The sequence below is a fragment of the Populus alba genome, chromosome 14 (genome assembly GCF_005239225.2).
Source record: "Populus alba chromosome 14, ASM523922v2, whole genome shotgun sequence".
NCBI classification, from domain to species: domain Eukaryota; kingdom Viridiplantae; phylum Streptophyta; class Magnoliopsida; order Malpighiales; family Salicaceae; genus Populus; species Populus alba.
In genome coordinates, this window is record NC_133297.1 from 9771244 (window position 1) to 9911382 (window position 140139).

The 140139-nt window shown below is 34.2% G+C and overlaps 18 protein-coding genes across 29 annotated transcripts in view; 11 read left to right on the forward strand and 7 right to left on the reverse strand.

Annotated features, from left to right (window-relative positions):
* The first annotated feature begins 7542 nt into the window (after positions 1-7542).
* Positions 7543-13471, forward strand: LOC118041471 (uncharacterized protein C57A7.06). The gene is made up of 11 exons (XM_035048827.2): positions 7543-7982; positions 8247-8436; positions 8993-9468; positions 10162-10380; positions 10626-10949; positions 11060-11407; positions 11502-11579; positions 11669-11764; positions 11846-12217; positions 12633-12764; positions 12986-13471. The coding sequence occupies exons 1-11, from the start codon at positions 7653-7655 to the stop codon at positions 13145-13147; spliced, it is 2727 nt and encodes a 908-aa protein (XP_034904718.1). The 5' UTR covers positions 7543-7652; the 3' UTR covers positions 13148-13471.
* Positions 13472-16317: 2846 nt separating this feature from the next.
* Positions 16318-22912, forward strand: LOC118041470 (gamma-tubulin complex component 4 homolog). Its single transcript, XM_035048826.2, has 16 exons — positions 16318-16662; positions 16742-17021; positions 17122-17258; positions 17419-17517; positions 17700-17820; positions 18363-18635; positions 18872-18952; positions 19037-19120; positions 19690-19776; positions 19928-19983; positions 20082-20264; positions 20475-20700; positions 21268-21356; positions 21512-21665; positions 22162-22284; positions 22364-22912. Exons 1-16 carry the CDS (start codon positions 16508-16510, stop codon positions 22430-22432), a joined length of 2217 nt encoding a protein of 738 aa, XP_034904717.1. The 5' UTR covers positions 16318-16507; the 3' UTR covers positions 22433-22912.
* A 4193-nt stretch (positions 22913-27105) lies between these two features.
* LOC118041469 (blue-light photoreceptor PHR2) lies at positions 27106-29611 on the forward strand. Its single transcript, XM_035048824.2, has 4 exons — positions 27106-28183; positions 28726-28952; positions 29049-29150; positions 29355-29611. Exons 1-4 carry the CDS (start codon positions 27227-27229, stop codon positions 29437-29439), a joined length of 1371 nt encoding a protein of 456 aa, XP_034904715.1. The 5' UTR covers positions 27106-27226; the 3' UTR covers positions 29440-29611.
* On the reverse strand, positions 29352-36106 carry LOC118041468 (magnesium/proton exchanger). Of its 3 annotated transcripts, none has more exons than XM_035048822.2 (9): positions 35950-36106; positions 35157-35619; positions 34176-34351; positions 33533-33651; positions 33270-33427; positions 32438-32562; positions 31793-32009; positions 31554-31683; positions 29352-30933 (listed from the first exon to the last, which is right to left on the reverse strand). In XM_035048822.2, exons 2-9 carry the CDS (start codon positions 35548-35550, stop codon positions 30636-30638), a joined length of 1617 nt encoding a protein of 538 aa, XP_034904713.1. In that variant the 5' UTR covers positions 35551-35619; positions 35950-36106; the 3' UTR covers positions 29352-30635. The 3 variants fall into 3 exon arrangements, with proteins under 3 accessions (XP_034904713.1, XP_034904714.1, XP_034904712.1); XM_035048823.2 differs by having other exon boundaries at positions 29352-30787; positions 33264-33427; XM_035048821.2 differs by having other exon boundaries at positions 33264-33427.
* A 4938-nt stretch (positions 36107-41044) lies between these two features.
* LOC118041466 (large ribosomal subunit protein eL22z) lies at positions 41045-42348 on the reverse strand. Its single transcript, XM_035048820.2, has 2 exons — positions 42014-42348; positions 41045-41371 (listed from the first exon to the last, which is right to left on the reverse strand). The coding sequence occupies exons 1-2, from the start codon at positions 42241-42243 to the stop codon at positions 41227-41229; spliced, it is 375 nt and encodes a 124-aa protein (XP_034904711.1). The 5' UTR covers positions 42244-42348; the 3' UTR covers positions 41045-41226.
* Positions 42349-42499: 151 nt separating this feature from the next.
* LOC118041465 (outer envelope pore protein 16-4, chloroplastic) lies at positions 42500-44751 on the forward strand. 2 transcript variants are annotated; one of them, XM_035048819.2, is made up of 6 exons: positions 42500-42663; positions 42767-42818; positions 42920-42951; positions 43043-43076; positions 43571-43638; positions 44323-44751. In XM_035048819.2, the coding sequence occupies exons 1-6, from the start codon at positions 42592-42594 to the stop codon at positions 44443-44445; spliced, it is 381 nt and encodes a 126-aa protein (XP_034904710.1). In that variant the 5' UTR covers positions 42500-42591; the 3' UTR covers positions 44446-44751. The 2 variants fall into 2 exon arrangements, with proteins under 2 accessions (XP_034904710.1, XP_034904709.1); XM_035048818.2 differs by having other exon boundaries at positions 42503-42663; positions 44292-44751.
* A 4365-nt stretch (positions 44752-49116) lies between these two features.
* On the forward strand, positions 49117-52713 carry LOC118041464 (caffeoylshikimate esterase). Its single transcript, XM_035048817.2, has 8 exons — positions 49117-49333; positions 49429-49525; positions 49651-49683; positions 51331-51477; positions 51571-51701; positions 51812-51949; positions 52062-52160; positions 52244-52713. The coding sequence occupies exons 1-8, from the start codon at positions 49307-49309 to the stop codon at positions 52604-52606; spliced, it is 1035 nt and encodes a 344-aa protein (XP_034904708.1). The 5' UTR covers positions 49117-49306; the 3' UTR covers positions 52607-52713.
* Positions 52714-53971: 1258 nt separating this feature from the next.
* On the forward strand, positions 53972-56492 carry LOC118041463 (uncharacterized). The gene is made up of 6 exons (XM_035048814.2): positions 53972-54120; positions 54227-54274; positions 55007-55031; positions 55495-55569; positions 55993-56097; positions 56199-56492. The coding sequence occupies exons 2-6, from the start codon at positions 54270-54272 to the stop codon at positions 56313-56315; spliced, it is 327 nt and encodes a 108-aa protein (XP_034904705.1). The 5' UTR covers positions 53972-54120; positions 54227-54269; the 3' UTR covers positions 56316-56492.
* A 4241-nt stretch (positions 56493-60733) lies between these two features.
* Positions 60734-64062, reverse strand: LOC118041462 (UDP-glucuronic acid decarboxylase 2). The gene is made up of 6 exons (XM_035048811.2): positions 63129-64062; positions 62621-62700; positions 62434-62517; positions 62223-62297; positions 61643-61735; positions 60734-61228 (listed from the first exon to the last, which is right to left on the reverse strand). Exons 1-6 carry the CDS (start codon positions 63895-63897, stop codon positions 61001-61003), a joined length of 1329 nt encoding a protein of 442 aa, XP_034904702.1. The 5' UTR covers positions 63898-64062; the 3' UTR covers positions 60734-61000.
* A 14658-nt stretch (positions 64063-78720) lies between these two features.
* LOC118041461 (pectinesterase inhibitor 6) lies at positions 78721-80933 on the reverse strand. The gene has a single exon (XM_035048810.2). It carries the CDS (start codon positions 79601-79603, stop codon positions 79016-79018), a length of 588 nt encoding a protein of 195 aa, XP_034904701.1. The 5' UTR covers positions 79604-80933; the 3' UTR covers positions 78721-79015.
* A 148-nt stretch (positions 80934-81081) lies between these two features.
* LOC118041460 (uncharacterized) lies at positions 81082-82474 on the reverse strand. Its single transcript, XM_035048809.2, has 2 exons — positions 81612-82474; positions 81082-81527 (listed from the first exon to the last, which is right to left on the reverse strand). The coding sequence occupies exons 1-2, from the start codon at positions 82300-82302 to the stop codon at positions 81424-81426; spliced, it is 795 nt and encodes a 264-aa protein (XP_034904700.1). The 5' UTR covers positions 82303-82474; the 3' UTR covers positions 81082-81423.
* Positions 82475-87030: 4556 nt separating this feature from the next.
* On the forward strand, positions 87031-90286 carry LOC118041458 (NADH dehydrogenase [ubiquinone] iron-sulfur protein 5-B). The gene is made up of 2 exons (XM_035048808.2): positions 87031-87282; positions 89963-90286. Exons 1-2 carry the CDS (start codon positions 87133-87135, stop codon positions 90059-90061), a joined length of 249 nt encoding a protein of 82 aa, XP_034904699.1. The 5' UTR covers positions 87031-87132; the 3' UTR covers positions 90062-90286.
* Positions 90287-92116: 1830 nt separating this feature from the next.
* Positions 92117-95886, forward strand: LOC118041454 (peter Pan-like protein). Of its 2 annotated transcripts, none has more exons than XM_035048797.2 (8): positions 92117-92272; positions 92612-92701; positions 92819-93001; positions 93215-93445; positions 93966-94058; positions 94144-94331; positions 94934-95127; positions 95594-95886. In XM_035048797.2, the coding sequence occupies exons 2-8, from the start codon at positions 92684-92686 to the stop codon at positions 95683-95685; spliced, it is 999 nt and encodes a 332-aa protein (XP_034904688.1). In that variant the 5' UTR covers positions 92117-92272; positions 92612-92683; the 3' UTR covers positions 95686-95886. The 2 variants fall into 2 exon arrangements, with proteins under 2 accessions (XP_034904688.1, XP_034904689.1); XM_035048798.2 differs by having other exon boundaries at positions 92129-92272; positions 92621-92701.
* Positions 95887-97335: 1449 nt separating this feature from the next.
* On the reverse strand, positions 97336-98159 carry LOC118041457 (mitochondrial zinc maintenance protein 1, mitochondrial). The gene is made up of 2 exons (XM_035048807.2): positions 97804-98159; positions 97336-97669 (listed from the first exon to the last, which is right to left on the reverse strand). Exons 1-2 carry the CDS (start codon positions 98045-98047, stop codon positions 97593-97595), a joined length of 321 nt encoding a protein of 106 aa, XP_034904698.1. The 5' UTR covers positions 98048-98159; the 3' UTR covers positions 97336-97592.
* Positions 98160-102226: 4067 nt separating this feature from the next.
* Positions 102227-107005, forward strand: LOC118041455 (serine/arginine-rich splicing factor SR34B). 7 transcript variants are annotated; one of them, XM_035048802.2, is made up of 15 exons: positions 102227-102345; positions 102480-102574; positions 102823-102888; positions 102969-103043; positions 103145-103250; positions 103359-103405; positions 103581-103638; positions 104384-104433; positions 104543-104599; positions 104681-104796; positions 104869-104964; positions 105578-105608; positions 106172-106205; positions 106538-106620; positions 106748-107005. In XM_035048802.2, coding segments are annotated over exons 2-14 (825 nt in total). In that variant the 5' UTR covers positions 102227-102345; positions 102480-102487; the 3' UTR covers positions 106540-106620; positions 106748-107005. The 7 variants fall into 7 exon arrangements, with proteins under 7 accessions (XP_034904693.1, XP_073260562.1, XP_034904690.1 ...); XM_073404461.1 differs by lacking the exon at positions 106748-107005 and having other exon boundaries at positions 105556-105608; positions 106538-106599; XM_035048799.2 differs by lacking the exon at positions 105578-105608 and having other exon boundaries at positions 104681-104964.
* Positions 107006-108096: 1091 nt separating this feature from the next.
* LOC118041453 (phytochrome A-associated F-box protein) lies at positions 108097-109757 on the forward strand. Its single transcript, XM_035048796.2, has one exon. It carries the CDS (start codon positions 108430-108432, stop codon positions 109432-109434), a length of 1005 nt encoding a protein of 334 aa, XP_034904687.1. The 5' UTR covers positions 108097-108429; the 3' UTR covers positions 109435-109757.
* Positions 109758-128185: 18428 nt separating this feature from the next.
* On the reverse strand, positions 128186-129752 carry LOC118041452 (universal stress protein PHOS34). The gene is made up of 4 exons (XM_035048794.2): positions 129529-129752; positions 129320-129414; positions 128881-129002; positions 128186-128478 (listed from the first exon to the last, which is right to left on the reverse strand). Exons 1-4 carry the CDS (start codon positions 129710-129712, stop codon positions 128391-128393), a joined length of 489 nt encoding a protein of 162 aa, XP_034904685.1. The 5' UTR covers positions 129713-129752; the 3' UTR covers positions 128186-128390.
* A 10201-nt stretch (positions 129753-139953) lies between these two features.
* The window catches only part of LOC118041450 (probable E3 ubiquitin-protein ligase BAH1-like 1), a 3327-nt gene continuing 3141 nt past the window's right edge, over positions 139954-140139 (forward strand). The window contains exon 1 of one of the 2 annotated variants that reach the window (XM_035048792.2): positions 139954-140139. This exon is cut by the window's right edge and continues 189 nt beyond it. The gene's annotated coding sequence lies outside the window, so the exon portion shown is untranslated. The other variant, XM_035048791.2, reaches the window with a different exon arrangement.

Sequence of the window (140139 nt, forward strand, 5' to 3'; positions counted from 1 at the left end):
CAGGGCTATAAGCGTAGCTTGCATTATCATATTTTAGGGTAGAAGTGTGTTCCATCACTTGCTTTCAAACGCAGCTATGTGTTTGCGCGGTGCAGGAAAAAAAAATACAGGTCAATGAAAGAGAAGCTGTATGGAGGCTGCTTTTGACACCTAGTCCTGATTTCAGTCAAGTAGCCATGTCTGCTGCCCTGCCAATTATTTATATAAAAGTCTCAGCGAATCACCATGGCGTGTGGGGAGATACGTTGTTCATTAAATGGCGGGTTTCTTTTTCTTAGTCACTAGGACTTTTTATGTTTTGTTCCCATGATATCCTCTTTTATTTCGTCTTTGATGTTGTTTTGATTTGCAATTGTTCTTCGTGATTTGTTTTTTTCCACACAAGCATTCGGGGATCTTGAAGTTTGGAGAAAATGTTTCGTTATTCAGTTTGTTCTTGTTTTTGCAAAACAAAATTTAATTTAATTAATTTAAAATAATTAGAGTTTAAGGATTGAATTTGAAGCTTAAATAAATATTCAGTTCTTTTTTTAACCAAAATCAAGGACTGATTTGCAAAGTCTGGGGAGAAGTTCAAATCCCTTTTATTATAGTCCCTCAACTCTCATTTTGTTTCAATTCGATCCCTTTACATTTGCTTTATTTGAGCTTTGACTTGTTATTTTGTTTTGGTTTTCGTGATTCAAAGATCTTACAATATCAAGGAAATTTCTTAGTCCTCGATTGATGGAAAATAAAACATTAATTTAAATAATTAAGTGATGAGGGATCAAAACTAAAATTAAAATAAGTATGGGGACTAGGGTAAAAGGACGTGGAAAAAAGGCTAGTGTGTGCAATTTATATTGCCTACAAGTGAGAGGCTTTCATGGTCTTTAGATGGCACATGGGTCGTCTTATAATGGCTTCTACAACGGTGTTGGAAGCATCACACCACACTTTTCTTAATGGTGCAACACGTGTCCGTGGTGGCACAATGGTTGGGCTCCAACAAGCTTTTTTTTTCTCTTTTATATTTTCTCTCTCATCTCACCGGAATCATGTTAGCCTTTAAATTTTAAAAGAAGTCTTGTTATTTGTTCATTGTGTTAAATCTGGTTCTCGTTATATTGACTATATTTTATTTTGTTTTGAATTTGATTTTTTTTTTAATTTTGTTCCTTGGCATATGGTTTCATTTGATTTTTATATCAAATTTGATCCTCATTCTTTTAATTTTTTTTTTTTGTTATCCTTTTTCTCAATTGAATTTGTTTCTCGGTTTCATTCATCTGCATTTTGATTCATTTCATTCTTATGTTGAATCTAGTCTTCATTCTTTTAATTGTTGTTTTTTTTTTCATTAGATTCTTTTTATTTTTTTTTTAATTTCATACTTCAATATTGGGTTGATTAAGAATTTAAATTTGTAATTTTTTTTAGTGTGGTGATCCCGATCTCATGATTTAAACCACAGTACAAAATGTTAACCATGATTAAATTTGTTTTTCTTACACGATTTTTTTTTAGGATTTCATTATTTGATATTGAATTTGTTAAAGATCGAGCTTCATGATTTTTTTTTCCATTTCATTTATATGCTATCATTGTTTTATAAACTAAGTCATGTCTAGTAAATCTGCTCACGTTGGTTTGAATCTCTTTTTCAGATTATTTTTTAAAATTTATTATTTTTTCAGCTATTGCATGTCATCGTTGTCTTTTAAAAAAAAATAAAAATCAGTCCATATATTATTGTTTTTTATCATATAATTAAATGAAATTATCTTATTAGAATCAATAAAATCCATAATTTATTCATGAATTTTTTTTGTTAAAACACGCTAGCAACGTTAAACATTGTTTTTTTTTACATTACAAAAAATTCCAACCTGGCTTGTGATGAATTGCGAGCCTCCTATCTAATTAGAAAGCTATTTTGGTGTTATGGTATAGAATATTTTTCAATTGAAAATATTTTAAAATTATATTTTTTTATAAATAATTTTTTATTTTCTACTTTAGTACATTAAAACCATTAAAAAAACATAAAAAAGTAATTTAATAAAATTTTAAAATTAAAAATAATTTAAAAAATAAACTGGAAAACATCACAACGCCGAAGACTTAACGCCTCGATGATCCGAAGAGAAGCCTTTTCTTATTGCCTATTAGTTGGGTCGTCGTCACCAGCTTCGGCAGTGTTCCTTTTTCCCGAGGCAGAGTCAGAGCGATGCATCGAGTGCAGTGGAATTTAGCTTGTAGGGAGTATGATGAAGCTTCAAGAGCATCTGGAGATGTATGAGTGTATGACCAAATAAAGCATTCACTACAACACAGCACAGCAGTCTGCAAGAGCAGGGCGCCACACGCTAGCATTTATGTCTGTAGATTTGATGATGACCTCATGCCAGAATCTATGTTCTTCCTCCACAAGACAGGAATGGTGATTTCAGAGTGACACCGAATCCTCCCATCTTAAAAAGGACCTTCTCAGATCGCTCACTGTATATATGCACCTTACATAGCTAGCTAGCTAGCTGGTGTTCAATGTGACGGACGGCAACTTTACTTGAACATCACTGCTTCTCTGCCATTAGATATTTTTTGGGTTTTAATAACCTCTTTGAGATGTTTTGGTTTTTAAAATATTTTCTATTTAAAAATATATTAAATTAAAGTAATTATTTTAATTATTTTAATTTATTTTTATATTAATGTATCAAAATAATCTAAATATACTAAAAAATATATATTAATTTAAGGTAAAATAAAGAATTTTGGATTTCAATTTGAAATCATTTGCTTGCAGCTGGACATTTTTAGGTGCCCAGCTTCAGGCTAATATTTAGTTAGTGTTTAGGCGGAGAAGATAAAGAATTATTTTTTAAAAAAGTATTTGGTTGAGAAGATGGGAAAAAAATGAGTTTTGTCTCCGATTCATAGATAATTTTTAGCCATTTCCCTGTCCCTCTATACCGGAGGGAAACATGGGACAGGGATGGAGACAATACTAAGTTTTTTTTTTTGTTCACAGATGTCCCCTTAAACGTTTCATGATTTTAAATTTTTTACCTTATTTAATTTTGAAATATGTTTTATCACACATATATTAATTTTAAAAAATATAACTCTATTAAAAGTTTGATTTTTTGATTTTATGGAGTTAATATTGAAAAATAAATTGCTCAAAATAAAAATAAATTATTTTATGTAATTTAATAATCTATGAAAATTAAAAATGGATGAATTGGAGTATAAGAAGATAGTTTTTTTAATCAAAATGAGTGAGTTTTTTAAGATTACTAAAAAAATATATCATTATTGAAAAACTAATATAATAATTAAAAACACATAGACATTTTATATTGTTTATCTTGTTTCATCTCCCATGAACTAATAAGAACACATAGTTATTTATTATATATCATTATTAAACACAATTTTATCTTTATTTATTTTTTATTTTTTAACTATCTCTATTTTTTTTATTCCAATACAGGAACCAAACACCACCTAAATTATATATTCAACCCATTATATATATTCAACCCCACAATCATTTTTTAATGGTCAATACTAGGACATTAGTTTTGTTTTGCCAAAAAAAATAAAATCGGAGGTCACGTAAAAGTCTTGAAAAATTCAAATGCTATGTTGATCTCCCTTTGCACAAAAACTAACACTGCCAACGCAGCATTATAATTTCAGCATGATGTAAATTCAAAGCTGGAGAATGGGCAGTACAGATTCATTTCTCATTTCAACTCAACATCATCAAGAACACACGCATGCTCCTCTACTATTAGCTAGGTTCCTACAAAGGAAGGGCATGGCCCTGTAACCATACCCTGCACTGGCTGGCTGGCTGGCTGCCTTTCTCAGCTCAGTTAACACCGAGCTCGGCGTCAGAGGCTTAAGAATATTGGAAACCGGCTTCACGGCTGAATCAGTAAAATTAAGCCCACCATAAATTCCTGGGGGGAAAAGCTGGTGCCTACTTGTAGGGAATCATATCTACCTAGGGAGCCTCGCAGCTCGGTCTCAAAAACTCGTGTACTCAAAGACGTTTATACCAACACGCAAACCCTACGTGCACTCTTACATTATTCTTCTGATACTGCTCGCATTTCACCAACAAGGTTCTTCCCCTCCCAAAAGAAATAAATTAAAACTTTGACCCCACCAAAAACACCGTGCTTCCCCAATCATGGCACGGGATTCTTGATCCAAAAAGGCTTCTAATATTGCTTGCTGGGCAAAAAATTCGCTATGTTTTTTTGTTTTTTTAAATATTTGAGTTAGTTTATGTGTATTTTAATTAATTTTTTAAAATTTTAAAATTAACGACCAGTTAACTTTCTAGTGATTTTAAGTTTGTGACATTTGAATTGGTAATATCTAAAAAACAAATTTAAAACATAATCAGATGAGCTATATTTTTAAAAATTAGTCTCTGTTTGGACTTATAATCATCACTATTTATTTTTAATATTATATTAAAGGTTATTTTTTAAAATAATTTTTTATTTAAAAATATATTAAATTTTTATCTAAAAAATAAACTTAAAATATGATCAATTCAGCTTCACCACTAAATATTAGTTTGCTCTGTTTCTTGTTTTTGTTTGTAATCATAAGCAGCACTGTTTATTTTTAATAATGTATCCATGGTTATTTTTTAAAATAATTTTTAATATATATAAACACACAGCCAACACAGTTTCAAATAAAGTTACGGCTCTAGTCAGATAAATCACTAGTGCGTTGGATCGTGCAAAGAACAAAGTGTTGGTGGCTTTTGTGAAATTAAGGCATGGTATGACTCTTCTTTGTCTTTGCTTTGACATCTCCTCATCCAGCACTCTACTTTGAATTTCTTCTCGACCCACCATGATTGCATGGCATGCTCTCAATGCTTGCAAAAGATTTTCTCCTTCTTTTTCTCTTACACCATCAGCAACACCTTGAAATTTACCCAGTACGTAGCACTGCTCCTCTTCTATGCATTAATTGAAGCAATGTGCAGCCTCTTTCTGTACTTATCTCTCCCTCCTCTTCCCGACATTAGCACCTATAAATACATGAGCTTCTTACAGCCATTTCAAAACATCGAACTACCTTAACATTCTATAACATTCATCGATCGAGCTGGCTAGCCAACCAGGGGAATGCAATTCTGTTCTGATGGGTGGGTGGCTCACGGTGGAGAAGCAGGGCACGTGCAATATCCTTCTCGGCTTCCAGATGCCGACGAAGAACTCTTTGCACGTGCTCCCCTCCTCCAACATGAGTTCCTCACCCCTGTCTCTCTTCAATCTCCATTGCTGAAAGCATTTTTTCTTGCAGGTAAAAATCACCTCTCTATAGTTTTTGTGTAGACTGTTCTGGCTAATTTGGTCTCTGGGCAATCACTGTTAACTAAAGCTTGCCTGGCTAATTAAAGATATTGTAATCGAAACATTGCATATACACAACGAATTATGAGCCTTAATTAACGGGCATGCATTTATTTAATGTTTGTTGAGATATATAAATACAGGCTCCTTCATTGCGAAGGTAAAAAGGGAGTGCAGCGCCGCAGTCCTTGACTCCTTGGACGTCTTTCACAGCTAGCTAGAGCAACAGTTTCATCATCCATCAAGCCCTCGTCGTAGCTGGCTAGCTAGGTTCCCAGTTTTATAGTACAGTCATGTTAGCACTACGTATAGTATGTATCAACGCAAATTGATAAAATTTTTGGTTAAAAGGCAGAAACGAAGGGAAGTTTTTTCTACAATTATTTAAAGCTAATTAATGTTTATAGCATGCATTGATCTCTTTCACCGGTATAATTATGCTTAAACTATATATACAACTAACAATGATTCAAATTAATAATAGCAACATCAACTAATTAAATTAAATATTACAATTCTTAACATAAAAGCACTGAATTTTCAACAGAAATTCCTTTATTTTTTATAATACTAGGTTATTGATTCAGTATTTCTTAACCAATAAAAAATTAATTAAAATTCTCGTCTCATTATTTATCTATGATATCAATTTCTCATTTCCAACAATTATTTAAAGCTAATTAATTTTTATAGCATGCATCGATCTCTTACACCAGTATAATTATGCTTAAACTATGTATACAACTAATAATAATTCAAATTAACAATAGCAACATCAAGTAATTAAATTAAATATTATAATTCTTAACATAAAAGTCCCCAAGGGATGTAATGTGATGACAAAAAGCTTGAAATCTACACAGTAGGTCTCGCGTTCGAGTCAGGACGTGTACCTTTTGTAAGAGCCTGAGACAGCCGGTGCTTTACTCGCTCACCTAGGCCCACAAAGTGCATTTTTTGAAGAATAAGGTTTCCTCAAATTAAAAATAAAAAATTCTTAACATAAAAGCATATCACAACAAGATATTAGTTCTTTCAATTATATCAATTACTTAATAAAATTATATATTCATGCATTTACTTTCCAATTCAAGGATGCGATCACACTATGCATAAATTGCACATTTTGATAAATAAATGATCAAGGATTAACTATTCATGTACATTAATATAATTCCTACATCATTAAATAAAATATCATATCATTAAACCTGAAACACCTTTGCCTAGTAGCCTAAGTATTTTATTATTATTATTATTATTTTAGGGGCAAATAATTATTTTTATTATTATGAAGATTGTGAAAAGCTAAAAAAAACCTTGCCCAAAAATTCTAAAATTTATTGACTCTAAAGGTAAAAAAATATTTTTATTGTGTTAAATGTTTTGAAAAGACGCTCATAGCCTTAAACAATCTTTTAATGACTACCAAATCAAAGAAAAAGACCAAACCCTTCTAGAGGCTTAAATTTAAGTCACTAAATGGTAAAAAAATAATTTTATTGTGATAATTTAGTGAAATCTCCACACAGTTTAAGTTTTGTTAATATTTAAAATTATTTTTTAAAATAATTAGATGATGTTTCACAGCTAAAAAATAGTTTATTGAAGGTTTTATAATATTTTTAAGATATTTTTAGATATAAATAGTTTATAGATAAAAAAACTCAAATATGAGGAGAAAATGAAGCAATAAATGTTTCCAAATTGTTTGACATCACATAATTTTATTTTTTTATTTTAAAATACCCTTCATACATGAAAGAATATAATTTAGTTTTTTTATAATATCAAAATCTTTTTTAAACAAATTTTAGTGTTCGTGAAATAAAAAACTTTTATCTTTTAAAATACTTGGAATAATTTTTTTTTTTTTATTATATCCTTATATATCTCACTGCCAATTTTAAAACGATTTTTTTTTTCTATTAGGATGGAAAAATATAATGATATAATATAACAGATACAATGAAAAGATAATACATTTTGAAAACTTTGATAATTATATAAAGACAGAATAATTTACTTGAGAGAGTGCTATTAGAAATTGATGGAGTGGCATCATCAATGCCTTTTCTTATGAAGCCCAGAAGCGAAACGACGTAGTTTGCATAGACCCAAAAGGCCATGATCCTCGGGCCCTAACCTTCTTTCTTCACAAAACGGCGCCAGTAGCCAGAAGCCTGGCAGGCGTTTAAATTTTTTTTATGAGTGTGGATTTTTCAAGCACCGCCGCTGTTTCCCAAACTATCTAGCATTTGGAAATTCATAGCCATGAAGATGGTTGAGAAGAAGAGAAAATCGAGAGACGGTAAGAAACATGATAGACCGCCAAAATTTAACAAAACGTCCAAATTCAATAAAAAATCTGGTAAGAGAACGGACGAGAAGAGGCGGACCGGTCCTCGCTTGCCTCAATCTCTACGGAAAGAGCTCGACGGAGTTAACCCTAATGATCAGTACAGCAGTGAAGAAGATGACGATGAAGGTGTTAGCAACGACGTTTATGAATACGAAGAAGGAGTTCCTGAAGAGGAATCCAAGAAGAACCGCCGGTTTGATTCCATTGAGAATTACGAGTATCAATTACCTGAGGATTTTGAGGTTTCTAGCTCTGCATCTCTATTTATAGCATAGCTTGTTTATAAATTAATTTTATTTTAATTAATCGGAGTGAATTATAGTTTGACTGCTGAATTTTAAAATTTAGAAGAGTGATTTTTTTTTTCTGGAGTGTCTTCGGATGGTGCTCTAGTTCTTGACGTTATCAGAATTTGCTATACTGATTGTTGTTTTTTTATATGATATTTTGTTTACCAACATTGTGGTCTTTTGAGTTCGTGTCTCTAATTTTTTCAGTTAATGTAGGATGAGAATGTTGTTTCGGATGACGACGACAATGGTTTCTATGGTGTTGAAAATAAGATAGCTGGCCGGGATAGTAAAAGGGGAGATCTTGATAAACTTGGCGATGATGTTGAAGATGAAGATGAAGATGACGAAAGACATTTGAGGATGCTGCAAGGAATCACTGGAATGCCAAGCCAGGCCTTTGAGGGTATCACTTCTACTTCTCGAGACTAGTTGGATGCATGACATGCTTTTCATTTACAATGCATGCTTACTTATCTACCAATGAAGTTAGTGTACTTGAACCTGAAGTATGTTTACATATCTCTAACATCTTATGGGTATATTCAGAGATGGAAACATGAATTATGTTTAGGGGATGATATTTGAGAGCCGAACATTCTTCTTCTTCATGCTGCTAAAGTTATTTTTCGTGGTTCTAGTTGTGTATGAGTAGATGTCCTTGTTTTTGCATTCATTTATGGGTTAAATTGTTTCGTATATTGGGCAACGGATAGAAACTTAATCAAGGTAAGAGCATGACTTATTTTCACCTCATATGCTTGCCTTCTTAACATATTGATGTAAAATTGGGAGTCTTGCTATGCGCTAGCACCATGTTTAGAAATTGCAGAGATGAAATCATGAACATTTTCTGAGGTGCTATAAATATATTTGCTAACATGTCCAGAAGTTGCATGTCTGCTGCATTGTTGTTTAGTAATTAGGGGTTTGAATGGCGCCTAATCCATTGTTGTTCCCAGGCCGCAAGAAGAACAAAGTTGTTGTATCCGAGGGATATCCAGAATCTGAATATAATCCTACCCGTGACATTCTAGATGGTGATGGCTGCATTTCTATTGAAGACCTTATGGAAAGCATTCAAGGAAAACCTGGATATAGAGAACTTCTAAATATAACTCGTCAAGTGGAGAAAAAGGGAAAGCTGCTTCAAGCTCCACTTCCCAAGGAAGATCGAGACAGGTTGGAAAGGAAAACTGCTTATGAGCTATCGAAGAAAGATATTACAAAATGGGAGCCCTTGGTCAAGAGGAATAGGGAGACCCCTACCATTATTTTTGACAAAGATACAGATTTGGGGTTTTCAACTGTAGGGGCAATAGCTTCTGAATTTGAGCCTAGAACTGAGTTTGAGAAGAAAATGTCTTCATTAGTTCATGATGACAAGGTTACGACAGCTCATAAAGAAGATGGCTCAAAGCTTCTCGAATTAAATAAGGTATTGAGGCCATAAATATTCTTTAGTTGATTCAATTTAGCATCTTAATATTTTCCGTATGCGGTTCACCTATGCCTTTTGTGTTCTTTCTGGTTACCTGTGGTTTTGCAGTTTTCTTGCCATACTGCAGTCTCCTTTTACTTGATTAAGAAAAATCTTTCCTCTAAGCTACTTCATCTTCTGGACGTGATTGAGTTTTTTTCTTGACTATTTTTGTTCAATGTTTTGAACTTTAAACAAGATTTTATACTTTCAAGTGCAAGGAAAATGATGAAAAAGAAGAAGCAAGGTAACTGATTTTTGATTCAAATGTTTCTGAATTAGGTTGATCTTCTGTCTTTAAAAGCAAAGATTCGTTACTTTGAATATGTTATTCATTTGTTTGAATATTCTTCTTTTTCTCAGTCAGCAAAGAGATTCTAAAGCTAACCATTGTTTATGAGAACAGTAGGGGGGGGGGGGGAGGGATGCTGGGAGAAGGGGTTGAGTATCTTCACAATTTTTATTTTATTTTTAGCTTTGAGAAACGAGTTGTCATAGTTTTGGTGCTTGTGTCTGCAAATTGTTTTTCTCACCAGGCTTACTTCATACATATTGATTCCTGGATTGCAGTTTTCTTTATTTCGTTGCAAAACTGAATTTTTCTTCTTCTTCTTCTTCTTCTTGTGTTTTTTTTCCTATGATGCCTGGAAGATATCCCTTGAAGATTATGTAAACAACCGAAATCACATTGCGAAAATGCGCAGCCTTCTTTTCCGCCATGAAGTGAAGATGAAACGTGTCAAGAAGATAAAATCAAAAACATACCATCGGTTGTTGAAGAAAGACAGATTGAAAGGATCTGTAGGGATGCCAATGGATGCAGAAGAAGCCAAAGAACTGGCAATGAAGCAAGAGTTCAAACGTGCAGAGGTGATTGATCATTTTCTACATATTTAACAGTACCTTCTGAAAATCAATCTGTTTATGACCCTAAAATTCTTAGCATAATTAAAGAAACTTCCAAATTCTTTATAGTTATCTTTGATATAATTAATAAACTATCAAATTTTGATAGTCTTTTAAAAAAAGTTCTGAAAATCAATCCCTCATGCCCCCAAAATATTCAATGAAACCCCAAATTTTACTCTTATCTCTACCCTACACATGTGATGTAGGAACGCATGACCTTAAGGCACAAAAACCAATCAAAGTGGGCACAACGCATTGTTAAGCGTGGTTTGGATGCCCAAGATGAAGGCACTCGGGTGGCTATGGCTGAACAACTCCATCAGCATGCTCTTTTGACTAGGAAAATGAAAACTATGAAGGACAGTAGCAGCAGCGATGACAGCAGCGATGAGGAAGATAGCGAAAATGAAGGTGGTTCAGACCAGGATGAGGCATCTAAGTTACTAGCAAAAGCGAGAGATAAGACAATGCAAGTATTAGAAGGAGATGATGAAGTGCCTGATTCAGGAGTTCTTTCTTTACCTTTCATGGTAATGTCTGCTTTTTATCTGCTTCGCTTCTTTAAACTGATGTCCTTCTTACTTTCCCCTCCCCCCTTGCTCCTCATCTTCTTTTTTTTTTTAAATTTGCTTTGGTATAGAAACGGGCATTGAAGAAAAAGAAGGAAGCAGCTGATGCAGAAGCTAGGCTTGCTATTCAAGATTTTGAATCGTCAATGAAGCAGATGGAGGACACAGATGAGGCAGAAAATTCAAAAACAGGCACTGTGAGTGGTAGAAGGGTGTTTGGTGCGTCTAAGATGCAGGTTATAGAACGAAAAAATAAAATAAAATCAAGCAGTATTTCTAGTGGTAGTGAAGCTGAGCTGGAAGCTGAAGAAGACATTGATGTTGGTTTAGGCAGAACAGATGGTATGCAAAAGAATATTAATGTCAACTCTGTTTTGCTTGATGTAGATGCCAGCATTCCTCAAGATTCTGTTTTGAAGGTAATGGGATTTTGGTTTCTCTCCTGCTTATATTGAAATCAATATCTTTTTGCTTAGGTTGCCAAATTGAAATAAAATGTTTAAACTTTCTCAGGTTTCTGAAATTGTTAGAGATCCAGGTCACAAGAAGACATATGAAGTTTCTATACTACAATCAGATGCATGGAAAAAGGTAATGATGCCTACTTTTTGTAAAACTGTCTCTGTTCTTCCACATGGATGGATAAGGTAACCTGAGAATAGACTGCATATAACTAGCAGATGAGTAGCAGTTGTCCAAATGAAGTGGACACCAATGGCAAAAGGTCTCGGAAAGTTGTTGAACCTGCTATACATAATCAAGATGAAGAATTAGAGGTATGACTGCATCCTTTGTACTCTGCTTTCTTCTTATGATTGGCCATTTCTTACTTTTCCCTCCTCTCTTGAACTGTGAAGGAAGAAGGGGAGGATAGTGATGCGGATAGTGAAGGACAGATGGTTGATGGGATTTTATCTCCAGGGGACATATCATCTTACAAGCTTCCTTCCCAAGCAGAGCTTATACGTGAAGCTTTTGCCGGAGATGATGTGCAAGAAGAATTTAGCAAGGATAAAGAGGAAATTATAAATGAGGAAAATCCTGAACCTGAAAAACCCGTTCAACTTCCTGGCTGGGGCCAATGGACTCGTACACAAAAAAAGAAAGGTTTGCCTTCATGGGTTTTGGAAGAGCACAAAAATGCAAAGAGAAAAAGGGAAGAGGCTGTTGGGAAAAGGAAGGATGCGCATCTTAAAAATGTTATTGTCTCTGAGAAGTTAGATAAAAAGGTTAGTGATGTCTGTTTATGATTCACTAGGCATCTTTTTCCATGGTCCATTGTTTAATCTTGCATTGTGATGATGGATATGAAAATCATTATCTTAAATTTCTTTAAATTCTGACTAAGAAGCTTTTAGTTGAAGAGGAGGATTATTTTTTATATTGTAATGTTGACGAAGTTGAAATGCTAGTTTTTTTTTTTAAATATTGTTTGTGAAAAGCTGTTGTAGATCAAAGATTGTTTTCTTGTTCTTGTATCGAAGTAATTGTTTGCTAGCTTGGGTTTGGGTTGCTGTTTTGTGAAACATCAACCACTGAAGACTTGAAATAGCAATTTCAAAGTGTTGTTTATCTTGCAGGTCCAAATATTTTGGTAGTTGTCGTGGTGGTTAATAAATCTGTATCTCTATTTGGATTTTGCAGGCAGAAAAATTGTTTTCAGGAACATTGCCTTACCCGTTCACATCTAAGGAAGTTTTTGAACAAAGTATTCGCATGCCTATTGGACCTGAATTCAATCCTGCAACAGCTGTCAGAGCTCTTAATCGACCTGAAGTGAGTTATTTTCTCACAAATTCACGTTCCTTTATATGATCAAATTTGATTTTCCATTTTTGGATGTGGAAGGTTCTTGTTTTATAAAAAATTTGGCTAGCTTGCTAAAATGCATTATAATTTTTGGATGTCTCGTACAGTGTTGTGCTTTCCCAATTTCTCCGGGATGCTTTATTATTTTGCACACACTTATTCTCTTACCTGGAATTTATCCTATGCAGGTGGTGAAAAAACAAGGGCTGATTATTCAACCAATCAACTATGAAGATGTGGATCCACATGAAAGAGGGGAGGAGCATAGAGGAAGTGGACAGAAACAAAGACAGAATCAAAGGATAATTCGGAGCCAAGGCAGAATAAAGGCAGTAGTGGCAAAGTCATGACGAGGAAAGGAAAACTGAGGGTGTTTCAACTCACGCTGCTTTCTGTAGGCTGAAACTTTTGCGGTCCCTGTCCTGGATTTTGGGTAGAGCCCCAATATTTGCCAATTTTTAGGAGGCATGGAGTTTTGTTTTCGTTAAATTTAAGGCAGTTCGAGGAGAGCTCTTTAGCGGGCGTTAAATTAAGAGATCTGGCAAGTCAAGTTAGACGTGGGGAAATTTCTTTGTAATAATATTTATTGTATTATTTCATTAATGGGTAGGATTTTTAGATTTTGAGATATTTAAAAAGATTTTAAGATATAATTTGGTAAATCAAACAATTTTTAATCAGATTATTAAATTGAATTAAAATTTTGATAGAATATTATGAAGGTTTTATTTTCTATTGAGTTAAATTTTTATGATAATTTAAGACAGGAATACGTTGAAATAAGATTCAGAAGTTATTGTTTGAGATTGTTTTTATTTATCTTGTTTTATTTATATTTTTTTTTCTATTTAGATTATAACATTTAGTTTAATTAGTATTCTACCTTTTAGAAATCTTAATATTAGATAGATTTTATTAATTAAGAATTCTTTGGGACTAATATAAATACGAGTGTCTAGTTTATTTTAAGAAAAAAAAAAGACCATTATTTAGATTTTTATTAAAAAACTAAAGGCTTTTTTTTTTTAATTTTTTTTTATAGCTTAGGTATGTAACCTTACAATTTGAGAACTAAAGCTTTTATCTACTTTATATGCTATGTTAATGGTATCAGTGCATGTTGGTTTTTTTTTTTTTTTTTTTTTTTTTTTTTTTTTTTTATGGATAAAGATGGTTGCAACCTACTTCATGATACTAAAGTGAAGGCATTCCGTGATACAGAAGTAAAGGCTCTTCAAGGTGCTGTGCGGGCTCTAGAGAAGAAACTAAATTGTTTAGAATAGAGATTTGATAGTTTGGAGCACATCATAACAGATCTTGTTCAACTAATGGGTAACACAAACATGGATAGGGAAGAGGAGAAGAACTTGTTTGGAGACTTAAACTGAAGGTAGGCCAAACCTTAGTTCTATTTTCAGACTTGATGAGATTTCATTTTATGATGAGAGGTTATCGAAGAAAAAATTTATTAATAGGTTTGTAGAGTTGGGAACTAACTTTTAATTCAACAAGGTTCTTGTTATAAAAATAATCTACTTTCTTGTGATGCTAGAGAATGATGATTTAAATTTCTAGACTTTAAAACTTGTATTAAGATGCCTTTAATTTCATCATGACAATATTTGAGACAATCACGAAGAGATTTTATATTGGGTATATAATCAAGTAAATTATTATTATTATTATTATTTGTAATGTGGAGGAGTTTGGTGAAATCAAAACTTAAAAGTTATATAATTTATGTTAAAGATAAAATGATCAAAGAGGACGCTGACAAACGGTTTTAGTTTTTTAATCTTAAGTTGGAGAAGTCAATGGCAAATGATGATTTTTCATTCATAGATGAAGATTTTGCAAATAAAACATGATAATTTTTGACAATTTTTCTAAAGATATTATGAAAGATTATCTTGATATTCCTTTATGCACAATGGTTAAAATATTGAATGTTATAGACATTATGAAATCAAGTTTGAAGTAAAAGAACATGGAAAGAAACTACAAGTGGATTTTATAGGAACATAAAATATACATTCAAGTATGAATTTTTCTTTCACATGTACACATGATAAATTAAAATTTGAAGTTCATAGGTGAAAGACATGCAACTTTGTGAATAGACTAATTACAATGTTATATTTAAAGTCTTTTTTTTTTTGGGAGTGACCATGTTTAATTTTTGATAGATAAATCAAAGATGAGTTTTTTAAAAGTACAGAGAATTGATGTGGAGGAATTTCTTCCATATTCTTACTATAATAATGTTTATTATACTATTTCATTAATGGTTAAGATTTTTAGATTTTAAAAAATTTAAAAAGAATACAAGATGTAACTTGGTAAATCAAAAATGAATTTTAACCTAACTGATAGATTAAGTTGAAATTTTGACTAAAAATTTTGGCTATATAATTAGAATTTGAAAAGATGTTCGAATAAGGTTTGGAGATTATATTTATTTATTTTTATTGTATTTGGATTTTTTTCTATTTAGATTAAAATTTTTAATTTTGTTAGTATTTTGTTATTTAAAAATCTTGATGTAAAATAAACTCTATTAATGAAGTAAGATTGTATTAGGAATCATTTTTATAAAAGGATTAAGAATTAATATAAATAGAAATATAATTTATTTTTTAAAAAATTATTATTAAGAATTTTAATAAAACGCAGAATTTTCTTTGAGTATGTAATCTCAAGGCTTGAAAACCCCATTTTTTATCCGCACGATACCTGGCATCAAAGTTTGAACTGGTTATGTTGGTGACCTGAGCTATGTAGTTCAGCAGTGCGTCAATCAACCTTGACGCTTGGTGTTTTAGCCGTTATTTGAAGATGTGTTGTCTGCTTTTTTTGGTTCGAGAGTAGCAGTAATTGCTTTTTAAATAGTTTTTTATATTAAAAAGCATGTTAATAATATTTTTTTATTTTTTAAAAATTATTTTTGATATTAGCACATTAAAACGATCCAAAAAATACAAACCCCACTCAATTTTAACAAAAAAAAAAATAAAATTTTCTTAAAAACAAGTTTAACTGCAGTGCGAAACAGGAAGAAAACACCAAATCTTGTATTTCTCTCTCTGCTCTTCGAGAAAATAGGTATTCATTTCAAGATGGAAGTCTTATTTCAGATTATAGAACTTCAGTTTTTTTCCTCCGAAATGGCAACATACAACTTTTTTTTCTAATTTTATTTATTTTTGTAGTTGGAAAGTGTTTTTTTTTTAAATATATATATATATTTAATTATTTTGATGAATTAATATTACAAAAAATAATTTAAAAAAATATAAAAATATTATTTCAGTAAGTTTCTAAAAAAAAAATTTCATATCGAACGGTTAAAAACAAATTTACATCGCCGTCCCGTTCCATCGATATTTGCCTTTTTAGTCAGCTTGGCTTCGTTTGATTGGTTGTGATACAGTTAAAAAAAGAATGATATGAAATGTGGTGAAAAATATTAAAAAATTATGTATCGTCGTCCACACATATATCCACGCTCCCAAACAGTCTGTAATCTGTACACCCACATCCGGCCCTTCCGAGGCAAATTTCAAATCCACCTTTTACACATATATTATTATTATTAGAATCCATGAAAACGGAAAGGGAAACTACGAACACTACCACTGCACTAAATTATCAAATGAGAACAAGTATCTACTAGCCAATTTGGTGATCAAAAACAGAAAAAGAAAAGGAAGATGTTACACGAGCTGTTACTCTCACTCTTAGGCTACACTGGAGATCTCATTATCGATGAGAGAGAACACCAGAACTCTCTCGGCATTCCCATCTCCGACGAACACCGCTCTTTCAAGCTCGCTCCTGATATCTCCTTCATCCAACCCAGCGACAGGTACCCAGCTCCGACACTCTTCGTTTTGTACTCCTATTTTACTAATTCTGATTTTTTTTTAAATAAAATAAAATTGTAGGGACCTTATTGAGAGGATAATCAGTCTAGGGTTTTATTATAGAGAGCTTGATCGATTTGCGACAAAGTCTCGGAATCTGAGTTGGATTAGGTCTGCAAATCCTAATAATGAATTGTCGAACAAGAATGTACAGGAGAAACAGAGTGTTTATCGCAGAGCTATTGCTAATGGCATTGTTGAGATTCTTTCAGTTTACAGATCTGCTGTTCTCCACATTGAACAGAAGTTACTGTCAGAGAGCATTCCTATTTTGGCTACTATTACACAAGGTCTTAACAAGGTTGGGTTCGGAACTTAAAAATGGTTTGATTTTCTTTTTATTGTTGGGGAATTTGCTGGTTTTTTTTTTTTTTTTAAAATTTCCGAATTATTTTTTGCAGTTTTTTGTTCTCTTGCCGCCACTTTATGAGCTTGTTCTTGAGATTGAGCGCGATGATATTCGCGGAGGACAACTTCTAAACCTTTTGCACAAAAGATGTCACTGTGGGGTTCCTGAATTGCAATCATGCATTCAAAGGTTTATTTTAGTGCTGTTTATTATTTTGGTAATCGCGAATTTAGCGTTGATTGTAATTTTATAGCATAAGAAATGAAACATGGTTGTTTATTTATCTACAAATGTGGAATTCCAAGGTAATGACCTTCTTTACTGTTTATTCCTGTGTCTAAAAGTATAGGCTTCTTTGGCATGGGCATCAGGTCATGTATAATCAACTTGCTTCCTGGGTGGTTTATGGGATTCTTCAAGATCAGCATGGTGAATTTTTCATCAGAAGGTAATGTGCAAGGTCGTTCTTCTGACAATGATATGCTATAACATAATTCTGCTCTAATGACCAAAATTGGATGGGTTAAGATTAATTTACGCGGTGAAAGTTAAATAAACTTTGTTCTTTTTAGTTTACAACCTTCTTACAAAAACCACCAAAATTGGTTAAATAATTACATCAATTTTCAGGCAGGAAGATAGGGATGTGGAGCATGGCTCATCTAATCCAGACATGTCAGAAAAATTGGCTCGCTTGTCAACCGATGATGCATCTTTAACAGATTGGCACTTGGGATTTCATATTTTTTTGGTATCTCTAAACTCTCTCCTCCTATGTTTATGTTCATCTCTCGCTTAACAATCAACACTAAAATCATGCTTTTGTTTTACATATTAATGAAAGTGGTTGGGTAAGAGTTGGATGATGATAGGAATACTGACAATGATCAGCTAATGGCTTATCTTTGACTTTCTCTTTCTTGTCTTTTGTTCTTCTTTTATTTTTATCCCCCCCTGCCCTCCTTTTGAGTTTTATTCACTATGTAATTGCTTGAATGATAATCATTTTAATCCAAGTTAAAGCTTTTTTGTGGAAACAGTGTTTTCTTCTTATTCCTGCACATGAAACTTTGATGGATTGATTTTCTTTCTTTGATGCCTAAAGAACTTTTGCTTTTCCTGTTCATACATCTGCTTTATATTTAACGTAGCATCATTGCTCATTGCTTAAAAAATGCTTTGATAAGAAGGATATTGGGCTTTCTTCAAGCCACAACGAACAGATTTGTTCTAATATACCTCTTTGGGATTCATTTTTTCTGATATATTTACTCTTTCAATGAATTTCTGCAGGATATGCTGCCCGAGTATGTCCATATGCGTGTTGCTGAATCAATTCTTTTTGCTGGAAAAGCCATCAGGGTTCTCCGGAATCCAAGCCCAGCATTTCAGTTTAAGGATCCTGTATATAATCAGCAGATACCAAAAGGTGCTCAAAAAAATCAAGTATCAACAGGACGCTTCCCCTTTCAGAAAGAGTCTTTTGAAGATACAAACTTGATTGGAGAAGAATTACTTCCACAGTCCGAGGCTGACAAGATTGAAAATATGCTTCGAGACCTAAAGGTTCACTTCCTCAATTTGGATCATCATAGATAACATCTTGTGCTGCCCTTTTCTTGATAGATAGCTACACTGGGAGACATTAATAGCTCCATATTGTATTTAATCCATTTCACAATAAATGCACCTATATTTAGCTGTAATTCTTTTATATATTTGGATAGAATGGACCTTTCCCTTTTCATTGAACTATAATCCACTGCAGAGTGTATACTGAATTTTGGTTCCATTATATGTAGGAATCATCTGAATTTCACAAAAGATCATTTGAATGTGCTGTTGACTCTATTCGTGCTATCGCAGCTAGTCATCTTTGGCAGGTGCTGTATGCAACCCTCTTGTATTTATTTATTTTTATTTATCATAGCAACCCTGATTCACCTGTGTTTTCTTTACTTTTGAAGCTTGTGGTTGTGCGTGCTGACTTGAATGGCCACCTGAAGGCACTTAAAGACTATTTTCTTTTGGCGAAAGGAGATTTTTTCCAGGTGAAGGATGGATAATATTTTATCTCTTCAAAATTGACATTTATCATGCCTCAAGTTTCTTTCCGGGGCCTTGCCCTTGTAAGATTCCTAGAGTCACTGATATATTTAGCCTGCATCACTTTGTGAATCTACACAAACTTTGGAATGGATTCCAGTGCAATTTGGAGGAATGTGTAGCCTATTTAGGAAGGATGCTCTTATTGAAATTATGTAGCTCTGTTTTGAGATAACTCATATTCCTATGCAATCTTTGGTTTGTAGTTTATACTTTGTAGGAACTTCTAAAATTCTATAACAAGATTGGTTCAGCATTGTTGCCTAATCACAAATAAACTACAACCGATCAAAATCATTCTTGCAGAAATTTCCTGAACTTTGGTCTAGGGTTTCACTGAACATATTTTTATTCAAAATCTTGATTTTCTATTGGTTGTTGGAAAGGTTTTTTTCACAAGTTAACTTTGCTTTAAAGTCCAGGAGTTTGAGATTGCGCTGACATTGGTGCGTATTTTGCAATTATAAAGTGAACAGAAATTTCAATTCTAACAAAGCAGGATTAATTATGCCAGTGTTTTCTTGAGGAAAGTCGGCAAATGATGCGTTTGCCTCCTCGACAATCAACTGCTGAAGCTGATCTCATGGTCCCATTCCAGCTGGTAAGCTTGGCACAACATATTTCCCTAGCAAACATAATTATACTCCTTGTTTTAACTTAAATGTTGATAATATCTGAATGCTCAACGTCAAATTCACTAATTGTCTACTATAAAAAAATAAAAAAAATCATTGGCACTATTTGCTTTGTAGGCTGCTATAAAGACGATTGGTGAGGAGGAGAAGTACTTTTCCAGAGTATCCTTGCGGTTAGAACCTATATTTTTAATGAAAAATTTTATCTGACAATATTTCTATCAATCATCATTTGATTTTAAATTATATTAATTTTGGTTTTCCATACAAGGATGCCTTCATTTGGATCTGCGGTTAAATCCTCCCAAGTAGATTTACCCAAGACTGGGAGTACAAGCGCTTCATTATCAAATGCTTCTTCAGAGATTTCTCTGGATGGATGGGATGGTATTGCTCTGGAATACTCTGTTGATTGGCCCCTACAGTTGTTCTTTACTCAGGAAGTGTTGTCTCAGTAAGATGCTCCTGATACTTATGGATGCCACTCTGTCGTTCTCCTTCTCTTCTTCTTAATATGCATTCTTTTGCTATCTGATAAAGCTGAAAGATAGTTCCTTAATTGCTCATAAATAATATTTAAAAAATACTACCACAAAATGTAGTTCATAGTTGCTGAATAATTCCTCTCTATCTCATGCACATGTTAACCTCAAGAATGTTCCAGGTACCTAAGGGTCTTTCAGTATTTGCTACGGCTGAAACGTACGCAAATGGAATTGGAGAAATCATGGGCTTCTGTGATGCATCAAGATCACACAGATTTTGCCAAGCGTCGCAATGACCGCTTGAACTGCTCAGTATCTCAGCAACGACGCCAACGTTTTAGGCCAATGTGGCGTGTTAGAGAGCATATGGCATTCTTGATCAGAAATCTTCAGTTCTATATACAGGTATTGATGCCATCTGTAGGTCAACTTTTTTTGGAGATAGTCTCTAAAAGACTATGCAACATAGGAATTGCCAAATTTTTTAATTGTAAAGCAGTACGGGACTGGTGACTGATATGCATATCAGATCTTATCCAAGAACCTTGTTTTGGATAAGATGTTGACAGTGTTGGACAAAATAAAGTCTTTACATTGGACAAGTCATATGCTGGTTACACATAACTTGATAAATTAAATAATATTTTGTGATATCTTGAGAAAAGTTTAACCATCATCATGAAGGATGGTGGGAATAATACTAGGACAATGTAGGGAAATTGATTGTGACATCTTTTTTGAAATTGTGCCCCAATGATTGACTAGATAAAATTTTTATTGTTATGCTATATTTCTTTTTCTAATAACAGTCAGAAATGTTAGGAGATAAAACTTTATATTCTTTATTTTTCAAGTCTGTTCACTTTTATTTACCCATTTCTTTTCCCCCTTCCATGAGTTTATTCTATATTTTCCCTTTACTGGTTGATTTCAAGATCATTTTCTTTTTAATTTTTTGCATTTGTATTTTAGGTGGATGTAATAGAATCCCAATGGAATGTTTTGCAAGCTCATATTCGAGATTCTCATGACTTTACTGAACTTGTGGGCTTCCATCAAGAGTAAGTGAAGTGAATGGTTTCAGTAACCTCCTGCCTGTTTAATTCATTGAATTGCACACCTTTGTTCTACATAATTGCTGTTTTCTGAGTTTATACTCTGCTCATACATTGATAGTTGCAACATGATGCTTACACAACATGACATTAACTTGCAGGTATTTATCAGCTTTAATTTCACAATCGTTTTTGGACATTGGTTCCGTGTCAAGGATATTGGACAGCATAATGAAACTTTGCCTGCAATTCTGCTGGAGCATTGAAAACCAGGAAAACAATCCAAATACATCTGAACTGGAGCATTTAACGGAGGTATTTCTGCTAATGTTTTGTTATTTTGAGTTGGCAGTTCATGCTTTGCTGAAACATTAAGCTCTGAAAGTATCAAACCTCAATTTTTTGTGCCTTGTCTTATGCAAAAATTGCAAATTCACATTGTTGTTTGGTGCTTTTGCACTTCAATGATGGCTATTTTGCGTTGTTTTCCATTGACATGCTTATCTCTTAAGCACTTGACCAAACACCATCTACTCTGGATTTCATTGGAAAGAGGAATGTCTGTTATATAGATATGCCATACGCCTATAACAAACATTTGATTTTGCCTTTGTGTTCCATTGGAGATTTGGAGTTGTGGGAAGTTGTCATGTTGGTGATTCATTCCTGAAAGTCAGCAGTATATGTGTCAAATCTAGTTATGCTCTTCTAATAGACTGTGTTTTTTTTAATAATAACCCTTGATTATTTTAGCAATTTTGTTGCCACCAAATCTAAATGATTCCTCGACTTTTAATGTTCTTTTCCCCAGGAATTTAACAAGAAATCAAATTCGTTATACACTATATTGCGCAGTAGTAGGCTAGCAGGGAGCCAGCGAGCTCCATTTCTCAGGCGTTTTCTTTTGCGTCTAAACTTTAATCTGTTCTTTGAGGTAATTCTTCCCTAAACACATCATCTTATTTTAGTCCTTCAGTTTTATGACCTGTTTGATCACTTTTATTTTCTGACAGACAACTGCACAAGGTGTACTGAACATTGTTAGACCATCTCCAACACTCCCTGTTTTTAATCAACAATAGCAAAAGTTATTTACGAAGTCGAATCAGCTCCAGGCAAGTACTGTTGTCATTTGTGTTGAGAAAGTATAATCTCACCCGAGGTTGGCAATAGACTGTGAAGCATGCTTCCATGTGATCAGGCGGTCCTTTCGTTGGCTGTGATGAGGGTGCCTGTCTCCATAGCTTGAAAATTTTTCTATTAACCAACCCTATTAGGTGGTTCTTTGCAAACTGGCTTGTTCAGGTTGGGGGTTGATTTTTTGCTTACTCCATGTTAACTAAAAAGTAACCATCCCCTGAAAGGGAGACAAATTCCAGTAGCCAGCATTGTCCGTTTCACACAGCTTGTTGACCCTGGCGTAGCATTCCTTGTCATTTGGTGCTTGTGGTAGGCAGCTCCATTTAGTTCTTATACCAACTCATCAATTGGTATTTAAGCTTGTACTTTATAGAGATGTGTATCCATAAGCTCCATTGCCAAAGTGAAGTTTTGTTTGTAAATGTGTGGTTTGCATCTGTGAAGTGAATTGTGGGGTTCGTAAGGCACTGACATGAAAAATTCTTTCAAACATAAGGTTTTAATGGCTGTGCGAGCGACCAGAAAACAGGATAGGGCCTTGTTCATTGAGATAAAATGTAAAGAAAAGGAAAGGCAGTTTTGAAGTCAGAATCTGACCTCGATCCCAATTTCAGTTTCTGCCAACCAAGCAGGTAGTCTGCCCAGGAACGAACATAACAGGCAGTCCCTGTAAAACCCTGTGATAACAGTGATTCTCTCATTAATTTAACGAAGTTACATGTTAGAACAACTTCCTCACAAAGTAAAAGTGAAATATTATCAATGCAACATTAGAAGCCTCGACCCTTTAAAAAAAATAAATGAGGCCTCTATCACCTGGATAGCACAAATACTAAGGGACTGGTCATCCAAGATCGTTCGATGTGTAAAGTACTCCTTGCAACCTTTAAAAGGTTTGTAAGTGCATGATATAACAACGCAGAACCAAATTCTATTAAAGGGTTTAGTGATCTTTATGTCAAGCTAGTAACACAATTTAACACTAGAATACCTGTAAAAAAAAAACTCCACAAAATTCTTTAGTGTTACTCTATAAAAAAGCGAGTCTACATAGATATATTTAAGGAGATTTAATGAGGAGATGTTCAAGATAGAAGAATTGTTTGAGCCAGTAGCCTTAAAAGTCTTAATAAGAGGAGTAAAAGAACATGTCATCTATAGAAAATTTTATCTCTTATGAGATAGAAAATTGTTTAAAGTGAAATAATTCATGAAAAATCACATTCGAGTTGAAGATGTCAATTTGCTACAACATGGACCTCTTTATTTTCATAAGGAGAATGACCTTTCAAGTTAAGTGATCAATATACTAAAAGCAAACATCTTAGTGTTACCTCCAAGACATGTTTCTTCTAAAAACCTGCATCATACCTATCACTCAGATAATCTCAGGATGTATAATTCTTAATAAGAATACAAGTTTTTTTTTTAAAAAAATATAAATGACTTATTCAAAATAACTTTTTATTTTTTCTAAGTAATGGTTGAAGACTTCTCAACATTAATACTAGGAATGCGTTTTCTCCTAGGAAAAGGATGGGCGTGGTCTTTCTAATGATATATGTACTATTATCTAAGAGATGGGCGTGGTCTTTCTAATGCTATATGCATCATTCTTCATGGGATGAACTTATCTCATTAGTGCCATTTACATAACTCTAACTCCCAGGGCAATATCCTCACTCTTTAAATGATGGACTTGGTCTTCCTAGTACAATAACAATATCATTCAATCACTACTCTTCAGTGGAGGGCTCTCATGCCCCATAAAAATAATAATCATAATGACTACTTTTTAGTGGAAGGCTCTTAAGCCTCTTGATAATATTGGAAAAACCACATACTCCCACACTTTACTCCTAAAACTTATAAGGTAAAGGCTCAACCTCATTGGGTTACACATAATCATTTGAGAATTTTTATAAATGATGGGCATTGTACTCTCAATCTCTTAGAATTTTTCTAAATACAGGTTTTTAGTACTTTATGTTTGAAAGAATTTCTTTCACTCCAGATGCATATTATTTATGGCTTACACCTCTTTTTATACAAGAAAAACTCATTAATTTACCTGAATTGAAAAATTAATTAAAGTATTTGTATATTAATATATCACAAAGATTAGGAATTTATTGATGAACCAAGATTTTATCAATATATCTTTACCAAAAAAATACCTGATCAAGAAAAATTTATGGATATATTTTTCTTGAATTCTTAAGTGCATTGAGTTGACATATGTCAGCACAAACACATCTTAGTGGAGGAGCGCTAGGTCTGGCTAGCGCCAAAACCAGCCACGGTTATTGCCAAGCCCCAAGCATGTTAGGTCTAGCCAACACTAGACCCAATTATCGATGGGTCTGGCACCAACTAAACCCAAAAGACAATTGGGTCTAGTGTTGCTAGACCCATGTTGGGGACAAGCAGCATTTGCTAAAGCCAGCTCTTGGGTCTAGTAGATTTTGCCAAGCCTAGTAGCTTGGCCTTTTGCGATGTCAAGCCGATGAGGTGGACCTAACACATGTTTCCTGAAAATGTCGAGCCCAATGATTTTTGACATCATAGCTTGAGCATGACCAAATTCGCTACACCCACGAATTTAAACATAATACTTGAATTTAACGCCATTAATTTCTATAGAGTTTTATATAAATCTTAGAGAATTTGTTTCTCAACAAATAAATTTAATTAAATAAGTCTATACCTTGCCAATATTATTAGGCGCATGAAAGTCTTTCATGGCCCATCATATCTCCATCATTTAGTTGGATAAAATGAGTAAAATATAATTTAAAATATCATAAAAATAAAATTACAATTTAGTCTCTCATCTCTACAAAATGACAACTCTCTTTAGAATATATATTTTTTAAAAGATACATATTTAAATATCAAAGAATCTTCATCTCTACAAAAAAAAAAGAAAAAAAAGAGAGAGATATTATGAAGATATTAATTACAAACTATTTTGACCTATTAAGCACTAATTATAAATTATTAATTACCTTAGTTGTGAGGAATAAATAAGATTCTTAAAATCAATTAATTAATTAACCTCACAATTTTATTTCTATACTATAATAGACACTACTAATTAAAATAAATTATTTATCCTCTCTTCCATGGATGGCTATAAATGACAAATGACAATAGCATAAAACAGTAAATATTATCATACAATACCATGGATAAGTGTAGCTCAACTAGTTAGGTTTTAGATTTGATTTCTAGAGATCACTAATATAAGTCTTTCAAATCTCAATGTCACTAGTGACTTATATGATCGTTAACTTCAAGGCCCGTGAAATTAGTTAAGATACTCGCAAACTAGTCCGAACACTCATATTAATAATAATAATAAATTATAAATTGGACAACCATATGATTTAGGGGTCCACCATATCAACCTATATATTTGTGTGTGGTTTCAGTTCAAAACACAACTGACAAGGCTTGCTTTTTTTGTTATTGATAATCAACCACCTTTAAATTATAAAACGAGCTACTTGTTTATAAATAAATAAGAAAAAAAATAGCAATATACTCCAAGATATGAAGGTCCATAGTTGGATACGTTAAAGGAGGTTTAGGTGGGGATTAAAATTATAATGTATCTATATTTTAAAATATTTTTAATGTTGTCGGGTCATTGAGTCAAGGATGTAATTGCAATGATTATAGAGCTCAATAATGGTTCTGAAATTTTGATCCTAAATAAGGGATTTATTTGCAAGAATCCTTTTCTTCGTTTTAATTTGCAAATCTGTTATTAGTGTAGGAAATTAAAATAGGAAGAATTAATTTTGATTGGCCACTATTACCAATAAAAAAAAATGATGTTTGGCCATGATTGCTACAATGACTTCAAGTGATCGATTACTTTTTCTTCTTCTTGCAAAAAAGTAAGTAAAATGTTTATATTTACCTAATTTAAGTACATAAAATAAATTAAATTAACCTAAGCAATAATTATTTGAAGCCATTGAAGCAAAGATCCTAATTAGCCTCTCTTGTAGGGCTACAAACTACAATACTATGGCAAGCTATATCAACAAGTTCACATTGGAAGCCATGTTAAATATGAGTTTGGAATTTATTTGTATAGTGGTTAGCATGTCAAAATGTCAATTAATATGCTGGAAAACATAGTTATTAGTAAAAATCAATGCATTAATGTATGAAGTGTCATATTAATAGAACAGTTAGCACATTAAGATATTTTTGATAACGTGAAAAATATTTTTATTAATGTGAAAAATTTTTGTTTTTCAAAGTACTTGAAATATATCAAAATAATATTTTTATTATTTTTTAAATTTTATTTTTAATATTAATACATCAAAACTATTTAAAATTATATATAAAAAAAATTAGTTTTCAAAAACTTTTTTAAATGCGAAAACAAAGACGCTCTACCTATCATAGTCATGGGCCTCATGGCAATAGAAAAATATAGAACCTTTTAATGACCAACCAAATATTGGCAGCCTTCCACGTTCTACCAACCCCGGTGCGTAAATCCCAAAACAGCCCTCCAAGTCCGAAGTCCAAGTTGGTGAGGTGAGGGCAGTCAGACACGAGGTTGGTACAAATAATAATAAAGTTTAAAACCCCCCCGTCTTCCTTGTTATTTTCGGCGAGGAGAAAAACAAGAAGGAGCGAACCAAACACTCAACGAATTTTTCTCTCCCGCACTAACAACTCTTTCTTCCCCAAACCAAATCAAAACCAAAATGGATGCCAAACTTCGAAACCCAGAAACCCCAGAATCCATTTCAGAAGAAGAAAAACAGCAACTTGCCATTGTCTCTTCATCCCCTTTTGCCACTGCTTCTCTTTCTCTTTCTCTCTCCACCATTCTACCTACCCATTTTTTAACTCGACCTCAAATCTCAGCTCTTTTTTCCTATCCACCAACCAAGGCGAAAATACCTACTCAAGCCACCTCTCTAACTCACCTCTCTCTCTTTTCCTCCACTTCTTCTCCTAAACTCTCCTTTAAGTCTACCATCTCTGCCAACCCTCTTCAAACCCCCCTCACTCTTGGCCCCCGCCGCCCCTCTGACCCCTCCAATGCTGCCGGAACTCGCCGAGCTTGCATCGTTTGGTTTCGCAATGACTTGCGTGTCCATGACAATGAGTGCCTCAACTCTGCCAACAACGACTCTATGTCTGTTTTGCCTGTTTATTGTTTCGACCCGAGAGATTACGGCAAATCCTCTTCTGGGTTTGATAAAACTGGACGTTATCGTGCCAATTTCTTGATTGAATCCGTATCTGACCTGCGCAAGAACTTGCAGGCTAGAGGATCTGATCTTGTGGTGAGAGTGGGGAGACCGGAGACCGTGTTGGTTGAATTGGCAAAGGCTATTGGAGCTGATGCTGTGTATGCGCATAAAGAGGTGTCTCATGATGAGGTTAAGGCAGAGGACAAGATTGAGGAGGTTATGAAAGATGAGGGAGTTGAGGTTAAGTACTTTTGGGGAAGTACTTTGTATCATTTGGATGATTTGCCTTTCAAGTTGGAAGATATGCCATCGAATTATGGTGGGTTTAAGGAGAAAGTGCAGGGTTTGGAGATTAGGAAGACCGTTGAGACCTTGGATGAATTAAAGGTTTTGCCTTCAAGAGGAGATGTGGAGCCTGGGGATATCCCTAATCTATTGGATTTGGGTCTCAACCCAGCTCAGGTTCGGCCTCTTTATAACTGTTTTGCTTTTTTTGCTATGCTTGTGTGCTTATATTATCATGTTAGAGATGTTGGCATGGTTATGAAAACTGTGTTTATGATGACTGTGTTTTACTAGGAAGAATGTGAATAGAAATTAGGCTTTGATTAGAAGGCTAAGATATAACTTGAAATGAAAAGGTTTTATAAGTGAACAATATGATGTTCAAATATGAAGGATGGATACTGGATGAAAACAGTGTTTATATAGTAGATCAATCTTACCTCGTAATGCTATAATCTTGTAATCTGAATTGCCAACATTCTGCATCGTTAGCCTGAATCCTTTCTGATCCCAGGTTCTCATTTTTCAATATGGATACACTGTTGAAAATTGGTTTTCTGTTTGCTACCTTTTTGGATTTCCATTCCTCTTGAAACTGCAACTTCTAATCCTGTTTGTCTTGCATATTCAGAAACCATTGATCCAAACAGAATGCTTTGCAACCTTCTTATTGGCACCTTTGATTGCACTGATGATACTGTCCTTCAATGAAAATGCAGGATGGGAAGGCAACTGCAAATGCTTCTATGGTGGGAGGCGAGGCTGAAGCACTACAGAGGCTCCAGAAATTTGCAGCTGAGTGCCAAGCACAACCTCCCAAGGGAACCAATGGCAGCCATGACAGCATATATGGCGCAAACTTTTCCTGCAAAATCTCTCCATGGCTCACAGCGGGATGCATTTCTCCCCGTTCCATGTTTGATGAGCTTAAGAAGACTGCTACAAGGTGTGCCCTTGATTTTTTTTTCTCTTTTCTTTCCCTTTTAATGCTGTTGCAATATTTAGAAAGCAGGCACTCATTAATGATAGATTTGATTGATAGAACAATTTCTGGTGCCTCAAATCGTGGTGGTGGTGGTGGCTGTTCACCTGATACTGGAATGAACTGGTTGATGTTTGAGTTGCTGTGGAGGGATTTCTTCAGGTAACTGGAAAATTCATATAACTTGCATGCCTACATTTAGTATTCCATATTTCCTTGATTTCAATACCTTTGTTGGCATTTTATGGTGTGAGCATTGCACAAAGCAGGTTATCCTTCAATTTCTGCTAGGTTGTCTTATTCTGCCGTTTTAATCTCTTAAAAAAAATGTTTTTGCCAGCTTCTTACATCATTGTTCTCTTGCAGATTCATTACCAAGAAATACAGTGCTCCAAGGAAACAGCTGGAAGCAATTCCAGCCACAGCTTGCACCACGGGTGCATTTGCTTAGGCAAGACATTGTTTTGTTGGCGAAAAGGAAATTTGCCCTGAATTGGGGGATCGTTTCCTGCCCACTGATGAATGGAGCCGCTAGACGTTGTAGTAGGATTGTTAACGGGAGTTGCTGCAATAAATTGGTTGAATTGGGACGCCTGCCTCATTTAGAGAATTTTATATTTACGTGCCCTCTTGTGAATATGCATTTAAGTATTTTTCCCCCCTGCTTTTCGCTGAGGATCAAATTCACCTTGCAAAACTGGAATTATATTTTCACAAATTGGGTAGTTGATCCCCTAGCCAAGTCAGACAATGAGACAAATGCTTTTAAGTATGTGTCGCGTGTAATCCGAATCAATGAATGGTTTTTATCCATGAGAAGCCATAAAACTTAGAAACCTAAAAAAGAAGAAAGTAGCTGTTTATACATGCTGTTACATCTCATTTTCCATCATCAGCTGCAGTGTAATGTCCTAGCGTTTATCGGATCTCAACCCCAGAAGCTCGTCAAGATTATTGAGACCCAGGTTTGCTAGCATCTTGAATGAGGTGATTCAAATTGTTAGATGTCATCTGATGTTGGTACGTGATAGTACAGTCCTTGACAGTTCTGCTGCTTCCAAAGCTTGCAGATGAACTGAGAAATCCCCACTTCACGTATACAATATTAGTACTTAGTTTTTACAGCCATGCCGCGGGGCTGTAGGGATGAAAGATGGATGCATTGATTTTATGTTCTTGACATCTTACTTATTCTCTGCTTGTGCTGTCCTCCAACGCTGTTGTCAAGTGATCCTTTTTTGCTTTGGAGCAAGATTCTTGTGTAGACAATGCACCTTGGGGCCCCACGTCTGCTTTCAAGGCTTTCCAGAAAAAGTCATACTTGGCCATTGTGAAAACAAACATGAATGGCGAAATCGAGCAGCCTGTTAAAGTCTTGCCCACACGTAGGAAATTACAATACATGCGCACTGGATCTTTCCCGGGGTTAGTTCAAGCTCATGGGATCCTGGGTTGTGAGCAAAATAAGCATAGCAGATCAGACCAATGCTGTTGATTCGAATCTGTAGTGCTGTATTACAACAGAATGATATAAAGCGAATCCTAAAAGACCTTAATTGGAGAGAATTCAATGGATACAAGAGACCTTTCAAATATTGGGAAGCAACCCAAAAGGAACGGAAATAAATTTTATTTAAAAGCTTTCTATCAAATAATGCCAGAGACTCTGAGGGAGGAGAGCACAACAAAAATAATCCAAAGCAACATGAAATACACAAATGTTACCCATGCCCAGATCCTTGGCCCTCCAAGTTCTGCTTTCAGTGTCAAACGCCTGAGCACGAGAACAGCAATACAGCCTATAGAAGTACAGAAGAAAACAAGCAATGAAAAGCTGAGTCCAGCAGCATTTTGAATGCGCAACGGTTCGTTGTACATGAAAAAATTGTAGGCAGTGTCAATAAGCCATGGAATGCCGATTCCTACATATATGTTCACCGAATTGCTGGAAAGAAAAGAAAAGGACAGATCAGTTCATGTTTGTTCTGCATGATAATAGAATTTTATATCTCTCAGCAGGTGGTAAGACAAAGTTTCACAAAGAGAGAATTTGAAGGCTAGAAAGATGAAGAGAATAAACAAAACTCCAGTCCTTGTACATTGAATTCTCTACCTCTCAAATTTACCACTTGTAATTCCTAAGAGTATTATCATTTCGGAGAACATCTCTCCACTGTTAATTTGCTTGAACAACTTCAAAGAGATTGAAGATTTGGCACGTGTCCTCCTTTACCATTTCAGTTTTACATATCATAATAGTATTACATAAAGGTCAGCATTAGACTTGCATGAATTTATTCTGTCTTTGGGTTTGGATTTTAACAGCACACTACAATAAGATAAAAAAAAAAAAAAAATAGCTGTCTTTCCTTAATCTGATACCAACATCCAGTATTCAGAACCACAAGCATAACAAAAACCCATTACCAGCTATAATACTCAAACCAATGAGGTTCCCCTGAATCTCTTTTGGAAAAAGAAACATTGTGATGGAAACATTTAGGTATTTGAAAACGACCAAATATTATGTAAGAAAGTCCCAAATTAAGTACAGCAATGAAAAACCTGCAAGTGATGTTTGCAATGGCAGAGTCTGCTGTTGTCTGGCGTTCAGCAGCAATCTTACTCGCCACTAAATCCGGCCATGAAGTTCCACTAGCTAATGCTGTGAATGCAATGACATAAGCATTTATTCCTGCAATGATATAAACCATTTGTGAAAACAAAGGTGAGTAGATATAGGATGATAATCAACAACTCCAGGAAAGGAAACTGGGATAATAATTTGTAGAGAGTTTGGAAACCTGTGACACAGCTTATGATATCAGTGAGCTTTGTTACAATGTAAGCTATTCCACTGATGAATAGTAGAGAGAAAATAAAGGCAATCCAGCCATGAGCAAAATGATATGGAGGCACAAAAGCGAACAAAAGTCTCCAAGGTGCAAGGATTAGTTGCCAGGAAATTCTTGCTACCCGTAGATGAATACTGTTTAGTTTTCTTGATTCTAGACTTTCCAACTGTTTATAAAAAAACTTGAAATTATTCCCCCAAAATATAGCAGGAAAAGAAACGGAAAATAAGAAAATTTTGCAGACAACCATGAGCAAAAAGAAGGTTAAACATAGACTTCCATGCACAAAGCTGTTTGATAAAATCACAAAATGAACTCCATGAAAGGCAATGGGTGCCAGATAATATTACAATGGCATGAGATGTGTGAAAATTTATTTAACACAGCGAGAAATGATCCTGGGCATTATTATTTTTTACCAGTAAGGAAAACATATTGATTAAAGCAAAAGGTGCCAAAAAAGGGCACCACCACCTGGATACAGAAAGTATCCAAAGGACTCCTGGAATAATTCTTGGCCAGAAAGAATTAGCCATCAATTTCTTACAGCAGTCACTAAAAATACACGCATATATATAGCATGGGTTGCAATACCGTCAGTGCATCCACAAATTGCTCTTTCCAAAGAGAAAGCACATGTAAATCTTTCTCCTGGTGAAAATGTTTGTTGGAGGATTCAGCTGCGTCATCTGTTACAGGCAATTTTTGATAGACTGGACCTGAACAGAAAAAATTCTAGGTTGAAAAGGATACAGTTACAAAAATTCATGGTTGGGTTCTAATCTGTCATCGTCTCACATATGCAAAACCTAATTGATACAGCAACTTGATTGTTTGACTATAATGATTTCATTTAAACACTATACAGGGTGTCTTAGCTTTCTAGCATTGAGTATGTATGTGCTTATTTGAGAGAAAAGGAGAGAAGCAAAGCATGCTCGATAGGCTAAAGGACAAAGATTTACAGAAAAGATCCTAGCTAGAAAAGAATCCTTAAGCCTTGCTTAGGGAATAAGATATAATTATAATGCTCCTTCACATAAAGAAAACCTCACAGTTCAGTTTAATTTCTCATTTTTTTGGTAAACATGGAAAGCATTAATACATATGTTCTTAATTAACATGTCTTAAGTTGCATTACCATTCCACCACCAATTGTGTTAGTTGTAAGTTTAATATTCTATTATCATCTTATATCATTGTAATCTCACAGTGACTTTAAGGCCTGATACTTCTATAAGATGAATTAGGTGGAAACATATTTGCAGTGTTAACCATGCCAGTCACACCCACAATTCATGACCACATATGAAAATTTACAATAAATGGTATGTGGCCCACTTTTCATGAACTGTTTAAGAGTCGAGTGCTAAGGTATGAAAGTTGTTCAAGTACCATAAGAATTAGTGCAGAAATGCACCTGTACCATTATTTGAATGGATAGAGAATATGTCAACAACATTCCTATTTTCTTCACCAACTTGAATTATCTCAGAGTCAGAGTACTCCCCATACACATTGTTCTCGTGCGTAGGAGAAGGGACCTCTCCCGGCACCCACTCCTCTGGCCTTTCCGTTCTTGGACTTCAGATTACAAGAAGCATCAGAAGCAGGATGATTGAACACAGAACCAGATAAGTGATTGCTTTTATTCAACAAGAAGATAAAAAGGGAGAAAGAAAGACATACATAGGAAGAGATAAGTAAGGCCAGCGCTTGTCTTGAGCATAAGCATGCATTAGAAGTAAACCATATTGCAATACCGTCAATAAGGCTTCCCAAAGTGTAATGACATTCGGGGTCCATACCTGCAACACAAAGCAAGAGTCAAGACCTTTTTATTGCCAAGAAAGTGCTGATATATGTAAGCTTCAATCACAAATACATCTTTTCAAATGCAGTTAAGTTTTCTGCTTCTATTAAAAAAAATAGGAAAGAAAAGAACAAAACATGAGATAATCACATCATGAACCCCACCTGCAGTGACATTTATTTTATCCATTTGATGCAATCCAGATATAATTTCAAGAACCGCTAGTAGGAAACAGGGAGGTTTAGTCAATGACAACTATCCAGCTATAACATACCATAGCATAACCAGTCTATATTAAAATAAACTAATGCATATGTACATATGTAGTGTAGTTCAGAACATTGACAATGGAACACAAGAGCAACAATATGAACATGTCCAGGAAAGTTAAAAGATCCAGTGGCTAAAAGCAAAAATGAAGATCTTAATCAATGAATCAAAACATATATAGCAAATCCATAATATACTCCAAAATTGTTCACTGTTGCAGTTCACATGAGAGGGGAATGGGGAAATTACCTCTAAAATTATATAAAGCCAAATGTATGCCCAGAAAGACCAAAACAGCTCCACCAGCCAAACTCCTATATCAGCTATCTTTTTCAATTCTCCGGCTTTCGGAACCACAACACAAACAGCATGGATTGGAAAAAGGTCAAATGCAGCAGAGCCAACAAGTGTTCCAGGACCCATCCCTATACATTTAGTAATTTTGCAAACTGTCAAAAATGTCAACTTGAGACACCACTCACTTTTCACACAAATTTTGCAAACTGTCAATAATAGGAAGCCAAATGATTCAAAATGTAAGACAAACATCACCAATCTGATTGTTATCGACCACTACTAACATGTCAACAGGGAATCATACAAACATTAAAAAAAGTTTATACAAGGATGAGAGAGGCGGTGAAAAAGATTGTTAACTTCATCAAATCAAACTTGATAGAATTTTATTTGCATCATCACAAATTAACAACATAATAAATACAGGACCATTTAAAAAAAACCGCATATTCAATCTGTAAATTTCAAAACCTTACAACTTTTTTCTCTCACAATAACATTTTCACTGATTATAGATATGCAAGAACTTTCATTAACCATAGAAAATCGATCAGGTAACTCCAAGCTGAGCTCACTGATGGCCAACCCCGCCCAGTATATGAAAGATAGAAGGAAACAATGATGTCATTTTCCTAATATTATTTGGCTTGGCAAGATGAGAGTAGGGCATAAATTGCCAACGCCTGGAAAAAACAAAGAGGCAAACAGCCTATAAATAAATAAATAAAATTGACTCCACTTGGTTCAACAGCTAGCGAGTGAGGAAATCATGGATGGCCGAAATAGTAAAGACAACAGCTTAGGATTAAACAACAAGCGCACAGGTTCAATATATATGATATCACAAACCTCATACTTATGCATCCAAATTCAATTGAAATGTCTGTATAGAAAGAAATTTGAAATGATTTACAAAAGTTACAATTTACAAACCTCCAGCATATAGGTTGCCAATATTTTGTATGGCATCAATAGTAGCTAGTGAAATCTGAGGAAAGCTGGTCCCGAAGGCAAGCAAAGAAATGTCTGCAATTGCATAATTCCACACCTTCTCATATCTGATAACTTCAGCATTCGTGTTTGGGTCAATCTCCACCACTTTCCTCGACTGCTTAACAACATTCTCCATAGACCGGAAAAAACGAGCAGTTATAGCTGATAATCCAATGAAACAATAAGCAAGACCAAGAAAATATAAGAAGGTCCGAAAACCCTCTCCAAGGGTAGTTTCGCCTCGGAAAAGAAAGTAGCTTTCACATTTTTCATGCCCAACAATATTGGTATCTCCAAATCTGCCGCCATCACTTTGGTTATACGCGGAGGCCATCGTAGTAGCCTCAAGCTGCAGCTTAAATGAGCTGCAGCATCAGCAATTATTGCAGAACACTAACAAAACCTGAAGAATTAACAACTAATAAGTGAGTCTAAGCCGCAGAGAAATCCAATAATTCAAGACCAAAATTGAATTTGTTTTTGCTCTCATTAAATGCCACTGTTAGATTGAACAAAGATGCTCTTGCTTGTTAATTTCGAAAATTAAATAATAATAATAATAATAATAATAAGAAGAAGAAGAAGAAGAAGAAGAAAAACGATCATGTATCGAAAAATTAAATATAACAGACTAAAACCAAATCAGATTAAGTAAATGCAATCTCGAGATGGAAAACTAGAGACGCGCATTTTGATATGGTACGTAGGAACTGGATTGATAGAGAAAACTAACCAAGAACAAGTTCACCGGATAATCGCCGACGACCGAACGGCAACAGATGAGTAGGGTGCGGGTTCTATTTGTTAATAATGTTCTTAGAGAAAAATATAGCGACAGGTGCTGCTTTGATTTGTCTCAATCCGAACTTTATTTACTATATTTGGCTTCTTCATGTATAATAAAGACGTGGAGCCATCATTTACCAATCCCTTCTAGAACTAAGATTCAAATCAAGTGATTAAATTACAAACTAGGTGACTTGAAATTAGATATTGTTTTTTTTTAATTCTCGAATTAATTTATACATTATTTGAAATTAAATTGTTTTTTTAATTATATAGCATGATGTATTTAGAGAAAAAAAATCAAATAATAGACTTCTTTTAGTCATAAAATCAACTCTTTAGAGTTATAAATATTTACTTTTAACAGCTCCTTGTACGCGGAACCTATAATTGAAACTGTACAAAATATGGATTGATTATTTATTATTGTGTTGGTGCATGTTGTTTTTTAAATATAATTTCTATTTAAAAATATATTAAAATATTTTTTAATTTTTATTACATAAAAATTATTAATAAATATTAATTTCATAATTTTTTAAGACAAATATACTTTTAAAAAATATCTAAAAATAAAAACTATTGCACTTTTAAATAATATAAAATATTTTTGAAAAGTATCTTAAAAATGAAGTGTTTGTTTAGTATTGTAATACTTTTCAAAAATATTTTTATTTGAAAATATGTTAAAATAATTTCTTAACACTTTAAAATCATAAAAAAATATATAAAAAAATATTAATTTAATGATTTTTTAAGATAAATATTATCTTAAAAAATATATAAAAACAAAAGTAGGTAGAAATAGGCAATGAACAAGGCATGAAAACGCGATTCAAAGGAAAAAGGAAAAAAAAAATGTGCCTGGTTGAGTTTTTATTTGGAAGGCATGTTTATTGCTCAAGAAGATTGGCGGTGGCGTAAAAGGCCGGTACGTGCGTGTATCCGATATGCTTGATGTTGCTCCCATCTAATAATCACATTTGAGAACTTGCTTGTTAAAGATTTTCCCATGGCCCCACCATGTCCTCATTTCCCCTCTGCAGATATCCCCTGTTCACATAAATTGGAATTTTTTTTCTATTTTTTAAAATTAAATTTAAAAAATAATTAATATGATGCTATCAATCATTTTTTATTAACATAAAATTTCTCTATTTCTACTATTTGTTTAAGAGTCAACGTTTTATGAAGTGCATAACGCATCATTCCATGGAAATCACGAATATAGACAGTTGGGAGTGTCTTCTTCTTTCTCTACAGTATTGTTATTTTATTGTCCATTGCTTTTAAGGAAGATATTAAATGCCAAGTGAATACTCATAACCTATTTAACTACGTCATAAATCTCGTGTTTTAAATTATGGTTCAAGATTAAAAATATTATTTTGATTTTTTTTAATTAAACCACAGTCTAAAACTCTAAACAAATAATACCATATTTTAGCAGATGACGAATTAAATAATGTGGTATCAGTTTTGACAAAGTAGCCATCATTTGCTACCTCTTTTCTCTAGAAACGGACGTTGGCAAATCTTTCTTGTCGAGGAAAGCATTTAATTAATGCCAGATATTTTGTAGATGTGAGTATTTTAATCTGAGTCATATGGTGCGTTAGAGTGTGTTTGTTTTTAAGATTGTTTTTGTAGTTATGATTTAAAAAATAAAAAATAAAAATATATATATTTAGGTGTGGTTAATTGGATTTACATTTTTTTTTATATTTTTTTAAAAAATTAATATTAGTGTATAATAATGATTTAAAAACACAAAAAAATATTAATTTGAAGTAAAGAAAAAAATATAAAAAATTTTATTTTTTTCAAAAATATTTTTGAAACGCAAAAAACAAACATGGTTTTATAAAACTCAATTGAAAAAAAAAAACATGTAAAGAATTCTTCATAAAACTTGCATTTCAAACTCAATTTTTTAGTGGATCCTATAGTACAAAACGCAGTTTAGTTTGTTACCAAACACCTTACTGCGTTTCGTTTGTTGCATCGCAAATACAAGAGCAATTGTAAAACAAGCGCAGCCGAAAAAAATCATTGTTACCTCCCTGTAAAATATTGTTCATTTAAATATATTTTTTTATTTTAAATTTAGTGTTTTTTATGCTCTAATATTAATATTAGATTTATTAAATATTGAGTTTTATAATTTATTTTGACTTATTTTTATGGAGTTATTTTAATTTTATAACTCTGATCGTGGGTTTTATGTATTAGCCAAATTGACTCGGGTTTTTTTGTTGTTTATGTTATTGAGTTTTTTTTCTCTCTCAATATCATCCTTCAATATTTAGGCTCATTGGTAATAAAGTTTTGTAATTTATTTTGATTTGCTTTTTACAAAATTATCCTAGCCTCACAACCCCAGCCAATGGTTTGGCGTGTTGACTCAAGTTTTTTTTTGTTTCTTTTTAATTGATTTATTTTTTAATCTTATCATTCAACATGAAATTGATTGGTAATTGAGTTTCATAATTTATTTTGATTTGGTTTCTATTAGGGTTATACGAGTCATGATCCAAGTTTGACAAATTAACTTGAGTTGACACTATTAATTTTTTTTGTCATTTTTTTAATTATTTTTTTCAATTTTATTCTTTAACTTTGGATTGATTGAGAATTTGGTTTCAACATGTTGAGGTTATCATGGTTTTATAACCTAAGTCGTAAATTTTATGTGTTAACCTAGATTGATCTAGATCGATTTAATATGTTATTTTTTTCAATATTTCAAAATTTGGATTGAATTTGACAATATTCATACCTTATCCATTATCAATAAGATAAGTTAACTATATATAAAAAAAACTCATTCATTTAGGTTAGGTCAATATCTATTGGGTATTTTTTTTGTATTTGTTTTTGTTGATTGATTTTTTTTTTCATCATTCTACATTTAAATTGTGAAAAATTAATTGAAATTGACCTAGCATGCAACTTGGGCTGCAAATTTTTCATGCTAGCTCGGGATGCTTTATTTTGTTATTTTTAATATTTATTATTTAACATTGTGTTATATTGGAATCTACCTTTATAGTTTTTCTTCCTTTGACGAACATTCCTTTTCCTATGATCATTGTTATAATTTATTTTTAAAAAATTTCACTATATTTATTGTTGCTATTTTTTCTATCATATAGAAACCATCTAATTAGTAGTGGAGTCTGTAGATTAAGTCGTGAATTTTTTTTCCTTCTTTAAAGCATGCTAGCAACGTGCGGACATCAATTTTAACGTTATAAAAAAATCAACCCGGCTTCAATGAAACACGGGCCACCCATATAGTGATATCCAAAATCTAGAGGTGCATATATTTATTTTATATCAAATAATACATAACTTGAAGGGTATAGTTTTTTTAAAAAATAAGATTCAAGGACTAAAATGTACACAGATCTCAAATGTTCCCCGCCCCACTCCGAGTATCCCCTGGTTTCTTGTTGGGTGAACTCAATCTTAACTTGCAACCAAGTTCTATAAAAAAATTGAAGAGTTTGTGAAAAATCACATTTTTTATGTCATAGTAGCTTGATGTATAGTTTTTAGACCGGCTCGAGTTTCAAGTTTTGACTGGATCATCAGATTATTTTTTTTAAAAAAATCAAAACGATGTTATTTTAATATAAAAAACAAAAATCAACAAGTTGCAACTGAGTTTTTAACTGGGTCTTGCTAGGTCAATCAGGTCACTGGGTCAACTCGCTGGTCACACTTAGTTTTTTTTTTTCTATTTTTTCTTCAACCCAATCCGATTTCAGTCCTGGGCTAGCAAGATCCCAAATTGATTGGCCCGAGTTTCAAAACTATGACTCATGAGTGTATATACTAGAATTTAGGCAAGAGCTATAACCCACCCCACTGTGTTAATGTTGTCGAATTCCACCCTTATGTTAAGGATTTATTCAACCAGCTCCTGCATCATCTTATTTTGTTTAGTTTCATTAAAGCTACTAACGCTACCTTAATCCATATCAGCATTTTAAATTGGATGAAATTTGACAAAATTAAATCACATTACAAATTAACCAGATTTACAACAGATAATTAATCAATCATCCAAACATTAAAAAAAATCGACACGAATATAAATATAAAATAAAAGACGATACATCATTCCATGATTGATTTGTTCATAATCATGATAAATTAATGACGCAGATTCGCCTAATAATTTCTTTTAAAGAGGCACTTGCTATTTAAGTTTGGCCAATAGAAGAATATCGTGGGCTGCTTTATACTTCAGGTTTTGGGGTATCAAAGATCATCTCAGAAGGACACGTGCATCCAAGAATAAAACATTTACCATCTTTGCAAATGGATAAGATAACTCAAAGATCATATATATATATAGATTATTCTATCTTGTCCACGTCAACTAACAAGGACACAAAAACAGTGCTGTATCAAAGGAAAGATAAAAAGACTCCTCGCTAATCACCCACGATTAAAATCCCAATCCACAGCTAATCAATGAAAACCACATAAATCAATGAAAACCACATAACAGCAATGGTGCTATCAATGAATTCTAGTTGTGATTTTTTTTTTTTTTAAATTATTATATTAAAATAATTTTTTTTTACTTTTTAATATTAACACATCAAAATAATTTAAAAACACTAAAAATATATTAATTTAAAATAAATAAAAAAATTAAATTTTTTTAAAAACACTTTTGAAATCCAAAAACAAACAGACAAGCAACAACAAACCATCTAGGTGGTCCAGTAGTAAAAACTCAGGATCAATGATAAAAGCATGAGACCAAAAGATTTGCTCCTCTTAGTCTAAAATTTAAGTCCTGTGGTTGCTAATATAATAATCATTAGAGACTTATATGATCGTTAATTTCAGGGTCCGTGAAATTAGTTGAGAAATTAGATGAGTGTATCCAAACTAACCCAGACATCCATTAATTAAAAAAAATAAAAAAATAAAGTAAGCATCAGCAACCATGAGGATGCATTGATGATTCAAGACGAGGCAGAAACAAGAGCCCTGCCGCGACAATCTCTATAGCCAAACCCTAGAAAGAAATTCGGATTGTATTAATAGCATCTAATACATGAAAATTGAAAATAGAAATCCACTTATCAGTAGCCAAAATTTCAAAGAACAAGTGAGGAAAACCCAACCGCTGATATCGATAACGGAGGACCTAAAATGAGTAAACAGAACAGATAATCAGAAGAAATACTGAACCGAGTCTTCAGTCTTCCTCCTCTCCCTCATTCTCGGCAATGTTAAAGTAGCGCAATTCGTAAACATTCCTGTCTTTGTTGGAAGAAATAACTCGAAGCCAGTCCCTCACATTGTGTTTCTTCAAGTACTTTTTGGTCAAGTACTTTAAATACCTGGAAAAAAAGAAGCACAAATAACATGAAATAATATTTAGGTCAGACAACCAGTGGAAGTTGGATGCGAAATAGAAAATAATAACATCAGGGATCTTAAAATTCCATGCAAGAACAACAATCAATATATTCCATCAATCCAAAGATACAAAGCCTGCTTCAGTCTAGCCGCTTGTTAGTCAATTTCATAACAAATAACATCGCAAAACAAAACTATAAATAATAAAGCCTTATCCCCCATTTTCACCTAAGTACCTTAGGAAAATTATCAACCAGTCCAGCAGTCACATGATGTCATGATAAAGTGAGAAGGAGACGCTTGATTTTCATCATCTGCAACTACATTCAAGACTACGAGCAGATTTTGTTCGTTTTTTTTTTTTTTAAATATATATTTATAATCAAGGATTGCTGAGACAATGATTTATTGTTCTTCCAGACAAAGCTAAACGTATAGTTCTCATGAACATGAATCAAACTCCAAATTCTTAAGAAGCTAGGTCATTTGCATCACCAACATAGAGGATTCCGTAAGAAGAATTTCAAGGATTGATTTTTATAGAAAAAAAATCTAAGCACAGAAGAAACTGAATGAGGATGGATTCAAGCAACGAATAAAAATAAAGATTGATGAGCAAGTACCGCTTAGAGAAGTTGCTGTCGGAGGTAACGGTGATCTTGTTCTTCTCACGAGTAACGGTAACAGAGTCACCAAGAGCACCGGCCTTTCCACCAACCTTGATCCTCTCCTGGAGGAACTTCTCGAGAGAGGCGATATCCATGATCTTATCCTCCACCGGCTTAGCGCAGTCAATGACGAAGGACGCTCCCTTCTTCTTTCCCTTCGCTCCTGCTGCTGCTGCCCGACTCATTTTTGCTCTCTAATACACAGATACAAACTGAGCCCTCTCCCCCTCCGTCAGCTGATAAAAGAGCGCCGTGTAGGTGATACAGAGACTAGATATATTGGGACGAGATGGAAAAGGGATCTAGGGTTTTTCTTTTCTTTTGGAGGGCCTCCTTTCCACGACGTCGTTCAAGGCCTTTTAGTAATTTACACATACGGGTTTAGCTGAAATAATGACGTCATCTTCGTAGATAAAAAGTAACATTTGCATACTACGTCGTTTTATCCCTTTTCAGCTACGGCTTTGTCTTGGTAACCGGAAGGTGAAAAGGGGGAGAGAAATGGGAATTCAGAAGTGGGAAAAGAGAGGGAAATGGAAGAAGAACTCATCGGCGCGGTGCCGTGCTCTTCCCTCGCCGTTGATTCCGTACTCCGTGTTGGAACGGTAATCATAACTGTCCAATGAAACTCCATTGACAGACAGAGAGAAACCTTGACTGATTGTTTGATTACTGAAAACTGAATGAACCTTTGTGATTTCTGTTCAGGCAGGTGCAATTTGGGGGTCATGCATAGGTCCTTATGATGCTCGTAAAAGAGGTGATTTCCTTCTCAACCTGTTAGTAGCTACCATCTATTCAAAATTGACACTTATTGAATTTGTTTCTTATTGAATTTGTTTTCTTTTTGTATACGTACAGGCCTGACTGGCGTAGCTCAGGCTTCCTTTGTGGTAAGATAGTTTCTATTACTATTTCATTTCTTGAATCTTCATTTCTTTTTTCATTTTGGCGTCGCTTTTTTTATTTTATTTTCATGTGCAGGCAAAGACAATAGGGAAATTCGGTTTCCAATGTGGTAATTCGCTGAATATCTCTTATTTAGTTGCCTTTTTGAAGCTATAGCTTGCACTTTAATTTATATTTCAGACGATGCTATTAGAGGGAGATGATTTAGGTGGTTTTCGACAAGCTTGTAACCAGTAGAAAAGCATAATGTATCTGGGGATCGGTTAGGTGCAAATGCAAATTGGCTTGGATGGGTGTGTAAGCACTTATCCATCCAATTACAGCAGCATATGAAATAAAAGACATATCATGAGGTCGATAAAGAGTAAACCAATGAATTAATCAATTAGGACTAGACATCTACGTTTTAGGAAATAGAATCATAGAGATGTAAGTTCTATGGTATGTGTAGCACTTTGATATTTAGCTATAATACAGCATCAGTGTATGATTGTTACATATGGCTGTTCCTTTCAAGACACATTTGCCGCTTCTTTCGGAACATTTATCAGCTGTTTCCCAAGCTCACTTGTTTTGATCTTGCATTACTGTCTTATTGCTCAGGGCTTGTTGCTGGAGTTTTTACTGCTACTTGTTGTGGAATTCAAAGATATAGGAGGCAGAATGACTGGGTTAGTTATATATCAACCTTGTTGCCATTGCTACTCATAGATCAACACAACTTGAATCATTATCAGTTTGATAATTGTAAGATCTAAGTTATTGAAATATTTATTTTTTTCTCCTGCGTGCATCAAATAGTTAGTGAGATCCCCATTTTTAGGAGGGAGCTGCACATGAGAAAAGCAAGGATAAAGATCATGATAATATGAACTTCATTTTATTATGAATATTATCAAGGGCAGTTTTAGACCGTATATTTTAGTCTCTGTTGATTTCTTTCAAGGAAATATAATGTTTTAAGGCAATGATTTTATATAGTTTGCTCTTTACTGGATCTTTCGACAAAGGCTCTACCCTTAGGTTGCCGTCATTCCTATTTTCACCAATTGTTGTTTCCACTCCACTATTATTTTCTGTGACTGATATGATCTTATTCAATATTTGAATTATAATTTAAATTACAAATATCAAATAGATGCCTTTTGCATCTTTACATGGTTCTGTATTTAGGATGATTATTTGCAAGTTGTTGACTTGCACAAAAAAAAAGTTCATTTATCAAACACGGGGCTCTTGGAAACACTTGATGATTTATCAAACACAGTGCTCTTGGAAACACTTGATGATTAAGTGAACATATCAAAGTTTTTTCTTCATACAGGTGAATCCTCTAATTGCGGGTGCTGTGGCAGGGGCAGCTGTTGCTGCTGGGACAAGAAGTTGGACACAGGTTGTTGGGATGGCTGGTCTGGTTTCTGCCTTTAGTGTTGCCGCTGACTATTCCAAAACCTTTTGAGTTATCTGCTAAAAAATAACAGAGTTGGTCATGCTAGGTGATCTTTCCTCTTTGGCCTCTACCATATACACCTGGTTACCATCTACATCCCACCTGTTTGATTTTTTTTAGGTAATTATCTGTTACTGGAACATTATTACCTGATTCATCTGAAATTGAACTTAGGGGAGTGTTGCTTGCTTCCATTTGATAAAAGACTCACCTAGCTAAATTTTCCAACATGGATTAGCTTTTCTTTCCTTATTTATTTGGATTTGGGTTGACCCCTACAATTAGCTATACCTTGAAGTGCCATCTTTCTTTCAAGTATATTTACTTCTTCCTTTATCCTCTCTTAGGATTTCACCCTCAGATCTTTCTATTTCAAGTTTCACGGCAATGTCACCTATTCTTTTTATGAACTGACTTTTTTTAGTTTCCACTGGATTATCTTCTATAGTATCATACATACTTTTCAGAACCGTTTTTTAACGGGCCCCTTTGATGAACAACTGATTCTTTCTCTAACGATGGCGTGCATTACCAAGTCATGCAGTTTTAAGGAAATGTTCACCTTCATTCCAAGATCATTATCATTCACCGAATCACCCTTTGGTAATGCATGGGAACAATTTTGGAATCAAAATATTTTCATATAAGAGGCAAAATATAAATTTTTGTTTCTGGCTTCCATGCTTCCATTAAATAGCTCACGTTAATTATCTTTACCCGCTATCATAATGATTGCATTGCTCAATAACTCTACGAACTACAGCTTGCTCTCACCAATTTTGCACGAATTGGGAATGCCAACTGGAGCCTAAAAGTAAGGACTGTGAAATGATCCGTATTAGATGTGGCAAGGACCAAGTTAATTAGGATTAGTTGTGGAATATGTAGTTAATCTTTAGATTACTGGGATGTTATATGGAAAGGTCATCTTGATTAAACTTGGAGAAAGTCCATACTCCATAGGGATGACCCAACTATTTACCCAACAAGCGTATTAGAGCTTAGGTATGGTACAGCGATTAGTAGTGGAGCATTAGGTTAGTTTTGTGTCTGTTTTGTTGTTTGTAGAATTCTAAATTTAAAATTCTCTTAAGATGAGCGAATTTTGTTTGTGGTAGTATTAGAGAGCACACTGCTGACGGGGAGGTTTAACCACTTGGTGTTCTACTGTTGTTGCAATGGAACACTTCGAGATAGTTTGTAAAAAGCATTTAAGACTGAACTATTTTGTTTCAACTGGGTACACTTTAAGCTACTGTAGTAATGTGAAAGGTTGCTGGGTTTTTAAGTTTGTATCGAAGTGATACGTGATGTTTTAACTGATCATGTGCTTGAAGATAGCATATAGACCTCAATGCGTGGAAAAATATCGTATAAAATATTTGATAGAATATACAAGTGTGAGTCAGCTTTTTTAAAGGCTTAATCAGGTTTTGTGCTAGTAGCCAATCTAGCCCAAACAATTTATCAATGTGGATATAAAGGAAAAACCCTTCTTTTGAGACCTTGTGTTTTTATTTTCTTGTACTTAAAGAGGCGTGTAGGATTGTAGTTTTACTGTGTTTCTTGAAATGTTTTTAGTTTTATTGGTTTTTGTGTTTTTGGATCATCAAAGTTTAGTTTTGATAAAATGAATTTTAAAAATAATAATAAAATATTATTTTAATTCATTTTCAATCTAAAAATATCTTGAAAAGCAAATTTGATAAAAATATTAATTACATGACACCCTATTTTACTAAAGTGCCCTGTTCTATTTTTTTCATAACAATAGTTTTAATGTGTTTTTTTTTAAAGTTAAATGGATAGACCTGTATAAAAAATATTAATGGAGATGTTTCGCGGGTAGCGGCACTTAGGTGTTTATATATATATATATATATACACACACACGTATTACTATTTTTTTATTTTTATTTCGGTAGAGAATCAAGACTAACTGATTTGTCCTTTAGCCAAAACAAAGAGCGTCTAAACCAGCAGCCATCTTGATTGGAACATGTGTCACCTGATTGGTGCAACAGGGAGAAAATTGAAAGGAAAGGTGCTCAAAAGACTGACCTATGGACAGAATATCCTCTGCAATCTGGCCGGACTCGTTGTAGATGGAAGAAGGATTTCTTAGAGCATGCACCACCTGGAGACAGCCCGTTTCCAGTAGCACCATCCTGTAACCCATGTCTAAAGCAATTTGCTAATCAAAGCAAGCAGTCTGCTGGCAAAATTTTGGAAAAATTAACTCTATTTAACTTAAAATAACATTGTGTAAATTTTCCAGATTTTTTTAAAAAATTTATATCAAGTCTAGGTTTGACCTATTAAGGCACATTATGTCAACTTCCATCTTCCATCCGATATAAATAATTAAAACTCGATCTAAGTTATCTATTAAATAGGTTGAGTTTAGCCATTTATACCTCACCAAACACAACTATATAAGAGTCTACATTTAATGCCCTATTGAGTTTTATAGTTTTGATTTTTATATTATTTTTTTTTGGTTAATGTACAGGGTCAAATTTTAACCTATTAGCATACTGGGATGCTATTTGTTAAAAGCTTTTCAAAACATAATCTGCCTGGTTTTTAAAGTATAAGAAAGGCTCTTTGAACTGGGATCCTGGACACTCATGAGCTAAATCCCGTTACTAATTTTTATCATGAACGTATGGCATCAACTATTTAATAAAATTAATGTTGTTGTGATGTGGCATGAATTGGTTTGGCCCGGCAATGAAAACCTAACAGTCCTGGGATTGTGACTAATCACTTACTTGACTAATAAATGTTCTTAATAAATATTTATTTAAACCTTTTTTTTTTGTTTGTGTGTGTGCACTTGAGAGTTGTTATGTACTGTGAAGATAGCGTATTTGAGATTCAAATCTAAGAGTTCTCTAAAATTATATATATTGATTCTAATAATTGTAGAATTTCTCCCCTTTGATTATAGATATATAGACATAGTTTAGCCACATAAAATCGTTGTTGTGTTATGTGATTATTTCTTTTCTGTTTATTGTGATGTTTTTATATCTTAATGTGTGATTTTTTAAAAAACACAATAATATAAAAACACAAGAAAGTCTTAGGGATGATAAATTTTATAGTGACATCTTAACATAATTTTAAGAATCTATCTTAAAAGAAAAAACAGCACAAAAAAAAAGGATAAAACTTATGACACATCAAAAGTGATAAGAATATTTTTATCTATTACTTCTCTTTTATAGTTGTGTATTTTTATATATAAAAAAATAAACTATAGAATAATCAATAAAATATCACTAGTTATTCACTTAGAACTATAAAATTTCTCATAAAATCTATTTTTATTGTAGTAGTTTATATATTTGGACCTGAGAGACCATCTCTAATAAAACCTTTTATTATATTTTTGCATATAATTAAAATGATTTTGTATATTTATGAACAGCATTCTATTTTTATATATGATAAAGTTAAAGCACAATGAAAATTGTTTTTGTTTTATGCGTGCTACTTCGTATATTTTTATAGCTCCTATTTAATTTAATTTCTCAGGCGTCAACGTAACTTTTTCTCTCTCTTTCATTTCAAAAACACGTCAGAGGCCACATCTTTATTTGTTTTTACTTTATTTTCCTTTATCTTTCTTGACTGGGATAACGTGAGAGAATTTAGTAGACCGAGTTGATGAGAATGATATGCGTGGATACCTTGAAAACCTCAAACAAGTCCCGAAACTATGGACTTTGTCACAATTGAGGGCTCCGTGTATTTTGTCTCAATCGAATCCCCAAGGTATTAAAAAAAAACCCTAATCAAGCCTAAACTCAAATGAAATGGGTCAAGTTTTTCACAAAAAAACATTGTTTCTTGAAATATAATTTGGAAAATAGAAAGACTATACTAAGAATAGAAACTTCAGGTGACAAATTAAGCTTAAAAAAATGAAGATCAAGACTATCTATACTACCTATATATATTCAAGAATTAAGGGTATTTTAAATATATAAAATCTGAATTGATCATATACAAATCATAAAATATGTTAATTTTAGTTTTGATGATAAAAATACAACGAAATGAAAGATTAGAGACACAACAATATTTTAAAAATAAATTATATATTATCAAACATACAAGAATAAATTAGACTTGAGCTGAAGAAAATAGAGGAAATTTAATTAACAATTTATACTTGAGCTGAGCCGGACCCACCAACTCCCGTTAAAAGAAAAGAAAAATAAGAACTCTGAAGAACTGTGAATCACATTAAATAATCTAGTCAAAATTAGTATTCTGGGAATATAAGTGATAAGGATGAGAATGGAGTTGAAAGGAATTTGCGAGGTGCATTCTTGCAATCTTTGCTCTATTTTATTAATCTCCGTGCCAAGGCGGTGGCAGGATGGTGTGCACACGTGCCACCTCATAACTTTTGGAACTGCTCAACTCCTATAAATATTAACATAAGATCTTAACTGTTCAAGGATTTAGGGAGTGTTTGGCATTGCATTTGTAACTGCGTTTCGTCAAATTTTGAATTTTTTTTTTTTTTTTTTTTTGCTAAAATTGAGTTCGGTTTGTACTTTTTGGATCGTTTTGATGTGCTGATATCAAAAATGATTTTTAAAAAATAAAAAAACATCATTGGCATGCTTTTCAACACGAAAAGCTATTTGAAAAGCAACCGCTACCACACTACCAAACACGCTATTAGGATAAGTAAACAAATCTCACCGGATCCCTCTCCCCCAATATTTTCATTTTTTTCGTGTTAATATATATTTCTCTTTCACCTTTTGACCTTAAGCCACTCATCATCTCTCCCTCCGATCTTTTCAAACTTTGATCATCAGTTTATGCTGCTTTCTTGACGTTGCGTTCTTTCTCCTTGGTTCTGCATGACGATGGAGTTTGAATATCGGGAGGTAACAATCCAAGGTTTTGAATCCATCTGTTTCTCTTTTCTGGGCTGTTAATGGAGATATGTGAGATGATGATATTTATGATCGTGTTTCGACAGGAGTATATAAAAAGTTCGAGAGGAGTGCAGCTCTTTACATGTAGATGGTTGCCTGCGAATTCATGTTCTCCAAAAGCACTTGTTTTCCTCTGCCATGGTATTTTTCTTTCATGAACTCTATCTCTCTCTCTGTCTTGGATCTCTCAGTCTCATCAGTGGCACTGGTCTGTGTTGTTGGACGTTTGGTGTGTGAATTATTGAGCTCATTAATGGAGTTTGCAGGGTATGGCATGGAGTGCAGTGGTTTCATGAGAGGTAATGAATTCCCTTTAGTGACGTCTTTTGTTTTTCTCTATGTTCTTTATTTTAGTTGCAACGTCCTACTGTTCATGATAGCTAATTTGAATGCTTGCCCTGTTTTCTTCTTCTGATCACTTGAAACCTAAAATCAAAGCTAAAAAAAGCAAAAAACAATTGATTTTGTGTTTCCTGTGAGCATGTTTGTCTTTCTGCACACGGTGTGCTTTTTATTTAAATTTTGTTTTTTGACATCCATATATTAAAATAATATATATAAAATAATTTTAAATAAAAAAATAAATTCTTTCAAACAGAGCGCAGTCCCAAAAATTAATTATACAACACCCACTACTCCATGAGCTGCACCTTTCTGACCATATCCTACTGCCCGTTGGATTTAATGGTGACCTTGAATGCAGAACGACCACTTTAATTTTTATGGGTATTCCATCTATAGGCACTACAATTTAGCAGCGACAGTATTTACTTATGAAACATGACCAATTTAACTTTAAGGTGTGTGTGTGTGTGTGTGTGTGTGTGTATATATTTATTAGTATAATATAACATGTATAACACATCTGTCGTCTTGCATGCATATAGTCAAAAAATAGGGATAGTGCCAGACGGAATGGGCACTTATTGCTAATAATCAGACAAGAGGTTGAAGCTGGCCATCGATGTCCAGTCGACTCATGTCCCACACCTGTCATTTTTATGTTACATCACGATAAACTCAGGCCACTAAAAGGGAGGATCACGACGATATTGTTTATCTTATCCCCGTCACATCTCCACGCTCCTCCGTGAAGCCTTTCTTTTTGGCAACTTGAGCCCCATAACTTGGCGTCCACACGTGTCTACGCATGCTGAAGTTACTGTAAAATGGAGAGCTTCTAATCGGATTTCCGTTGATCTAACTCATAATTTCTAATGCTACTTTAACAACTTGGTTTGAATATGATTGTTAGTATTTTTTTTTTAGAGTAAAGTAAGTTTACTAATTATTCACACCACATTCGAGTATGAATTAGTGCACCTGAGTGGGTCAGCTAAATGCCTGACCAGAAATGGAAACGTGGGTCAGCTAAAAAGTTTGGTTAGTAGGTTTGGCGACCGGTCTCTTGTTGGGCTGTAAGGCCCACCAGCATATTTTATCTTGCACTTGCGTAACAATTGTCCATGAAATAGAAATCGTAGGATTATTAATCTTTTTAAACATGAGTAACAATTTTTTGTTCAATGACATGCATGTAACGATATTGATTTGTTTGGTAAACAACTTGAAATTCAATAGAAGTTTCTTGGTGCTAAAGACACAAAAAGAAGAACAGATGGGAACAAAGAGAAACATCAAACAAGAAGGAGAGAGATACACGAAAGAAATTGTTTTTCTCCTCGTGTCTATCTCTCTTAATGCTGTAAATATTATTAATATGTTTAAGATTATAATAATAGTTATTTTTTTAAGTATTTTTTATTTAAAAATACATCAAAATAATACTTTTTAAAATTTATTTTTATCAATATATCAAAATGATGTAAATTTCTCCTGTCTAAATTTGGAACTGCTATGCGCCTATGCTTTATTGCAATACCTGACACTGTCTGTGATATAAATGTTGGATCGTAATTTAATGAAGCAAAGTTTGATTTGAATAGAATGTGGAGTCAGGCTAGCAAGTGCTAGATATGCTGTGTTTGGAATTGACTACGAGGGGCATGGACGGTCCACTGGCTCTCGTTGTTACATCAAGAAGTTTGAAAATATAGTGAACGACTGCGATGAATTTTTCAAGTCAGTTTGTGGTGAGCTAGCCACCAGTTTTCCCAAATTTTACGGTGAGTTTATGACGGTGAACTGCAGACAGCTTAAATTAATTTGTTCGCATTGCTTTTCAGCCGAGAAAGAGTACAGGTACAAGGGCAGGTTCCTGTATGGAGAGTCCATGGGAGGAGCAGTTGCCCTGTTACTCCACAAGAAGGAACCTTCTTTTTATAATGGCGCTGTTCTAGCCGCCCCTATGTGTAAGGTAAATAGTGTGGCGGGCCTGGTCCGGTGGCTGATCGCATGTTTTATTTTCGATAGATATTTAACCATTGCTGGGCATGCTTATTTACTGGGGTGAATTGTTTTTGATAGATATCGGAGAAGATGAAGCCACACCAGGTGGTTATTAATATCTTGACTGGTTTTGAAGATCTTATACCAAAGTGGAAGATTGTCCCGTCAAAAGATGTCATTGACTCTGCCTTTAAAGACCCTGTTAAGAGAGAAGAGGTAAGCTTTTTTTCCTTTTGTTTAAAAATGATATGTTCTGATAAGGAAATTGCCGGAAATTTATAAAAGTAGAAGTTTTCCGGTGACAACTCCTGACCTGGTGATGGTTCAGATAAGGAATAACAAGCTGATATACCAAGACAAGCCTAGGCTGAAAACAGCGCTGGAAATGCTCAGAACTAGCATGAGGGTGGAGGAAAGTTTAAATAAGGCGAGTCACTAGCCCTGCTTTTAGCTCCCTTTGTTGACGGTGCATCTGCAATGTTTGGTTAATTTGGGTTGTTGAATTGACAGGTGACACTGCCATTCTTAGTGTTGCACGGTGACTCAGATACGGTGACGGACCCTGAAATAAGCAAGGCCTTGTATGAGCGAGCGAGCAGCACAGACAAGACCATGAAATTGTACCCCGGAATGTGGCATGGTTTGACGGCCGGAGAAACTGATGAAAACGTTGGAATCGTTTTTACCGATGTTGTCGCCTGGCTTGAAAAGTACACCGCCGAGGGAAGTAATCTTGTTGTTGAACCGTTGCATGAACCTTTCAACATTGGCATAGAGAAACTTCCATCTCCGCCGCCTACGACTTACAAGCCATCACTTGGTTGCTATCTTTGTGGATTTAACGAAACCCGCACGCTTCATTCCGCCATGTAGCTCTTCTTCCATGGCTGTTATCCAAGAGCTTGGTTTCTTTCTTTTTACTGAAAATGTGAAAATCATGTTCACAGGGAAAAAGAAATAAAGTGATTGTCTTTGTCCAAGTTACCTCCCCCTCTTTTCCTGCTGTTGTTTCATGGATGAGCTTACGTCTCCAAGCTTATTCGGAAACTAGCACATTAATCCATGGGAGGAGTGCTGTTGAGTGAAAACTGATGGGGAGATGTGGGAGGAGTAAAATATCATCATACTATATATAAATAAAACTTCCCATAAAAATATAAGTAGCTTACAAAATGAACGATCCAAAAGTTTATCTGGTTAATTGAGATGTACAAAGGTCGGAAACTATGCAGCTAGCAAAATAGATTGGAAAAAAGCTCTCAAGCTTCGTTAAAGTGGAAAATGCATCCCAAGTAAGGCACCGTGCAAAAATATTTTTATTTTAAATTAATTTTTTTGTGTTTTTAAATTTTTTATTGTGTTGATATTAAAAATAAATTTAAAAAATAAAAATAAAATATTTTATTATATTTTCAAACAAAAAATACTTTAAATAACAATAATTACCATGAATTATAAGGAAAAACTATATTACTCTTTCTCGAATCCAAAATACTTGTTTTAAACAGGATTGAAGAAGTATGATTAATTTTAATTTGTATAAACTCGCATGAGATTATCAACTAATTGTAACCAAGAGAAGAGGAAGGTAAAGAGGAATTCCTGCATGCAATAACCTCACCATATTTATCAAACAGCTAATTTGAGCAATTTTTTGGATTGTTTTCCAGATTATAATGTGGACAATGCATAATTAGAGTCATATACAATTCACATGCATAATTCATGCTATTAATTTATACAGAATGACATTATTGTAAGAGATTCATTGGAGATTTGACTACAAAACAAGTAGAAAGGTTGCAATCGAACATGCTGGGTGTCAAGAAAATATATATAAACAACTTAAAAAAATAAATTGCCCTCCCTTTTATTAATTCTACGATCTAACACTAGGATAAACATTAAGGTAAAATTTATTTATATGGCTATTTTTTTGTGTTTTTTAATTTTGTTTTATGTGCAAATATTAAAAATATTATTTTAATATTTTTTAAATAAAAAATACTTTAAAAAATAAATACTCCCTAACTAAATCCAAAACTTGCTGGAAAAAAAGGCAATGTAAAATCCTAGGCATTATCCTGGTGGGCGGAGTGGATTTATTTTAATGACAGATGCAGGAAAGCTGACCGAAAACAATTGACAGCTTACAGAGAAAAAAAGAAAGACTAGCATGAAGATAATTGGGCCATGAATCTCAAAATTCTTATAGGATAAAAAAGCCCATTGGACCTACTACTACATGGTAAAGTGCCAACTGTCTTATAGTACTAATCTGCACCGTCTCGGACCCCTTGTTATTTTGTTCCCCAATCGTCCAGATCTGAGAGGCGAAAGAAAGAAATCCCTAAACCCACACTCTAAACCCTAGCTAGCTCTTTCTTGTAAGTTCACAAAAGTCCTCCTTTTTTCTCCTGCTTCGTCTCTTGATTACTACTTGCAGTTTCTCCTGGAGAAAAAAATACTAATTCTTTCTTTATTTATCTGCAGATTTTGATAGCTTGCTTCTAGAGTTTCAAGCTCAAAAGTCAAAATGAGGTAACTTCCTCTAACCCTAATCTTCTTGCTTTTAGCTATGGATCGATTTATTTGATTCCTCTATCTACGTAGTAGCAACCTAGAGCTCGATTTTAGTGCCAGGGTTGGTAAAATTTGTGCGTCGTTTTGAAACTCGAAGATCTTTATTATCGTTTGCTCATTAAAATTAAAATAGTAACTGATTATCATTATTATTTTTTATTTCTGGAATTGCTTGCTGGATATTAGAGAATGTTGTCATTTGAAAAGAAAAAAAAAACAATTTTTTTTGTCTTTGCTGTATTTCTTTATATGGTTTCACGAAGCTTAAAATGTGTTGATGCGTCTTCAATTTCTCAACAGTGAACACTGTTTTTATAAACTATTATGTTACCTCTGGACTACTGGGGAATTTGTAATTTCTCAATCACTTTCTCTCTTTTATTTTTGGTGGTGAAGAAAATACAATTTTCATGGAACTCAAAAGCATGCTTTGTAAATTCATCTCATTTCGTTGATGTCTTTCTTTACTTGCACAGTCAAGATATTGCAACTATAGTAATCAACCACGCTATGCTAGTATATTTTTGTATGACAATTTCCAAGGGAAACAGGTGCTGTGATTTGTCTGTTATTTGTTAGAAGTCGTGCTCCTGATACTTATCTGAATGGGTACTGTTTATTTTTTCAATATTATATTGAACTTGACCATAAAATATACTAACAGTTAGTTTTTTCCTCTATATTTTGCAGTAGGCCGATGGAAGAGGATGCCCCGGTATGTTACTTTTAGGAAATATAAGTGCTCTGTTTTATTTTTCCAAATGTTGAAACTTTTTGCTAGAGAGAAAATTAGATTGAATTAGATACAACCTTTTATTCTACCCAGCTTTATTGTAACATGTGGGGGCTTTATTCTCTTTCATGTTATGTCAAGTTTTTGCATCTCTTTGTCTTCCTGAACCCGAAGAAAAATCAGTACCTTTATTTTTTCTAGGCGTATTTGAGCAGTGCGCTTTTCTGAGGGCAAACATGGTTAAAGTTCTTACTTAGAGAGAATTGAATTCAAGTGAAATGTGATGTTCATTTTGCAATTCAACTTAGAATGAGCTATTACTATCCGTTGATATACCAATTTACATCTGCTAGGAAAATGTTTGCAATTAGTAAGATGCCTAGTCACTACTTTTGTCTTATAACTTCTTTGGTTGCTTGTAACACTCCTTCAAAGTGTTTTACAGAGCAAGAATGAGGAGGAGGAATTCAGCACCGGGCCGCTCTCTGTTCTGATGATGAGTGTCAAAAATAATACCCAGGTAATGTTTTCAGACCTAGTATATCATTAAGGGATAAAGAATAGAACCACTAGATTACTAGTTTTGAAGTTAAAGTTGAGTTATTCATAAACATTCTGATTTGTGGCATTTTTGCTAATGGTGCTGTTTGGAGAAAACGTTGTTATGGTGAGTTTTGCAGTAATGTAGACTTGTTTGCTAGGAATAAAGAGACTTTAAAATCATTGTTTTGTTGACTTCTTTCCCCAGAACTAGTTTGTACCTTGCATGTTGGGCTCCAATCAAAGTTCCCTAATTAACAGATGCCATTTATTGGAATTGGAGTTATCATATTTGATATTGGCTGATGAAATAACTTAACTGTATATTGAATGGGTATGATTTTGCTTATATGCTGTTAGAATCTTGGTCAGTTTTACATTCTGATGGTTGTTGGTCATTCAGGTACTAATTAACTGCCGCAACAACAAGAAGCTTCTTGGACGTGTGAGGGCATTTGATCGACATTGCAACATGGTTCTTGAAAATGTTAGGGAGATGTGGACTGAGGTTGGTTACTGACAGAGACTCTACAACTTCTAAGTCCTAAGCTGAATTTTCCATCCAAGTAACTACTATATCAATTAAATGTTCGTGGCTTTCTGTTTCAGGTGCCAAAAACTGGGAAAGGCAAGAAGAAAGCTCAGCCAGTCAACAAAGATAGATTCATCAGCAAAATGTTCCTCCGTGGTGATTCTGTTATTATTGTCCTTAGGAATCCGAAGTGAAATGTGATAATCCTGTGATCTTTATGTCGAACAAACTAATATGCCTTCATGTTTGATAGAATCTCTATTGAGAAATGGATGAGAACCATCTATCCTGTGTGGAACTAACATTGCCATGCATAAATTTTCGTTGTAGTAATTACTCGAAAGTTTGTTTGCTTAAAAGCTATTTTGTTATGATGGGGCTGTTCCCTCTCCTTTCCAGCAAGCTAGTTAAGCTGCCCGAGGTTTTATGCTGTATTGATCATGACTTTTTCGAGTTTTTGATATGCTAGTCTAGTCAAGGAAAACCAATGCATTTGCGCAGCTCAAATTGGTTTGTTTTGGTTGCTGCCATGCCGGACGCTCCATGGTCTCTGTATATTGCCATGTTTTACAGTCAGACTGCTGACGGTTTGCCTGAAAAGCGTGTATGATCTTGATTGCTAAATTAAGGGAGAGGTCTGGTCTTTAATGATCAACATAGGGATGCGATGAGATCGTTTTAAGAGATGTCTGAGAAAAGGATAGTGCCAGGGATGTTTAAACTTTTGTTTATTACATGATTTGGCAGTATATGATTCATGATTAATCAGTTGATGCATTATATAATTATTATCGCACCATCACATATGATAAGGTTATATGTTATATAATTTAAATTTGTTTTCCTATAATAAGTATCAAATCACTTTCTAAGACACACTCCTAGCCAGGTCTTAGTAGGCACACGGAAGTGGATTTGTTAACCGAAAAAGGTTTTGTAAAAGAGATTCACTTGGATTGGTTTACTGAAATAATATATACCACTTTTTATTGAATTCTAAAATTAGATGCTACAAGCATTTAATTAAATAATTTGATAATTAATCATGTAAAAAAAATATTATTAACAAACAATTCAGAAAAATTAGAAATATTAATACATTATTATAAATAAAAATATTAATTTCATAAAATGAAGAATTTAATCGATTGTGTTTACTAAATTTATTTATTTAAAAAAATAATAAAAATGAAAATACAAACGAAACTAATTGAATAAAATAAAAGATAAAAAATATCATGCAAGGCTGAAAATATTATAAATATTTTTTATTTTGAAGACTAAAGTTCATGTGTATAAAACCAAAAAAAAAATAGATGAATCAAAATAATATCTTTAAAAATTAAGTTCAAACAATTTTTTTAAAAAATAATGTAAAATCATAAAAATGAATGAGCATAAAAAAAAAAGAATGTTGAACTATATTAACTTTTCAAATTTGTGAGTCAAGTCATTAGATCAGAAGCACTAAAAAAAAAAACTCAATCCCCAACAAATCAAATATTTAATGAAAAAATCAGGAAAAAAAGTCAATTACACAAATAGATCTACAAAATATATATATATATATATATATATATAATTAAAAGAATGAGGGTGAAAACCCAAATAAAATATAAATTAGAGAGCAACCACAAAATTTTCAATTGAAAGAAAAATTAAAGCAACAAAAACTCTAATTAAAAAGATAAAATTGAAAACTAATAAAACTGTAATAAAAGAGCCAAAAAAAATAAAAAAATTAAGGATAAAATAATAATAATAATGCATAACAAATTATAATTGAAAGACTAAATTGAAAACAAATAAAACTTTTATAAAAGATATTAATAACATAAATAAAAAGAATTTAAAAAATTAGGATTGAAATTAAAATTAAAATATCAAAAATAAAAAAAATAATCATGTATTTTTTTCAAATAAAAAAAATTATTATTAACAATAAACCGTCTATCATCCATATCACATGCCCTACTACAGTAATAGGGCTCGGTATTTGTGATGTTTCTAAAAACAAAACAAAATGGCAGATCACCGGATGACACCGTAGGAGCCACCCAAATGACACAAATGCTACCCTCCTTGCTGGTGCATAATGAGCACACTCAATGTAGAAATACCAAAATGCACTCATGACTTTGGAAATAAAAAATAAATGTGTGAAAGGACAACAATGCCTCTAGATATATGCCTTATTTCTTATCTTTTTTTAGGGAAAAAACATACATATCTTTACTGTATTCTAAGAAGCAAAAAAACCAAAAAAACACTTGGTTACAAGTAATTTTATTGTTTTAAAGTTTTTTTAAAAGGAAAAAAAAAAAAACTTATACAGCAGTTCTAAATTTTTTTTAATCTTGGATATAAATATTTCATTTTACCATGTAAAAAAATGCAAAAGACTATCATACCCTCCAACAATCTAAAAATTAAAAAAAAAAGACTAATATACTTTTCAACAATCTTTCAATAACTAATGGGTGATTGGAAAAGAACAATCTGCCTCCACCATTGAGGCTCCTATTTTATCAATTCAAGAGCAAAATAGTAATTTTACTTTTAGTATCCATATACATATATACACACACAATTAATGAAATTGATCCATCGTAGAAACACTAAATAATTGGTCTGTTGAGAAAAAAAAAATTGACACGTTAATTTGTATGAAATTCTTGTAAAACTTAATTGTTGGTGTAGCGTTACTAAAAAGAAAATGAAGTGGAAAATTAATTGCAAATGCAAAAGTCTTCAATATTACGATGGGCGGCCGCAAAAACGAGCTGTTCTACTTTATATATATGTATAATCTTGGTTCCTCAATCACCGTGGTTTTGTTAAGGGTGTCCTTTCCCTGAGCGAAAAATAAAAAATTTCGGCATCAACCATGACTTTCAAGTTACATCAACCGTGGTCCTAAAGTGTTTAGTCGAGAAATGTTCTCTTCGGACAACTTGGATTATTTTGTGTTGATCAAACAATGCTTTTGACCTGCTAAAATTTATATGCCTCTGCCGCAATTTACTGGATTTTTAGGGACTGTTTTGGAACATAGTAAAAAATATTTTTTTGTAAAAAATATTTTTTGATTGAAAATGTATTAAAATAATTTTTAATAATTTTAATTTTTTTTATATGAGCACATTAAAATAATAATAAAAATTAAAACTAAAAAAAAAATCAAAATCAAAATCCAACTGTAATTTCAAGTACCCTATTAGTCAATCACAATTTTGCATACGCACCAAGATCATGCCAGTTAAAATGCAATATTGAGAATTATGGTCCTAGCGAATTTCTCACGCCACTTGACTGGAGAGAGAGTCCACCAGAAGGTTAAGTACAATTTATTTATTTTTTTGTGTTTGTTTATTATTAAAAAAAATTAGTTTATAAAAACTATTTTTCAGTTAAAAAAATAGATTTGATTTTCAAAAAAAATATTTTTATTTTATTTTGGACGGAAAATATTTTTTTTAAAATTGTAAAAAAATTTAGAAATAACATATTATTTACTGATTATATTAAATTTGGTCTTTAAACTTTTGATTAATACATATATTTTGTTTTAAATATTGTTTTTCAATTTCATCCCTTGGAATTTAATTTTTATATTAACTTTGATTCTTATTTTTATAATTGTTATTTTTTTTTCCTTATATTTTTTAATTGAAATTTTTTATATATCAAATTTGATCCTTATTTTTTTTTTATTATTTATTTTATTTGAAATAATTTATGAAATGATAATTATTATTATTTTAATTTCTTCTTCTTTTAATTTTTTTTATTTGTTATATTTTATCTATATTATTTTGATTATTATTTATTTTATTTGAGATAATTTATAAATTTTATTTTTTAATTTTCATTCTCATTCAACTTTTTAATTTGTAAAATTTATTTCTCATTAATTTAATAAACTTGAAAAAAATAAAACATTAATAAATTATTTTCCATGACATAATTAAACACTAGAAAGTGTTTTTCAACATATTTTTCATTACACTACTAAACATAAAAAAATAATTCACTTTTCAGAAATTTATTTTTTTTAAATTTACTTTTCTAAACAAAATTATTCAATAAATTATTGCGTCGTGATTACAATGTTGAGTGGATTGTTGGATGAATAATGATCAGAATAACGAAAGTTTTCAGTCTCTCCTAGACCTGGTCCTCTGTGATCATGAATGGATCATCACCTCTACAGTTCAACCGTTTGAAAAAATGGTGCGGTAGAAATGGCTCCTGCATCTGAGCGGGGGAGCATGAAGATTTGCTCAAGGTTATTGTCACCAAAACAATAATGTAAAGTAATCCAACTCTAAATTTTACTACAATTCTTTCATGGTAAAGTCTCAAAACTTGTCCAGACCACGCAAACGCTCGTTGTCAGGCAAGAACAGAAAATATCCTGCTAGCTTTAAAAGCCGTAGAACAATGGCTGCTACACATGTCAATTCATTAAAACAATTAAATTCTTTCATGTGATTTCCAACTTTTCTAGTGGCAATAAGAAGACTTGGCGTATGAAACAAAACAAATTCATTCAGACAGTAAATGACAGGGCAGAGGTTAAGCTTATTTCTATGGCTGCCACACATGTCAATTGCATAAAAAAACTAGTAAAATTTAATTTCGATTGCAGTGTTCACTGTCTAACATTCTTTAAAGGGGATAGTAACATTGAAATTACAAAGATGACTTCAAAACAAAGGCCAAAAGAACAACTCCGAACCTATTCCTCATAGAACAATGCTCAGTTTGCTGCTACCACCGCTATCTATACTGCTTGGGATTGGGAAAAAATAAATTTGGTTATCCACTGGAAAGATTACCATTCTGTTGCCTCTCAAGCATATATATATATGCCAACTTAAGATGTCGACTTATTGGCGGCCGTGCCTTCTTCCTTGTGGTCACCGAAGATGCGTTGCCTGAAGTCTGAGACCATCATTGGCAGACCTTTACGAAGGGGTATCTTTGGTTCCCATCCAAGGAGATCTTTAGCCTTGGTGATATCAGGTTTCCTCTTGTGTGGGTCATCTTCTGTGTTAGGCCTGAACTCTATCCTTGCATTTGGATCGATGGTTTCCTGGACCACCTGAACAAACACATGGAGACTTCTAAGCTTGCTGGAAACAGAAGCATGTGACCAATACACTACACAACAATTTCAGATCTAATGTAATGAACAGTGCCATAGCTGGAAGAAATATAAAGCAATTACCTAGAGCACTTTCAGATCTAATATAATGAAGAATAAATAAAAACAAGTTGCTAGCTCCTATTTTTAAAATTACCAAACCAACTGCTGCCACCACCAGCACAATCTTTAAATAAAAACTACTACCAAGGTAATCTAGAAGATACATGCATTATGAGACCGCAAAAACAATTCATACATAAGAGAAATTCTCAGTTTTTTTATTTATTTATTTTACAAAAGAAGAAAATAAGACTACAATCCTGAAACTTGAACCAGTAATAGGGATATCATCAACGGAAACACACTCACCTGAGCAAGCTCAAGCATGGTGAATTCACCCGGATTCCCAAGATTGAAAGGCCCTACATGTTCTCCTTCCATAAGGCGCATCAGGCCCTCAACCTATTTCAACACACATATAACAAGTTGGCTAAGTAAATCCTGCGCAGCAGCTGTCAATGAGCACTCTAGATGCTTAAACATGCATAAACTATCATACAATAATCATCAGAATATGTTATCTTTATGGAGAATGCTCTGCACCATAAAGCATAAAGAGAACATTCAGATAACCGAGCAAGAAATTCACATGCTGAAAGTTCAAAACCAATCAATGGTTGCCCAGCACCCATGTTTTCAGCGTTTGAAGTTGGAAGAGCACCCCACTCAAAGCAGAAATTGTTTTCCTTTAAAATGTGCGATGCACAAGCAGAATGAAATGTTCGCAACCCATTTTCAAATTTGTATTGGACAACAAAAGTTGGTATAAAGAAAGCTAAATCAAAACGAAAAGCAATAAAGCATCAATCCAAGCACCAACAAACAGAATAAAAGTTTTGGCTTTTCTCTTTCTTTTTTAGAAAACAAACAGTGAGCTACAAAGGCTTACCAAATCAGAAACAAATTGAAAACTCCTAGTCTGTTTCCCATCACCATAAACAGTCATAGGTTCCTTCCTCAGTGCCTGCACAATACCAGGTAATTACTAAAAATAAATCATTTTTTTAAAGAAAAATTAACACTTGATTAGCAAATGCAACCCAATCAATGTATGTATTCGAGTGTACAAGCAGATTGGAAAATTATTAGAAGAAGAATACCTGAGCAACAAAATTACTAACAACACGGCCATCATCAATGCACATCCGGGGTCCATATGTATTGAAGATTCTAGCAATCCTGACCTGAACAGTTTAGGTTACAAGCAATAATGCGTTGACTGTTAATAATGAGCTGGTTTTATTTTATATAAGAAAACGTGTTGGGTCGCTATCAAATTACACCCACCTCAACACCGGCACCACGGTGATAGTCCATAGCCAATGTCTCTGCTGTTCTCTTTCCTTCATCGTAACAACTCCTGACACCTGTACAAACGAAATATATCGCAATTGTCAAGATCTCTGTCTTAAGAAAATTAAAAAATCAAAACTTGACTAGATCGCCACTTTTCTCTTGATTACGAATTCTTTTGTTGTTTAATAACCGTCCGATTAATCGACCCATCAATCACGGGCTGCTCCTTGACCATACGAAACTACCACCACCGGATCTAAGGCCTAAGAACCCCACTTCCACACCGGCCGCCACCGATGTCACACGTTTAACGAAAATAAATAATAAAGACAACAGGTCTGCATTGTCTTTTTCATAGTAACCTAGGCGGCACATGTTAGCCATAGGCTTTATTTCAATGCTATGATACACGAACCACAATATCTGTTAAAATATATCGATTACCGGCTATCAATTACAATTAAATTAATTGATTAATTAAAGAAAAGAAAAAACGCACCGATGGGATTAACGTTGCCCCAGTAAGTCTCGACCTGAGGATGCTGTAGAGGATCACCATAAACCTCGCTGGTACTGGTAAGCAAAAACCGAGCACCAACTCTCTTAGCCAAACCCAACATATTCAATGTGCCCACGACATTAGTTTTTATCGTCTTGACCGGATTGTGCTTGTAGTGGACAGGCGATGCAGGACAAGCAAGGTGGTAGATCTGGTCCACTTCTAACAACAATGGCTCGACAACATCGTGTCTGATCAACTCAAATCTCGGGTTCTTAAAATGATGCATCACGTTCTCTTTCCTTCCCGTGAAAAAATTATCCACCACGATCACGCTATCTCCTCTAGCGATCAGACGGTCCACTAAGTGGGAGCCAACAAACCCAGCTCCACCTGTAACGACAATTCGGAGCCCTTTTCTTTTGAGTCCAAGCGGAATCTTGCCGCCCGAATTGGCTGATTGGAATCCCACCTGAAGGGGCTCGTAGTATTTGTAACGCACAGGGGTTGTTAACTCGTGAGAGATGTGAGAGAAAGAGTCTGGGAGTGGATCATATTTGTGAGCATGCGGGGAAGAGGAAGGGAGGATAGTGAAGAAAACAGTAGCAATAGCCATGCCAACAAGGAAAAAGACGAGTCGCTTCTCGCGAAGCAGGTAACGAACGGGTCGGATGACGAAGAGCCATGGCTTCGCTGGTTTAGGCGAGTAAGCATCAGGTGTTGGTTGAGTCTCGTCGTGACCTCTAAAAATAAGCTCTGAAGATCCCATTTTTGTATCAGGTCACAAGAACCAACAATGGATACAAAATTGTATTGGGAGTTGTTTGTTTTGGTCAATTCAAAAGGAGAGACAGAGTCGCCGGGATATGGGGAGTGGGCTACTCTCCCTTTCGATTCACGGAGGTGGTGATGGTGTGGGTTTGGGTGTGTGTTGGGTTTCGGTATTTAATGAGTAAGGGAGATTTAAACAAGGTTTGGAATTGCAAGGAATTACTGAGCATTGCCACTGCTTCCCTTTTATTGTTGTTGAAAAGTAAACGGTTTCTTTAGGAGAGATACCAAAGATAAAAAAGGGAAATTCATAAAAGAGTGGAGTATTTTGTAATAGCTATTTACTATTTTACCCTTACTAGTGGGGGCTCATTTCTCCGTTGTCTGATTTGACTTCACTTTCACGGTTGAGTCCGTTTGGGGTAGTATTTAAAAGTATTTTTTTAATTAAGATAATATTTTTAAAAAGTTTAACTTTTAATATTAGTAGATCAAAAATATTAAAAAAAAAATATCATTTAATATTCTTTCATGCAAAAAACTACTTTAAAACACAAGTTAAATAATAATAAAAAAAACATAATTTAAGTCAGTTAATAAAGATGGATGTTTAATTGGGGAACCGAGGCTGATAGCGAGTGATCAACTCCAAACCTGGTCAAATGCTTCTAACAATATGAGGGAAAAGCTTCATTAATGTACTATAAATTATGGGGTGAGAGTAAAAAAAAAAAGAGGACAAAGTCACAAAAGCAAACAGAGTGATTGACAGAGCTGGTTTGCATGTTAAGGCTGATTTTGTGGTTGCAGAGGGTATTTTTTATATAAAATTTTAAAAAAATAAAATTATTTTAATATATTTTTAAATAAAAATTATTTTAAATAATAACAGGGAATTAAAACAATGCATGGAAGTGGGAAGATTTCGTGCTGTAATATCGAGGGAAGCTTCACCTGTTACTGTTTTTTTCTTGTTTTATCTGTTTCTACTGTTTGTATATGGACAGGACTTGTCTATTGAGTGTCTGGCCAAGTATGTCCTAATATAATGCAATTATCAGTTAGGTAGGGATGTTGAAATAAGATGGTGTGTTCTTCAAAAAAAAAAAAAAGGGGTAAAAAACGGTTGCTAATTTTTTTGGGCCGTATTTAGTTTTTTTTGTTAGTTTTCATTACATGGTAGTATTAAATTGTACCATATACTAGCCTCCGTAAATATGTTTGATTTTAATTATTATTACTACAGGTACAATAACCAAAATCTCACAAAATTAATATTTATTTATTGTTTTAAAATAAAAAAAAAAATGAAGATGATAAGAATATAAGGGACATATCTCCTCACATCTTTTTAAAATATATAATTTAAAACAAAAACTCATAAAAAAAAATTTATTTTATGTTTTCATTTTTATCTTTTTAATCAAATATGTTTTTATCTTGTATGTGTTTTTTTTATCATGGAACACTAATCAAATGCAACCCAAAAGAGTCTTTACCAATTTTTTCGTTAATAGATCAATTTTTGTTGCTATATGTTATTTATTTTATATGTTAGTTTACAAGATTGGTTTTTCAGATATATATATATATATATATATATACCCTCAATCTCTCGATGTAGATTGTGAGAGAAAGCATTCTTCATTTGAGTAACGCTTCTTCTTTCCTTTTTTCAGTCGCTAAGATTTTTTTAAACTTTTGGACCCATAATTTGTTTTCTTCTAATTTAGTTCTTCAAATTGCTATGATTTGCAATTGGTCTTGGTGATGTGTTTTTTATGCGTGCACACAGAAATCTCAAAGTATCAAGAAGAAAATGTTACATTGCTCGATTAATTCTTGATTTTATGAAATAGAATTCAATTTAACTGGTTTGTATTAACTAGAGCTTCAATGATGGAATTTGAAATTTAAAGAAATATCCGGTCCCTTTCTCTTGCCCAAATCAAGGGCCGATTTGCATGGTCAAAGGGGAACTTCATGTATCTTTTTTATTTCAATCCCTCAATTTTTTTTCCAAGTTGATCCCCTCACATTAGCTTTATTTGAAATTTGACTTGACAGTTTACTTCAATTTCCCTGATACAAGGATCTTGTAATATTAAGGAAAATATTTTATGCTTGGTTGATGCTTAATTTTACAAAATAAAATAAAATTTAGTTAATTAAAAACAATTAAGTGTTAAGATATCAAAATTAAAGCTAAAACAAGTATGAAACTAAAATAAACAGACAGAAAATAGGTTGGTGCTTGCAATGCAAGGACCAACAAGTGGGATGTTTTCGTAATATTTAAGTGGCATATGATGTGTCTTTTTCTAGCTAAACGAAGACTCTTGCAATGGAATTGAAAGCATCACACCATATTCTTCCCGGTGGTGCAATGCATGTCAATGGTGGTTCAATAGTTAAGTTCCAATGAGTTTTTTCCTCTCCACCTTTTTTCACTCTTTCCTCTATTAAGAACCGCATTGACCTACAAGTTTTAAAAGGTGTCATGCCATTTGTTTATTGTATTAGATCCAATTCTTATTTTTTTATTATTATTTATTTTGTTTTGAATATTTTTTTATTGATTTTTTTTTTTTTGTATTTGTTTTCTTAGCATTTGGTCATTCGATTTTTATATCAAATCTGGTTTTCTTTTTCTTTTTTCTTTTTTTTCAAATTCATCCTTTATAATTTTGCTATATTTTATCTTTGTGTCAAACTTGGTCGATAATTTTTTAACAACTATTTGTTTTGTTTTTTATATTTTTTATTTTTTTTCTCAATTTCATCCCTCAATGTTTTGTTGATTGGAGATTTGGCTTCATGATCTTTTTAGATTTATCTTTTATAGGGTTGGTCAAGGTTTCATGACTCGAGTCACAAATATGAAGATTACTTTGGGTTGACATCGGTTTTTTTAGGAAAATTGATGTTTTTCTCAATTTCATCCTTCAACTTTGGTTTAATTACGAATTGGACTTCATGAATTTTTTTCTTTACTTTTTAAAAGGTTATTTCAATCTTGTGTATCGGGTCACAAACTAAATGGGTTGACCTGGGTTTTTTTTTTCTTCCCTTTGTTTTTATTATGTTGGATTTTTTTTCAATTTCGACCTTCGATGTTGGATTCTCTAATATTTGAACTTTATTATTTTACTTAATATGCTTTACATGAGATTATCTTGGTTCATGTTATGGGTCAAGAGGGTCATCTCGACTAACCCAAATTGTTTTTTTCTTTAAAAAAAATCAACATGTTTTTGACCTGTGTTTTATTCTGAGTTTTTAACTGAACTAGGTCGAGTTAATCCTTTTTTTATTTTTTCTTAAACTTAGAACAATTCAAGCTCGTGATCAACCCGTCAAACCAGTCCTAATTTTATAATTAGAGTTATTATAATATTATGAATTTCAACACTCGATATACACACGCATTTTGTTTTTTTTTAAAAAAAACTTTCTAACTCAAGTATTAAATGAAAGATAAAAAACTTGTTTTTCAAGTAGTCGAGAAAGGTCTCTAGAGTATATATATTTTTGCGATTAAAAAGTGTTTTCAAGTTTTTTATTTAAAATTAATATTTTTATAATTTTTTTATCGTTTTAACTTGTTGATGTTAAAAATAAATTTTAAAAAATAAAATTATTTTACTGCAATCTATTTTCAAGTGAAACACACTTTAAAAAATAATTCTTATCATAATTTCAAACATTACAACAGAAGAAGAAGAAGAAGAAGAAGAAGAAGAAGAAGAAGAAGAAGAAGAAGAAGAAGAACAAAAAAAAAAAAAAAAAAAAAAAAGGAGGAGGAGGAGGAGGAGGCTTGCTATCATCTACGCTTCTCCCAGCACTGGGACCTCATCCCTTTCTAGGCTAGCCAAAGCTTTACTCTCCTAACCTAAAGCCTACAACCTGTCAAGGATCAACCTCTCGCTGGAGGTTTGAAACTTGCATCGTCGTTAGTCATACGGCAAGGATAAGAGGGGAATTTAATTCACATATCTTTACATTGTCAAAGAAGAGACAAAAATGATATTTTTCTAAAAATGTTCTATTATTAAAGAAATTAAAAAAAAAAAAACTTTCGAGTTCCTAAGAACCCTTTTCATGTGATCAATTTCTGTATCCATCGAAGTGATTTTTTAAGGAAAAACAACATTTCGCGACCAAATGCCAGGGTTTGCATTTATTAGAAATTTGACTTCTTCTTCTTCTTCTTCTTCCTCCTCCTCCTCCTATATGGCTCTTCAAACTTTTATCTCTCCATTAAGTTCGTTTTCTTTAATTTTCTAATAATTTAGCATCCATATTATGTGCTTAGGTGCAGGAGTTGGAAGATAATCCTTTGAAATTTCTCCAAAAAAGAATGCAACGTGCGATTGGGACGCTCTGTACATTTCCATCGCACGCCACTCATGGATGTATCAGCGGCGGCCTGGTTCCTCGATAACATCCTTCAATTTGTACGACTTTTCTTTGCGTCTTCTCCTCCAAGAAAATAAAATGTATGCAGACAATTGGCTGCCGTCATAACTTTAGAGTTTGATCGATACATATAAAAGCATGGAGGCTTTCCATGTATATTTTCCTCCACGTATCACAAACGGGGTTCCACCTGTAGCCTTCCTTTTCTTTTTTACAATAAAGTTGCATTCTAAAACGCGTCCAGTCAATGTCTTCTAAAAATTTATTTTGTAAAAAAATTATTTTTTTATATTTTTAAATCATTTTAATATATATATATATATATCAAAAATAATTTTTTTAAAACAAAATATTTTAATTTATTTTTAAGTAAAAGCCGTACTATCAAACTCTACCTGATATTTTTTTTAACAACTAAGAGAAGAAAAATCACATAAAATTAAACCATTGCCATTGTGTATCTGTTTGTTTACTTTTTTTTCTTTTTTTTTTGTAGCCAGGAGTGGAGACAGGAGAGGGCTGGCAGGGGCTCCGGCTCTTGCAATAAAATTGTTTGGCTAACTACTTTCTTAATAATATTTATAATTTTAGCTTAAATAGTAAATTAACTGAAATCCTGACCCTTTAATTTTATTTTTTATTTTATGGTTCCGTCCCTGTTTGTAGTGATGTTGCTCTTATAAAAAATAAAAAATAAAAACTGTGTGACAAAATCCAAACTATCCATTGAATTAAAATGGATAAAATCGAAATAGTTACAAATGGCTTGAGAGAATCCTTGTATTATTGTTTTAACCTTGCACTTTCACATTAATGTCATCTTGTGCTTATAGTCAAGATTTCACCGCCCCCTCCATGTCAATTGTGAAATTCCTCGTGTTATTTCTTTTAATTGTTTGATTTTGTTGAAGCGCAACGGTTTAAAGGTTTTATTTACCGAAGTTAATTAGACAACTTTATTTTTTTTATTTATTTTGGTATGCGATGAACAAAAAATCTCGCCTGGCTTTTTTTTTTTTTTTTTTTTCTCTTATATGTTACCTGGCTGGCATAACAAATCAAATATTAGTAGGACGCTTTAAGAGGAAGTTAGAGGTCTTGTTGAGCTCTAGGCATGATCTTAGTTGCCCTTTAATGGCTTCATAGGGTAGTACTCAAAAGGCAATTTGGTGATAACTTGGAGTGTTTTGAACGCTCGTCGTTAGCTTTTGTGATAACTTTGATGATTATGGTTTTTTAAAAATATTTTTAATTATAGTGAATAAAATATTTGGTTAGGGCATCTCCAATGCGAAGCTAAATGAAAAGCTAAAAATAAAAAACTAATATTTTAGCTTTTTTTTACTTGTTTTGCACACTCCAAAGGAAAAGCCAAATAAAATGCTAAAATGGCTTTTCTCTCCCACAAGTGTTATTTCTACATATCTCTTCAAAGAGCCAAAACCAATAAGGTGGGACCACTACAAAAATAAACCAATTAAATATAGTCATGTAAAAAAAAAATAACATCAAACTTATTAAAATATAATAAAACATTTGTTTCTTCCACTTCAATATAAATGGCTCTTCAAATGACTTTTTTTTATTGGAATAAATATGGTAAAAAAAGTTATATTTATACTATTTAAAATGTTATTTTATCAATTTAGCTTTTCAAAATAGCATTTTGCAGATGCTTTTAAAATTAACGTGGCGTAAATTTTGATTTACAAAACAAACAAAGCCAGTTGGATCAAAATTGCATTGCGTCGTTAACATTATTAATATTAATTGGTTTGATTCTTACGATGACAAAGCCACTTAGCGTTTACCAAAAATATTTCACTGATAATATTGACAACTCTAGTTTTATAAAAATATAAAGGTATAATTTAATTAATCTGATTTTAAGTTTATTTTATAAAAAATATTTGAATTGTATAAATTTTAAAATCATTAAAATTTTATACAATTATTAATTTTAAAATTCATAAAATTAATAAAGATAATACATACAATCGTATTAATATATGTATATTCCCGGCATCGAAACTGCATGAACAGCTTTATCTGCCTGAGATTTTGGCTTTTTAGGGGGGGGGGGCGGCGAAGGGGGGCTAGACACGTGGATTTCATTCTGTGTAAAGCAAAGGTATGCTTTTAAGAAAGCATCTCCTGATTTCCAGCTCTTCCTCCTCTAAAATATGTTCTGGGAACGGGAGCCACCCCTGCAAGATTGTCTAATAGCAACAGACAGAATTATCTATATAATACTTTCCACATGATCTTATTATCCATGGCTAATTCGCCAGTGCTCCGTCAGTAATGCTCACTCAACACCAAATTTTTTATCAGTAAATCCGTTTGTGATTAAAAAATTACAGCTACAAAATATTCCTTGGGTGAAAATCAGTATTTTAGTCGTGAATTGAAATTAATCAATTATTTTGAGAGATTTTAAGCAAGAAATTAAGTTTTATATAAAGCAGAGAATATTATTTGTGAAGTTAGATGACGATGACGATGAAGACCTTGCACCGTAAAACAAAATGCGGGGGCATCCGGTCACCCCGGCGGACAACGGAGGAACTCAGCTGCTAGATTCCGTCACGAAGTGATAATCTAACTAATTTCACTTCCGTCAATTTTGCATGTCTGTTATTTCTTTTTCTATGATATGGACTCTGGATCATTGCATTTCTAATTACGCGTGTTTGCGTTGATATATCAAAATCACACACACACACACACACACATATATATATATAATCAAATTAATATTTTTAATAACCCCTTGTATTTTAGGAAGGACTTTCAAGTAAGCATTGTTACCTCAACATGCAATCTTTAAGAAGTTCAACTTGGTTGCTAAATTTTTAAATTTTTACTTTTTCATTATTATAGTTTGAGGTCTTTATATTTCGGTTCTACGACTTTATTTTTTTTATGTTTTAGTCTATATGTCTGTAAAAATTCAGCTTAGTCATTTAACTTTGATAAAATTTCAATTTGATCCTTATATATATATATATATATATATATATATATATATATATATATATATATATATATATATATATATATCCTGTAGTTTCGGGTTCTTATGTTTTGTTCCTATAATTTCATTTTCAATTTGAAATGTGATTTTTTAAAATTTTTATATTTTTGGCTTTATTGTTTTGGATGTTTATGTTGTGACCCCATAACCTCATTTTCTCATATTTCAGTCTTTCTATGTTAAGAAAAGTTTAATTTAGTCTTTCAAATTTTTTTGGTAAAAGTTGGTTTTTTAATTTTTTTACATCTTGGTCCTTGTAAATTTAGGTATTTGTGTTTTGGTCTTGAAATTTTATTTTTCACGTGTTTTAGTTTTTGTTTGTTGAGAAAATATTAAAGAATAATATAAAATTATTATTAGAACCTCATCTAATAATTTAAGTTTTTTTGTTAAGATAGTTTTTGATATAGTATCAAAGTTTTGATAACCAAACTATCACGAGTTAATTTCTCATCACTCTCGACAAATTAAATCAATAAAATTAAGCATAAAATAATGGTGGGTTTATACAAATTTTAAGTCAATAAAACTTTCACTTAATGAAGTGTGTTAGGGTTGATCAATAGAAAGAATAATATAAAATCATTCTTGAGATATTATCTAATAACTAACCAGTAAAAAGAGTAGTATAAAATCATTTTTAAAACCACACATAAAAACTTAAACTTTTAAGTTAAGATGGTTACTTTACACGAAAAATCATTAAAAAAAAAGGAGAGACAAGGATTTTGGCTTGCCACATTCTAGCCATGAAAGATTGATCTTGATATCAATAAGTTTTTTTTTAAAAGGAGTTTGATGAATGCCAGTCTACCCTTTAACAATGCAGAAAAAAGTAGATATAGATACGTAATTTTTTTTATTTGGTTTGAATTTTTATATTTAAATTGATTAAATGATTTTTTGGAGTTGTAAATGGGGTTATCAAGGTTATTATTATGATGTTTTGGGTATTTATAGGTGAAAACAAAGTGAAATTTGGGTATTGGGGTCCAAAAATCATGTTGCTAGTAAAAAAACCATGTTTTTGTTAGATCATGAAAAAAATAAAACGTAAATAAAAAATAAGAATTTTGATTAAAAAAATACATTTTTTATATAGAATTTTAATCCTTCAAACTCTTTCGAATATTTAATTTAAATGTCATGGAATTAAATAAAAATTGGCTATGAATTATTCCACAATTTAATGCACCTATGTTGCCTTTAAGATCATTTATAACTTATAATTATAAAATATCTGTACGTGCATCAATTTTTTATCCCTGGTAGGAAGATAAACTTCTCACTTTAGTTTTTAATTAATATTCACATGCTATACTGTGGAAGTAGTAGATAGAATTTACTTTTAAGGTAGCCGTGTTTTCAAAAATATTTAATTTTTTAATGAAATTTTAATTATTTTGTGTTTTAAATTGTTTTATTATACTAATCTAAAAAATAATTTAAAAAAATATATTATTTTAATATATTTTGGCATAAAAAACACTTTGAAAAACAACCTCAACTACACATTCAAATAAGACCAAAAATATATATAAATTTTAGATAAAGGAAAGTGTTTTCATGTTTAAAAGATTATCTAGGAACTAAAATGGTATAATATTTTATTATTCTTTATAATAATAATAAGATGTTATTAAAATAATTTAAAATATAGTATTATTAGAAAATAATAAATTACTAATATATTTATATAAAAAATAATATATTAGGATATATTGATATACAATATAAAAACATATTGATTTGATATAGAAGTGTATATAGTATTTTAATTTAGATAATATTGTTAAAAAATACACTCGAATACAAAATATGTTATATTATATAATAATTATATATTTTAAATTATATAAATTGTGTTAATAAAATAAATTTATTTTCAATGTTTTCCAAACATCAAAAGGTAGTTATATGTCTATCATGTTATATTTAAAATAGATATATAAAATGTATAGTTGCAGTTTTGTAAAATAAAATATATTTAAATATATGATATAATAACTTATTTTTTCACCATTACCCTTTTTTACAAGTGGTCAATTAATTATATTTTATATTTATTAGATAAACTTTAAAAAATATTAATAAATAATTTTTCAATTTATTTTACATAACATAATTAAATATTAAAAATTGTTTAAAACTCATTTTCTCATTTCCAATCAGCAGGGAATAACTCACTTTTCAAGACTTGATGTTTTATGGAAACCATTTTTTAAAATAAAAAAATGTTTAAAACAATATTTGTTCAGGGCGGGACTTCGATTGCACGTCGTCCGCAGGAAAGCAAAATTCGTTCTTAAGCAACGTTGACTCTTCTCCACCCACGTGGCACAGGACCCTTTCCATTTCCCACGTTTCTGCAACGTCTTGTTTAAGCCACCGAACTACGCAAGTGTCTGGTTACACCACTAACCAAGTGTTTTTTTTTTACATAAAAATATATTAAAATATTTTTAAATGATTTTTATATTTTAATATTAAAAATAAAAAAAAATATTTTTAATTAAAAGGTATTTTACAATACAGCACCGAACACACAACATCAATATCAAGCCAACGCCATCTCGAAATATCTCGATTTTTTCCTATGGTAATGAAGAAATAATATCAGTCTGTGAAATGCGAAAGATGTAGTATACGATCTTGTAAACTATATAGTAACTATTATAACTGATTAATTGTGAGTATATGAAGCTTCATTTACAACACGGAGGTGTTTATTGGTGCACAAAAGTAATTAAATAATTAGGGTTACGTTATTAGTTATTCTTTAGAGTTTATTTTGGAGTCTATTTTGAAAAGAAAAAAAAAACTAAGACAAGCAAACAGAAGAGAATAAAATTCATCATTCATTAAAATCTAAAAATAATAAAAATATCTACACCTAATATTTTTTTCTATTTATATTTATTTATTTCTTCAAAGTGGACTGCAATAGATAATTAAAATAATGTCACTAATTACTCTCAAACTTTATAAAATTTCTTATAATATAGTTCTCCAACTAATTACTTCGCCAGTGCTATATTACGGATTAAAACAAAAGTAGTATTTTTTTTTACATCAGAAATTATTAATTTATTTTTTTATCAATAAAAAAATATTAATCGTGAACTTTCTACATGATGCGTTCGTTAAATATGGTAAAAGAAAGTCGCGAAATTTGTTTTACATTGAAAGTTTTAATTATTTGTTTACCATGATATTTGTTTTATATACAACATTCTACTCTTATTACAAAAGCAAGCTTCTATTTAAAAATACATAATAATTTTAATATAACTGTTTTAAAAGCTATAAAAATAACACAACAGTCTCACTTTGTTGTAGGAAATTGCTTGACACAAAAAGTTTACCTCGAAACATCTCAACCTATTCGCCTCACTTAAATTTAAAATTAAACAATATGGATATCAATCTAATATAATTAGATCAATTTAGCAAGTCAAAAAACAATTTAGATAATTTATAAAAACATGGTTTGGTTTAAAAAGATTCAATATAATATATATATTTTTTAATATTAAAATAATAACATATTAAAATGACCCGAGTTAACTTATAAAATCTATAATCTAAGACATAAACCCTACTAAGTTCGACAACTTTGTTTTTAAAGGCTGATGCACCTTACCTATAAAATTAAAAGGTGAAACCCGTGTTCCTAGCTTCTTTATTTTTTGCTAAAAGGGTGGCAATATGTCCCTTGCCTTCATTATTTTTAAAAACTAATCATATAATGGGAAAAATAAATAAATTTTTAATATATTTTAACTTAAATACATTCAATAAATACTTGAATAATCTCAAAAACTAATCTCTCCACTAAAAAAGGGTTAAAAAACACAAAACCAAGTTGAAAAAAATTTCATGTCAGCCTCAATTTATTTTTTTCTTACAAGATAAAGGATAAAAAAATATATAAATAAAATTTTTATTGTCAAATAAAACTCGGTGCTAAAAACATGCCATCATCATTGAATTTGATCAATTATTAACTCTTTCCCCTTCACTTTTTATGATGATTTTTTCTCGTCTCTCAATCAAATACTAAAAAATAAAGAAAACAATGTTTTAGACCAAAGTGAAAATTGTAAGAACTAAAAGGACCAAGATTGAACCCGAAGCAATTTTGAAGGAGAAAAAACACAAAAAGGGGGAGGGGAACAGTGAAAAAAACCCTTATTTTACACGTAATAAAAATTAGGTCCCTGCATCCTCAATTTTTTTCAAGCAACAAAACACCCCCCCTCCCTCCTTTTTTTTTCACAAGAAACCAATCAAAACAATTTTTCAGGTTCAAATGTGAAATAATAAATTGTTCAGGATAAAATAAAAAGTGAAATAAAAAAAAAACCGGCCCAACCGTTGTTTTTTAATAGTGTCATGTTGGTGTCCGCAAAGTAAATGTGCTCTGATTTTTTATTTTTCTTGTTAATATCTTTCAGGGCTCTGAAAAGGTACTTAGGACCCAAGTAAAACTGGCTAGAAGAATTTTCCTGGAAGATAAAGCCGTGGAACATAATCAAAGAACGGAGATCCCAGGTCATATTCAGCATCGCATTAGACCATTTTATTTTTTCTAGCGCATGGTTCGGAGATGATGAACATGTAATTGACACACAAACTTCACGTTAACTCAGAGTCGGTGATGATTTGCTGAGAAATTCCAATTTTTATTTCTCAATGTTTGAGAGTACAAAAGAAGTTATTTTTTAAAATGTTTTTTATTTAAAAAAAAATTAAAATAATATTTATTTTTTTAAAAAAATTATTTTTAATATAAATACATCAAAATAACTCAAAAACAATAAAAATATTAATTTAAAATAAAAACAAAATAATTTTTAACAAAAAAACAAGTTAAATCTTAATTCCAAACGGGTTTCTACTCTCTTGGAAGATATTGCTATTGGATCATTTCTCCTGAGCCCAGAAAAGGACCGCCATGAACATCATTGGATTAAAAGTAAGGAGGGCCCTTGAAGAAGACTTGGAATGGACATTTTATCTCCTCTTTTTAGTTTTATATGATCTGATTTGATGCCGACAACTTTGAAAATCTCACAACTAATTAGAAGATTTGAGTGGAAACGAATATGGTGTTGGGTCTCTGTCTAAAAGCAAACTACCCGTGTTCTAAATTTATTTATTTTTTCTTTATTTAGAGAAAAAGAAATTGCTAATCTTGCACCTATTATTATTATTATTATTATTATTATTATTAGGCCACCATCATGTTTGGTGAACTAATAATTGCTTAAACGGCCCAAAATGCATCTCCTACTATATACAGGTCGTCATATTCCAACATGGGAAGTGGAGGATAATTTGTGTGCTAACTAACTAGTTTATAGACGTGCGCGGGTTAAATAAAATAAAAATTTATTGTGATAAAACATATTCATAATTTTAAAAAATTATTTAGTATTTTTATTAAACTTGGCTTTATATATTAGCCTTGAAACCTATAATTTGACATCTTACTTAGCCCTTTTAAAATTAAAATGTGCATCAGTTATCTTTACATGACCCAGTTGACTTGACCGATCCAAATACATTCTGACTGACCGGTTAAAAAATATAAAAATAAAATTAACATAAAAACCTCTTGATTCAACTACTTGTTTAGACCGAGTTTAAAATTAAATTATGTGAAAATTACTCTGATGTTATCCAACCAACCTGACTGATCCAAAGATAACTAGGCTACTAGTAAAAAAAGTTTGAAGATAAAATAGAAAAAAATAATGAAAAAATTAACATGAAAAAAAACCTTTAAACTTAACTTGTTGATTAGTCTGAATTTAAACTAGATAAATTTTGATTAGTCTGAATTAAAATGAGATTATCCAGTTAAATTGTTGGACAGTAAATTCTGAAACATGTACATTACATTGATCAGATATTATAGGAATAGGATACTATCACTGCATCTCGGTGATGCGCGGTCAATTTGCAAACTTTTGCAAGAAATTTGCAAGTCCTATAAAATATTCGTGGAGAAATAAAAAAGAATTTTAGATTTTTTAATTGCGATGCCTCTACAAACTACCACACGCATTTTAGAATTTGCCCACGTGTGAAAGCATATTAATGTTTGAGGTGTTGATTAAAGAAAATGATAGGCAGCTAGGAACCAAGGCAAACTATCACCGGGCGTCCATTTTTTTATTTTTTTTATTTTCAGCACATGAGGTGTTCGTATATATGATTCTCGGTCGTTGCCATATAAATCTGCATTTTATCCTTACCCCCCCTATGTTTTGCACTTAGGCTATATTTATTTATGATGTCAAATTGCCCATAGGACCAATCTTTGTTTCCTTGTTTGTTTCGATGCTTATTTTGCACAAAGCCAACAGCAGAAAGCTTATATACCAGTACATGTTTTTTAATGGTTTCATCGTCAGTCCAAACTCGGCCTAGAAGACCTTTACGGCCCAACCTATCCATAAAAGGAGATGAAATTAACTAGTTCTTTTATGGGGTTAAAATGGAGGTAAAATTAGGCTTTAGTAGCTTGGAGGGTTGCAGTGAAGTTGTTTTTTAATGGATGTTTTATTTAAAAATATATTAAAATAATACATTTTTTATTTTTAATATTATTATGTCAAAACATGATTTAAAAAATATATAAAAAATTAACTTAAAACAAAAAAAAAATTCATTTGAAAAGCGTACTTAAACACCATTCAAATTAGCAACTAGAGCCATTGGATCGAAGAATGATTAAAGTTGTTTAAAATTATAGTAGTGGTTGTTTTTTAAAATATTTTTTATTTATAAATATATTAAAATATTTTTTTTATTTTAAAAAAATTATTTTTAGCATCAGTATATCAAAATAATCTAAAAACACAAAAAAAAAATATTAATTTAAAATTAAAAATTAAAAAAAATAAATTATTTTAATAATATTTTTAAAATACAAAAACTAAACATGCCCAATAATCCTGTAGTGTGGTTTTTTTTTTTTTTTTTGAAGAGGAGTTGAAGTCAAATCAGTACCCATAAGAACGGGAGAAACTGGGGAAGCAGAGGGTTACAGATATCACAGTCGTGACCATTGGAGAAGGGAAAGGAATGGTGGCAGACAAAACATCGCACGCGATAGCAAGGAGAGTGTCGCATGGTTCTCAACTGTAGTTATGGTATTTTAACAGTAAATACGTATCTTAGATTTGAGAGCTTTTTGTACACATTGTATCCATGGGGCTCTTGATGTGTACGGATGTCCAAAAGAACAAACATGTCTGCTCTTTCAACAACAATCTATCTTCATTGATCATCTTACAAGGCCCCCCCAAGCAGTACCAGTACTTGAACAAACTAAGAGAGGCGTGGCAGCAGATATTAATCATAGAAGAATAATTCAAATAGCATTGATGGACAAGCAGAAATAATTTACAACAACTTGTTATGAAACCACAGTTGCTGCCCTGCTTTTATTTTCTGACTCAAGAAGCCAACACGCATCGCTTGAGCCCAGGTTTTAACGCAGTAGCTATATACCAGCTGAGAAACCGAAGATACATAGGTAGCCATGACAGCCAATTAAGCAAGTGATAGATGTATTTTAGCTTTGATAGGCTAGATTATTCCATTTATATTCTGATTTATGACCCAGTTCCCTGTTGATATGACATGACTACAGACCATTTAGGCTTCCCAGGCCAGCGGCTGCAAGTTTGTTAGCAAGAGCCAGTGCATTACTGGTGATATAAGTGACTCTTGAAACCTGATTATGAAGCATTTTAACTTGTTTGCTGCTTTGATCTTCAAAACCATCCAAGCAAGTGTCTTCATCTGTGAGTGCAGCACTCAACCATGTAGCTAGGTCCCCCATCTGTGTATCGAAGTTTGTTGCGTCAAGCTTTCTGAGTACGCCAAGTGATTTGTGAAGATTGTCAATCGCGTCTTGGAAGCACTCGATACAATCTGAAAGGGCAATCCTGTTTCTGCCTCTCATGATTCTATCTTTCTTCAATTTATTCAGATGCTGGCTAGCATTCTTAGCCTCGCCTATTGTCACCGAAACCCCAGCTCGTGCCCACTTGCTGGGACTTCTCCCAGCAGTGTGCGAAAAGGATGCTAGTGAGTGCACGCAAAGGTCATGATATCTAGTCACACTGCATGCTTCTCGAACATAAGTGTCCCCGTTGTCAGAACCCCAGCTCGGAGCACATGTTAGCCATGAAAGGAAAAGGAAAGTGATGAGAATGGAGATGGTTCTCATTCTATGATATTTATGATGCTTCAAAGAAGGAAAAGAAACGGAGGAATAATATTAAAAATTGAGACTAAGAACACCTATGCTATGACCTCACAGATTATAGAACGAGAGACATTATATAGAAGAGCGGGTGAGAGACATTATATTGTTCCTTGCGAATGCAGAGTTGTGCAGGTAAGAGACTTGATGGAAAGCTTTAAAGAGGGGCAAGGGGTGTGAATTCAATGAAGATGGGAGCTTTCCAAAGCGGGTTTGATAGAAAAGCAGGAGGCTGGTGAGTGCAATAAACATGGGAAGAGAGGAGAAGGAAGCTGAAGTGAAATAGTTAGGTTTTGATGACAAAGAACATGTGACTAGGTAGGTGTGTCTCTCATGAATTTGGGCGAGGAGATTTGTTGGGTGTTTCCCTTTATATGGGTAACTGTGATGCATGAGCAAAAAAGATTTCTGCTGCATCACGGAGCTTGATCTCAGTGTCAGAAGTGACGGGTCAAATTAACAAAATAAATCATGGCAGCCTTGAGTTGATTATAAAGGGTTCATAAAGATGAAGCTCTTGTGGAAAACCACAGAAACAAAGATCTGGAAGCGGGCCAAGCGTGAAAGGAAGTTGTTTTAGGTCAGAAAGCACTATAATCTGCGATGTTGTTGTTTTTAGTCGGGAGGCACTATAAGCTGCTATGTTCTAGTTATCTTCTTGCGCTAAGCGGCTAATTTAGGCGTCAAAGCAGAGTTGCTTATAAGAGATCGCGATTACTCTTGGGTTGGATTCACGTGATTCGCCAAGCCAAAGATTCGGTCCACATCAAGGTAATAAATCACTACAACCACTGTACAGAGCCGTGCTCCAATACTTCAAAATGTAAATGGGATATTACTGGAATAGATTGTACTCCCTTGGCTTTCATTTTGTTTTCCTGTCATGCATGATATCCAACAAATTACTCCTGGCAATATGCATATCCTACAATTTAACCTTTTTCATCGCATCTTACAATTAAATCTCACGATGCTACAGAGTTCAGAGTTACCTCTCTTGTTCTTCTGCTTCATGAGACTCTTCCCGAGCCTCTGAATCACTATTACAAAGGTCAAGCAACAGCTCTCGAACTATGAGGCTAACTTGTTCTGCATCAGTTATTCACAATTTCTTAACCTCTCTTAGCAGCACTCTGCTTGAAAGGTTTCTGATACACAACCAGGTCATCTCCTGGACAGAGATGCAGGGGATAACTCCAGTTCATAAATGAAGGGTGAGAACCTGGTTTGAAGTCTTTGGATTTCCTACCCTTAATGGTGTTTTGCGAAATAAAAAGAAAAAATGGAAACAACTCAAAAGCAGCAACACCAGGTTAGTTGTTTCCTAAAAAGTATGGAGTTTGTGACATGGAAATTTCGGCAAACAAGACTGGAATAATCTGGCCCATGGGATACCTCCAGTAATTTTCAGTTCTTTCCTTGATTGATCTAATTAAAGGTAATTGTAGCTGAGCATTGAATCCATTTAGAAAAATTGTATAACTTACAGATTAACAACAATTCTTACAAGAGTTGTTTGAATGTAATGCACAAATAAACTACTTAGACATGTCACAGACATTTAAACAAACAAGTATGGATCCATCCGCAAAAAGCAGCAGCTTTATGCAACAAGAAAGGAGAAATCCAACCTCAACAGCAGAGATGAGATTCCAAAACATGTCACAAAATTGGGGAGGGATTGAAAGCAGAGGGTTGCAAGAAATTAATATAGTAAATACTATCAAAACACCAGTGGCAAAAGGACCTCACTTTCTCCTCCTATTTACCAACAACCGGGTGAGTTATCTCAATGAGTCAACCATTCTATAATCATGTTTCCTGCGACGACATCTGTGATGGGTTTTTGGATCAAATGTGTTCTCTCCAACCATTTCCATCTTAGAATCTGCATCAGGAGGAGCAAGGAAAGGTTTGAACACAGTCAATAAAAACAATATCTTCAAAAAAGATTGGAGAAAGCTGTGCGTACCTTGAAAATGGTGTCCCCAAAATAACAGCCTGGCATCATCCTCTTCCTCATCAACCTCATCTCCATAACCAAACTCAGCATCCCCCCTATACCCAGGCTCACTCCCATACCCAGACTCACTATCCAAATTCCCAAAAGCACTACCCACTCCCAACAAATTCTCTTTCTCCTCCCTCTCTTTTATCGAATTCTTTGCTTCACTTACATCCGACGCCCAATTCGCATCCCCATTCACAAACAGCTCCCCACTAGAGTCCGTCCCCACCGCCACAGGGAAATCCGAGCAAGTCCCATGAGCCGCACCAACAGAGCAACACCGCCAGGTTCCACTTCTATCGGAGCTCCGGCCGGACACGGACCGGGATCCTCTGCGACGCCTCTTGCGCTCGATAAGGCGTAAGGTACCTCGTTTGTAGGGACTATTGGTAACAGCGGGAGCGGCGGGGATGGGTTTGTTGTTGTTGTTGTCGTCGTCGTCTTGGAGGAGAGAGAGCTTGGAAATGTCGATGGAATCGATGTTAGAAGGGAAAGAAGTGGCGCGATCGGAAAGGCAGGGGCGTTTAGGGAGAGTACGGGAAGATGCGTAGGGTTTAGAATTGGTGGGGGGGTCGGAATCGAGAAAGGGTCTCCATGAATGGAGCTGGAGAGTGCAGGAGTCTATGGAGTGCCGTGAATTGTGAGACATTACCATCGATTTTGATTGATCTTCTTGATTTTATTAGGGTTTGTTTGAGGCATGGATTTACATATATCTACAAATGAATTATCATCGCTGTTGCACTTACTGGAGGATATTTCCAGGAAATGGAGGAGTCGTGAAAAAAACAAAGGTAGACGGTAGAGAAAGCAAGCTAAAGCTAAAGTAGAAGCAGCAGCTCAATGAATCACCGGTTATTTTTAAACTATTTTTTATATTAAAATAATATTTTTTATTGTTATTTTTTTTTTAATATAATCACATTAAAATAATTTTTTAAAAAATTAATTAAAAAAATCAAATTATTTTATAAATATTTTTAAAATACAAAAACAGACACCACTCCTGTTTCTGGCTAGCCTTTGTTTTGCTTTGTTTTTTAAATGAATGAAGTTGAACAGCTGGAATCACGAATTTAAACATTGGATCTTTTAAAAACAGATTATTTCTAGCAAGAGAAATTAAACGTTTTCTGCCTCCAAAACTTTAAAGTATAATCTCATTTTATATATTTTTAAAATATAACACTTACTTTCTTCTAATAAACTTGAAGAAGCTGACGAAATTATTCCACATGAGTTTTCATGATACCCGGGCACGAATGGAGATTTCAAGGTCAACATGTATGTCTAAGTATTGTAGAGTATTTTTTTAAAAAAATTATTTAATTTTTTTAAAATTTTAATATGAACACACGAGAAATGCTAACTGGGTAGTTCAAAAAATATTTATAATCCTTAAATTGTTTTATTTTGTTGAAGGCATAAAAATTCATTACACAACATTAATATTTATGAAAATAATTTTTACATTAATATTAATATTAATAAAAATACTAAGGATCTACAATATATTCTATGCATTATTTTATACGGAATATTAATTTAATGTTGACGATAATAGCCTTCAATCAACATTAATGATTATTGGACTAAGATAAACTTTTGTAAGATTTTTATATGCCTAAGAATATAGATAAATCATTATCCTAAATACTTAACATTTTACATTGAAGACTATAAAATAGCCTTAGGACTTGATACGGGGACCAAAGACAATTTCAATTATGAGTATATTAGAACTTGTACTAATTATAAACCTAAGGATATTAGATTGAGTATATTGTTAGACCCATGTGTATTCAGGTTTGATATGTAACTGAATCTAAAAGGTGTTGGGTCTAATATCTTGTCAAACTCGTAGACACTTGGGCTCAACGTGTGGCTGATCCTAATTGTATCAGGTCTGGGGTTTTGCGAGAGCCACTTGCACTCCAGCTCAGTGCGTAAATTAGCCCAAGAATGCTGGGTCTGATATCTTGTCACGTCTATAGAAAGTTGGGCTTTATGCGTAGCTGGGTCTAAAGATACTAGATTCAATGTTTTGCAGGACATGTAGACACCCAAGCTCAATGCATAGCTAAGCTTAAGAGCACTTAAATTGCACATATTACCAGGCCTATAGGTATTTGGACTCAACAAGTAGTTGAGTCCAAGAATGTTGGGGACAACATCTTGTCATAATTGTAGACACATAGACTCGATATGTATCTGATTTTGATAGTGTTAGGTTTGGTGTCTTATCAAATCACTATGCACTTGGACTATACACATAATTAAATCTAAAGGTGCTAAGTTTGATGTTTTGTCAAACTTATGTGTATTTGAACTCAACACATAACTAAGTCCAATAATATTAGATTTAACATATGATCAAATTCGTGTGCATACAAGATAAACACATAGTTAATTTTATCAAATTCACGTATGTTTAAATTCATAACATAGCTAAATCAAGAATATTAGAGCTAAAAGCAAACTAATCTCATGTTATATGTGTTTGACATTCTATTAAGCCAGGAATACTGGGTTGGTAAACAGTAAACTGTCTTTGGCCCTTTTCACGATGGGTTTTTTTAAATAAACAGGTCGTGTATAGAATTTACTGAACCATGATGATGAAAGTCTCAAGTAGTCCTCCTCTTATATGAATTTTTATTTTTTTATTTTTTTATTTTTTCCTGGGCGAGTAAGTTCAGTCGGGAGGTTCCTAGGCTGACGAGTTCTTTTTGCTGCTTGGGGTCCTTAGTAGAGTGTTCGGTTGATGAGGACTCTATCACGTGGTATTTTGATCCCTACCGTGCAATGCTTGAAAGTATACGGGTTTTCACTTTCACAGCCACTAGAATGGTAGGCTAGGCTTTGCTTAGGATCCCTCAATTTACTTCGCTCAAAAGAAAGTTACACGTGGCCGAGTAAAAAACCAAAAAAAAAAAACAACTTTCTTTGGCATGCTGCAGCAATTCGTAAACTTAAAAAATTTACAAAAATATCTTTAATGTATATCTAAACATTATAACAAGTTTATGAAATATATTAGGATATGACCAAAATTTTAAAATCTATTGGACCAACATATCTAAACTTCTAAAATACTAAAATCATCAACATTATCTTTTAAAATTAAAAAAAAAAATTCCATGTTTGGGGCTAATGAACTCATACTAAGACATGCATTGAATATTAAAAAATAATAATATAGTTCCTAATTTTTTAAGAAGAATAAAAATAATAATTCAAAAATATTTTTATTTAATGACATCAGAGTTAAGAATACCATCTTGAATAGATGTCCACCAATGCTAAAATTAGAAATATCATCTTTAATATTCATTAATGTCGGGAATATTTTGTATTTATCAATGTCATGATTGTGAATACCTTAAATATTCACAAACTCTAGAGTTGGAAATATTAACACTAGAATTGAAAATATTTTTGAACCCCAAAATTCACTGAATTCAGAATTAAGAATATCATATCTTTTCTCTAGGTAATACTCATTAATGTTAGAGTTTGAAGTATCTTTAGTTTAGTATTCATTAACGTCAGAGTTGAGAGTATTATAAGCAGACCATTAATAGCATAATACAATAGGTTTTTGTCAATTTAAGGTAGAGCCATCAATGCAGTCTACCTCAAGTAAGATGTTCAAATAGTAATATTATATTCTCTTTAGCATAGCTGGTCTTATATCACGCAATCTATATTGATTAGTTGGGGTTTCTATTGACTATAATATTAAATGACAACTCTTTAAACATGACATCTTCATTCACATAACAGGATGCTAGATATATATTTTTTGAATAACAATGATTTGTTCTTAGATCATCATGATGTTAGATTGCGACACGAGATATAGCAGGATAATTTTTATGGGTAAGGCCTTATATAAGGAAGATTTGACCGAAATCCTGTCAATTCCAATAAGTCATTTAAATAGTTGTTTAGGTCTATTGTGAAATGGATGTTGTTACATGAAATAAATATAAAAAGTAAAGATTTAGTAATGTTGTGAATACAAACCGAGTATTGAAATGTGTTATAATTACATATTGAAATAATACAAATGGTAATTCATGTTTCTTTTCCATACAAAATGAATATAAAAGGTTTAAAAGATAATTTAATTAATACATGATGATAAATAACTAGAAATAAAAAGAATAGAAAAATACAGGAGTTATTATTCAAAATAGAAAGTTCAGTGGCATGGAATATACAAATTCATATGAAAGTAAATAAGATGGTAAAAGTGGTGATATTGAATTTGGCTAGAAGGGACACACACACACAAAATTATAACATTAATAAGGATTAGATTATATATAATTTTGTTTTTTTGATACGGGTTTGATTAGAAATTAATCTTTATAATTTATTTTTTATATGGTTATTATGGTCTCATGACTTGGATTATCAATTTTACAAGTTTACTCAGGTCGATACAATATATTGCAATCTTAATATTTAAAAAAATATCATACAATACGTTATTGTGTCAATATTTAAAAAATATCTTATTCAACATGCATCATGTTTTGCAGAGGTGAGCCAAAAAAAAAAGTTCAAACTAGGAAAAAATCCCTGAAGAGAAAAAGAGATTGGAAAACCAAAAAAAATCATATCCGATTTGGTTTTGGTTTAATGCTTCTATTGAATCGAACCAAATAAACTGATTCAACTAAAAAATTAAAAATTATATTAATTTAACAGGGGCATAGATAGAAAATTATATTTCAAATACTCAAATCTTAAAATTCATTTATGATAGCTGCAAGCCCCTTCCTCTTTCTTTCCCGATCTCCTCCCCAGCTCCACCCGTAGCCCACCCTTAAGATCTGTATCATTTCATTAAAATATGAAGTTCATATTGTTTTTGATGCATAAAAGAGATCATGTTCAATGTTTAGATAGGTTTTATTTGAAAAAAAAACTTTTTTGGTTACATTTATATATGTTGTTCAGATAATTTCATATTTTTTTAATCCTTTCTTTATATTTTCGTGATTAATTAAATAGGTTTGGTTACTGTTTTATTAAAAATAAAAAAGAACTAAAAAAGTTTACCCTTAATTTTTTAAATTTATAATTAACATTTTAAAAAAAAAAAACATAATATCAACACTTCAATACTATTTCTATATTAAAAAAATAATATGCAATCTAATGATTCTAGGATGCAAGGAGATCTAAAGCTTCATTTTATTTTGAAGGACGCAGTTGACGACGTACCCATACCTCCATTGGACGACTACTCTTCTATTCCTTCAAGGCCACAAATGGTTCTGGACCACTAGTAGGAGTATCAGGACTTGTAAGAAAAGCCCAAACCCGCTTATAACACCCGTGAGTTGATGGGTAGCTCCGCTTATGAACTGGACTTTGTGTTCTGGCAGCTGGGGGCAGCACAAAATACTCCCTTCGTCATTAACATCATTGGATAGATCATCGAGTAGAGCGAGGCAGAGCCAAGGAAGAAATGGCATCAGGGTGGGGAATCACAGGAAACAAAGGCAGGTGCTACGATTTCTGGATGGATTTCAGCGAGTGCATGTCTCAATGCAGAGAGCCCAAGGACTGCGCTTTCCTCCGTGAAGATTACCTCGAGTGCCTCCACCACTCCAAAGAGGTCTCTCTCTCTATCATTTATTTTTTCAATCCATATATTTTCAATCTGATGTAAATTACAATAATTTGAGACCTGCTAATTTTTGGGGTTTTAAATCTTCATCTACTTCTTGCTGTTTGGGGATATTTCGAGCTCTGATCATTTACTTCGATTTTTTTTTCGGAATGCTGTATTTTACCTGATTACTTTCTGCCATGTTATTTAGACTGTACTGGATCTTGTGTTCGTGGTACAATTCAAAAACCATAGTTTCATTGAGTCAAAGGAAACAGTCTGATTGAGAATATATCTGATATGCTCTTTTTATTTAGATTCGTTGCACATAGCCATGTCTACTACACTTTGGTAACAACTTTGCTTGTTTAGACCACTCTTTTCTCTGCATTTTTATCTGATTGAGTATTTTTGCTATTTGGGTAGGATCTATATACTTGAGAAATTAATTTCATGGATACCTATAGACGGTAAAATGAAGGGAAGATTTGTTTTATAAGATTTCACTTCTCATATGCCAACTTTCGAGTCTTTTAAAGGTTGATTCTGACTAGTGTCGGCAGCTAGTCTGGTCTAACAGCTATCCTTTAATCTGCATTGAAGTGTTGGCGAGGTCCATTCTCCTTTGGTACAGTTGCCCCCCTGCTTTTCCATTTAGTTGGTTTCCATTCACGCACACTGATAGTGCATAAAGGCATGGCATTCAGTCCTCTTACAACCAGTTGCCTTACTAGTAAATGATCTAATCAGTTTCAGCTAGTCAAACTGGCAAGATTGTTGACGAAGCCTTTTCCTATATTGGAGATCCTATGTTAGATGAAAGGCTTGCTTTACTTGCCACTTAAATCTCCACTTGGTCGGCCATGGTTCATTATTTCTACTCAGATTTGTCACTCTGTAAAACCATTGTGAGGCCAAAAGTGGCTCTATTTATCGACAATGATAGAAAACATGATTAGGAGATTGTACGTCAAGGGATAATGATGGAGTGATTCTTGTGCATGCTTAATGGTTTAACTTGTCAGGCCAGTAGTGTAGAAAGAATATCACTTGTCAACTCTTTGCATATCGCAAAAGCAATTCTAGTAGATATAGAGTTTTTCAGAGAGATGCTACTTCTTAATTGGCATCTTAGGTGAGATTGATCAGTGTTGCTTTGATGAGATGCTACTGACTTGCCTACTCTAGAGAGAAAATGACCGCTCAACATGCAAAGTAGACTAGCATCTATTGACTTCCTGATTGGCAGTCTGCAAGAATAAAAATAGGAGAGGTTGGTTGTTTAACAGAAGTTACAGCACCAAAATGTATGAGGGATACGCATCATGTACAGGGATGGCAATGGGTATCTATGGATACAAATATTAGTACAACCATACCCATACCCAAATAAAAAACCAATAACCATAACCTAATCATTACCTATCAGGTACTGCAGTTGTGAACTTCTAGGGTTGGGCCTTATACTTGTTTGTTGTTTAGTTTATTTTCATTAAGTGTGTTCTTTGGACACTGTTCTATTTTTAATTTAGATCATGCCATCTGCTAGCACTTTTGGTCATGAACTGAATTTGGAGAGATCGTTTTCTCTTTTACACTTGTACCAAAAAAAAATGATTGTTGAATAAATTACTGTTTGAAACTTTTGTTTATTTATGGCACACTCATGAAAAGTTTACATATAATATTGCCCTTACATTTTCTTTATGGAGCACTAGATTTCTATACGTGACCAGTAAACCCTAGTGAACATATTTCTAGACCTTTTGCAATGATGGGAGGTTCAGCTGACAAGCAGACCCTAGCAAGCATACTTTTTAGTGTAATCTCTCAGAATGAAATTTTTTTCAGGTTCATCGTTGATGGTCACACCAAGGTATCTCTTGCCTTGAAATTAGCTTCAGGCTAAAGTTGATCTCATCTTGTTTAGGCTTACAGCTAACTTTGTCCAATGGTTTTCAAGTTTTGCATCTCTCTAGTTGTAATGCCAGGCCATCCAAGTTGATGCTCTTTGGACCTTATAAGAATGAATTTTTAACCTCAAATGCATGTTTTTTCATCAGCAAATGTGTGGATTCTGAAATATGAACTTCTTAGTTATCCCAGTTAGGGCAGCCATTAAGGCTGTTAAGTTTGGGATTCTTGCTTGGGATCATTCAGGTATCTGTTGACCAATGACAAATTGCATGACCAGTGAAGGTGAAAGATAACTACTCTTACACGCACAGTATTAGCACATCCCAGAATTCATATGAAAGAAGGCTTCAGAATAACTAGCTTCCAAGTTGGAGAAAAGTATGCAATAGTCAAAGCTATCCATTTCTGTCAAGTGACTGGGTTGCAAACGATCTGGATCTTTGCATGCAGTAATTGTGATTTTAGCAACCGCTACCCATTTGGTGCCTTCGCTTTTCATTTTTTCTTTTTCTGAGAATCCTTGTGCTGCAATTTCTAGTGAGTTCTGAATTCCTCTTTTTAGATTGTAGGATGGTGGTGTAATTGGTGTCCGGTATATCAGTCGCAATGGAATTGGATTTAATGGCCTTGTTTTATTCTTTATGTCTCATGTTATCTTGTATTTCATCCTCTCTATTGATTCTTATCTCATGGATGCAGTGTGGCGTGGCTCTTAGTTTTTGTTGGCAATATTCACCACAGACATGGTTCATTTGATTTTTTATTGCAGTTTCAACGAAGAAATCGAATTTACAAGGAGGAACAGCGCAAACTAAGAGCTGCTTCTCAGAAAGCTGACGGTGGAGATGGCAAAGATAACCATCATTGATAGCCAAAATTGATCGTCCTTTTTGAATTCTAGCAATAAGACTGATTTGGAGATGTTTGAACTTTTGTCATCTGGTACTTCAAGGTTGTTTAAATTGACTGTTCTTTTTTATCCCAAAATGGAATTGATTTGAGCACTTTGTGTTTGTGCAATAAGGTGAAAATTGTTGCTTTGTGACATTGATTTGCTAAGTGAATGAATCTCGGTATCTAGGGTTGAAGTGCATTTCCACCCGCATGCAAGTATGTACAAGAAGCATTTTTATGCAGGATTTTAGAACTCCTTTTGTGATCTCATCTTTTCCTTTTTAGGCGTTTACATTGTTTCCACAGCAGGAATTACTTTTTCCTCCTACTCAGAGACGTTTATGCTTCAATTTACAGAAGAAAAACTTAGCAGCTTGACGATGTCTGTTCAATGAGGCCAGGAGTTTCTTGCTGTTTTAATCTAATCTCCTGAATAGAAAGCTCTTCGTCGACTACAAGTTACAAATAAATAATCTAAATGCCTAGTCAATTATTATAGATGTGAGCTCAAAATTCTCGACCTAAGCTTAAATTTGCGCTATAGACACCCGGAGCCTCGATAACTTTCATCAGGAGCCACTCTCTTTTCCTGCCCTTTGTTTTCCGGTAGGGTTAAAATATGATTTTATGGCAAGTGGCCATCTAATTTCTGACCAATTTAATTATATGAATATATATGTTTTTAATACAAATTTATGCAATTATATATGGAGCAGGTGAAATTGGCTTTACCTCTTTAACAGGAATTTTGACTCCCCTTTTTTTTTAACTAACTGTTAAATTGGTATGATTTTTTTATGTGTGTGTATATAAATACTATTTGTGTTCTCCACAATCAATCATGTTGTGATGGAATCTTCGAGGTTGTTTCCGAAAGTGGCTGGTCATTCGTTTCTAAAATATTTGAATTTATTTTTTTTATTTAAAATTATTTTTTTATATATTTTTGAATTATAAATTTTTTATAAATAAAAAATATATTATTTAGATATTTTTTAAATAAAAAATATTTTAAAATATAATCATTATGATAATATCAATTACACTTTTAAAAACCATTAGGAGTTTAGTAGTGAATCGGACATGGACATGCCATCTCATAAATACATCAATGCAAGATTTAATTAGAGACTTTAAATTACACTAGTTTTTGTCTGCGTTTATTTTTGTTTTTTAAAAATATTTTTTAAAAAATTAATTTTTTTTTAAATTAATTTTTTTTTATGTTTTCAGATCATTTTAATATAGTGATGTTAAAAATAATTTTTTAAAAATAAAAAATATATTATTTTAATATATTTTCAAGTAAAAATCATTTTAAAAAACAACCATAACCACACTTCCAAACACGCAGATCATCCAACCTTATATCAGTATAATAGTAAATTTTTTAATTTAATTGTTACAAAAGCAAAAATTTAAATACTTAAAAAATCTTTAAAACTGTTTGCTTTAATTGAATTTACACCAAAAGAGAATAAACTGAAATTGGAGCGTGTTCTTGCAAATCAACTCCATCAAAATTTATTCAAACTCGAGGGACCACATTTACACCGGTATTTAAGAAAAAAACTCCCCTTTTCTTTCTGTTTTCATGATTTTACTTGTTAAAACGTGTTAATTATAATTTAGCCCCCCACCCCCTATCAAAACTAATTAATTAATTCAGAAACTATATATTTAATCCTTTTTAAAATTTATTAATAATATACTAAGTATTCGTTGATTGATGTTGAACATGCTTAATTTAATAGTATGTTATTTAAAAAAAATCTTCTTTTTTCACCTCTTTTCATATTTTTAACTTTTTTTTTTGCTTTATCTATTTATTGAAAAAAAAAATACTTGAAAAAAAAAAATGAAACGGATAAAAAAGATTAAGTTTTGACAGAACAGAGATTGATTATTTTTGTGTTGTTGTTAAACTACAATAACTAAGCTATAATTTACTCATAATAAACAAATATAATTAATTCTTTTTTTTTTTTAAAGCCAGCTTGTCATTAAAAAAAAGAAAAAAGAAAAAGAAGAGATGCAAACTGGGTTTTAGCGTGGGTTTTATTGTTTTTGGCTTTTTGGTTCTCTACCGCAACCCGCGCCTGCCTCACCTCTCGCACTCCTTCGACATCCTCTCTCCCTGCCCGTAGAAGTCCAAGCAGTAGAGCTAGAAGATCGATCTCAACAGGTGAACATCTCTCTTCTTCTAACAGATTATTTGTCTCTGTTCTTAACTTGATTTTGTTCATGCTAATATTTGCCGTTTGGGGTTTTGATTTTGTGTGAGAAAGACAAGCTTCTCTTAGGAATAGAAAATACATGTTGTTTGATACTAGATCGAATTTTAATGCCTCAAATTACTAATCTTAAGTCAAATTAGCTTAAAATCATATGGCTCTAATCTGTTTTATTCAACTTGAAAAATTATGTTAAAAAAAACCCTAGAGTTTGCTGTTATACTCGTTCTATTTTTTTTTAATTATAATTATTCTCACCGCGTTCTCTGTTTTTTTCACGTTGATTCAAGGTTCTGTAGCTATTTAATTAGGAAGATTTGAAGCTTTGACTGAAATTCAGTTTGCCAGTATCGGACAAAGCAATGGCTCGTTTACGAAATGTAAGTCAATGATACTGAGGAAAAACTAAATTGATTTTGATGTTTTTCTTAATACATTTTTATGTCTTCTTTTTTTCTCTAATGGGTTTGTTATTATTGTTGTTGGAATTCATACAGAAAAATAGGAAGATGTTCGTGAAGCCAACATCGAAAAAGAAACAGGCCGACGTGGATCATATCACTGGTGATAAGATCCCCAAGAGCTTTGTTTTTGCAAGAGGGAAGTTGCCTGGCCCACTCAGGCAACTTCAGATGAACTTGAGAAAGTTGATGCTTCCCTTTACTGCTCTCAAGCTCAAGGTAAATGTTTTTTTGCTTCTTTGTTTTCTTAAACTCCTTTTTTTAATTTTGTGGGCATCAACTGTTTGTATTGAGATATATTTGCTGAATTGGTATCTCTCACCGGTTCTATTTGAGATTTTTTTCTTATATGGGTTTTTAATCCTCATGTGGTTCTGTTATAACTTGTTAAATACACTGATTTGTTTCTTACATTTTGCATTTTGGTTTCAGGAGAAGAAACGGAATAGTCTCAAGGACTTTTTGAATGTTGCTGGGCCTATGGGTGTTACCCACTTCCTTATGTTGTCGAAAACTGAAACTGCACCCTATCTGAGGGTTGCAAGGACCCCACAAGGCCCAACTATTACGTTTAAGATACATGAGTATTCATTGGCAGTTGATGTTGCTCAATCTCAATTGCGCCCTAGATGTCCACAAGATCTTTTCAAGAATGCCCCTTTGGTAAAATTTTGCATTCTCTCAAAACACATGCAAGCATGCATTCACTTCACTTTTGGAACTGACTGCTCATTTTCATCCTTGCCCGGTATATACTTGGATATCACCAGCATTTGGCATGACAGGTGACAAGTGTGTTTATTTCAAATCATGCCTTAAGAATTGGGTTCTAGAGTACAAAATACCATTGTCTGTTGACAGATGGATACCACATGACTCCTAATGAAAATGGAAGGCCATCTACTTGATTTTTCTTCTAGACACCACATGCTGTTCCATTCTCCATTTCAGTTATTGGTTTTAAATTTTAACCATACAAGGTTATAAACTACCGAGAAGATTTCAGTGCAGAATATCTCATAGTTGCAACAGAAGCATTGTGGATGCGGCTTGCCTTTGTTCCCATTCTTACATTTTAGTTTAACACATATTTTTGCATGTTTTAAATGGTGTGATTGAACTCTCAATTTATCATCGCCTCTTTGACTTCTATCTCCAAACATTGATTCATGCATTTTTGCAGATTGTTCTTTCTGGTTTTGGGTCTGGAGAACAACACTTAAAACTCACAACTGTGATGTTTCAGAATATCTTTCCAGCCATTGATGTTAATACTGTAAGTGCTTAAGAAAATTCTACTTAAATGTTGGAATCAGCCAAGACTGCTAGCCTTCCTAATATACTCGTGTGGGATGTTTCAGGTCAAACTTTCTTCTTGCCAGAGAATTGTGTTACTTAATTACAATAAAGACACAAAACTTATTGATTTTCGGCATTATTCCATCAGACTCCAGCCTGTAGGTGTCTCCCGTAGACTCAGAAAGTTTGTGCAGAACCGCCAAGTCCCTGATCTTAGGAATCTTCAAGACGTGAGCGATTTTGTCTCTAAGTAAGAATCTTTTTTTATTTGTAATTTTATGTCAAATATGATATTTATTAATTTATCTGGAGTTGGCATTTGAATCTACTAAGAAAATGTGCTTGCTAAAGAATGAATAGGATGTACATTATAGCATAACTAGTTACATGTTTCCTGTCTTTAGCCTCCATATTATCATTGCTAGCATGTCTTAAATAGAGACATGAGGATTTCAAAAGTCATGACATCCTGTTAGAAATTACAGAAGAGGGTAAAGAAGACTTAATAGTTTGGTTATATACTGACCAATCCTTTTGTGGCTGCACTGAATAGATGGAACATATCGATTTGCTCGACCACTGTAGGGCTGGTTTTGAGGGAACATCAGTCTAATGGCATTAGGCTTTATGGTAGAATTGTACCCTAATCTTATTTTGTGCAAAATAATTAACTAGCCTATCCCAGTCTAAGCACATCCATGCCAGTCTAAGCACATCCATGCCATTAACTCGTTATCAAATTGAATAAAAAGAGAAACAAACAAGGAAAATAGGAAATGAAACTTAGTTTATGTAGTTATTATAGACTACTTTGCTCATGTCTTTTTGTTCATTTTTGTGCGATCTATGAAGGGCTGGTTATGGATCAGAAAGTGAAGGAGATGATGAAGCAGCAACAGTAACTCTAGCAAATGATCTTGGTAGAGTCAATAAAGCTTCTACGAAAAGTGCTGTGAAGCTCCAAGAAATTGGCCCCAGAATGACTCTTCAACTTGTGAAGATTGAGGAAGGATTATGTTCTGGTGATGTCATCTTCAGTGAATATGGTATGTTTATTGTATAGGTTATGGAATATCCATGATCCTAATGTTTTGGTAATTTCCTTTTTTATTGTATAGGTTATGGAACATTCATGATCCTAATATTGTGCTAGTTTCCCTTTTCATTTCATCACATCTTTAGTTCGTTGCTCACCCCTAATTCTTGGTTTCCTCCCTGTGCGCATGCAACTAACTACACATGTATTTGGCCACCAAATTGCCTGGAGCTCTTTTAGCATCGTACTAATCCCTGGAACTGAGACATGTTAGTCTCTCTTTCCTGCATGCACCAAACAATTAAAATAGCATAAATCCTTGGGTAGACCCAAAGTGCTGCTGGGTGCTAGTTTCTGTTGAATGATGTTGTCCTTTTGCCTGGAAGTTTTGGCTTTCTTCCACTAGGACATCTTCTGTTAAAAAAATTACTGAACAATGAATTGTTAGACTCACGTCCTAATGCTTGTGTACTCAGGAACTGCAAGTGAGAACGGGCAGGAAAAGAATCAGAACAATGGGGAAGATGATAATGATGATGTTGAAGAAAATGATGAAGATAGTGACTAGCCAAGTCAGCAATTGGAGTGAAAGGCAGTAAACATCCGTAGTCATTCAGTGGTGGTGAGAAAGTCGGCAGTCTCAACCCAAATGTGCCTATATAGGGAGAGGATACTAATTTAGAGAAATTTTGGGAGTTTCAGTTTATTTTTGTTGTGACTTTTGTAGCACTTCTATTGAGAAGCTGAGCAATGAATTATTTTTTTTTCACTCGTGGCCACTGAAGAAGAAAGCTTCTATACTTTTTCTTTAACCTGATTTCCACTCGCCAGAAAAAAAGGGGAAAATAAAAAAAACAGAGAAGAAGAAGAAAAGCGTTGTAAGCTTTTTCAAAGGAGTTCAATGTGCAAACTTCACAATTAAGAAAAAGCTGCGTCATACTGCGACCAACAATCTGATTTTAGGGGGCTGCTTCACCTAAATGTAGGTTGGTGGAGTCTTGCACTAGGATTTTAACTTGAGAGCAAGAAATAGCGAGCAGCGCAAGCCTAGAGTTTTGCGGTTTCCATATAGGGTCTTCGTGCACAAGGACACAGTGGTGTTTAAAGCTGTCAATTGGCATGGACAGCTCATAGCAGGTCAAGGGTCCGGGTGCTTGATTTCCCTGTTAGCACGCTCAAAACTAAGTTTTCAAGGGTGTCAGGGCATAAAACATGGCGAATGGGTGATCGTTAGCAAATCAGAGGTGATTGTTCTTAACAAGGTTTGAGAGACTAAGCAGATGAATACAAAGGTGGTTGAAGCTATATCAACAATGGAGTCCTGAGAATTCAACTTGAAAGACCAGTTAAGCCTGAAATTTAATAGAATGCCTACATAACACGTCACGCTTGAACCAGGTGAGAAACATGAAGTAAAAGAGAACTGAGGAAGAGCAAAAACTTGAGGGAACACACAAATGATAAGTACAAAAACCCTCAAAGGAACGGCCTTCACATGTTATAGACATTGAATGATAGTGACTATCAGTGCAGAAGCTGTTGGCAACAAACTGTACACGGAAAATTACTGCTTCAATAATGGATGAACACAACACATAAAATAACAAAATTCAGCTCAAAGCACTCGCAATAGAATGTCACTGGAGTTTACCTTCCATCCTCCCATATACAGTCGCAGAGGATCATGAAACAACCTTCAACTTCTTTTTTATACTTTACAGGATTTTAATATGCAGTTTAACGTTCACAAACGTTACATGGGCAGCTCATAGCAGATCCAGGCTGCAGGTGATTAAGTAGCCTAGCTAACACACCCAAATCAAACTCCTTAAGGGTGTCCACAACATAGAAACTTGGCAAACATGGGTGGTTCTGAAAAATAAAGAGGTGATTGCTCTTGGCCAGGTTTGAGAGACTGAGGGAAAGGAGAAAGGCCGTCGTAGCTTCGACGAGAAGGCATTGTTGGCAAATTGACCAGTTGGATCAGTAGCTTTTCTTGTAGAAAGTGATGCTAAAAGCCTGAAATTTACGAAAGAGCTCAAATCCAATAGAGGGTTAGGACAGAGCTGCCCAAATGTTCATACATTGCTGCTGCAATTGAATATTTAAAGGTCTAGATTGCAGATCCTGCCTCGGGCAAGAAAGTTTAATTGAAACTGATATTTGCTACTTGAAAATAACCCCACCAATAAAAACAATAAAGGATAAAAGAGAAGACTGAGAAAAACAAAAACCAGTGCAACGGCTTTATATCTAGTTATTCAGTAAATCTACTACCAGTTGCATAAGTCGGTAACGTGGAGCACAAATGCGGGGGGGGGGGGGGGGAATGCTTCAATAATGGATAAAAAAATCTTGCTCAGGGAACTCCAAATAGAATGTCATTAGAGTTGGCCATAGAAGAAAGGATTGAAACCGATACATGTCTTTGTTTTTTGGTGTGTTCCAAGTCTATTCTTCTTCTTCATCATCTCCTTAGACAGATTTCCGAAGAATCTCTTCGGATGGAATCTCAAGTGTTGCTCCAGCATGGTCTTTGTCAGGCTTAACTTCTGCAGCAATAATTTATTACAATATCGTCGCAGTACATTCAGATACAGTGAGATGAGCAATTTAATGAACAGGTGGAGTGCGTAAAAGAGTGCGTTACAGACATAGCTAAATAAGATGGTAATTGATTTATTACCGTAGCCGCCTCGGTCGTTGAGTTTAGCTTGGACGATCATGGTAGCTATGAAATGGGAAGCTTCCCGCGCCTCTTCGAGGAGCTTCTGGATCTCAGTCTCGGAGCTTACATCACGATTCTCCTCGAATTTCTTCCTAACCTCGGAGGCTGATGCCTTCAGCATCAGTGAGTCGCCCGTGAATGATTTTCGAGTCGCTCTTAGCAACGCTCTGTATGCACTCAATGCTTCTCCTCCTCTCACCATCTCTCCCTCTAGGGCTGTCGCTTGTTGCTGTCGCTTGCACCACCCGCCGTAGCCAAAATACCGTTCTTACTTTCTTGCCAGCACTATACTACGTCGTTTTCTTTCCCCTCCTTTTTCTTCGTTTGGAAAACTACAAATTAAATTTATTTTTATTTTTATTTTATATATATATATATATAAAAAAAAAAAAAAAAAACGAATTGCCTTCGAGAATTCACTTAGCTCACAAGGACAAACAGCGTTAATAGTATAATTTTATTTTATTTTTTTATCCTTGAAGCTGAATCAATTTTTTTTAAAAAAAAATTGTAATTTATTTTAACAACTAAAAATTTAAGCTTGATAATTTATTTTTTATAAGATTATCATGCTATTAAAAATCATTTTGACATTTGATTGAAGCTTAATTTTGAAAAAAAAAAATTGATTTAATTGTTTACAAATCATTAAAAATATAAGGACTAAAATTAACAAAGAATCAATATCATGTTTTCTTTTTTTAAATTGTTCATGGAGCAACTTTTCAAAGATTTTGGCATCTTTAGTTTGAAACTTTTAAGTTTTTTATCCAGCATTTTATTTAGTTTATATTTTGATCTTTAAGTTCGATAAAAAAAAAGAAAAGTCATTGAAAAATAGCAAAGAAGAGAGTAAGCAGTCATTTTACAAGATTTCATAAACAAAAAAAGCTAAATTTGATGTCAATGTGTTTCTTTCAATGAAAGTAGTGTCATTTATGTGTTTTTCGAGTTTTCATGATGTCGAGAAAAGCAAATCGAGATTGAGAAAAAAAATTTCAATATAATTTCATGTTTTTAAATCAATTTAATAGTGATTTGAGCTAATGAATTAGTTTGTTGGGGGTTATGAGGTGTTTTGAATCAAAATAGATTAAATTTTGGTTATGTTAGTAGAAGAAAACCTAACCATCTTTTTCATAACTGAAAACTAAGCAAGCAAATGATACATGATTTATTTTATTTTATTTTTATATAAAATAAAAGGGTAGAAAAAACAAGTCTAGATACGTGAGCCTAACCTTGCAGACCCTGCATGTCGAGCCTTCTTTAAGTTGGGCCAAGTGCATGGAGCTCCATTTATTTAGTCTAAGTGCCTGAGTCTTTTCTATGGTTTTTTCAAATATTTTTAATTTTTAATTTTGATTGAAATGCTATAACATGATATTTTAATTGTTATTCAATCTTGTTATGATTCTTGAATAATATTATGGGTTCTTAAGATAATGTTAACAATTTATTTTTTAATTTTTTGTGCCTAATATGTCAAGAAAAAAAATTGTTAATTAATATTCAATGAAAATAAAATTTATATTCTTAAATTTTTTTTACATGATTTTATCTCATTTGTTAAATTTTTTCTCCAATTACATAAAAAAAACATTAAAGTATTAATTCGATACTTTATTATAAAACTTGCTTTTGAGATGATTATAGGTTTTATTAAAAAAGACAGTGCTTGTGGCTAAACAATATGCTTTTTAAAAAATAATAATAAAAGGAAGCATTAATGAGAAAATGAAGTTTGGATTGAAGAAATGCATTTCTCATCAATAATTTTATTTATTTTCTTGCATTAAAACATCTATTTTTATAATAGTTTTGTTAAATAAAATATGAATTCCATAAGGCATGGTTATCTAAGATGATGACCGAAGTTTTTTTGTTGAGTAGATGAACCCGGCTTGATCCAAATTAATTCAAAGATTGTACAGTGATTTTCTCAAATATTGTAACTGTAATTTTTAACTAACTCAATATTAAAAAATAAAATAAAATAAGATAATTTCAAAGAAAATCATAAAAACAAAAATAAAATATGCAGATAAATATTATAGCAATTGACAATATTTTAAAGAAAAAAATTACAAAACTGAATTCTCAATCAGCTCAATATAAAATAAAAAAAAATTGACAGATATAATTTAGAAAAAAAAGAAAAGAAAAACTACATGGAAAAATACCGTAGCAATCCACAGTATTTTAAAGGAAAAAAAATTATAAAGCAAAATTTTTAACCAGCTCAATATTTTAAAAGTAAAGTCAACAAAGATAATTTTAGAAAAAAAAATAAATAAAAAAGAGGAAAGTTGAAAAAAAAAAAGGAAAGTAATTTTGGGGAAAAAAAACGACAAAAGAGAGGAAAAAAGGGAAAGTTGGAAAAAAAATGAAAAAGTGTAAAAAAAAAAGAGAGAGGAATGCACTGTGGATTACTGTTGTAATCCAAAACGCATTTGGGTGTGGGAAAACAGTGATTTAAAAAAATAAAATTGATAAATATAGTTTTATTTTAAAAGAAAAAAAAAACTATATTGGAAAACACCGTAGTAATTCACAGTATTTTAAAGGAAAAAAAATTACAAAGTGAAATTTTTAACCAGCTTAATATTTAAAAATTAAAATCAAACAAAGATAGTTTTGGAAATAAAAAAGGAAAAGTTGAAAAAAAAATTAAAAAGAAAAAAGAAAAAGAAAAAAGAGAGGAATGCACTTTGGATTACTGTTGTAATCCACAGTGCATTTAAATGCAGGGAAACAATGATTTTCCCGCACTATTTAAATTTTTGTATAATATATCTTATATGTTAGGTTTCCTTATAAACTTACTATATAATAGAAGGAGAAACTATGTTGTAGTCAAACACCATAAAAACTATTATAAAAAAATTCCAAAAGAAATTTACAATCTCATAGCTAATAATGAAACCCTCCTCACAAATCCATGAAAGAAAAACAAAACCTAAAAAGAAATAAAAAAGAAATTTACATGATGCATACAAAAGAAATAAAAATAGCAAAGGGTAGAGGAGACTAAAACCTTGTAAATATGCAAAAAAATATCAATTTCCTTAAAATTATCAACTTGAAAATTATTAATAAAAATGTAAATGTCCATAGCTTTCCATGCTCATCTCTAATCATTTACCCTGTTCTTCACATGAAATAAAAAAAGGAAAATGAAGAGAAAGAAGAAAAATAAACAAAAGGAAAAAAAATGATTGCAACACGAGTGTTTAAAAATACGGTTGTACCTATGTTTTTAAAATATTTATGTTTTTTGTTAAAAAAATTTTTTATATATATTTTGAATTGTTTTAATGTGCTGGTATCAAAAATAATTTTTTAAAAATAAAACAACATTATTTTAATGTATTTTAATATCAAAAACACTTTAAAAAAATAACTACAATCATATTTTTAAACATAATCAAATAAAAAGGAGTGAAAACGCAAGGGGCAAAACTGATTTTTACAATGGAAGTCCACATTGACACGTGAGGAGGTCCACAATATTTTTCCCATATATTTTAGTTTTTTCTCTAATACAATGACCTATAATAATTTTACGATACTTATAAATGCTATATTCATTTATACTATCAATTGATGCGGTCGAATAAATATGTTTATCTTTAACGATTACCTAATAATATATTTTTTTTAAAATGATAATATGTATCACTAAATCAAATCAATTGGAAAAAAAAGGCAAAGAAGTAATTATAAATTAAAATAAAATGTTCCACGTGTGATTTCAAAATTAAAATTGGTTTTAAGAATAATTTATATATATTTAAATAATTTTAAATTATCATGAATGTACCGTATTAACATGGTATATATACATCTTGTTCATGAAGGAAACTTAGTATAAGTTGACTTGTAAATTGACTTTACTATTAAACATACCCTCAAGATCTTTTGATAAGAAAACTTAATTTCAATCAAGACACAGATTGATCTAATATTAACATTTGTTTTCAAATAAAAAAAACATGCTATATATGTATGTGTTAAACACATTTTCACTTTCGTTTTGTTTTTTTTTTTTCTAATAAATATATTAACTTTTAGTTACCCTTTCACATATTTTTTTTGAAAAAATATTAATTTTTTTTAATATTTTAATATATTTATATTAAAAATAAAAAAATATATAAAAACATATTTTAATAAAAAAAATATTTTTTAAAAAAATAACCAGCATCTCAGTACTAAAACACAAATCTTAATGTTATGGATACCAACCAAATGCAATTTATTTTTTTATTATAAAAAATTTCTCAAAGAAGTGGGTCCTTGAATGAGAAGGACACGTCGACGTTACTCCACCAGTTGATTGACATAAAGGCGAGGTGCACAAGATGAAAGCGTAGTTTGCGTAACAGGAAAACATTACCATAATAATACCCCTTATATGTTTACTAATCCACCCTTGGTTTCCCAACCTTTCAAAACCCTAGTCTTCCAAGCTGCTCCGATCATCAAATTCATCGAAAGGTAAGAACTCTGCATATTTTCCTTAAAAACAAAATGATAAAACTCGTTGTCTGCTCAGGTTTCAGAAATTTCATCCGTTTCTTGCTGTTTCGATCTCATTATGACGATTGTTGAATTGAACTTGACTATTTTAGGGGGAAAAATGAGTAGCCGAGCGAGCAGGACTCTCTATGTTGGAAATCTGCCTGGCGATATTCGCGAGAGAGAAGTCGAAGATTTATTCTACAAGGTAATTCAATTTTCCTCTTTGTTGTTTCTTGGAAATTCGAATATATATCACAGCTTCTGATTTTCACTGTTTGGAATGAAGGAAACTATCGAACTTCGTTGTCTAGGAAATTTTTGTTAGGGTTTTCGAAAAAATGCACAAAAGTACTCCTATCTTTGACAATAATGGCTGATGAATACAGTCGAGAAGCTTGTACTTCCATTTTTTTCTGTTCTTTTAGTTTTATAACGATTTTCATTTCGTTGCAGTATGGACCTATTGCACACATTGATTTGAAAATCCCACCAAGACCCCCTGGTTATGCCTTTGTTGAGGTGAGTTTTGGGAATGTGCTTTCTACGTTCTTTTCATTTGTAATTGGTTTTCAACTTTCCTTCAATTTTTTTTTTCACAGTTTGAAGAGGCTCGAGATGCTGAGGATGCAATTCGTGGTCGTGATGGCTATGATTTTGATGGGCATCGTTTAAGGGTTAGCTATTTATTTATTTATTGTAATTATTTTAGCTGCCAGCTAGGTGTTAGTTGTGAGTTGAGACTCGTGCATCTTATGATCTCACACCTATCATATAGGTGGAACTTGCACATGGTGGGCGTGGACATTCATCCTCAGATCGTCATAGTAGCCATAGTGGTGGTCGTGGGCGTGGTGGAGTATCCAGGCGCTCTGAATATCGTGGTGTGTAGTACATATAATGCATTTTGCACCATGCTACATGCTATAAAAGGGATAAGTAAACTAGTTAGCTCATCGTGTCTTTAATTTGAGGCTTTCTTCACCATGCAGTTGTAGTCACGGGGTTACCTTCTTCTGCTTCATGGCAAGACCTTAAGGTGGGCCCAAATTCCTTTCTCTTTAAATCAACACTTGGCAATATTCCTTCCATGGCCACACCTACTTCCCTTTCCATCTGCATGTATTGAAGTTAGGATGGTGTCATTTCTTAGTGTCATTTCTTAGTGTTGTTTCGTACTTAGGGTTAACTTTGATTTCTCATATAATTTTTAGGATCACATGCGCCGAGCAGGAGATGTCTGTTTCTCCCAAGTGTTCCGTGATGGCAGTGGTAAGATACTTAAGACATTCGAGTCTTTACTTATATCTGTGGTACTGATATACTGCCAGTATTCATGATATTCTTGTTTTAATTTGCTTGGAATGGCTCCTGTGGAGCTAGCTTACGTGCTATGTTTTTTCTACTCGATGCAGATTTTACATACTTTGTTTTCTCTATTTCTTTCCTGCTTTCTTTTTAATTTATATTTTTAATTTTGAATTTTGAGAAAATGAACTTGAGTTTGTAATGAGGATGAGGACATTTAAAATAGTTTGCTTTGGGGCTGTTCTTTTGGTTCTGCTCATTGAAATTATTGATGCTAGGGCTTTCACTGGGCTGGATTATAAAAATCTAATATGTTTCCAGATTAATTGGTTGGGTAGTGTGCTGCAGAGAAGTTTTGATCTGGCCATCCCATTCCAATTTGAAACCAGCAATCCATTTGTTAAAAAATCAGGCATGCATTTATAGTAATCTGATTGGATACACGAAAAATCTATTGGATGATCAAATTCTTTAGGATTTGGATGTAGACAAAAATATCAAGTATTAGCTGGATTATATTGAATTAGATTCAGTAATTCCTTTACCAGTTTGAACTTACAGTATACCTTGGTTCTGTCCAAATCTTTTGACTTAGACGTGATAATGTTTATTTTAATTGCTCTAAACTGTTGCTTACTGGACTTGGTTTTGGAGAAGAATGAGTAATGCTGGATTAACGTTTTGCATGTTGTTGTGTTGTTGTTTTTAGGCACTACAGGAATTGTAGATTACACGAACTATGAAGACATGAAATATGCAGTGAGTTATCTCTCTGATTTTCCATTGACAGTTTGAATAATCTCTGAACTTTCCCAACAGGTTCAATGTTTTTATCATTTCAGATTCTTTGGTTTGTTTTCCTCTGCAGATTAAGAAGCTCGATGACTCTGAGTTTCGAAATGCCTTTTCTCGGGCATATGTTCGTGTATGGTTTAAATTCCTCTTCCTCTATTCACACATGCATGCATATGTGTTGTGTTACTCATATTTCACATTTAACTTGCAGGTGAGGGAATATGATTCCAAACGGGACTCATCTAGGAGCCCTAGTCGTGGTCGATCTCATTCTAGAGGCCGCAGTGATAGCCGCGGTCGAAGTTTAAGTCAGAGCAGGAGCCGAAGGTTTGTGTGTAACAATTTTCTTGGTGATAAGTCGGTGTGTAGTTGTTTCTCAACCTTAACATTGTTATGCAGCAAGTCTCCTAAAAACAAATCTACACGTCGATCACCTGCAAGGTCTCGATCGAGGTCTGTTTCTCGCTCTGGGTCAAGGGCACGCTCTCTATCAAGGTATTAATTATTTTTTGCTTAATTGTTGAGGTTCTGATTCTTACTTTTATGTTTTAACATGCATTTTATTTTTTGGTGTGTGCATGAGAGGGGGAGAGCAATACACAAGAAAATGCGCTTTACTCTTTGTGATGGAGTTATTCCATGTTTGCATTAAATTAACTATGTTTTACAAAGTGGTCGCTTGCACTTATTCTATTGGTCTTGCCACCTGACCTCGCCCGTGTAGTTTTTTTGCTTCAACTTCCAAAGTCAAATAATATATTTTTACCAGCAGCATAACAAAGTTGTGCCTTGTGGCTAAAAGTTCACAATTACTAATGCTATGATAATTTTACCTGTAGGTTATTTTTAAAGGTCGAATTGTGGGTCTAAGTTGTAGAAATGTGCTTAAGAGGGGATTTGATTTTGAATTTAAAAAGTATTGTCTTGGGATTCATTTTTCTTTCTGCAATTGTCTGAAACCTTTTTCACTTTAATGATTTGTTTCATTGAGTGGATGGGTTAATTGGAAAACAATTCGGATTTTCAAACCATCTTTAGTTTCTTTCTTTTTACTGTATGAAAATTGCCTTCTTTGATATATTGCAGTGACATGGGGATTGGATTTTAGGATCTTGATGGGATATGGTTCAGTTGTAGAGGTATGCTGTTTTTCAGATGGCAGCTTTGGAAACCTTCATAGTGTCACGGTTCTAATGTATTTAGCATCATAATGTCCATGGGTGCTAGATTGGGAACAAAGGAGATTATGCATTGCAATAATAAGGCTGGATATCAGTGAACTAACTGCCAGTGGATCTGGAAGTCTGGTCAACATTGAGCGGTAGAAACTGTCATTATCTTTTTCTACTCCAACTATTACCAAGCTATTAGAACCTGCTGGCTGGACTCGTTGTGGATTTTCCTGTACAGCAGGGAAGCATGCCTCTGTACTGTCAGATGGTGTCTGCAAAGACATTATAGTTCTTTAATTGAGATGTATTAATTTTTTTATTAGTTATTTTATTGAGGTCTCATTTTTATGAAATGGTGCCTGATTTGTTTTTTTTTTTGGCTCTCTTGAATTGCTAAAGTTTATAGCTTTTCATATAATCATTTATGAATGTGGTTACTCTGACGTGGAAGAGGCATCAAGGCTCTTGGATGAGAGTTGTTAAAGGAACGTGTGGATTTTAAATTTGGGTTGTTTCTGGAACTTTTGCAGATCCCGTTCAAGATCAAGATCTCCACTTCCATCTGTAAGTTATTTCTCATGTAGGTTTAGGCAGATATGAAGAAACATGTTTCTTAGTGGATAATCTTGCGCAAGCAGTTGTCTTTCCTAGTTGGCTTGACCATGGAATAAAATTGCTTTTAAGATGAAGTTCCCAGACAGCATAACAGAATTGGACCATTCATCATATTGGTAATATAATAAAGTAGGCTTTGCTTCTCCACCCGCCACTTGAATGCACTAGTTCTCCTTGCCGGTCAATAACCAATCTATGGTTTTAGTCATTGTAGTTGTGCCTGCTTGCCATGCAACACTATATCATTTTTTTAGGTTAATATTGATGTTCTTCTGCATCAGAAACGCATTAGCAAAAGCCCCAAAAAGCGCAGTGTTAGCAGGAGCCCCAGGGATAGCAGAAGCAGAAGCAAGAGTTTATCACGGTCTCATTCTCGTCTGCCAATTTATTCTTAGTTACTGATGTTGAAACATGTTATTCTCAAGATGTTTTTATTGGTGACCCATTATTGTAATTGAGTATTGACTTGGTATTTGCAAATTTGTTGGCAGGTGAGGTGGTGATAATGGTTTATCCATGGACACGGATTCAGGGAAGCGGAAAGTATGTGGTTTGAACTTTTGAATGAATAAGTAATTGGTGAACAATGCACAAGGAAAAGAGTCGTGAACAATATGTTTTAATTTTACCGAGTGCACTATGTTCAGATTCTTGTGCCTAGGCCTGATTTGGATTGCATGTTTGAATTGTTATCGTTTACCTTATTGGATTTTATTAGCTATAATATATTTGATTCTAGGTTATTTGGATGGGTTGCTTTTGCTCATTTTTTCTTTGCACGGTGGCGCTACATGTGCGATGGCATGGTTAAAGCGTGCTTATATTTCCTGGACCTTTCAGAAGGATTGATATTAACAAGGAGGAATATGTATGCATGGCTAATTTTTTTGGTTAACTTTGTAGAGGGGATTTGCTTCCTGGAAATGATTTTTACGAATTCGATGTTCGCATGGGAGGTGTCAATAACAGCTGAGGATTTTGAACACGGAAGTGACTGTCAATGCGGTTCCGACTTCCGATGGCTCCTCGGCAAGCCTGCCTAGAGGGTCGTGTTTTTTTTTATTATTGGTGTGTCTAGAGCCTGATTGATCTTGGGGAATAAATCTTTCTTGAAGCTGCAGCAGGCAAATCTGAACCGACACGTGAATGCGACCCCATGTGTATGTCATTTAGGGTGAAATGGTGGGCAGGTGTTAGTGCGTGGATGGGTTTTGCTGATATATATCCACTCTAGGTGGCAAAGCGGTAGCCTAAAGTCTCTCTTGCTTGGAGAGAGGGTCCTGTTCATTGAATCTCCACCGTACCCGCACCCGCACACCCCAATAAGGTGTTGAACTAGATAACACTGGTGTTGCTCCGTGCTGCTAAAAATTTAAAAAGTGAGGGTATATAATAATGTGTCCGCACTGCAAAGTTGGATCTGTGTTCTGGAATAGAATCTGTACTTTGGGTGCTGCGCGTTTCGTAACTTTAAACTATTAAAATAATGCTTTTAATTAAATTATATTAACGCACGGCACCACCCCAATTCCACCGCCGCAATACTAGTAATACGGAGTTTTATAAATTTTTTGGATTGCTTCGTTTTTTTGCTTTATATCATTATTACTTGCACACGGTAAAATACGATACGGTGTAGTATGAAAACTTCAGTACTACCTGCCGTGGTGTTGAAGTCATGTGATTTATGGAATGAATGCCACACGTGCAATGAGAAGCACATGACCATAAACGATGGGCTCAAGTGGTGCAAGCTGAGGCCTTCAATTCACATTTCAAGCTCAAATTACAGCATGCGATTCCCTCTATAGAGCAGCCCTTTACGAAATTCATTAGTCCTCTGCCACCCCGTCTCAAAAAAAAAAAAAAAAAAAAAGGGGCATGGTTGATTAAACTAACTGGAAAAATGCAATAATATAATAATGAGGGTGGCAGGCAGTGGATAGATTAAAGTTTAAACAGTGGAGTCGTGTCACCTCACCATCCATAAATACATAGCTAATCTCCAAAACCAATCGCGGACCGCCACCTGATTCTATCACCACACCAACCTCTTCTCTACCTCAAGGAAATCATTCTCCTTCCGATTCACAATTGGATTAGAGATTGGACTACCAAAAACACCCCCGGCTTCCTCTGTTTTCATTTTCCGACTACACAAACGGAAAAAGAAATGACAGTAACCACGGATTTCTCAAGACTCTCAGACGACGTCGTCCTCAACATCCTCTCCAAACTAGAAGACGATCCACGCAACTGGGCCCGCCTCGCTTGTGTCTGCTCCAGACTCTCCTCTCTTGTACGCGACATCTGCTGGAGATCCAAGTGCAATAAAACCATCCCCTCTGTCGTCGCCGATCTCCTCCCCTCCCCTGACTCCTCCTTCCCCGGCGGCTGGTCTGCCCTCTACAAGCTCGCAGTTTGCTGCCCTGGCCTCCTCCACGCCGGCGTCCTTCTCGAGCTCTCCGATTTTGGCCTCGAACGCGAGCTTGGCCCGGACAATTATTTCCGCAAATCGGAAACCACACCATCCATGCCCCACCAACCACAACAAGCGTCTGATTCTTGTTCTAATTTAGAAAACTGCGATTCATCTTGGTCCTTATTTGACGATTTATATTACGACACCGTCTACAACGTATCTGAATCACAGGATGGGGCTGCTGGTGGCTGTGAAGCGAATGAAGATGTTATCGGTGATAATGACGACGAAAGTGTTGATGTTGTTGATAAGGCAGGCCTCGATTTTTCTGTAAGCAAGAGAAGGAAAGTTTGTTATAGATCTTCGAGGTCTCATTTGGCATCTGGGGTTTGGAATTTGTGCAGAGAACAAGGGAATAAGCTATTAGCGAGTCGGTTTCGAGGGGATTGCTTGTACATTTGTGATTGGCCCGGCTGTGTTCACACTGAAGAGAAGAGGAATTATATGTTGTTTAGAGGGATTTTTAAGAATTTTAAGAAATCGAGGGTTTGGAGAACGGTGCATGATGGGAATAGGAGCAAGACTGATTTGAATTGTGCGTTTTGTGAGTGTAAGGAGACTTGGGATTTGAATTCTGCGTTTTGTTTGAAGAGAGGGTGCGGGTATCATGATGACGGTGAGCCTGTAGTTCGGGCTTATGTTTGTGAAAATGGGCATGTCTCCGGTGCTTGGACTGATTGGCCATTGTACACTTGATGCTTCTTGTTTTAGAGCTTGTCTCGCATTATGGTTTAACTTATTTTAATGTGGTTTTCAAAGTGTTTTACGTAAAAGATTTGATTAAATTGAAGTTTTTTTTTAATGATTTTGATATATGTTTTTAGATTTTTTTAATTATTTTGATATGTTGATATTGCTGGTATTTTTAATTAAAAACACTATGAACAATTTGAATTGGTTGTGTTTATTTATAATTCTGTCGTGTGTTTTTTTTTCTTTTTTTAATCTTCCATACTATTGTTGTCTCTTTTGGTGATGTAATGCTCAATTTTAATAGAAGAATTGTGTCTTATTTTCAACATGGTGTTTGGAATTTTTTTTTATGCTCATTGTCTAACTAATAAACTGTAATATGTTAAAACAATGTGTAAGATAAGCAGAATAGTTCAACAATTTTGTTTCTGTGAACTTGTGTAATCTTAGCTTAGCTTGTAGGCGTGTGCTTGTGTTAGTCTTTGTCGTACGAGGTTCTGTATGCCATCAAATTAGTAGTGGAACTCGAACTTGAAATTCCACAATTAGTGCCCGCATTTGCTATATGTTTTCGGTCTCCATTTATGGAAGGAAACTTAGCAGCTCGGTGATTTGATCCCACTTTGTAAAACATCACTTCCGTAGTTCATCTCGAGAGAAATGGTTTTGGATCAGATTTCTGAACTGTGGGCATGCAGTTCAATTAAAATATTGTTTTTTGAGCAGCAAAAGTTAGATTTTATAACAATTAGCCTCCAGGTCTGCTGCTCGGCTAGTCTGGATAATCCTTTCTCCGCTCCTGTTGGATTAAAAAATTATCTGGGTATTGTCCGGGATTGTGTTATATATATATATATATATATATTTGATGTTGTGATGATGTAAAATATATATTTTTAAAAAATATATTATTATCACTACAACAGAGAAGGGTCCATCAATAATCCGAGACCATGCTCTCCCCAAAAATAGAACTATTCAGCAAACTCAACATACAACAAGTCACAGTTTTTGGTTTAGATTTCAGAATTGGTTGTTACAATTATGGTGAATTGGGGCTTTATGTTAGTGAGTGTAGCAAATTGGAAAGTCATCCGGGAAAAATTATGTTGATAGGGGAGCCTATGGATGCAATGGACGATCCTGCTTATGATAATTCTGATAATAGTAAATAGATTTTGCATGAGGAAAGTAGTACTATTATTCTATTAACGACAAGGTATGCAATTTTATTCGATAGTGATAGCTACAAGAATGTATAATAAGTTAGAGCCGTAAAAAAGTTACAACTTAAAATAGAAAAAAACCCACATCCTATAAACCAAAATAACTAGGCGAGGTGGCTAGTAGTAATAGTTTAGGACTAAGAAGTTTGTTTTTTCTATAGTTTCAAGTTTGAGCTCTGTAATTACTTATATAATGGTCACTGGAGGCTTATATGATTGTTAACTTTAGGATTCATAGGATTAGTCAAGATACACGCAAACTAGTCCAGATACCCATGTTAATAATAATAATAAAAAAGCTAAATAAGGACAATAAATCAATCATGGATAAATATTATTTTGTTTTATTTTTTATAAGTAAGAGATATTTGACAATATTTAGTGTGATATTGTAATTATAAATACATGTTATATACTGTTAGATAGATCATGACAACATGACATGAATATTGTGCATGACAGAAAATATAATACATATAACCTATTATAAAACAGGTGCGCATGATATTGTCGCCTAGAAGGAAGAGGGTAATTGTTGAAGGCAAAAGTGAAAATATGTTGTTTATTTCAGATTTGTAGAGAAGGAGAAAAAAGAAAAAAGGAGAAGGAAAAGGTAAAGATCGAATAATATGATTAAGGGTTTGGTTTAGAACAAGTCATTAATGACCGGTACTAAATTTTTCAAGAATAAAAATATATTAAGAGTGTGTTATGAGCAACTTCCACGTGGATAAGCAGTTGGCCAACATGGATAAGAAGTCAGCTAAAGGAAAATGTATCAAAGACGTGGTTGATGTGGCTGCTGAAACTTAGGAGTTGTGGCTGCTAAAAATACTGGAAGTGAAGTGATGGCCAGTATCGCACTATGCTCCAGTTGGCAGACTTCATGCATATCTCATTTTATTTAATTGTTATTTTCTATTTTATGTTAATGGGTTAGATAGTGCAGTAGTGGTGCCAACTTTTTAGGAGTTGGTTATTGAACAAGTTATTTAAATTGTAAGCAAAGACATGAATTAAGCAGAGAAGAAATTTGAATTTATTTACATTGAGATCGTTGGGTTCTCTCTTGTAACGAGCCCTTCACATATTTTCACAATAGGTTATAAGGGAAGAAAGTCGGGTAAACACCATTCTTTACAGGTGGATTTTACTGTCAATCGCCCTGTAACTCGATCGCAATCTTGGGACTGTAACAAATTGGTATCAGAGCAGGAAGTTATGGGTGATTCTTCAAACAATCTACAGGTTCAATTTGAGACCTTCATGAAGATGTATCAGGAGAACCGCCAACATGATCGAACCGAAAGGGAGCATCTCTCTGCTCGCATTGAAGAACTTTCTAGAGACTTAGCGGCCACCAGATTGGAGGCTCAACATGGAGATGATGGAAGTGTGAATCGAGGACCACGAGCACATCCTTAGATGGGTAATCGTTTGGAAGGGCGTGGACAACTACCCCGATACAGCCGGTTGGAATTTCCTCTTTATGATGGAAAAATTGACCCGCTTGCGTGGCTGAGTCGTTGTGATCATTTCTTTCGCCATCAACATATTCCAGAGGAAGAAAAGGTAGAAATTGCTTCGTATCACTTAGATGAGGATGCACAAGTTTGGTTCCTTAAGTTGGATAGGGATCGTCCTGGAATCTCTTGGGAAGAATTTAAACGACAATGCCATCTTCGTTTCGGCCCATCCATTCAAAGCAATAAATTGGGAGAACTTTCCAAGTTAAGACAAGGCGGCACCGTGGAGGAATTTCAACGTAAGTTTGAGCAATTGGCAGCCCGAGCAGGTCCTCTCACAACAGAGCAGGAAGTGGAGATTTTCATCAGTGGGTTGCAGGAATACATTGCAATTGAGGTGGAATTGCACAGACCTAGAGATTTAATCAGTGCCATGAGTCTCGCACGTTTATATGAGAGGAGAAGTGGAGCCAAGCGGTTCATACCAGCCACGTATAAACCACCATCAAATACATCATCCAGTTCTTCCAACCAAAAAACGTTCAAACGACTTAAACGGAATGAGATGGATGAAAGACGTGCCAAAGGTTTATGCTTCAACTGTGATGAAGTTTACAATCGGGGACATCAATGCAAGCGCTTGTTCTGGCTAGATGGGGTGGATGAATCCGTCCAGGAAGATAATGAGGACCATGATTTTGAAGAAGATATTCAGCCAGAAATATCCTTGCATGCCATCATGGGCGAGAATTCGGGAGGCAAAACAATGAGAATTCAGGGCATCATTGGACAACATCAATTAATGATTTTAATTGATTCAGGAAGTACTCATAGCTTCCTGGGCTCTCGGTGGGTGACAAAACTAGGACTGGCATGTGAATCAATGGAGGGATTGCAGGTTGTGGTTGCCAATGGCAGCAAAATCAGAAGTCCAGGTCAGTGTCCAAATGTTCCTATTACGATGGGAAATCAATTAATTCATATTGACCTCTATATTTTAAAGTTAAATGGGATTGATGCTGTCTTGGGAGTGAATTGGCTACAAACATTGGGTCCCATTCTTTGGGATTTTAAAGCCAAGTCCATGATTTTTAAACAAAATGGCAGAGTTATGGAACTACAGGGAACTGACAGCCCACATTCTACTCCAACGGTACAACTTCAAGCTGCAGACTTGGAGTCACCTTTAAATACAGATCTTGACAATCTCTTGACTGAATTTGATGCTATATTTCAAGAACCAAGGGGTCTTCCACCCGCAAGATCCTATGATCATCACATCAATTTGGAGCCAGGAACACATCCTGTCGTGGTGCGCCCATACAGATATCCTCATGAACAGAAAGATGAAATTGAGAGGCAGTGCAAAGATATGTTAGAACGGGGTATCATCAAGCCTAGTCAATCTCCTTATTCCTCACCGGTCCTTTTAGTCACTAAAGCAGATAACACATGGCGATTCTGCGTCGATTACAGAGCCTTGAATTCTAAGACAATCAAGGATAAATTTCCTATTCCGGTGATTGATGAGTTATTGGAGGAATTACATGGTGCCACATATTTCACAAAATTGGATTTGCGCTCCGGGTATCATCAAATCAGAATGTATCCGACAGACATAGAAAAGACTGCATTTCGCACTCATCACGGCCACTTTGAGTTCTTGGTAATGCCTTTCGGCCTGACCAATGCCCCTAGCACTTTCCAAGCTTTGATGAATGAGGTATTCCAACTACACCTACGTAAATTCATACTGGTGTTTTTTGATGATATTCTTGTCTATAGTCACTCCTGGACAGATCATTTAGCACACTTGCGGCTTGTCTTTGATATCCTAGCTACTCACCAATTATTTCTCAAGCGTTCCAAGTGCTGCATTGCTCAACACCAAGTATCCTAACTTGGCCATATTATCTCAGGAGAAGGGGTTGCTGTGGACAAAAGTAAAATTGCTGCCATGATTGACTGGCCTAAACCGTCCACGGTGAAAGGCTTACGGGGTTTTTTGGGCCTCACAGGTTATTATCGGAAATTTGTTCACAATTACGGCACTATTGCAGGTCCTCTTACAGCTATGTTACGCAGAGATTCATTCAACTGGACAGATGAGGCGTCTCAAGCATTTGAGCATTTGAAACTTGCTATGACAAGCACTCCTGTATTGGCGCTTCCTGACTTCACCACCCTGTTCATTTTAGAATGTGATGCCTCTGATACAGGAATGGGAGCTGTGTTACAACAAAATGGACAGCCAATTGCATACTTCAGTAGACCCCTGGCGATCCGTTATAAAAGTCTTCCTGCTTATGAAAAAGAACTCATTGGTTTAGCAAAGGCTGTTCGTCATTGGAGAGCTTATTTGTGGGGTCGTCACTTTCTCATCCGGACAGATCATTACAGTCTCAAATTCTTACTGGACCAACGCATCATCACTTCACCCCAGCAACACTGGTTAAGTAAGCTCATGGGTTTTGATTTTGCCGTAGAATATCGTGCAGGTAAACATAATACAGTGGCTGATGCTTTATCTCGTTGCTTGGAAGACCACCCATGTCTTACTTCCATTTCCATGCCACTCCTGCCTCTGTTCAATTTGATCCGATTGGAAATTAAGAATTCCGATCAGCTACAGTTGTTGCTATGTAATATTCGAAAAGGCGAAGCTCTGGGTTCGTGGGAATTCAAGGATGGTCTGCTTTTCTTCAAACGACGGGTTTATTTGCTGCACACATCTCCTCTGGTTCCATCTATTATTGCTGCTATCCACGACAGTGCTCATGAAGGATATCAGAAGACACTCCATCGTGTGGCTCAAGATTTCTATTGGCAAGGGATGAAAGCTTCCATTCAGACCTTTGTGCGTCACTGTGTGGTCTGCCAGAAACACAAAACTGAACATTTGCATCCTGCCGGACTTCTCCAACCATTACCTGTTCCACTTCAAATCTGGTCCGACATTTCTATGGATTTCAATGAGGGCCTCCCTCCCTCCCAAGGGAAGTCGGTTTTATTGGTGGTGGTCGACCGCTTTTCCAAATATGCTCATCTCCTTCCCCTTGCTCATCCATATACTGCTGTGAGTGTTGCTCGCTTGTTCTTTGACAATAAAATGGCACTTGGCCGCAAGTGCAAAAGAGGGAAAACGGCTACTGAAAGAGGACACATCTTCCCAAGAAGAATCGGCAGGAGACAACCCGTCCCAATGGACTAACACTTGGTTGGAATTGTGAACACAGCGAGAATCCAGAATAGCTTTAGGCAGAGGTTGAAGTTCGCCCTGTGTGAGAACAGGTAAGGAAGGTTCAATGGAAACCGAGGAGCCATGGAAAGGTTTGAGGCAAGACACATGAAACACAGGGTGCAGCTTAGTGGAAGAAGGAAGTTCCAATTTGTAAGCCACAGTGCCTATTTTGGCTATGATAGGAAAAGGGCCATAGAAACGGGGGGAGAGTTTAGTGTATTTGGAGGAAGAAAGGCTAAGCTGGCGGTGAGGGTGCAGTTTAAGTAAAACGAGATCACCAATTTGGAAGTGAACAGGACGATGCTTTAGCATCATACCGAGCTTTCATGGAATTCTGAGCTTGAAGTAAACGGGTGCGAAGGTCTTGAAGAACCAAGTCGCGATTGAACAATTCCTGATCAACAGCTTCGAGTTTAGCTAAACCAGGACAATAAGACAGCATAGTGGGAGGGGACCGACCATAAACAACCTCAAATGGAGTGGCCTTAAGAGAAGAGTGGTAGCTAGTGTTGTAGCAGTACTCTACCCAAGGCAGCCATTGAAACCAGCGGCGAGGACGGTCACTGGTAAAGCAACGCAGATACATCTCGATAGTGCGGTTGACAACCTCGGTCTGGCCGTCACTCTGCGGATGATAAGCAGTACTAAAAGCCAATTTGGTGCCACTCAAGCGAAATAATTCAGTCCAAAACAAACTGGTGAATGTGACGTCACGATCACTTACAATAGTTTCAGGCAAACCATGAAGTTTGAAAATATTGTCAAAGAACAAGCGAGCAACACTCACAGCAGTATATGGATGAGCAAGGGGAAGGAGATGAGCATATTTGGAAAAGTGGTCGACCACCACCAATAAAACCGTCTTCCCTTGGGAGGGAGGAGGCCCTCAATGAAATCCATAGAAATGTCGGACCAGATTTGAAGTGGAACAGGTAATGGTTGGAGAAGTCCGGCAGGATGCAAATGTTCAGTTTTGTGTTTCTGGCAGACCACACAGTGACGCACAAAGGTCTGAATGGAAGCTTTCATCCCTTGCCAATAGAAATCTTGAGCCACACGATGGAGTGTCTTCTGATATCCTTCATGAGCACTGTCGTGGATAGCAGCAATAATAGATGGAACCAGAGGAGATGTGTGCAGCAAATAAACCCGTCGTTTGAAGAAAAAGCAGACCATCCTTGAATTCCCACGAACCCACAGCTTCGCCTTTTCGAATATTACATAGCAACAACTGTAGCTGATCGGAATTCTTAATTTCCAATCGGATCAAATTGAACAGAGGCAGGAGTGGCATGGAAATGGAAGTAAGACATGGGTGGTCTTCCAAGCAACGAGATAAAGCATCAGCCACTGTATTATGTTTACCTGCACGATATTCTACGGCAAAAATCAAAACCCATGAGCTTACTTAACCAGTGTTGCTGGGGTGAAGTGATGATGCGTTGGTCCAGTAAGAATTTGAGACTGTAATGATCTGTCCGGATGAGAAAGTGACGACCCCACAAATAAGCTCTCCAATGACGAACAGCCTTTGCTAAACCAATGAGTTCTTTTTCATAAGCAGGAAGACTTTTATAACGGATTGCCAGGGGTCTACTGAAGTATGCAATTGGCTGCCCATTTTGTTGTAACACAGCTCCCATTCCTGTATCAGAGGCATCAACATTCTAAAATGAACAGGGTGGTGAAGTCAGGAAGCGCCAATACAGGAGTGCTTGTCATAGCAAGTTTCAAATCCCAAATGCTTGAGACGCCTCATCTGTCCAGTTGAATGAATCTCTGCGTAACATAGCTGTAAAGAGGACCTGCAATAGTGCCGTAATTGTGAACAAATTTCCGATAATAACCTGTGAGGCCCAAAAAACCCCGTAAGCCTTTCACCGTGGACGGTTTAGGCCAGTCAATCATGGCAGCAATTTTACTTTTGTCCACAAAAACCCCTTCTCCTGAGATAATATGGCCAAGGTAGGATACTTGGTGTTGAGCAATGCAGCACTTGGAACGCTTGAGAAATAATTGTTGAGTAGCTAGGATATCAAAGACAAGCCGCAAGTGTGCTAAATGATCTGTCCAGGAGTGACTATAGACAAGAATATCATCAAAAAACACCAGTATGAATTTACGTAGGTGTAGTTGGAATACCTCATTCATCAAAGCTTGGAAAGTGCTAGGGGCATTGGTCAGGCCGAAAAGGCATTACCAAGAACTCAAAGTGGCCGTGATGAGTGCGAAATGCAGTCTTTTCTATGTCTGTCGGATACATTCTGATTTGATGATACCTGGAGCGCAAATCCAATTTTGTGAAATATGTGGCACCATGTAATTCCTCCAATACCATCAAATTACGTGGTGCTCAACACCAAGTATCCTACCTTGGCCATATTATCTCAGGAGAAGGGGTTGCTGTGGACAAAAGTAAAATTGCTGCCATGATTGACTGGCCTAAACCGTCCACGGTGAAAGGCTTACGGGGTTTTTTGGGCCTTACAGGTTATTATCGGAAATTTGTTCACAATTACGGCACTATTGCAGGTCCTCTTACAGCTATGTTACGCAGAGATTCATTCAACTGGACAGATGAGGCGTCTCAAGCATTTGAGCATTTGAAACTTGCTATGACAAGCACTCCTGTATTGGCGCTTCCTGACTTCACCACCCTGTTCATTTTAGAATGTGATGCCTCTGATACAGGAATGGGAGCTGTGTTACAACAAAATGGACAGCCAATTGCATACTTCAGTAGACCCCTGGCGATCCGTTATAAAAGTCTTCCTGCTTATGAAAAAGAACTCATTGGTTTAGCAAAGGCTGTTCGTCATTGGAGAGCTTATTTGTGGGGTCGTCACTTTCTCATCCGGACAGATCATTACAGTCTCAAATTCTTACTGGACCAACGCATCATCACTTCACCCCAGCAACACTGGTTAAGTAAGCTCATGGGTTTTGATTTTGCCGTAGAATATCGTGCAGGTAAACATAATACAGTGGCTGATGCTTTATCTCGTTGCTTGGAAGACCACCCATGTCTTACTTCCATTTCCATGCCACTCCTGCCTCTGTTCAATTTGATCCGATTGGAAATTAAGAATTCCGATCAGCTACAGTTGTTGCTATGTAATATTCGAAAAGGCGAAGCTGTGGGTCCGTGGGAATTCAAGGATGGTCTGCTTTTCTTCAAACGACGGGTTTATTTGCTGCACACATCTCCTCTGGTTCCATCTATTATTGCTGCTATCCACGATAGTGCTCATGAAGGATATCAGAAGACACTCCATCGTGTGGCTCAAGATTTCTATTGGCAAGGGATGAAAGCTTCCATTCAGACCTTTGTGCGTCACTGTGTGGTCTGCCAGAAACACAACACTGAACATTTGCATCCTGCCGGACTTCTCCAACCATTACCTGTTCCACTTCAAATCTGGTCCGACATTTCTATGGATTTCATTGAGGGCCTCCCTCCCTCCCAAGGGAAGTCGGTTTTATTGGTGGTGGTCGACCGCTTTTCCAAATATGCTCATCTCCTTCCCCTTGCTCATCCATATACTGCTGTGAGTGTTGCTCGCTTGTTCTTTGACAATAAAATGGCACTTGGCCGCAAGTGCAAAAGAGGGAAAACGGCTACTGAAAGAGGACACATCTTCCCAAGAAGAATCGGCAGGAGACAACCCGTCCCAATGGACTAACACTTGGTTGGAATTGTGAACACAGCGAGAATCCAGAATAGCTTTAGGCAGAGGTTGAAGTTCGCCCTGTGTGAGAACAGGTAAGGAAGGTTCAATGGAAACCGAGGAGCCATGGAAAGGTTTGAGGCAAGACACATGAAACACAGGGTGCAGCTTAGTGGAAGAAGGAAGTTCCAATTTGTAAGCCACAGTGCCTATTTTGGCTATGATAGGAAAAGGGCCATAGAAACGGGGGGAGAGTTTAGTGTATTTGGAGGAAGAAAGGCTAAGCTGGCGGTGAGGGTGCAGTTTAAGTAAAACGAGATCACCAATTTGGAAGTGAACAGGACGATGCTTAGCATCATACCGAGCTTTCATGGAATTCTGAGCTTGAAGTAAACGGGTGCGAAGGTCTTGAAGAACCAAGTCGCGATTGAACAATTCCTGATCAACAGCTTCGAGTTTAGCTAAACCAGGACAATAAGACAGCATAGTGGGAGGGGACCGACCATAAACAACCTCAAATGGAGTGGCCTTAAGAGAAGAGTGGTAGCTAGTGTTGTAGCAGTACTCTACCCAAGGCAGCCATTGAAACCAGCGGCGAGGACGGTCACTGGTAAAGCAACGCAGATACATCTCGATAGTGCGGTTGACAACCTCGGTCTGGCCGTCACTCTGCGGATGATAAGCAGTACTAAAAGCCAATTTGGTGCCACTCAAGCGAAATAATTCAGTCCAAAACAAACTGGTGAATGTGACGTCACGATCACTTACAATAGTTTCAGGCAAACCATGAAGTTTGAAAATATTGTCAAAGAACAAGCGAGCAACACTCACAGCAGTATATGGATGAGCAAGGGGAAGGAGATGAGCATATTTGGAAAAGTGGTCGACCACCACCAATAAAACCGTCTTCCCTTGGGAGGGAGGGAGGCCCTCAATGAAATCCATAGAAATGTCGGACCAGATTTGAAGTGGAACAGGTAATGGTTGGAGAAGTCCGGCAGGATGCAAATGTTCAGTTTTGTGTTTCTGGCAGACCACACAGTGACGCACAAAGGTCTGAATGGAAGCTTTCATCCCTTGCCAATAGAAATCTTGAGCCACACGATGGAGTGTCTTCTGATATCCTTCATGAGCACTGTCGTGGATAGCAGCAATAATAGATGGAACCAGAGGAGATGTGTGCAGCAAAATAAACCCGTCGTTTGAAGAAAAGCAGACCATCCTTGAATTCCCACGAACCCACAGCTTCGCCTTTTCGAATATTACATAGCAACAACTGTAGCTGATCGGAATTCTTAATTTCCAATCGGATCAAATTGAACAGAGGCAGGAGTGGCATGGAAATGGAAGTAAGACATGGGTGGTCTTCCAAGCAACGAGATAAAGCATCAGCCACTGTATTATGTTTACCTGCACGATATTCTACGGCAAAATCAAAACCCATGAGCTTACTTAACCAGTGTTGCTGGGGGTGAAGTGATGATGCGTTGGTCCAGTAAGAATTTGAGACTGTAATGATCTGTCCGGATGAGAAAGTGACGACCCCACAAATAAAGCTCTCCAATGACGAACAGCCTTTGCTAAACCAATGAGTTCTTTTTCATAAGCAGGAAGACTTTTATAACGGATTGCCAGGGGTCTACTGAAGTATGCAATTGGCTGCCCATTTTGTTGTAACACAGCTCCCATTCCTGTATCAGAGGCATCACATTCTAAAATGAACAGGGTGGTGAAGTCAGGAAGCGCCAATACAGGAGTGCTTGTCATAGCAAGTTTCAAATCCCAAATGCTTGAGACGCCTCATCTGTCCAGTTGAATGAATCTCTGCGTAACATAGCTGTAAGAGGACCTGCAATAGTGCCGTAATTGTGAACAAATTTCCGATAATAACCTGTGAGGCCCAAAAAACCCCGTAAGCCTTTCACCGTGGACGGTTTAGGCCAGTCAATCATGGCAGCAATTTTACTTTTGTCCACAACAACCCCTTCTCCTGAGATAATATGGCCAAGGTAGGATACTTGGTGTTGAGCAATGCAGCACTTGGAACGCTTGAGAAATAATTGTTGAGTAGCTAGGATATCAAAGACAAGCCGCAAGTGTGCTAAATGATCTGTCCAGGAGTGACTATAGACAAGAATATCATCAAAAAACACCAGTATGAATTTACGTAGGTGTAGTTGGAATACCTCATTCATCAAAGCTTGGAAAGTGCTAGGGGCATTGGTCAGGCCGAAAGGCATTACCAAGAACTCAAAGTGGCCGTGATGAGTGCGAAATGCAGTCTTTTCTATGTCTGTCGGATACATTCTGATTTGATGATACCTGGAGCGCAAATCCAATTTTGTGAAATATGTGGCACCATGTAATTCCTCCAATACCATCAAATTACGTGGTGCTCAACACCAAGTATCCTACCTTGGCCATATTATCTCAGGAGAAGGGGTTGCTGTGGACAAAAGTAAAATTGCTGCCATGATTGACTGGCCTAAACCGTCCACGGTGAAAGGCTTACGGGGTTTTTTTGGGCCTTACAGGTTATTATCGGAAATTTGTTCACAATTACGGCACTATTGCAGGTCCTCTTACAGCTATGTTACGCAGAGATTCATTCAACTGGACAGATGAGGCGTCTCAAGCATTTGAGCATTTGAAACTTGCTATGACAAGCACTCCTGTATTGGCGCTTCCTGACTTCACCACCCTGTTCATTTTTAGAATGTGATGCCTCTGATACAGGAATGGGAGCTGTGTTACAACAAAATGGACAGCCAATTGCATACTTCAGTAGACCCCTGGCGATCCGTTATAAAAGTCTTCCTGCTTATGAAAAAAGAACTCATTGGTTTAGCAAAGGCTGTTCGTCATTGGAGAGCTTATTTGTGGGGTCGTCACTTTCTCATCCGGACAGATCATTACAGTCTCAAATTCTTACTGGACCAACGCATCATCACTTCACCCCAGCAACACTGGTTAAGTAAGCTCATGGGTTTTGATTTTGCCGTAGAATATCGTGCAGGTAAAACATAATACAGTGGCTGATGCTTTATCTCGTTGCTTGGAAGACCACCCATGTCTTACTTCCATTTCCATGCCACTCCTGCCTCTGTTCAATTTGATCCGATTGGAAATTAAGAATTCCGATCAGCTACAGTTGTTGCTATGTAATATTCGAAAAGGCGAAGCTGTGGGTCCGTGGGAATTCAAGGATGGTCTGCTTTTCTTCAAACGACGGGTTTATTTGCTGCACACATCTCCTCTGGTTCCATCTATTATTGCTGCTATCCACGACAGTGCTCATGAAGGATATCAGAAGACACTCCATCGTGTGGCTCAAGATTTCTATTGGCAAGGGATGAAAGCTTCCATTCAGACCTTTGTGCGTCACTGTGTGGTCTGCCAGAAACACAACACTGAACATTTGCATCCTGCCGGACTTCTCCAACCATTACCTGTTCCACTTCAAATCTGGTCCGACATTTCTATGGATTTCATTGAGGGCCTCCCTCCCTCCCAAGGGAAGTCGGTTTTTATTGGTGGTGGTCGACCGCTTTTCCAAATATGCTCATCTCCTTCCCCTTGCTCATCCATATACTGCTGTGAGTGTTGCTCGCTTGTTCTTTGACAATAAAATGGCACTTGGCCGCAAGTGCAAAAGAGGGAAAACGGCTACTGAAAGAGGACACATCTTCCCAAGAAGAATCGGCAGGAGACAACCCGTCCCAATGGACTAACACTTGGTTGGAATTGTGAAACACAGCGAGAATCCAGAATAGCTTTAGGCAGAGGTTGAAGTTCGCCCTGTGTGAGAACAGGTAAGGAAGGTTCAATGGAAACCGAGGAGCCATGGAAAGGTTTGAGGCAAGACACATGAAACACAGGGTGCAGCTTAGTGGAAGAAGGAAGTTCCAATTTGTAAGCCACAGTGCCTATTTTGGCTATGATAGGAAAAGGGCCATAGAAACGGGGGGGAGAGTTTAGTGTATTTGGAGGAAGAAAGGCTAAGCTGGCGGTGAGGGTGCAGTTTAAGTAAAACGAGATCACCAATTTGGAAGTGAACAGGACGATGCTTAGCATCATACCGAGCTTTCATGGAATTCTGAGCTTGAAGTAAACGGGTGCGAAGGTCTTGAAGAACCAAGTCGCGATTGAACAATTTCCTGATCAACAGCTTCGAGTTTAGCTAAACCAGGACAATAAGACAGCATAGTGGGAGGGGACCGACCATAAACAACCTCAAATGGAGTGGCCTTAAGAGAAGAGTGGTAGCTAGTGTTGTAGCAGTACTCTACCCAAGGCAGCCATTGAAACCAGCGGCGAGGACGGTCACTGGTAAAGCAACGCAGATACATCTCGATAGTGCGGTTGACAACCTCGGTCTGGCCGTCACTCTGCGGATGATAAGCAGTACTAAAAAGCCAATTTGGTGCCACTCAAGCGAAATAATTCAGTCCAAAACAAACTGGTGAATGTGACGTCACGATCACTTACAATAGTTTCAGGCAAACCATGAAGTTTGAAAATATTGTCAAAGAACAAGCGAGCAACACTCACAGCAGTATATGGATGAGCAAGGGGAAGGAGATGAGCATATTTGGAAAAGTGGTCGACCACCACCAATAAAACCGTCTTCCCTTGGGAGGGAGGGAGGCCCTCAATGAAATCCATAGAAATGTCGGACCAGATTTGAAGTGGAACAGGTAATGGTTGGAGAAGTCCGGCAGGATGCAAATGTTCAGTTTTGTGTTTCTGGCAGACCACACAGTGACGCACAAAGGTCTGAATGGAAGCTTTCATCCCTTGCCAATAGAAATCTTGAGCCACACGATGGAGTGTCTTCTGATATCCTTCATGAGCACTGTCGTGGATAGCAGCAATAATAGATGGAACCAGAGGAGATGTGTGCAGCAAATAAACCCGTCGTTTGAAGAAAAGCAGACCATCCTTGAATTCCCACGAACCCACAGCTTCGCCTTTTCGAATATTACATAGCAACAACTGTAGCTGATCGGAATTCTTAATTTCCAATCGGATCAAATTGAACAGAGGCAGGAGTGGCATGGAAATGGAAGTAAGACATGGGTGGTCTTCCAAGCAACGAGATAAAGCATCAGCCACTGTATTATGTTTACCTGCACGATATTCTACGGCAAAATCAAAACCCATGAGCTTACTTAACCAGTGTTGCTGGGGTGAAGTGATGATGCGTTGGTCCAGTAAGAATTTGAGACTGTAATGATCTGTCCGGATGAGAAAGTGACGACCCCACAAATAAGCTCTCCAATGACGAACAGCCTTTGCTAAACCAATGAGTTCTTTTTCATAAGCAGGAAGACTTTTATAACGGATTGCCAGGGGTCTACTGAAGTATGCAATTGGCTGCCCATTTTGTTGTAACACAGCTCCCATTCCTGTATCAGAGGCATCACATTCTAAAATGAACAGGGTGGTGAAGTCAGGAAGCGCCAATACAGGAGTGCTTGTCATAGCAAGTTTCAAATCCCAAATGCTTGAGACGCCTCATCTGTCCAGTTGAATGAATCTCTGCGTAACATAGCTGTAAGAGGACCTGCAATAGTGCCGTAATTGTGAACAAATTTCCGATAATAACCTGTGAGGCCCAAAAAACCCCGTAAGCCTTTCACCGTGGACGGTTTAGGCCAGTCAATCATGGCAGCAATTTTACTTTTGTCCACAGCAACCCCTTCTCCTGAGATAATATGGCCAAGGTAGGATACTTGGTGTTGAGCACCACGTAATTTGATGGTATTGGAGGAATTACATGGTGCCACATATTTCACAAAATTGGATTTGCGCTCCAGGTATCATCAAATCAGAATGTATCCGACAGACATAGAAAAGACTGCATTTCGCACTCATCACGGCCACTTTGAGTTCTTGGTAATGCCTTTCGGCCTGACCAATGCCCCTAGCACTTTCCAAGCTTTGATGAATGAGGTATTCCAACTACACCTACGTAAATTCATACTGGTGTTTTTTGATGATATTCTTGTCTATAGTCACTCCTGGACAGATCATTTAGCACACTTGCGGCTTGTCTTTGATATCCTAGCTACTCAACAATTATTTCTCAAGCGTTCCAAGTGCTGCATTGCTCAACACCAAGTATCCTACCTTGGCCATATTATCTCAGGAGAAGGGGTTGTTGTGGACAAAAGTAAAATTGCTGCCATGATTGACTGGCCTAAACCGTCCACGGTGAAAGGCTTACGGGGTTTTTTGGGCCTCACAGGTTATTATCGGAAATTTGTTCACAATTACGGCATTATTGCAGGTCCTCTTACAGCTATGTTACGCAGAGATTCATTCAACTGGACAGATGAGGCGTCTCAAGCATTTGGGATTTGAAACTTGCTATGACAAGCACTCCTGTATTGGCGCTTCCTGACTTCACCACCCTGTTCATTTTAGAATGTGATGCCTCTGATACAGGAATGGGAGCTGTGTTACAACAAAATGGGCAGCCAATTGCATACTTCAGTAGACCCCTGGCAATCCGTTATAAAAGTCTTCCTGCTTATGAAAAAGAACTCATTGGTTTAGCAAAGGCTGTTCGTCATTGGAGAGCTTATTTGTGGGGTCGTCACTTTCTCATCCGGACAGATCATTACAGTCTCAAATTCTTACTGGACCAACGCATCATCACTTCACCCCAGCAACACTGGTTAAGTAAGCTCATGGGTTTTGATTTTGCCGTAGAATATCGTGCAGGTAAACATAATACAGTGGCTGATGCTTTATCTCGTTGCTTGGAAGACCACCCATGTCTTACTTCCATTTCCATGCCACTCCTGCCTCTGTTCAATTTGATCCGATTGGAAATTAAGAATTCCGATCAGCTACAGTTGTTGCTATGTAATATTCGAAAAGGCGAAGCTGTGGGTTCGTGGGAATTCAAGGATGGTCTGCTTTTCTTCAAACGACGGGTTTATTTGCTGCACACATCTCCTCTGGTTCCATCTATTATTGCTGCTATCCACGACAGTGCTCATGAAGGATATCAGAAGACACTCCATCGTGTGGCTCAAGATTTCTATTGGCAAGGGATGAAAGCTTCCATTCAGACCTTTGTGCGTCACTGTGTGGTCTGCCAGAAACACAACACTGAACATTTGCATCCTGCCGGACTTCTCCAACCATTACCTGTTCCACTTCAAATCTGGTCCGACATTTCTATGGATTTCATTGAGGGCCTCCCTCCCTCCCAAGGGAAGTCGGTTTTATTGGTGGTGGTCGACCGCTTTTCCAAATATGCTCATCTCCTTCCCCTTGCTCATCCATATACTGCTGTGAGTGTTGCTCGCTTGTTCTTTGACAATATTTTCAAACTTCATGGTTTGCCTGAAACTATTGTAAGTGATCGTGACGTCACATTCACCAGTTTGTTTTGGACTGAATTATTTCGCTTGAGTGGCACCAAATTGGCTTTTAGTACTGCTTATCATCCGCAGAGTGACGGCCAGACCGAGGTTGTCAACCACACTATCGAGATGTATCTGCGTTGCTTTACCAGTGACCGTCCTCGCCGCTGGTTTCAATGGCTGCCTTGGGTAGAGTACTGCTACAACACTAGCTACCACTCTTCTCTTAAGGCTACTCCATTTGAGGTTGTTTATGGTCGGTCCCCTCCCACTATGTTGTCTTATTGTCCTGGTTTAGCTAAACTCGAAGCTGTTGATCAGGAATTGTTCAATCGCGACTTGGTTCTTCAAGACCTTCGCACCCGTTTACTTCAAGCTCAGAATTCCATGAATGCTCGGTATGATGCTAAGCATCGTCCTGTTTACTTCCAAATTGGTGATCTCGTTTTACTTAAACTGCACCCTTACCGCCAGCTTAGCCTTTCTTCCTCCAAATACACTAAACTCTCCCCTCGTTTCTATGGCCCTTTTCCTATCATAGCCAAAATAGGCACTGTGGCTTACAAATTGGAACTTCCTTCTTCCACTAAGCTGCACCCTGTGTTTCATGTGTCTTGCCTCAAACCTTTCCATGGCTCCTCGGTTTCCATTGAACCTTCCTTACCTGTTCTCACACAGGGCGAACTTCAACCTCTGCCTAAAGCTATTCTGGATTCTCGCTGTGTTCACAATTCCAACCAAGTGTTAGTCCATTGGGACGGGTTGTCTCCTGCCGATTCTTCTTGGGAAGATGTGTCCTCTTTCAGTAGCCGTTTTCCCTCTTTTGCACTTGCGGCCAAGTGCCATTTTAATGGAGGCGGTAATGTTATGAGCAACTTCCACGTGGATAAGCAATTGGCCAACATGGATAAGAAGTCAGCTAAAGGAAAATGTATCAAAGACGTGGTTGATGTGGCTGCTGAAACTTAGGAGTTGTGGCTGCTAAAAATACTGGAAGTGAAGTGATGGCCAGTATCGCACTATGCTCCAGTTGGCAGACTTCATGCATATCTCATTTTATTTAATTGTTATTTTCTATTTTATGTTAATGGGTTAGATAGTGCAGTAGTGGTGCCAACTTTTTAGGAGTTGGTTATTGAACAAGTTATTTAAATTGTAAGCAAAGACATGAATTAAGCAGAGAAAAAATTTGAATTTATTTACATTGAGATCGTTGGGTTCTCTCTTGTAACGAGCCCTTCACATATTTTCACAATAGGTTATAAGGGAAGAAAGTCGGGTAAACACCATTCTTTACAGGTGGATTTTACTGTCAATCGCCCTGTAACTCGATCGCAATCTTGGGACCGTAACAGAGTGTTTTGAAAATTGATTTTTGATCTCTTATATCTGAATGAGTTGCATGTTAGAGGTCCATAAGCGGTCAATGACAGCAGCAACATGATGACCAGAATTAGAGGATGACTTTTTTTCAACCCGAGAAAATGATAGCTGGGCATGTATAGATTGCAAAGATTGGGGGTTCCAAGTAGTTATATGAAAATTTACCACTTCTAGGTGAGAATTTACCCCAGACAAATCTAACAAAATAGTGATATGGATGGCCTAAATTTAATGGATTTTACAGGGCTGTTTAATGGATTTTGTTAACAGGTTTGGATGGATAATTGATGGCACTCATGGAAGGGTAGAATGAATAAAAAATCTCAAGTAAAAGTAAGGGTAAAATTGAAAGATACAAATGATGAAAGTTCACTCATGGAGGAGGAGCATCTTTGCAGAAATCCAAACATCAACTATCAATTTAACCCAGACCCAAACATGGATACACAGATAGCAGCAGCAATAGCATACACAAAATAGTCCTATAACAATACTACGCGTATGAAATACACGACGGTATATCCCATATGTTTATTTGACAACAATGACCAATTACGTTGTTTGAATATTGTTAATTCGGAAGCAGTTAGATCATCTCACTGTTTGATCTTAGGCCTCTTCACAATCATGACAGTGCAGTGAGCATGGTGGGCGCAATAGTCACTCACACTACCTAGAACTGCCCTGCAAGAGAAATATGAAAACACGTTAAAACAAAGTTTCTGTAGGCAAACAAGTGCTTTGGACAGCACAAAACCATGTGTAAAAGAGCTGTGGCCAAGCTTCCTAAGAGCCCTTCAACGGTTTACACTGAATATCTAACAGGAAACGATATATAGCCTCAGGATTCCAATGTCATTTCAGGATTGAAAGCTAGATTAATGCACTAGATTGAAAACAAAATAAGATACATTTCACAGGAAAAAAAGGCATCTGTAAAATTCGAGAGAACAGTGTATAGCTTACCTTGTTAAATACCTGCAACCTGTATTCATGAAGGATCGAGAGTACCCGGTATCGGGTTTCATAGTACCATTGGGTAATTCCAAAAAAAATAAAAAGGAAAAGGAAAGATAAAATCAAGACCTTTTAATAGCTCCATAACCATGGCTTCCCACAACCAGTATTGAGGCATTGTGTTTGTCTACAGCCTCGCAAAGAACATTTCTTGCATCACCTTCCACCAATTCAAAAACCACATCACTCACCTGCAGAGAAGCTGAAATGATCAGGAAAACGCACAAAATATCAAGGGAAAAAGTCGTCATATATACCTGCTTTCATCAAGCAAAGCCAATCCAAATAACAAATTAAGCCCTCATTTCTTCTCTCTTTTGGACCGTAGTTAACGCATTTTCTTACAATAGATTGAAGATAAATCAAACACAAGTTTTTCTTTTCCTAATCAAACTTCCCTTCAAAATTTAAATAGTGATTGCATCCCCCTTCGATTAGATGAAGTAATAGGAATTAACTAATCGATTTTAGAAAGCATGGAATTAGTTAACATGAGATGATGATTTACCGATTTACTGGTGCAAGTTCCCTTGGCCTTTTCAATAACTCTAGCGGCTATCTTCTTCAAGTCCGACTCCACAAATGGCAAAACTTCAGCAGCCCCTGAAAACAAAGAAGAAAAACAACTTTATTCACTTAAAGCCAGAGAGAAATTATTGAATATAGTTCTTGAAAAAGGAAAGAGGAAAATAAATAAATAAATAAATAAAGAGGTACCAGGTCCAGCAAAACCGACGGCGGAGGAAGCAGAAGGTTTGGCATAGACAACAACTAGCTTGAAAAGTGAATTGGAACCCAGAGAGGGAGTGAAGAAGTGATCCAAAGTCCACTCCAAAGCGTATGTGCTATGCTCGCTATCATCAATCCCAACCACCATCACTGGCTTCTCTAAGGTTGCCATATTGATGCTTACACTATTTCTCTTTCTCTCTCTGTTTCTCTTGTGTATTTGTTTTAGTTTTCGTGATTGAGGTTATGATTGGGTGTAATTTATTTATGTATAAAATTCAATTATAAAAAATTAATTTTTTTATATTTTATAATGTTTTAATGAGCCCCACGTTTAAACTTCCCCCTCTAATACAGACACTCTTTTTTTAATATCAGAAAAGGTTGAAAAACTAGCACGGATTTCTCGTTGGATTTGATGACAGTGTTTGTGATTGCTAGTAGTTTTTTAAACATTTTTTTTTTAAATGTATTAAAATATATTTATTTATTTTTTAAATTTAGTTTTAACATTATTATATTAAATAATTTAAAAATTAAAAATTAATTCTTTCTTCAAAAACACGTAAACCCCAGAAACAAACACTAACTTACTGTGAATGAGGAACCGTCCTATAATTCTCAAATGATATTTTACAGAAATATATTTTTAAATATTTTTGGGAAAGCCAGAAAAAGCCTAGATGGGACGTGTTAGGTTTTTATACGCCAACTGACAAGGATTGGAATCAATGCCCTTCTCGAAAGACCGATTGTTATCTGGATCAATCGATCGAGGAGACGATGTCGTTTGTAAGATGCCGGGGGTACAGTGAACGTGTTGCGATGTGATACGCAAAGACCGCTTAAGAATTTAGAGTAAATTTGATAACGTTTTTTAAAGAGTTTTTTTATTTAATAATATATTAAAATAATATTTTTTATTTTTAAAAATCTAATTTTAATATTAATACATCCAAAACAATTTGAAAACATGTAAAAAATAATTTTAATTTTTTTCAAAAATACCTTTAAAATACAAAAATAAACAATAATTTAATCTCAAAGAAAATAGAAAATCATGAAGGTAAAACATCCGGAGGAGATACAGTATAAAACTAGACTATGTGCCTGAGCTGTTTATCATGAAGATTCTGCCTATTAATGTCACGTATTTTTGCTATTAAAAACTATATATAAAAATTATTAACTTTACCCTTGAAATCTTGAATTAACGAATGCTATCGGATCATAACAATTAACGTTTGCAAGTGAATTAAAGAGCCAAACCTTAAATTAATCTTTGCAAAAAAAAATCCATACATTATTACACTATGAGATTAAGGATAGCATTTGCAATGAAGTCTTCAAAATTCTAGTTATTCATATGAAATATGAAATATCGATGTATGTTTAAGCTGTTTTAAATATCTATATTAATAAAAAAATATTTTATAAATATTATTACACATCCATTTAATATTCTAGAGCCTCCATTGCACCCGATTTCCATGCCTGTTTCTTCACTTTCATTTTCTTCCTACTTATCCTTTGCTTTGGATTTCAAGGGGCCGCAACAAACCCATACCTATTTGCCACACCAATGGCCGAAGTCAAATTAGTTACCTTTTGTAGTCTTAATCCTGCTTGGGCCTAAAACCACAAACCCAATAGAAAATTGAATAGCTTATCCTCTTCATCCATATTTATAGAAATTGATAGTTAGCTTGAATAAAATAAATGGGTAGCTGCCAGGAGTTACTATGAATAGAATAATGGACTAATTACCTTAAATTATCTTGAATTTTTCTAAGGTAAAGTAATAAAAAAAAACATAATTAACAATTCAATACAATAACTGCATTGTAATTTAATCAAATTCATAAAATCTTCAAAACATGCTTATCAACTAAGCATATAATTGTAAATTGCTAACCAATAGATGATAACTTGTAGAAGATAATTCTATAAGCTATAACTTTATAAGCAATAATTAAATAAACTTGTAATTTTTTTTTTTTGCAATAAGTAAGCTTGCAGTTTTAATTTTACAAATAAAAAATATTAAAAAGATATTCCGTTATCCATGAGTTTCAATTCATAGATGTAATCAGAGTACGAATCAGTTTATAAATGTAATTTTTTTTTCATTCTAGGTTATTGAATTAACTTTACATTCAATTTTTTTATTATTATTTGGTTACTTTTTTGGTTGAACTAATATATGTGTGGAAGTGGATTTAATTATATTAATTCTTGTGTAATCAGATTATGAACACTATAAATATAAGTATTCTTTTTTCATTTCAAGTTATTGAATTTATTTTATATATTTTTTTAATTATTTGGTTATTTCTTTAATTGAACCAATATCCATGTAAAAATGGATTTAATTATATTAATTCTCATATAATTTTATAATATAAATTTAAAATTACATGATTAAATCTAAGATTAAATCGAGAATTCAAAACAATCAACTTTACAAAGACATATACAAACAAAAAAAAAAAAAAACCCTACATCAAACACAACTCATCTGTCAATTTGAATTTTATTTTATCATATTCATTGCATCCATTGTCGCATCAATAGTATTAAAATTAATTTTCTTAAATAAATGGCATTCTTACCAAATTCTCCATGGACGAAAATTAAACACCAAAGCTATTCTATCCTTCGTTTTCATTTCATAGGCAAGTGCTAAGAAATTAGCCTGCAACCAAATCCTCCATGGACGAAAATTGTTGCTCCACTATCAAAGTAATCAAGAATGTTTCTGAAAAATAAAATCCAAACTGTGACGAGCACTCAAATGGGTCCAAGATTAATCTCAAAGCATCTAGCCTAAGCCAATGAAAAAAAAAAACAAAATCATCCGTCAAAAAGGCAAAAGAAGAAGAAGAAGAAGAAGAAAAGGCCAAGAGAGTGGTCGAGGCTTCTGCTCATCGGCTTGCGCCTTTTTATCCCCTTGATGTATGGGTTAATTAATTTCGTTGAGTTTGCTATTATATGTGGTGGGCCTTTAGCTGGACAGCGGCTCACCAGACCACAGATCGTGTTCTCAATTCTGGGACCACTGATAACGTGTTTGGCAGTGTGGTAGCGGTTACTTTTTAAATAGCTTTTCGTGCCAAAATATATGTTAATGATGTTTTTTTATTTTTTAAAAATCATTTTTGATATCAGCACATCAAAACGATACAAAAAGTACAAACCGCACTCAATTTTAGTAAAAAAATAATAAAAATAAAATTGAAATTCATGAAAACACCGGTTGAAACGCAGAGCCAAACGGCTCTTGAGTCAGTGCCTAGCTAAGAGCCCATTCGTAAATGCAATAAAAAGAAATTAATTTTTTTAATTAATTTTAACTTGTTTTAATATATTGATTTTAAAAATAATTTTTTTAAAATAAAAAAAATATTATTTTAATATATTAAATATAAAAAATATTTTAAAAAACAACTAAAATCTTATTTCCAAACATGCTCCACCAGATTTTTTTTAAGGTCTTCTAGCATGTTCTTTATTTTTTTGTGTTTGATTTATCTTCAGAATTCAATTATTTATTTTTAGAAAAAAAAACTAAACATAAATAATATTTGTAAGGGTGTTTATTCCATAGTTTGGAAACTCGACCTGGTCCGGCGGTTTAATTTGGAATCCGGCCGATCTAGGCTGGAATCGGGTCAGGTTAAAGAAAAAACAGAGGAAGAAAAAACCCGGTGTGACCCGACTGACCCGGCAAAACCTGGTCAAAGACCCGGTTGCAAACTCATTGATTTTTTTTTTAAATTTTTTTATTAAAACGATATCGTTTTGATTTTTTAAAAAATTTTGACTCAACCGACCAATGACCCAGTTAAAACTCAAAATCCAAATCTTCAACCGGCCAGAAGTTAAAACTATGATTTATTCACAAGCTCTGATCATTTTCAAATATATAAAAGAGAATATAAAAAGAAAAGTTGGAGGATCTGTGCTTTACACTGGATAGTCCACTCAACAAATGCTTCCCCATAAAGCATTCCACTAATGCTAAGATTGTTGTCGTTTGTTCCCCTCCTTCAATAATGAATATAAAGCAACTGTTTCTGAATAGCTTCGCAGCCACCCCATTTACTACAACATGTTATGGAGTCGAGCTTTCGTCATGTGTACTGTGTGAAGACTTTTTATTATAAACAATAACCAAAGTGAAATCATGGCATCCATCACTCAACAACGGTTGGAAACATAGCTATTAAACCCGGCTCAGGGTTGACCCAGTCAAGGAGTCGGGTCTCGGGTTTTATGGGTCAACTCGGGTCAACCCGGATTAACCCAGAAAAATAAAATAAAAATTAAAATTTTAATATTTCATATGAAAAAATCCATGTAAATATAGATTATACATATTATAAACAATGAAGTTTAAAATAATATTTTAAAAAGTTTTTTATCCCACATTAAAAAGATATTATGTTAAGCTTTTAAGTTGAAGTATTTAAACTAAAAAAAGTTTTTTATCCCACATTGAAAAAACATAACTTTTTTCTTTGGGAACATAGAGTATATATACTAATGAGTTTTAAATCCCACATTGAAAAAACATAACTCTTTTTATGGGAATATAGAGTATATATATGAAAAGGCTTCAAATCTGACATTGAAAAGATACTATGTAATCCTTTTAAGTTGAAGTATTTAAACCAAAAGGTTTTTTTATTCCACATTGAAAAAACATGATTTTTTTTTTGGGAAGATGGAGTATATATACTAATGAGTTTCAAATCCTACATTGAAAAAACATAACTTTTTTCATGGAAACATAGAGTATATATATGAAAGGCCTTTAAATTCACATTGAAAAAATACTATGTAATCCTTTTAAATTGAAGTATTTAAACTAAAAGGTTTTTTATCTCACATTGAAAAAACATGATTTTTTTCCTTGGAAACATAGAGTATATATACTAATGGGTTTCAAATCCCACATTGAAAAAACATAATTTTTTTCATGGAAATATAGAGTATATATATGAAAGGGCTTCAAATCTCACATTGAAAAGATACTATGTTATCCCTTTAAGTTGAAGTATTTAAACCAAAAGGTTTTTTATCCCACATTGAAAAAACATGATTTTTTTATTGGGAACATAGAGTATATATACTAATGAGTTTCAAATCCCACATTGAAAAAATATAATTTTTTTCATGTGAACATAGAGTATATATATGAAAGGGCTTCAAACCCCACATTGAAAAGATACTCTGTTATCATTTTAAGTTGAAATATTTAAACCAAATTTTTTTTATCCCACATTTAAAAAAAAAAACAAAAAAACCGGGTCTTGTCCGGGTCGCCCGGGTTTGGCCGGGCTGTTGCCACAGCCGGTCTTTTATTAAACCTGGACCAGTCCAGCCACCGGGTCCCGGGTCGACCCACCGGGCCGGGCCGGGTTTAATAACAATTGTTGGGAAATGCTCCATTGGTTTATAGCATAAGGGGAATTACTTATATAATAAAACTTGCAGGATTTTTTTATTATTGTGCAAATTATTTTTAGTTTGGTCCTCAATTTTTATTTTTAGCCGATCAAATCCCATTAAAGGAGTAGTTGATTTCAAATTCTTATTAAATCGTAGGATTAGAAGAGATGGGACCGAAATGAAAAACACTACAAATATAGGTGATGTGCTACAAGTTTTGAAAATATTCACTTTGGTTTTCCTACTTGAACAATTACGCAAATTATACAATTACAGTTCCTCGAAATTGTTCCAATTTCATTTTGGTATAATGATTTATTTTTGTTATTTTTTGGTCCCCGTTGAGAGAAGAGAGAGGGGGGTTGCTGGATTCATGCGATAGAGAAAGAAACTTGTTGTTGGCACCGATTTAGGCCACCGAAATAAAAGATTTTTGTGTCAAGTTGTTCCATTTGATGTGGAGAGTTCATATTAGGTGTTTTTGTATCCTAAAAGTTTGTGAAAAAAAATAAATGTGAGCTCGAGATGATTATTGGTTTTCGGGTTGAGTTTAATTTTTAAAATGGTTTTTTTGGACCATGAATGGGTTTATTATGTTTTTTAAGGTGTTTTGGGTTATAAACAATTTTTTTTTGGTTAAAAGCAAGGTTGTCAATTCCGTTTCATTTCATCTGAAATGATCGAAATATTTTATATCAATTTAAAAAACATAACAAAAAGGGAACAATTTTCATCTCATTTTAAATCTCGACCTGTTCCGGATTTTTTAGATAAATTTCGTCCGGAATGTTTCAGTTTCATTTCACACGTTCCGTTTTGGGTTTGAAAAATCATTGAATCGAATTAAACTCGGTTCAATTTGATTAATTATACCACCCAAGTATTAAAAGCTCTTTTTCATTACTATTTTCAATAATAATGATATTAATAATAATATTGAAAATGATTATTACTATTTTCATTAACAATGATATTAATTTTTTAAAATTAGATTTATCACTAATATATATGGTTTATATTCATATTGTTTTTTTTTTCATGTTTATACTTTGTAAGAATTTAGACAAAACAAGAGATGTTTTAAATCCTATTAATCTCGATAAAATTAACCTATTGAATGAATGTATTTGTGAAGAATCTAGCCTTCTTGATATAGAAGATTTAAGTTGGGAGACTATTAAAGCATATTCGTCTACTTTAACTTTAGAGGACGAAGATATAAGTTTTGATGGCAAGAATAAACTTAGTGAAAATGATTAATTATTGGAATGTTTAGTTGATGACTTTCACTACGTACCACCGTAAGATCAAGATTCTTATTTTTATGTTAGCGAGGGAGATGATGTTTAATTTTATATTTCACTTGTGTTAAAATATTTTACTTTTATAATATTTTGATATTTTTATTTAAATTGAGTTATTTGAAGTTAAAATTTTATTTAATCTTGAAAATTTAAAAATATTTAAAATCTTAAAATTATATTTGTATAATATAGTGTTTGTATTGCATAGTTAAGGACTATTTATTGCTAAGAGGGCTATTAGACCCAAGAGAAATTTGTAAACAAGAAGAGGTGGTCTAAACAAAAACAAGCATGGCCTTGTAATAAAAGAGGTGGATGCCACCTGGAAAGGCATCAAATGCTGTCCTTTCGTTAACGACAAGCAACGACAATAGAAGCTATTTTATATCCATCTATTGGCTTACCTGGGACGTAAAAAATGGATGCCCCCTGTTTCACCTACCGCATCCTCCCTGACGTGGCAACCGGAAGCTTCCCATCGTGGCATAAATATCAGACTGCGTAGTCATATCGGTGGTCTCTATCCGTTGGATGCCTACGCACGTAGAGCTCTTGAAAACTTTTCTTTTGAGCACTAAAGGAGTATGGTTAATGATGATAGCCATATAAAATACCTTCAAATCCACTTTTATGGCGGTTGGTGCTGCGAGGATACCTAAAATATACTTCTTTTCGGTATCTAGAGAATATCTGCTGGGAAGGGCGGAGTAAGAAATTTTTTTTATTCTGGACTATTAAATAAATATATAAATATTTTTTAAGATTAATTATTAACTCATTTATATGAATTTTTGAAATTAATAATAAAATTTTAATTCAAATACACTATTCAAAATATTAAAAGATAAATTTAAAAGTACATAAAATTAAAGCGAAAGTAAAAATAAACTCACTATGAAAATTATATTCTTCGATGTTTTGTGGAATATAATTTATCTATAATCGAATTTGAATCAATAGTATAACAACCCCTCAATCAGGATAAAATAATAATCTCATGTCAACTAGAAAATAAAGTAATTAAATTTTTCCCCTCTTTTAATTCCTTCTTCCTTCACTTGATTCTTTCCTAGATTAGTGTTTTATAAGGTTATTCTCTCACTTATTTTTTTCCTTATAATTTTTTTATGTTTTTCCCTTAATTTTTTCTATTTTTCTCTCTTCTTTTCTTGTCTTTCTTCTTCTATTCTACTTCTGCTCAGTCGGCAATATATAAAAGAAAGGAAGAGCTGATTTGTTTTATTTTTTAATGACAGATAATTATTTTACTCTTAATGAGTCATTTTGTTTTTATTTGACGGTTATTTTTTTTATTAGCACTACCAAGCTCCGTTCATCCTAAACTCTTAACTAGATTTTATTCAATATATTTTAAGATCCCTTGTAAAATTTTAACTCGATCTGATGGTCGGATTGAAAATTACGTTCAATAACATAAAATTGATCAAATTGTGATTTTTCATTAAATTTTTAAATTTCTCCAAAAATTATGAAATTTTAACCCAAGCTAAAGCATCATATTAGAAGGCTCCACACAAATTTTTAGAACTTTTTGATAATTTAATTGAGAATTATAATTTTTTTTTTACATAAAACTAATTAAAAATTATTGATAAAATCTTGACCCAGGCTAAAGCCCATCCCAGCCTTTGTCATGCCTCCGCCTATGTGTGCTGGCCATTCCATGCTTAAACCTGAGTGTCCCCTGCAAGTTTAGTGGCTAATTTGAGACGACGCAGCAATTTTCATGTGACATCATTCAAAACAACTGAATCAAAGGAAACCGCGGGCGCCGCCTTGTAAATTATAGTTATTAAGATTGACCAAGCCAAAAAAACCGAATTTCAGATTTTATGGGTCAATTCAGGTCAACTCAGATCAACCCGAATCAATCTAAAAAAATTAATAAATAAATAAATAAATAATATTTTATATATAAAAAATTCATGTAAATATAGGTTATGCATATTATACAGAATGAAGTTTAAAATAATATATTTTTTAAAAAAATTATGCCACTTCAAAAAAATATTATGTTAAAATTTTAAGTTGAAGTATTTAAACAATTTTTTTTTTATCTCACATTGAAAAAACATAACTTCTTTCATGAGAACATAAAGTATATATACGAAAAGGCTTCAAATCCCACATTAAAAAGATACTATGTTATCCTTTTAAGTTGAAGTATTTAAATCAAAAAATTTTTTTATCCCACATTGAAAAAACATGATTTTTTTTGGAACATAGAGTATATATACTAATGGATTTCAAATCTTACATTGAAAAAACATAACTTTTTTCATGAGAACATAGAGTATATATACGAAAAGGTTTTAAATCCCATACTGAAAAGATACAATGTTATATTTTTAAGATGAAGTATTTTAAACTAAAAGGTTTTTTTTTTATCTCATATTGAAAAAACATGATTTTTTTTCTTGGGAACATAAAGTATATATACTAATAGGTTTCAAATCTCACATTGAAAAAACATAACGTTTTTCATGGGAATATAAAGTATATATACAAAAGGACTTTAAATCCTACATTGAAAATATACAATGTCATCCTTTTAAGTTGAAGTATTTAAATTAAAATATTTTTTATCCCACACTAAAAAAACATGATTTTTTTTCTTGGGAACATAGAATATATATACAAAAGGTGTTATCCTTTTTAGTTGAAGTATTGAAATCAAAATGTTTTTTTTTATCTCACATTGAAAAAATGATTTTTTTTCTAGGAACATAAAGTATATATTCTAATGGGTTTCAAATCTCACATTTGAAAAAAAAAAATTGGGTCTCATCCAGGTCACCTGGATCATGGGTCAACCAACCGGGTCTCCCAAATTTAACCGGGTTGTTGCCATAACTAGTTTTTTATTAAACTCGGACAAGCCAGCCACCAAATCGATGGCCCCAGTTGACTTGTTGGGTTATCATTGTTACCCTCCTCATTTTGATTATAATAATAATAATTTTTTAAAATTTAAAATTATTTATTTATTAATTATGCCTTCAATATTAGATTTATTATAAAACAAACTTGCAATAAGCGCGCGGCTTTTTCTATTAGTGATAAACCGCCCCCACAAGGCAAAATTAAAAAGAAACTTTAAGATGTCTCATTGCTTAAAATTCAAGCATGAACTTTTTTTTTTTTAGTTTTTCAATAATATAATTATGGATTTTTTTTAAAGTATATTTTACTCGTAAATATATTAAAATAATATTATTTTTATTTTTTAAAAAATTATTTTTAATATCACCACATTAAAATAATTTTAAAATATAAAAAATTATTAATTTAAAATTAAAAAATAAATTTAATTTAATTTTTTTTAAAAACACCTTCTATTTTATTTTATATAAATATAAGATTCTCCATTCATAAACTCAAATCACGAGCCTTGCCAATACAGCAAGACTTTCTTCCCTAACGGACTAAACAAGAGGACTTTAAGAAAATTTGGTTTTACTATACAACGCCAGATAGTTTGAAAAAAATAAAATTATTCCAATAATGTATTTATTCTACATGAGTGACGTGCCGACTGTGGATAATTGAAAAAAGAAAAAAGGTGAAAAATAACTGTAAATGGATATCAACTTGCGGAAAAAGATTCCATGATATCCAAGAAATTGACTCCACCTTTCTGTCATCTCCTCAGGTTTGGTGTAGACACACGTCTCTCAGCACTCCAAGCCGTTGATACGCAGAGACAGAGAGAGTTACGTCCTCTCCTTCCACTAGATAAAGAACTAAGTCGGTGGATATATACGACACTAGCATCCTCAATTCCTTAACAAGAAAGATCAAAAGGAGAGGCTAGCTTTGG

Bases quoted from the DNA above. Each gene is read 5' to 3' on its own strand.
- LOC118041471 (XM_035048827.2), top strand. From the start codon at position 7,653: ATGAAGATGGTTGAGAAGAAGAGAAAATCGAGAGACGGTAAGAAACAT. The intron at 10,950-11,059 runs GTAATGTCTGCT...GCTTTGGTATAG, and splicing joins TTCTTTCTTTACCTTTCATG to AAACGGGCATTGAAGAAAAA. The intron at 11,765-11,845 runs GTATGACTGCAT...TGAACTGTGAAG, and splicing joins ATCAAGATGAAGAATTAGAG to GAAGAAGGGGAGGATAGTGA.
- LOC118041470 (XM_035048826.2), top strand. From the start codon at position 16,508: ATGTTACACGAGCTGTTACTCTCACTCTTAGGCTACACTGGAGATCTC. The intron at 19,777-19,927 runs GTAAGCTTGGCA...TTTGCTTTGTAG, and splicing joins TCATGGTCCCATTCCAGCTG to GCTGCTATAAAGACGATTGG. The intron at 22,285-22,363 runs GTAATTCTTCCC...ATTTTCTGACAG, and splicing joins ACTTTAATCTGTTCTTTGAG to ACAACTGCACAAGGTGTACT.
- LOC118041469 (XM_035048824.2), top strand. From the start codon at position 27,227: ATGGATGCCAAACTTCGAAACCCAGAAACCCCAGAATCCATTTCAGAA. The intron at 28,184-28,725 runs GTTCGGCCTCTT...ATGAAAATGCAG, and splicing joins TGGGTCTCAACCCAGCTCAG to GATGGGAAGGCAACTGCAAA. The intron at 29,151-29,354 runs GTAACTGGAAAA...GTTCTCTTGCAG, and splicing joins CTGTGGAGGGATTTCTTCAG to ATTCATTACCAAGAAATACA.
- LOC118041468 (XM_035048821.2), bottom strand. From the start codon at position 35,550: ATGGCCTCCGCGTATAACCAAAGTGATGGCGGCAGATTTGGAGATACC. The intron at 33,652-34,175 runs GTAATTTCCCCA...TTTGTGTTGCAG, and splicing joins GGCTTTATATAATTTTAGAG to GTATGGACCCCGAATGTCAT. The intron at 32,563-33,263 runs GTGCATTTCTGC...TTTTCTGTTCAG, and splicing joins CCATTCAAATAATGGTACAG to GTCCAGTCTATCAAAAATTG.
- LOC118041466 (XM_035048820.2), bottom strand. From the start codon at position 42,243: ATGAGTCGGGCAGCAGCAGCAGGAGCGAAGGGAAAGAAGAAGGGAGCG. The intron at 41,372-42,013 runs GTACTTGCTCAT...CTTTTTTTCCAG, and splicing joins GACAGCAACTTCTCTAAGCG to GTATTTAAAGTACTTGACCA.
- LOC118041465 (XM_035048818.2), top strand. From the start codon at position 42,592: ATGGAAGAAGAACTCATCGGCGCGGTGCCGTGCTCTTCCCTCGCCGTT. The intron at 42,664-42,766 runs GTAATCATAACT...ATTTCTGTTCAG, and splicing joins CCGTACTCCGTGTTGGAACG to GCAGGTGCAATTTGGGGGTC. The intron at 42,952-43,042 runs GTAAGATAGTTT...TTTCATGTGCAG, and splicing joins TAGCTCAGGCTTCCTTTGTG to GCAAAGACAATAGGGAAATT.
- LOC118041464 (XM_035048817.2), top strand. From the start codon at position 49,307: ATGACGATGGAGTTTGAATATCGGGAG. The intron at 49,526-49,650 runs GTATTTTTCTTT...TGGAGTTTGCAG, and splicing joins ACTTGTTTTCCTCTGCCATG to GGTATGGCATGGAGTGCAGT. The intron at 52,161-52,243 runs GCGAGTCACTAG...TTGAATTGACAG, and splicing joins TGGAGGAAAGTTTAAATAAG to GTGACACTGCCATTCTTAGT.
- LOC118041463 (XM_035048814.2), top strand. The intron at 55,032-55,494 runs GTATGTTACTTT...AGTGTTTTACAG, and splicing joins CGATGGAAGAGGATGCCCCG to AGCAAGAATGAGGAGGAGGA. The intron at 55,570-55,992 runs GTAATGTTTTCA...TTGGTCATTCAG, and splicing joins GTGTCAAAAATAATACCCAG to GTACTAATTAACTGCCGCAA.
- LOC118041462 (XM_035048811.2), bottom strand. From the start codon at position 63,897: ATGGGATCTTCAGAGCTTATTTTTAGAGGTCACGACGAGACTCAACCA. The intron at 62,701-63,128 runs GTGCGTTTTTTC...TCGTTTGTACAG, and splicing joins GGGCAACGTTAATCCCATCG to GTGTCAGGAGTTGTTACGAT. The intron at 62,298-62,433 runs GTATTCTTCTTC...GGTATTGTGCAG, and splicing joins TTAGTAATTTTGTTGCTCAG to GCACTGAGGAAGGAACCTAT.
- LOC118041461 (XM_035048810.2), bottom strand. From the start codon at position 79,603: ATGAGAACCATCTCCATTCTCATCACTTTCCTTTTCCTTTCATGGCTA.
- LOC118041460 (XM_035048809.2), bottom strand. From the start codon at position 82,302: ATGGTAATGTCTCACAATTCACGGCACTCCATAGACTCCTGCACTCTC. The intron at 81,528-81,611 runs GTACGCACAGCT...CTCCTGATGCAG, and splicing joins TTGGGGACACCATTTTCAAG to ATTCTAAGATGGAAATGGTT.
- LOC118041458 (XM_035048808.2), top strand. From the start codon at position 87,133: ATGGCATCAGGGTGGGGAATCACAGGAAACAAAGGCAGGTGCTACGAT. The intron at 87,283-89,962 runs GTCTCTCTCTCT...TTTTTATTGCAG, and splicing joins GCCTCCACCACTCCAAAGAG to TTTCAACGAAGAAATCGAAT.
- LOC118041454 (XM_035048797.2), top strand. The intron at 93,002-93,214 runs GTAAATGTTTTT...TTTTGGTTTCAG, and splicing joins TTACTGCTCTCAAGCTCAAG to GAGAAGAAACGGAATAGTCT. The intron at 95,128-95,593 runs GTATGTTTATTG...TTGTGTACTCAG, and splicing joins TGTCATCTTCAGTGAATATG to GAACTGCAAGTGAGAACGGG.
- LOC118041457 (XM_035048807.2), bottom strand. From the start codon at position 98,047: ATGGTGAGAGGAGGAGAAGCATTGAGTGCATACAGAGCGTTGCTAAGA. The intron at 97,670-97,803 runs GTAATAAATCAA...TTATTGCTGCAG, and splicing joins CAACGACCGAGGCGGCTACG to AAGTTAAGCCTGACAAAGAC.
- LOC118041455 (XM_035048799.2), top strand. From the start codon at position 102,488: ATGAGTAGCCGAGCGAGCAGGACTCTCTATGTTGGAAATCTGCCTGGC. The intron at 102,889-102,968 runs GTGAGTTTTGGG...TTTTTTTCACAG, and splicing joins CTGGTTATGCCTTTGTTGAG to TTTGAAGAGGCTCGAGATGC. The intron at 104,965-106,171 runs GTATTAATTATT...GAACTTTTGCAG, and splicing joins AGGGCACGCTCTCTATCAAG to ATCCCGTTCAAGATCAAGAT.
- LOC118041453 (XM_035048796.2), top strand. From the start codon at position 108,430: ATGACAGTAACCACGGATTTCTCAAGACTCTCAGACGACGTCGTCCTC.
- LOC118041452 (XM_035048794.2), bottom strand. From the start codon at position 129,712: ATGGCAACCTTAGAGAAGCCAGTGATGGTGGTTGGGATTGATGATAGC. The intron at 129,003-129,319 runs GTAAATCATCAT...GCTTCTCTGCAG, and splicing joins GAACTTGCACCAGTAAATCG to GTGAGTGATGTGGTTTTTGA. The intron at 128,479-128,880 runs GTCTTGATTTTA...TTTCTCTTGCAG, and splicing joins GGTTATGGAGCTATTAAAAG to GGCAGTTCTAGGTAGTGTGA.